Here is a 144,179-nt window from a genome sequence, read left to right as displayed (position 1 = left end):
CATGATTTTAGCGGCAATTCTCTTCCACCTCCCTTGAGATTGCTTCAGTTCATTCTACTTTGTTCTACACACACTTTAAAAAGTTGTGATGATGTTTTACCACTGCCTCTTGCCCGAGCATGTTTTTCAGATTCAGTATTTAAATGTGCCCCTGGGGATTACTTATGGACAGAATGCCATGGAAGGACCTGGGGGAGAACCTGAACACTAAGTCCAGCAAATTTTACTATACAGAAAAAAGAGTTAGAGTTATGTGATATTAAACCTAGACTTCATCTACAGACTTATGATTCCTAAACAATATGTTTAAGATAGGAAATGGGGATTTTATATGAAAATAGAAAACTCTTTATTTTACATTTTATCTTAAATACATAAATAATCCTGCACAAATTTAATGGAAGTAATTGAGTTAACAGGAAGGGTAAGTTTGTTTTCTAAAAGGTTATTACAGCAAAGAGAACTAACCATGGAGTCCTAGTGTATTACACTGATTTTCTTCTGCAATGACATAAGTGGTTACTGTCTGGATGATATAAGAATGTAGAGAAGGAAATTAGTGTGACCAAGACATATCAATTTTGTGTTTTATCTGCTCTGTCAAAAGTTTTTGCTGTGTTTAATTACATTATAGCAATGAATGTCTTTAAAGTTAAAACTTAAGCTATCTAGCATATATGTAACTTTACACTATCTAGGTTATTTTAAAGTAAATTATAGAGATAGTTATGCTAACTCAGGTATTATTTAGTAGAATTATCATGGAAACTTCTTAAAAAACTTGGATCCATGTTAGATAATAATTCTTTTGGCTTGTATAATAATTCTTTTGACCAATTAATATTAGTGATTCATTAGCTCCTTCCACCTCCCTTGAGACTGCTTCAGTTCATTCTATTTCAAGAGGATGTCATCCACAGTGCAGCTAGTAGGTATTTTGAAGTCTTTGGATCTTTAGGTAACTAGAAATATTTAATACCTGTTCTGGGAGTATAATATCAGTCTTATAATCCCTTAATAAAATAAAGTATAATGTAGATGTTAGCAAAACTAACTCTGGAGTTAAAGTCCCTGAATTTAATTTTGATAAAAAATTACTAAGAACACTTGGACAAGTCACATAGTTTCTGTCATCCACTATTTTCTTTTATTAACATTAGACATTATGGTAAGTATTAAACAAATGAATATAGTTTGAGAATTAAAAGTGTTAACATGTTAAAAGTGCTTAGAATAGTTTTTGGCATATGGTAAGCAATATCAAGTGTTAGCTTTTTATTAATGTTTTTATTATATCATCAGCAGCAGCACCTCCAAAATTTAGGGATATCCAGTAGAGCAAAATAATATTGAGGAGGACTAGGAAAATTTAGAATTTTCCTCATTTTTTAGATATTAAAAACTATGCCCCCATAGATCAAACCATATGTAGAGAGAGTTGGAATTGTGGCCCCTATATAGAAAATATTATTTTAGTCAGAAAAATTGACATACTACAGTTGTTCCATCTTCATGTCATAAACTAATGCATGTTGAATGGCTGTCCTTGGAAATATTCCTGAGCTAGTGATACAGTTTCCTTCCATTGGGTGGTACTGCCATTGTAAACATGGCCCAAAAAAGTCACTGTGGAGGAAGAAAGGAGAGAGGTATTGGGTTTGGACACAGATACACCAAATTGGCCTGTATTTAGTCACATGATCCCATCTTAACCTCAGAGGAGACTAGAGCATGAGGAGTTTCTATGTGTGAAAGAAGAGAAAAGGAAGTTAACATAATCTATTATATATGGTTCTACAGACTTGTTTTTATGAAGCTGTAATAAAGTCTGTAGGAGAAACTGTTCAATGACACATTTCCTTATACATATTGTATGAGTGCTGTTAAGGATTTTCTTTTTCCTGTAGAGCTCTGGGTCTGATCTTTGTTTAAGAATAGTTTTCACTTTCCTAGAAATATTGTTAGTTATAAAATTATAAAACTTGCATGGAGACCACATTTGCCATTCTGATTGGGGTTAGATGGACTCTCAGTGTAGTATTGATTTGCATCTTCCTGATGGATAATGATGCTAGATAATTTTTAATTCATTTATTGGCCATTTACATTTCTTTTGTAAAGTGTCCATTTAGTTAAATTGCCCATTTTTTGTTTGTGTTGATTTTAGTGTTAAGTCTTTAAGTACATTATATATTCTAGATATTTGTCTATCAAAGGAATAGTTGGCAAAGATCTTCCATTTTGTAGTTTCTTTTTTTAGACCATGGATGGTTGCATTTGATGAGCAGAAACTTTTTAGTTTGATGAAACTTACTTGTTAATTCTTGTTTTAATTTCCTGAGCTTTGGGGATCTTATTAAGGAAGTTTCTACCTATGCCTGTATATTGGCTTATTGGACCTCTGCCCTCCTCCAGTAATTCCAGTCTTTGGTCTAATTTCCAGGTCTTTAAAACATCTTGAGTTGACTCTTGTTTAGTGTGAGAGGAAGATATTTAATTCAATTTTTTTCTACAAATGGATAACCAGTTTTCCCAACACTATTTGTTGAAAATATTTTTTTTCTCCAACACATATGTTTGGTACCTTTGTAAAAAATCAATTGGCTAAAAATGTGTGGATTTGTTTCTTTAGCTTCTATTATGTTCTGTTGGTCTATATATTTGTTTTTTGGCCAATAACAGGCTTTTTTTTAATTACTACAGCACTTTAGTATAATTTGAAGTCAGGAATTGTGGTTACTCCTGAATGGTTCATATTTCTGAGAATAAGTTTGGCTATGTTCTGGATCTTATGTTTCTTTATATCAAGTCTATGACTGATTTTCCTAAGTCTGTGAAGAATGATATTGGTATTTTGATAGGGATTACATTAACTCTGTAGACCACATTTGGTAGAATGGCCATTTTTATAATATTTATCTGCCTATTCAAGAGAAAGAAACATTTTCCATCTTCTAAGATCTTCTTTTTTATGATTTATAAGTTTCATTTTAGGGCTCTGTTTTCTCCTTGGTTAGAATTACTCCTAATTATTTGTCTCCTAGGATTTTCTTTTTTTTTTCTTTTTTTTTTTTTAGATCATTGTGAATGGAACTTTTTTCCAGGTTTCTTTTTCAGTGAATTTATGTTTGGCATGTAGAAAAGATATATATTCTTTTAGATTGATTTTGTAACTACCACTTTGCTTAATTTGATAATCAGCTCATAGTCTTTTGGTTGATTTTTGGGGTCTTGTAAATGTAGGATTATGTCATTAGTGAATAGAGATAATTTCATTTCTTTTTTTTCCTATTTGAATTTATTTGATATCCTTCTCTTGCCTTATTGCTCAAGCCAGAACCTTGAGTATTATTTAAAGAAGGAGTGGTAATTCTGGGTATTCTTGTTTTATTTCTGATATTAAAGATAATTCCTGCATTTTCCCCACTATATATCATGCTAGTGTTGGGTTTATTGTACATTGCTTTAATGATATTGAGGTAAGTTTCTTCTATTCTAATTTTCTGTGGTATTTTATTTATTTATTAATTATTTTATTATTTATTTATTTATTTTTGTGGTACTGGGGTTTCTGGAAGCCCTTCTACATCCGGGCTACACTCCCAGACCTATTTTATATTATTTTTATTTGGAAACAGGGTCTCTTAAGCCAACACAGCTGGCTTCAAACCTAAGTGATCCTCCTGTCTCAGCCTCCCAAGCACAGGGATTATAAGCATGTGCCACCACGCCCAGCTTATTTATTTATTTATGTATTTATTTATTTTTTATGGTACTGGGGTTCCTGGAAACCCTTCTACCTCCGGGCTACACTCACAGACCTATTTTTTATACTTTTTTATTTGGAAACAGGGTCTCTTAAGCCACTGAGGCTGGCTTCAAACCAGCGTGATTCTCCTGTCTCTGCCTCCCAAGGTGGGTGCGGTTACAAGCATGCGCCACCATGCCCATCGCTGTGGTGTTTTATTTTAACATGAATAGATATTGGATTTTGTAAAATGCTTTTTCAGCGTCTATTGAGATGATCACATGATTTTTGTCTTTAGTTGTTTTTATGTGGTGAATAACATGTACATGTATTGATTTGAATATATTAGCTAGGCATGGTGGCGCAGGCTTGTAACCCCAGCTTTCAGGAGGCTGAAACCAGAGAATAGCAGTTCGCAGACAGCCTCGGCTACTTAGCGAGGCCATTTGCAACTTAGTGAGACCCTGTTACAAAATAAAGAATAAAAATAGGGCAGGGGGTGTGGATCAGAGAGATCAAATGCCCCTGGGTTCCATCCCCAGATCCACAATAAATAAATAAATATAAATAAATGAATATGTTGAACCTTGCCTTGCATCCCTGAAATATCATGGTACAATATTTTAAATATAATTTTGAATGTATATCATGACTTTTTTTGAATTTTTATCTATGTTTATCAAAGGTATTAACCTGTAAATTTCTTTTCTTGGATCTTTATTCAGTTTGGGTATTAAGGTGACACTGGTCTCAGAAATAGTTTGAATTGACTTTATCTCTTTTTATTTCACATACCTTTTGAGGTATTTGGTTTAGTTCTACAACAAAGGTTTTGTCGTAGAATTCAGCTGGGAGTACTTCTGGACCTGGGCTTTTCTTTGAGGGAAGGCTTTTTATTGCTTGTTCTAACTCTTTGCTTGCTATTGGTTGGTTTAGGTTTTCTATATCCCCTTGTTTCAATTTAGGTAGGTGTATGTCTATAAATCTGTCAATTTTGTCTATATTTTCTATATTTTCCAAGATATTGCAATTTGAAATTTTAAAATAGTTTCTGCCAATGCTCTGCATTTTACCACTTTGTGGTAATGTCTTCTTTTTCATTCCCGATTTTAGTTATTTGACTCAATTCTCACTTCTTTTGATAGGCTAGCTAAGGGTTTATTAATCTTAGTAATCTTTTCAAAGAAACAGATTTTTGTTTTGTTGGTTTTTTGTTGTTGTTTCCTATTTCATTGATTTCTTCTCTGATCATAATTAACTCCTGCACAACTTAGTGAGGACATACACAACTTAGAGGGGCACTGCTTCAAAATAAAAAATTTAAAAGCCAAATGTGATGGTGCATGCCTGTAATTTCCGTACTTGGGAGGTTGATACAGGAGGATCACAGGTTTGAGGCCAGCCTCCATATCTTAGCAAAGTCTCTGGTCAAGTTAATGAGACTCTGTTTTAAAATAAAAATTGAAAGGTACTTTCAGAAAGATGGAGAATGAGGGAAGCAGCACATATCAGTCCTGCTTACACTCAATCTTTATTTCCATTAAAACAGCATCCCGGGTATTTCCAAATACAGAACAGTATCCCAAGTATTTCCAAAGACTGTGGTGGTGGGTGCTATGGTGGTACCATCTTGCTTTACCCATTCAGGAATGCCAGAGACCCCAAGAAAAAAATCCAGTGACTTGAAATAAAGTAAGCAGCTGCAGCTCATCAGATTTGTAAATGGTCAGCACCTCCGCCTGGACCCAACCTGGCAGCCAAGCTGCCAGCACTGCATATTCAGAGAAGTCAAAAAATAAACTATAAATTACTATGAGACTGACAAGTACAGACCATCAGCGAAGGCAGTCAGTGTCGGGACTCAAAAGAAATAGACTATTCAGCCAAACACCTCAGCAGTAGCTGAACTCATCTCTTCCAGCAGCAATCTAGAGCAGTACCCACCAACATAAGTTAACAAACCATTCCTGTGAGTAAAGCTTGCCTGGCCATGCCCAGCTACAGGGCCTTACATGGAGTGCATGAAGTCCCAACCAGCATGCTGCAGGCCCTGAATAAAGCATCATAGTCTCTGACTCTGCAGTTTGAGTTAGGGCAGCACAGTGATATGCAGTTAATCAGAGACTACTGCTTACCTGCACCAAAAACTATCTCTAGTTTAAGAGACGCTGGGGGAGAAACTCAAAAGTTTGAGTATTTGAGCCAGACATGGTGGTGCACACTTGTAATCCCCATGCTTGGGTGGTGGAGAAAGGATGATCGTGCAGGTTCAAAGCCAGCCTCGCTGGCTTAAGAGACCCTGTTTGCAAATAAAATATAAAATAGATCTGGGAGTGTAGCCCAGAGGTAGAAGGGTTCCATCTCCAGTACTACCAAAAAAAAAAAAAAATTGAGTATTTGAATCAAATTGGTAGGGGTGAATATTTACCCCAATTATAGACCTTATTATTAAGGAATAGAAAATAAACACAGGACTCACACACAAACAGGAATAACATGACAAGACATCAGAAGCACAAACATAAGAACTCTGAAAATATAAGAACAAAGAACAATGAGGAAACAATAATCTCCTACAACTCAACCATAAGGAAGATCACTAATACTGATCTATAAGAAATGCAAGAAGAAGAATTTCAGATCATGATCTTCAATATAATGAAAGACCTTACAGTAAGTGTACAGGAAATAAAAAAAATTGAAAATTTAAGAAAGTTTCAGAAAGAGCCTTGAAGGAAATGAAGGAGTCAATAAACGAATTGAAAACAGCAATAGTAAATAATTCTAAAAAATAAAAAATATAAAAATAGGTCTGGGAGTATAGCCCAGAGGTAGAAGGGCTTCCAGGAACCCCAGTACCAACAAAAATAATAAATAAATAAATAAATAAATAAATAAATAAATAAAATAAAAATTGATGGAGAAATAAGAAAATTCCAGGATAAACAGAATCTTCAAAAATTATCACTACAATGTTAGGACTAGAGAAAATACTTAAAGTAATAAATCATCAATAAGAAAAAAGAAACAAATTTCAGAACCAGAGAAGAGGCAATCTCTATCAGGTGGGCAACTAAGGAAAAATGAAATAACACTAAATAAACAGAATACCAAACACAAAATAACAGAAAACAAAAATCATATCTTAATAATAACACTGAATATCAAAGGGCTTAACCCCCAATTAAAAGACACAGACTGGCAAGCTGGGCATGGTGGTACATGCTTGTAATTACAGTACTTGGGAGGCTGAGACAGGAGGATCTAGGTTTGTGCCAGCTTCAGCTATTTAGTGAGGCCCTCCTCAACTTAGTAAGATCCTGTTTCAAAACAAAGAATAAAAAAATTTAGCTGGGGATGTAGCTCAGAGGTAGAAGAGCCCTGGATTCAATATTCAGCAGCACACAAACATACACAAAGACACAGACTGGAAACATGAATTAAAAAACATAATCCAACTATATGCTGCTTACAAAAATACCTCATTTCATAGACAAAGATATCCACAGGCTAAAGGTGAAAGATATACCATGCAAATAGATACCCCAAACAAGCAGGTGTAGCAAAAGTGATATACAATAAAATAGACTTTAAGCTAAAAATCATCAGAAGGAAAAGATCAGGGAAATTATTAGTAACAGGAACAATCTAGCAAGAATATATGATAGTAAATAATTATACCCCAAATGAGGGTGCATCTATATTTGTTAAACAAACTCTTCAGAACATCCAGCCTCAAATCGATCCAAACACAGTAATATTGGGAGACTTTAACATGCCACTCACACCACTAGATCCATTTACAAGACAATAGTTGAGCAAAGACTCTTCATACCTAAAGAATACTATAAACCAAATGGATCTAACAGACATATACAGAATATTTCAACCAGCAACAGCTGAGTACACATTCTTCTCAGTTGCGCATGGACACTTCTACAAAATAAACCACATCTGGACCACAAAACAAGTATCATCAAATTCAAAACATGTAATATAATTACCTGCATCTTTTCAGATCACAGTAGAATAAAAGTAGAAATCAACAATAGGAAGACCAAAAGAAATTGCATAATGTATTTTGTATGATTGAATGGAACAGTCTTGAAGAAATTGATTAGAACAGAAATAAGGGGAAAATTTAAAATAATTCTGGAATTAACAAAAGATAAAGACATGACATATAAAATCCATGGGACACATTGAAGGCTGTCTTAAGAGGAAAATTTATAGCATTGACTGCTCACATAAGACAAACAGATAATTACCAAATAACCTAATGACATACCTTGATGACTTGGAAAAACAGAAACAGTACAATCTCAAATCTAACAGAAGGCAGAAGATAATGAAAATTAGAGCAAAAATAAATGAAATAGAAAATAAAAAAAAAATACAAAGGATCAACAAATAAAAATTCTGATTCTTTGAAAAGATTAACAAGATTGACAAGCCCATGGCCCACTTTAACAAAAGAAAGAGAATCAACCCAAATAAATAAAATCAGAAAAAAGACATCACCACAGGTAGTGAGGAAATTCAGAGGATCATCAGAAACTATTTAAAATTTTTAAATTCTAATAAACTAAAAAAATAAAAGAAAGCAATAGATTTCTAAACACATAGAATCTACCTAAGTTGAACCAAGGATCTATAAAATCTAAACCAACCAATATTAAGAAAAGAACAGAAATAGCAATAAAAATTCTGGCATCAAAGAAAAGTCTAGGTCCAGATGGAATTCCTGATAATTCTACGTACTTCAACAGCAGAAATAAACCCAACTTTCAAAAGTTATCTTGTTAAATTGAAAGCGATGGAATTTTTAAATCCCATTCTCTGAGGCCCAGTATTGCTTTAATAACAAAATCAAGTAAAGATACCTCAAGAAAAGAAAATTAAAAGCTGTATGTGTAGGTACATTATTGTAATTCCAGCATTTGGTGGGCTGAGACAGGAGGATCACAGTTTTTTTAGACAGCTTCAGTGACTTAGTGAGGCCCTTTGCAATTCAATGACATCCTGTTTTAAAATAAAGAATAAAAAATAGGGTTGGGAGTGTAGTGCTGAGGTAGAATGCTCCTGGGTTTCATCCCCAGAACCAAAAATGTAAATGAATAAAATAAAATAAAGTAAAAAGAGCAAAGAAAATTACAGACTAATATTATTGGTGAACATAGATGCAAAAATACTTTTTTTATTTATTTTTAACTTTTTATTGGTACATTGTAGTCATATATCTTAATGAGATAAAAGACTTTTGGAGACATACATACACATATTATTCAATTATCCCATACTCAAGTTCTACTCCATTCTCTCCCCATCACTCCTTCCTAGGCTTGGCTTAGTGATTGAGCTTGATAATGTTTAAGTACATCATATCCTTTAGAGAGTTTCCTTCTTGCCCCCTTCTATCCCCTCAGTTAGGTCACCTTATTTGCTCTTTTATAGGATCTCCTTCATCTAGAGTTCCCCCCTGTTATCCATCTCTCCCTAGCTTTCACATATTAGGAAAAGCATCTGATTTCTTCTTTTTTGTGACTGACTAATCTCACTTAGCATAATGTCCTCCAGTTAAATCCATTTCCCTGTATTGATGCAATTGTGTTTTTCTTTATGGCTGAGTAAAATTCCATTGTGTACATCCCAGTTTTGTGATCCATTCATCTGTTGATGGAATCTTGGCCAGTTCCATAGTTTGGTACTGGTGAATTGTGCAGCTATGACCATAGATACACATGCATTAGTTTGGTAGTTTGGTATTGCTTGACCAAATGGTAAGTTTGTTCCCATTCTTCTGAGGATCCTCCATACTTATTTCCAAAGTGGTTGTACTATTTTTCAATCTCACCAACAATGTTTTAGAGTTCCTACTTCTCCACATCCTCACCAGTATTTGTTATTGTTTTTGTTTAGAATAATTGCCATTCTAGTTGGAGTTAGATGAAATCTCAGGGTAGTTTTGATTTGCATCTCTGATTGCTAATGATATTGAGCATTTTCTTGCATTTATTGGCCACTTGAATTTATTTTTTCAAAAGATTCCATTTAATTCAGTTGGAATTTTTTATTAGTTTATTTGTTTTCTTAATGCTGATTTTTTTGAGTTCTCTGTATATTCTAGATATTACTCCTCTAATGGAGGAGTGGGTGGCAAAAATCTTTTCCCATTCTGTTGCCTCTCGATTGAGGTTCTTGACAGTATGCTTTGCAGTACAGAAGCTCTTCAGTTTTATTCAATCCCACCTATTGATTCATCTTTTAGTCCTTGTGCCTTTGGGGTCTTGTTGAGAAAGTTTTTAATCTGTGCCTATGTGTTGCATTGTTGGACTGATGCCCTCTTCAAGGAGCCTCAGCGTCTCTGGTCTAATTTCCAAGTCTTTGATTTATCTTAAATTGACTCTTGTGCAGGGTGAGAAAGTGGGATTCATTTTCATTTTTCTTCATATGATTAACCAGTTTTGCCAACACCATTTGTTGAACAGGATTTCCCCCCCAGTGTATGTTTTTGGCCCCTTTGTCAAATATTAATTGGCTGTAAGTGTGTGAGTTTGTTTCTGAGTCTTCTATTCTGTTCCATTGGTCTATGTATCTGTTTTTGTGCCAGTACCATGCTGTTTTTATTACAATGTCTTTGTAGTATAGTTTAAAGTCAGGTATTGTGATTCCTCCTGCATGGATTTTGTTGTTGAGAACTTCATTAGCTATTTTGGGATTTTTGTTGTTCCATTGAACTTTAAGACTAATTTTCTATGTGAGGAATGATCTTGGTAATTTATATGGGCATTGAATTGAATCTGTAGATCACTTATGGAAGTATGGCCATTTTTATGATATGTATTCTGCCTATCCCTAAACATGGAAAATCTTTCCATGTTCTAAGATCATCTTAAATTTCTTCTTTTAGTGTTTTATAAATTTCTTCGTAGAGGTCTTTCACCTCCTTGGTTAAGTTTATTCCTAAGTATGTTATTTATTTTTGGGAAATTATGAGTAGAAGTGTTTTCTGATTTTCTTTTTCAGTAGATTTGTGGTTAGTGTACAGAAAAGCTTCTGATTTTATAAGATTGATTTTGTATCCAGACACTTTGATGAATTTGTTGATCAGTTCTATATGTCTTTTGGTTGAGGTTTTTGGGTATTCTAGGTATATTATCATGTTATCTGCAAATAGTGAAAGTTTTAAGTTTTTTTATTTTCTGTTTGTACACTTTGATTTTTTTTCTTGCCTTATTGCTGTGGCTAGAGTCCCAAATACTATATTGAATATAAGTGGTGATAATAAACATGCTTGTCTTGTTCCTGTTTTTAGGGGGATTTCTCAAAGTTTTTCCCCATTTAATGTGATGTTGGATGTGTACTTATTGTATATTGCCTTTATGATGTTGTGATATGTTCCTTCTATTCTGATTTTTTTTGCAGTGCTCTTAGCATAAATGGATGTTGGATTTTATCAAATGCTTTTCAGCAGCTATTGAAATGATCATGTGATTTTTTTTCTTTGGTTCTGTTTATATGATGAATTACATGAATTCATTTTCATATGTTGAACCAGCCTTGCATCCCTGGGATGAACCCTACCTGGTCATGGTGTATGATTTTCTTGGTGTGGTTTTGAATGCATGTCATTAGTATTTTGTTTAGTAGTTTTGTATCCAAGTTCATCAAAGGTATAGGCCTATAGTTTTTATTCTTTGAACTGTCTTTATTTGGTTTTGGTATTAATGTGATGTTGGCTTCATATAATGTATTTGGGAGCATCCTGTTTTTTCTATTTCATGAAATAGAATAAAGAGTATCAGGATTAGCTCTTCTATAAAGGTTTTATAAAATTCATTTGGGAAACCATCTAGTCCTGGGCTTTTATTTGATGGTAAGCTTTTTATTGCTGTTTCAATCTCTTTGATTGCTATTGGTTCATTTAAATTTTCTATATCTTCTTGACTCAGTTTAGGCAGATTTTGATGCATGCTGGTCTGTATCTCTGGTGGGCATGGTAAGCTTGGATATGGCTGGCAAGATGGTGCTGCCGCAGTACCCTCAGCTGTGAGGCTGGCAGGTTTCTTTTCTGGTATTGAGCTCTGCTCTGAATCCCTGGAGGGTGTTGTGATCTCAGTTACTGGAAGTTGTAGTTGGTCTTTGCACAGAAAGAACTAAAAAATTACAACTCACTGATCTGCAGTTTTTCACTTCATGTCCTTGTTTTCCTTTTTGTCTCTGAAATGTGGTGCTGTGAGGCAAGATGGTGGCAGCATGGCACCTACCATCACAAGGTAGGCAGGTTTCTTTTCTGCTCTTTGGTGGTCAGTGTTCTAGTCTTATTTTTCCTCTCTGCCTCTTGTATTTATCATTTTTATTCTTCTACTGTTATTATTTTCTAGATTTGTAGAGCGCTGTTTTTGAGGCAATGGAGATCATGTGTTAGCAGGACTTGTAAGCACTGATTCTCTCAGTCATCATATTCCCAGAAGTCCTAGATGCAAAAATTCTAAACAAAACACTAGTCATGTACATTCAAAGTTACATCAAGAAAATTGTACTTGATGACCAACTTGGTTTATTCCTAGTAAAGCAAGCCTGGTTCAACATTTGAAAATCAATATAGTATTCACCACATAACTAGAACTAAGAACAAATATTATATGATTATATCAACAAATGCTAAAATAGTATTTGGCAAAATACAACACCCACTCATGTTAAAAACATTTCAGGAAATTGGGATTGAAGAAACATACCTCACCATCATTAAGGCAATATATAATAAACCCAAAGTCAACATCAAATTGATTGGGGGAAAACTGCAGAAATTTCTTTAAAATCAAGGATTCTCACTACTACCACTCCTTTTAAGTATAGTTCTTGAGACTCTTGCAAAAGCAATAAGACAAGAGAAGTATATCAAAAGAATTTAAATAGAGAAAGAAGAATTAAAATTACTTTTGTTTGTAGATGACATGATCCTATATCTAGAATACTGAAAAAGCTCAACCAAAAGACTACTAGAGTTGATTAATTTTGCAACCATAAATGCATAGTGAAATAAATAAAACAGTTTCATTCACAATAACCTCAAAACCAATAAAATACCTAGTAATAAACCTAACAAAGACATAAAAGACTTCTGCAATAAAAATTATAAAATATTAAAGAAAGAAATTAAAAAGACCTTGAAAAATGAAACAATCTCACTTTCTCTTGGATAGGCAGAATAAATATAAAAATGGCCATTTTGTCTAGATTTCCTCCTATTACCCCCTTTATCTCTAGCTTCTGCATATTAGGGAGAGCATCTAATTTTTTACTTTTTGTGACTCACTAATCTCACTTAGCATAATGTCCTCCAGTTCCATTAATTTCCCTGAAAATGACATAATTATGTTCTTCTTTATGAGTAAAATTCCATTATGCACATATTTCATAGTTTTGTAATCCATTCATCTCTTGGTGGATATCTTGGCTTGTTCTATAATTAGGCAGTTGTAAATGATGTGGCTATGAACATGGATATGCATCCATTATTTTGGTAGTTGATTCTTTTAGGTACATACCCAAAAGTGGTATTGCTGGATCATATTCTATAAATGTTTTTAGATCCATTTCGTTTACGGTGTTCATAAGTTCTGAAGAGTCTTTATTCTTCTTCTGCCTGAAAGATCAATATGATGGTGTGAGTGGTGTGTTTAAATCTCTAAATATTAATGTTTTTGGATATATTTGAGACCTAATATACTAAAGAGTGAGTTAGTTTTATATAAGTGGGTACATCCACATTTGGGGAATAAATGTTTGCCATATTCTTATATTGTTACTTTTATTAGTAAGAAGTGACTCATTTTGTGTATTCTGATAAATTTTAGCTTAAAGTCTGCTTTTTCAGATATGAATGCTGCTACCCCTGCTTGTTTTTGGTTTCCATTAACATGATGCAGCTTTTTTCTTTCTTTCATCTTTTTAACCTATGGATATTTTTGCCTGTAAGAAGAGTTTTTTCAGGTATTATATAGTAGGGTTATGTTCTTTAATCCACCTTAACAGTTTATGCCTTTAATTCAGGAATTTTGAACTTTGACAGTCAATGTTATTATTGAGAGATAGTTTTCTATCATTTTGAATTATATTTTCTGTTTGATATAGTGTTATTTATTTTTTGCTTGGTTGCCCATCTTGTAGATTTCATCTGTCCTCTGCTTCTTTTTATTCTTTGTGTTTAATTTTTTAAGCATTTTCTCTAGTACTGGCTTAGTAGTCATTAATTCTTTTAATTCTGCTTATCTTCAAGGGATTTTATTCTCCACCAAATTTGAATGATATCTTTGTGGATATAGTAGTCTTGGTTGAAAGTTGTTTACTTTAAGGGTTTTGAGTACCTCATATTAATTCTGCCTGGCTTTTATTGTAATGGTGTGAGATGGAGCCATGGGTTCTGGTTACTTAATTTTAGAAGAAATAGTCAGAACTATGCTGCAAGCTTAAGCAATTTTTATTATTACAAAAATAGAAAGAAGGGAGCAAAATTAAAGCACTATATCAAAGAGTGACATAGTGGAGTGTTTTGAAAACAAGACACTGACATTTTTGGTGGTACTGGGGATGGAACCCTTCTACCTCCAGGCTACACTCCCAGACCTATTTTTTAAATATTTTTTTAAAATTTGGAATCAGGGTCTTTTAAGCCAGTGAGGCTGGCTTCAAACCTGTGAGATCCTCCTTTCTCAGCCTCCCAAGCACAGGGATTACAAGTGTGTGCCACCACGCCTGACGACACTGACATTTTTGGATATAGAACAGTTTTCATAAATATTTATTATCTTTTATCTTGCCTATCCAATAGTTTTTCTGACCCAACTAGGTAAAGATTCACCCATTATGTCTGGTACTAGTCTTTTGCTATGATTATGAGGATATACTTATCTTATACCCTGCTAAGTTCTTCCATTTGCTCCTGACCTGATGCAGGTATAGGCCCACCCCTGTTTCCTGTGAAAACCCAAGTCTTTGTTAAGACCCAGAACTTGTTACTTGATTAACAAGGTCTGGGGTCACATGATATCTGTCCCCTTTGACAGAGGCCTGTACCTTCCTCCCAGTGCTTAGGGAGTTTTAGCCTATCTGCCAGAAATTATTTATTATGTAAACTTGTCTTTAAAATATGAAGACCTTGGGCTAGACCTATTTTGTGTTTTTGCTAATTATTTTTGTCCCAGGAACTCTGAAGCTTCCCTTTCCTGCCTGATTATCTGTGCAGCACCAAAGCTATTTTTCAATACATTCAGAAATTAGTACCAAAGCCATTTCCTAATATCAGCACATCCCCCCCCTCTTTCTATTAACTTCCTGACACCTGTCAGGCCAAAGTAATTTGACTAAGTATAAAAGCTTATTCTTATTAGCCCTGGATACAAGTATTATTAACAATCAACACAGTCTCAATTCCCAACAACCTCTCCTCTTTCTATTAACTTGCATGCACCCGTAGCAAAGGTTGTCAAAATCTGTCATTGACTGCTTTCATGCTGAGAAGGGATGGAGTGGGGCTCCAGATTTAGGGTGCAGGCAAGTAGTTTGGCTTTGAGGGAGTGAGATGGGTGGCTCTCTTGAGTCTTTATGGGCATCCAAGGGATTCTGGTAGATGTTCATCTGCAATATTGTCTGGAGCATCATCTGAACTTGATGGCTTTATAACTTTGTTGAAGAAAAACTTAATCACATAATTTAGTAACCATGGGCTAAATTTAAATATAAGTAGAATGGCCTCCAGAGGTCTCAAAAAAGGTAAGTTTAATAGAAACTTACTGTAAGTCTTTTAACTATATTTTATATTAAACCATCTTTATTACATATGCCATAAAACTTATTCCTTTCCAAACATCTTATAAAATGCTCTGTGGCTTGCCTTAACCCTTTGATTTTTATCCTAGTCTTTTCTCCTTTCATTTGAGACAATCTTAGAATAAACCTTACTTTATACAAAATGTTTTTTTATTCTTACAAAATTTCTTTGTATCCTTCTTTCACCAAAACTTTTTACTCACACACTTTTTGCATTTGTCTCTTGTTCCTACCTACAAATTAAAACAAAAACAATACCATTTTACAATGTTTGTATACAAACAATTTAGAAACTCATTTAAAAGACTTAAGTGTTAAATTTTTGTTTGGTACTGGGGTTCCTGGAAGCCATTCTATCTCCGGACTACACTCCCAGACCTATTTTATATTTTTTATTTGGAAACAGGGTCTCTTAAGCTGGCGAGGCTGGCTCCAAACCAGCACAATCCTCCTGTCTCTGCCTCCCAAGTGCAGGGATTACAAGCATGCACCACCATGCCCGGTGTTTAAGTGTTAATTTAAACCTTATGAAGTTATGAGAATTTTAAAACATTACTCACATTTTACATCTATCCAACTTAATACTTGAATTACAGATTAACATAGAGAATTAAGACATCAGGCAAGCATCACTAACATCTTAAAACATTTTTTTATGCCAAAGGGGGGGGAAAAAAAAAAGGCAATGCATCTTGTATTTGATTACATCTCACAGAGGTCTAAGTTTCATGGTTGCCTGGACAGCTCTTTAGAGGTTTACATTTTAGCTAGGACTGATTGAGATTAAAAAAAAAAAAAGCCTTGAACAATAACTTGTCTTAGTACACAAAGCAAAGAGAAAGAAAGAACAGCTTAAGTATTTTTCTTTTTGGTCTTTTCTGAAAGTATGAATAAGACAAAACATGGCCTAATTTTAAATAAGACCAAGGGAAAGGCTTGTACCCAAGTTAAAGTTTGGTTTCCTGACAATACTTTTGTCAGGAATGTATTGTCCAATACATTCTGAAATTAGTAACAAAGTCATTTTCCAATACCAGAACATTTATGATGTAGGTTGAGAAATTGCAAATGATTATTATTGCTTTGCCTTTCAATGTCACACATTCTTCTCAACGTATTTAAGAATTCTCTCTTTAGCCTCTACATTAGTCATTTTGATTATTAAGTGATGTGGAGAAGTTATTTATTTATCTTGTCTTGTTGATGTTCTGAATGTCTCCTGAGGTGAATGTCCAAGTATTTTTTTTTTTTTTTAGGTACTGGAAATAGAACCCAGGTGCATTCTACTTCACAAATTTTCAGAGGACTTCACTAAGCATCTGAGGCTGGCTGCAGACCTGTGATCCTCCTGTCTCAGCCTCTCAAGTGCTAAGATTACAAGCGTGCACCACCAAGCCCAGCTTCAATTTTTTATGTTTGGAAAATTCTGCGATATTATTTTTCTAAGGAGGTTTCTAATGCCTTTGGTTTGTGCTTCTAGAATTTCTTCAATGCCTAATTTTTGTAAGTTAGGTAACTTCATTTTCTTCTATACTTCTTGAATTTTCTGGTTGTGTTGCCATATTGTCTCCTCTATATTGTTGACTGTAAATGTTTTACCAAAAATGTTACTTTATTTTCCTTGTGGTTAGTCTGCCAGATGTGGTTTCTATTGATTACTTTAATTTCATTTTTTATCTCAGTCATTTTGTCCAAAGCCTCTCTTTTGGTTCTTATTTAGGGCCTCAATTTCTTTATTCATATATTCTTTTATTTTAAGTAAAGTTTCTCTGATTTTATTTACAAAGCCCTTAATCATGTTGAAAATAAAAATTCTGAATTATTCTGGAATTTTTTGCAGCTCAGTATTGGTGATCTTCCTTGTTGTTGTGTTTTGAAAGTTTATTGTTTTCTTAGTTTTCATTCTCATTTTGTTGTTGTTGTTGTTGTCTTGTAATCCTATTTCTCTTTGTGTAAGAATCCTATGACCATTTTTTGTCACTTTATAATGAAGCCTATACTGGGGGTATGTATTTGCCTCAATGAATCTGTATCTTATAATCAGACATTTGAGTTTGTTTCTCAGAGCCATTTTTACAAGATGTAGTTCTTAGTCAAGGCAGGCAAATAGGAGGCCCTGATTGGCTACATGTGACTGTGCTCTCCAGGCCCCAAATTAGCAGTGTTAGGAACTATGATGTTCCATTCATTGTTATGGCCTGCTGGTTTGGATTTAATGTTCTATACACAACATTACTTCCCTGCTGGTTGCAAGCCTGAGGGATACTGAAGAGCACTGGCCTTTGGCTTATGTAGACATTGGACCTAAGCTCAAAAGGCCTGGAAATTACTATGTTCTGAGTTTATGGCCCAGCTGTTTGAGTCTTGATAGCCCAGGAACAGTATCACTGATCTGCTAGTTGAAATCACATGGAGTACTGTTAGTCACTGACACACATGCTTGCCAGGCACAAACTCTTCTGGCAGAGAGACTGTTTCATTCCAAGTTTGGATCACATGGCCCAGATATTCCTGATTTCAGGGCCCACATAGAAAGAGATTGTACTTTTCTGATTCTAAAGCTTGGGTGGCTCATTATTTAGCCCCAGGGACACTACTGATTCTGAGTAGCTGAGGTCATATGGGACCTTGCCGGGACCTCAGCCTTAGTGCTTGTGGTGTCCACACATCACAGGGCATTAGTTTATATACTTCTAAGCTTTTGGCATGGTTGGCTGAGTTATTTCACCCCACAGACACTAGTGGTCATGATCCTCTGGTGGTTTCTCAAGACCCAAGTTAAACTCCTGACCCTAGTTTATAAGTATAACCATACCAAGATTCCTTAAGGATGGTCTGCTAATTCTTGTTTCTGCTACATTGAACTCTAGCCTCATATCAATGAATGCTCACAGGAATAATTTGTATAGTCACAATCCTTAAGGATATGTTTGTTGGCATATAAATTCTTGGATTGTGCAGGCTCCCACTGGGATTATTTGTAAACTCACAATCTTGATGAGTGTCACTTGGGTCCATGCAGGAAGAAACCAGTTCATCTGTAGCCCCAGGAGTTTGCTGGGTAATTTTGCTGGTTGATCTGTAAATTCACAGTGGTATTGTCAAGGTAAGTTGTAGTCTCTGAGATACCTGTAGTAGGGATCTGTCACTGTTTTGGTCTAAGTTCAGTTGTAGCCATAGTATTTCACTCAGTGGTTTGTCTGGATGTTTTGGGAAGTCTCAGTCTTGAGGCTTTCAAGCATGAAGAGAAGAATGAGTTTTCTGCAATCACTGTCACAACAATGCTGGAGTTGGTCTCTGAGAGCCACCTGTCCTGGCATCATCAGACTCAGTCAGTATGGACTCACAAAGATGGTACCATCTCCACTCTCTGCTGACCAGATGAGACTCTGGGGCTTGTTTTAGTTCTCTGGTCTCTGTACTGTATCCAATTCCATCATGTTTTTTATGTATTTAATCCATTGAGTTCTGATTAATTTTATTCTCTTGCCACAGAACAGTCTTCCCACTGGTTGTGATCCAAGTCTTGAAGAAACTAAAACACATTGTTTTACTCTATTCTGCAATCTTTAATCTTCTTTTATAAGATTTTGTAAATTACAATAAATATTTCATAACTAAGACAAACTATAAATAAGCAAACAAATTCCTTTATGTGGAAGTAGATTTCATGGAAAAATTTATAATTGAATCCATTATTTAATGACAATACATTTCCTCAAACCCTGTGAGAGAGGACATACCCATAATTAGTGATGGCTTAAGTGGATGGTGAATCTTTACTCAAGAGACAGCGATAGAGCCCACAGGAAGGCTTAGCAAAATGTCAACAGTGGAACAAGAAAGAAAATGACATTAGCCGGGCATGGAGGTGCATGCTTGTAATCCCCGTGCTTGGGAGGCGAGACAGGAGGGTTGTGCAGGTTCAAAGCCAGCTGCACTGGTTTAAGAGACCCTGTTTCCAAATAAAAATATAAAATAGGTCTGGCAGTGTAGCTTGGTGGTAGAAGGGCTTCCAGGAACCCCAGTACCACAAAAAGAAAAGAAAAGAAAAGAAAATGGCATTCAACTTAACCCCTCCTCCCATATCACTAGCACAAAACAAATAGGCAAATAGGCATCTTAACAGTGATGCACCCCATTCGCTGCATTTTTACTATACTTTTTACTTTATAAAACACAAAACATGGAAGACAGAATGATTCATATTTATCTTATATAAAAGTTTTTAAGAGAACAGTCTCCTTTTCTCATAGTATTAGGTTATCTTATTGTTATTCAAGTTCTAAGTTTTGATCTAAAGAATTGTTCTTTGTCTTAGGTGGATGCCACACAATGGTCCCTACATCTTGATTATCATACCTTTGTATAGTCTTGTCAGGGGACCTATAGCTGGACAGCTGTGATTGCAGGGGAGGTTTCAGTAGTGAGATCCCCATTGACAATGAAAGCATGTAGAGTTTCCATCCAGAAGAGAACAAAGCAGCTTTATTTTACAGATATGTCCCTTGTATAGAGCAAAATGGAGTGCAGTATTTCAAAATAACATGTGCATATGTGTTATATATTACCTAGCTATGCTTACGTAATATATACACATCTGCGGTTGTATAGGATGACCTACCTAATTATCCTTACATAACTAAAGTCTCATCTGCAGCTGTGTTGGATGAGTGGGGTCATATTTTGGTGATGATGATAGAACCCAGGGTCTTAAACATGCTAGGTAAGTGCTTTAGCACTGAGCTATATCCCCAGTTCATTTAAATAATATAGTATCCTCTTTTTTTTTTGGTGGTGGTGGTACTGGGGTTCCTGGAAACCCTTCTACTCTGGGCTACACTCCCAGACCTATTTTTCATACTTTTTTAAAATTTGGAAACAGGGTCTCTTAAGTCAGCAAGGCTGGCTTTGAACCTTCACGATCCTCCTGTCTCCGCCTCCCAAGCGCGGGGATTACAAGCGTGCATCACCATGCCCAGCAGTATAGTATCCTCTTAATGCTCTGTTATTTAAATGGAATGTCTCTATTATGTTATTAATATTGTTTTATAATACAACTTTCTTCTCTGAGCATGGTAAATAGTTTTATTTCTGCTATCCTAGGCATAAAGGTAATATTTCCCTAATTTAATAATGTAAGAGACTAAAGACTTTTTGATTTGTCCAAAACTCCAACTGGTTAGATGCACTCTTGATTAAAATGTTCATTTCTATCTTAATTACATGCCTAGACAGTCAATTAGTTGAATTAAATTCTTCTTATGTATAGAAAGAATAACTTTTGTGTATTTTGTATAGTCCAAGATAGTATTTTGTATAGTCCAAGATAAGAGCCCATGAAGCTTCAAAAAGAGTGCTTATTCTCTGATAGTAAGTTTGGTTTTAACCAGCACAAAATGTTTGCACAATGTAGCTTGATTAGCACTTAATAAAGTTAACTTTTACTTAAAATGACACTTCTGCTAAATCTGAAGGGTGTTTATTTACATTGTGCTATACAATATTATCACATAATCTGACAAAAATATTCAGAATCTATTGGGGAATTGGCCTTGCTTTTGAAATAAAACCGATTTCTGGAAAATCTCTTTCATTTTAATCGGCCTGAATGTATGCAAGTGTGTGTGTGTGTGTGTGTGTGTGTGTGTGTGTGTGTGTGTGTGTGTTGTGGTACTGGGGGTGGAACTCGGGGGCTTTTCTACCTTCAAGCTATACTTCCAGACCTATTTTATACTTTATTTGAAAACAAGGTCTCACTAAGTGGCTGAGAGCCTCACTAAGTAGCTGAGGCTGGCTTCAAACCTATGTGATTCTCCTGTCTCAGCCTCCCAAGTGCTGGGATTACAAGCATGTTCCACCACACCTGGCTGAATGTACTCTAGTATATCTTTGCAGAATCTCTGCTGAAATGTGCCTGAAAGTGTATACATTTACTTATAGGGCTGCAATTTACAAGCCATTGCTTCTTCCCATCCTGAGTATAACTAAAAGTAGAATTAGTCATCTGAACTATGCCTTGTTACTATTCTATTTGTCCATGGAGGACATTAATCAGTGCATTTTTGGAAGCAGTATTCTAGTATATGAGCTAAATTTTAATTAATCTAAAAGAGAGGCAAATGAATAGATTTAACAATAGCTTCTTACCCTGTTCCCAAATAAAATATAAAATAGGTCTGAGAGAATAGCCCGGAGGTAGAAAGCCCCTGGGCTCCACCCCCAGTACCAAAATAAATAAATAAATAAATAAATAAATAAATAAATAAATAAATAAATAAAAATAGCTTCTTATTCAGAAAAATCTACCCCTTTTCCCTTAAACATGATTTTTTTCTGCTTGCTATCCACAGGAGTCAAGGACACAGGGCTTTTAAAGGGTCCCCCTCTTTTTGTGTATAAATGAATGAACCCAAGACCCTGCAGGGCCCTTGGTTTCTGATGGGGAGCAATTAAAATGCCACATTCCAGCTATGCTGTACCTTTCAGATTTTTCTAACATTAAATTCTACATAAGACAAGGCAAATGAGCAACTGGAAAACCTGATTAGTCTTCTCAAGGCTTCTCTGTGAACTATCTTCTTTTTCCCCAGTGAAGGGATGTTTTTACAATTCTGCTGTGTGCATACAAAACATTCATTCATTATCTTAAATTAAGAAAGTATTCTTGAATAACATACACATAATTCCCAGTTAGATAATTTTAATTTAAGTCATTATGCAAATTTAATGAGTCACCTTTACTTTTTGGTTTTCCCTAAGTTGGAAATCCTTCAAAATTATTTAAAGAAGTAGCATAATTTTTAAACACCTAAAAGAGCAAAGAGAAAGGTTTTTTTTTTTTTTTTTTACAAATGCTGACAGGAGACGTTTTAAGTGATGTTAGGGATTCCATCATTTATGAATAAATGCAATTCAGAACTAAATGTAATATTTGAATGGAAAATTTACCACAGTCATTACTGTAATCATGGCTGTGGTTGGTATATGTTCCAACCAAGGGTCTTCCACATCTGCTATTCTAGACTCATTAGGATACACAGATGGAGTGTGGAGACACATCCAAACTCCATTGCTGAAGAGAATTGGATGTTACAGCTTATCTGGTTGCTCATCATGTAGAAATGTCCTGTACTGTGCTCATCATGGAGAAATGCTCATAGGAACGTTTTGTTCCAGAGTTCGTCATGTCCTAGAAGTCTGGTCCTCTCTTTATGCCTAGGTCCTCCTTGGAGGGGCAGCAGGATTTGGGAGTCAAAAGGAGCAGCTCAGTTAATAGTAATTAAAGGACTGAATCCTACAAAAGAGCAGTCACGCAAAAGAAGTGAACATTTTTCCAAATTTAATTCAGTTGATACTACCTTCCTCTAAAAGTTCTGCCATGTAGTGCTGTGGCCCTTTTATGCATCTTTCTGAGGCCTCCATTGTATTTTTGTCTTTCATAGTGATTCCTCCAAAGAAAAATACTGAGGGTGGAGAAAGTCAGCTCTTCTCAGAGCACAGGTGTTAGGGAGATGATAAAAGATATGGGGCCCATCAGTGGGTTTTAGGAATCTGCTCTTTTCCTGCAGATGTTGTACAATTTGGGGGTATTTATCCATATAGGTATGGTGTTTTGTTAAGTATCTGTAACTTTTATCAGATGCTCAAAGAGCTTTGGATTTCTAAACTGTCAAGAATCACTACAATAGAGATTATCAGAAGTAATTGCAGGCTGATTTTTAACTAAACTACGAATGCTACCAATATTTTACTGCTGGGTTTTTAAAAGAGCAATTATAAAATAGTTTGTTATTAGACACAAAAATGTTGTTTGAATAATAAGTAATATGATTCAAATAACTCAAACTTTGTGGAATGCCTCATGGTTTATACTTCCATTTAAACTTGGAGCTGACTGACTGTTACAGATCTGAAAATTCTTTATGTGTTCTGGCCCCATGGAACCTGGAGCAGGTCCAGTAATAATGGAGCATGTGCAAATTATGTCTTTATCATACTAAAAATGGAGGTTTCACTTATTTTTACTAAAGTGTATTTCTAATCTCTCATAGCTGAAATATATTTTCTTTAGAAATCTGTCTTTTCTGTTGGATAAATGTTAATGCAAGGAAATTTCTAGAAGGCCAACTAGTTGAGCACATTGTGTTTCATCTAGTGATCAAAAGCAGATTTTCCATTAAAAAGCAAATCCTTCTTTTGTAAAAATTGCACATAAAAGGGACTTACAGAATGAATTTAGAGGCCCAAAGAAAACTGATAAAATGTGTTGTAAATTAAGTACATTTTTATTTATTTTAATAACCTTTCATGTATATCTATGTGCAGATGTATACTCAAGCATTGCTTAATAAATGGAATATGTACTGAGAAGTGTATCTTTAGGGCATTTTGTTGTGTAAACATCACAGAGTATACTTCATAAAATAAGACAGCTATTACAATGGTATTATAATCTTATGGAGCTAATCATATAGGTTGTCCATTGTTGACTAAACTTTTATGTGGTGCATAAATGTAAATGTATATGTGGGTATACATACACAGACCACACACATGCATACACACACACACACACACACACACACACACACACACCAGCAAACAAAAGAACATTAATAATGGGATGCCTGATTTTTGTATGGAATTTAATGAGTATTGCCATTTTCCTACCAAAACAATTTAAACAGTAAATGGTATAGCAGTTTTCATTCTTTGGTTTAGCAGACATTTGAGCTTCTGTAATATGCTAATGTCCTTAGTAACCTCCAGTGTAAAGATATGCACAAAACACCATCTCTTCTCAAAAGTTTTTGCCTAAGTACAGGACACAGACTAAACAGGAAACAATGTGATCAGTGTCAATATTGTCCGTGGAAGCTGAATAACAGCAGGGCAGGACCTGAAGTGAAATCTCCTGGGTATAACTTGGTGCCCATTACATATTAGCTTTGTGATCAGTCAGTAGCTGACTGCCATAGACCTCAGATTCTATTTTTAAATAGTATATCTTATAGTGAGTGTAAAGGAATTGGTAAGCTGCTGATATATGCTGTATGAATGCAGGTTCTCATGATGCATTTAGTTAGGCTGAGTGAGAAGGGTTTTCAGAAGCACAGGTGGTATGTAGATACAAAGATATTAAGGTAGATACAAAGGTTTTAATACAAAGGTATTAAGGTGTAGGTTATAGATGTAGTCTTCCTAGACTGCTTTTATTACTGTCCTTCATATGTGTATCAAACTTATTTTAATATTTTCTGTAGAAATAAAATTTAATTATTTTCTTATCATCAAAATATAGTTTGAGTAATTATCATAGAACTATTTTGTGCTTCTTTTCTCCTAACTAGTCTCCCAATGTGATTTTATTAATATAATTTAACAAATAACTATAGATTTTCAGCTAAAATATATTTTAATTTACTTTTTCATAACAGTTATGTTCACAGTCACATACACATTTTAAAAAATTTCCAGCTTTATTTTATAGCAGATATTTCCAAAATATTTATAATTTTTGTTAGCTCACACTTATTAAAATTTATTATTTTATACACAGAATTTTTATATAGAATTTACTACTAAATTTTATTCTTATTTACTATTTCACTGAACTATGCCTATCAGTCAACTATACCACTCTAAAGCAATACGTTTGTGACATTTATACATTAGCATGTGCATACATACTTGTATTTTAGCACTCATATGTTATAGTTTTAAGAAAAAAGTGTTTTCCTAATTTCCTGAGGTACTGAGAAATGTAGAGAAAAAAATAGTAACATTATGATGACTGATTAGCAATATGATTCATCAAAGAAAATACTTCTTCAGTTCACAAATTTATGCTATTCTTTTTATTTATATTTTGTTATTTGGTACTGGAGATTGAACCGAGGAGTATTCTACCTCTGAACTATACCCCCAACAGTTTTTAATTTTTATTTTGAAACAAGGTCTTGCTAAATTGCTGAGGCTGGCCACAAGCCTACAATCCTGTTGTCTCAGCCTCCAAAAAAGCATGTGCCACACAGCTCCTGGCTATGCTATCATTTTATTAGAGTACATTTGCATTTAATATTCTCCCTCTTAAACTCAGCCTAATTTTTTTTTTGTGTGTGTGTGTGTGTGTGTGTGTGTGTGTGTGTGTGTGTGTGGTGGTACTGAGAGTTGAACCCAGAGGCTTTCTACCTCCAGGTTATACTCCCAGACCTATTTTATATTTTATTTGGAAACAGTATCTCACTAAGTTGCTGAGAGCCTCACTAAGTAGCTGAGTCTGGCTTTGAAACTGGGTGATCCTCCTTTCTCATATAAGTTAATGTTTTCAAAATCAGCTCATATTGTCAGTATAGCCAAATGCTTTTAGAAAATATAATATTCAGCTGGGTGTTGTGGTGTATGCTTGTAATTCCAGTAGTTGGGAGGTTGAGACAGGAAAATCTGATTTGCAACCAGCCTCAGCTACTTAGTGAGGCCCTCTGCAACTTAGACCCTATTTCAAGATAAAAAAAAAAAGTCAGGCCGGAGTTACAGCTTAGAGGTAGAATGCTTTTGAGTTTAATCACCAGCACCACAGAAAAAAAACATATACTTTTTCTGTACACAAAAATACTTAGCAAATATAAGCTTAAATTTTCAGATATATTAGAAATCAGTGTACTTGAGATAGTATTATTTTAGCAATACCTATTCTCATGTATAATAAAATAGTTATCTATGGAAAGACGTATATCTGTAAAGATTTAAACATCATTAATCTAATCAAACTATTTGATTACATAAAGGCAAATGTTAAAATGACTACTGTTTTTAGAGCTACATTTACTTTTATTTTAAGTACTATAGGAAGTGACATTCTTCTACATCTCTGAATAATATTGATGTTTATGTGTTCAGGTGTTTCACAAATTAAGGAGCTAAATCACTTTCATAGGTAGGAGTTAAATGTGGTAAAGAAGTCATTAAAGTAATTTACACCTGATGATATGTCAAAGCAGTTTCCTATGAAATCTTACAGCGATGGGAGGGAGTATGAATCATTGAGAATTAAAGATTTCTTATCTCTAATTACTTTAGCTCTCTTAGGAACCACACATAAATTTTTAATGTAAAAAATAATATCAGCAAAGAGCAGAGAGAAATACTACACTAATGCTAACTTCCTCACTTTTTGTTTTCCAATATGAGAATTCTGGGACCAAGGGAAATGTCTAGAATGCTATCTGTCAATATATGTTTTAAATGTAAAACAATTTTAATGCATGTTGAATACATTCTTATACCAAAATCAGGTACTCTTGAATGTGTATATTAAACCTGAGTCTGCTCATGACTGTTATTACCTAAGAGTTACACTTAGTTTAGGTCATAAAGCACCTACTCACACTTTTTGGATAAAATCATACAAATTTCATCTGGGTAGTCATTTGTCACCTGAGCTTTATTGGTGAGAATGTGACTCAGATGTGATCAATTGAAACTATGTATTATCATAGCCATGATGATGATTAGTTCAGAGATGAATGTATATTTTGTCACCATAAAAACCACAATAATGAATTAAGCATTGAAGAAAAGCAAAATAAAAATCAGAAATCCTAGAGAATTTTTGAATCTCTGAAAAAAACAAAACACCTAGATTTTTAGTTATTTGTACCACAAGGCTCCTCCATTAATTTATGGCAGTTTGAACTGGTATTTTTGTCACTTCTACCTGAAAGAATCCAAATCAAAATCTGTGCAGAAATTGACTTGGAAATCAATGAGTTGCAAAAGTATCAGGGTTTCAAATGAAGAACAGCTTCATTTCTACAGCAATTTCACAGGCAGAAAAAATTTCCCCCTCTCCAAATATAATTTCTTTCCAAATAAGATTGCTAAAACTTATGCCTAGATGTAGGCACATATAAAGAATCAATCTGGCATTTTTGAAATAAAAATCCTGACAAAGTAATCCAAGTTTTTTTTTTTTTATGTTCTCTGAGATAAATGATCTTTTTCCATATGCCTCTGAGATGAAGACACATCTAGGTTCCAGTTTTTCAGTCATTCTAGGGGAATGTGGCACAATTCATGCCTGGTATGCTTAATGCCTTGGGCAGCAAAGAAGCTTCCCCTGACTACCAGGCACACAGCTGGACTAGCCTTGGCCACATACACACCTGAATTCATCAGTGGGCCAGCCTGTCCAGAGAAAATTCCCAGGACTTTTCAGAATCAGTTTTGAGATTTGACAGACACCTCTCACCCATGGATCACCTTGATCAATCTGCTTAATTCTTTGAGGAGGGGGCAATGTTAGATTATTATTTCTTTGGATTATGCATTTACATGCTTATTTATTTTATTCATCATTTGTTAGTGTTTCTGGTAAGATCTTTTTTGTTTTGTTTTGTTTTTGTTTTTGTTTTAATTCTGTCTACCATATTACCATAACCTGCAGTCTACAACAAGGCTGTAAGAGTTACCGACCTCTAATGGTTGTCTCTGGTACTTCAGTCATTGTAGGATTGTCAGGCTTTGAGGAAAGCCTGGGCCTAGGGACCTGGTATTGGAATATATTGTGAGGAGAGAGGAAGGAAGGAATATCTTTGTATTCTAAAAAGTGCCCAGCTTGCTGAAAATATACAAGCATTTTAGGAAGGAATTCAGTTCAGGGCCATTTCTCTGACCTTACTGTGCCCTTTCTGTCTCTAGTGGCACTATTTATTCTACTTTCTTCTTTGAGATTGATGTTTTAAGTTTTCATAGATGAGAATATGTGGTTTTTGTCTTTCTTTTCCTTGACTCTTTCACTTATCATGAATACCCTTGCATTTTATTGCAAACAATGAGTTTTTTTTTTGAGGGATAGACATTTTATTGTATATACCACATTTTCTTTATTCATTCATCTTTTGACAGTCATATCTATTGATGGTTCCATATCTTAGTTATTGAAAATAAGATCTGCAATTAACACAATAGTCCAAGTATCTCTTTGATATGCTGACATAATTTTTTGGCTATATATGGTTGATATAAATATGGATAATTGTTTTACTTTTAGGTCTCTAAACAATTTCACCCCATTTTCCATAGTGGCTATACTAATTTACATTTCCACCAAGAGTGTATAAATGTTTCTCTTTTTTGCACCCTTTCTGAAATTTGTTATTTTTTGTCTTTTTGATAACTATTATAACTGTAGTGAAGTAATATCTCATTTTTGTTTTGATTTGCATTTTTCTAATGACTATGAAAAATGAACACCTTTCATGTACATGTTAGCCAGTTGCACATTTCTTTTCAGAAATGTCTATGCAGAAGTGTTCATTTTTTTTTAATTTTTATATTTTGGTGGTACTGGGGTTCCTGGAAACCCTTCTACCTCCGGGCTACACTCTCAGACCTATTTTTTGTATTTTTATTTGGAAATAAGATCTCTTAAGCCAGCAAGGCTGGCTTTGAACCTGCACAATCCTCCTGTCTCCGTCTCCCAAATGTGAGGATTACAAGTGTGCACCAGAAGTGTTAATTTAAAATTGAATTTTTTCATTTTCTTTTTCTTTTTTTTTCTGGGTCTGGGGATGGAACCCAGGGGCATTCGACTTCTGAGCTATACACCCTGCCATATTTTTTTATTCTTTATTGTGAAACCGGGTCTGAGTTGCAGAGGGCCTCATTTAGTAGCTGAGGCTGTCCGTGAACCGCAATCTTCCAGTCTCAAATGCTGGGATTACAAGTGTGCGCCACCACTCCTGGCTTAAATTGAATTATTTTTGTTTTTTTTTTTTGTATTGAAATCTTCATATAATCTGGATTTTAATAATTTGTCAGATGATTATTTTGCAGATATTTTCTCCTATTTGGCTGGTTCTATCTCAAATGCTAGATACCCTACATATTTCTTGGCTACTTATTATCTCTAGTTCTTTCCACATTTTCTACATAATTAGATATTGAATTTTCATTTATTTTTAAACAAAAACTGCCCTCATTTTTAGAGGTGAAAGAAATTATATCTTTGAACTTTTGTAATGAAGTTGTGGGTACATAAGAACCATTAATACATGCCATATTCTACTACAAATACTGGTTAGAAATTAAGGAAAAATTAATTGCACAAAATACACTGCTATAGCAAACTTGTCAGAAGCTGTTATTTATGGCTGTGTCTAGTCTGTCTCTTTCAGACAATGGTTGACAAGGCAGCCAGGGTTGTGACAGATGTGGCTGGCTGATCATCATCGAAAGGTAGCATTAATAATATACTTGCAGAGAATGTAAATGCAAGTAAATGGAAAGCTGCATTCCTAAGTGGAGTTGAGGATTTTGCTTCAATTTTGCTCTTCTTCCCTCAAAATCTGCTTGCATACAGGCTATTCTAATGTTATGATTCAGAATTAGCCACATTCTAGAAATATTTTTTTTGCATTTTGTGGGACTTAAATTACCCCCAAACAGCAATAAAAATATCTATTCAGAAAACAAATCCCAAAGAGCTAAAATGTATCAGAGAAAGCAGCCTGGCCACTTGCTGTCATTTTCAAGTCTATCTGTGAGTGCAGAATCAAAGCAGCTAAATATAGCAACTACTGCTGGGTCTCAAGTGGAGCTTAAAGCCTGGCGTTTGTAAGATTTAGCATAGTATAGACACCAAAATGTGAGGAAGAATAACCAAATAGTATTTAATATGAATTACTATACAGTTTTAGCAGATCTTTGAATCTAGATTCATAGCCCTTCCCCAATTACCATTCCATTCCATCCCCTTCTCCTTCCTCTTCATGTTTGGCTTAGTGATTCACTTTAATATGTTTGTGACTATACATCATGTACATTAGGGAATCTCCCTCTTTCCCCCTCATTTTTGGGGGATTGCAAATTAGTGCAAAAACTTTGGAAAACAGTGTGGAGGATCCTCAGAAGAATGGGAATGAACCTACCATATGATAAAGCAATACCACTTCTGGGTATCTATCCAAAAGAATAAAAACCAAATTAATGCATGTGTATCTATGTTCATAGCAGCACAATTCACAATAGCTAAACCATGAAACCAGCCAAGATGTCCATCAACAGATGAATGGATTACAAACCTATGAGATAATGGAATTTTACTCAGCCATAAAGAACAAAATGTTGCATCAGTTACAGGGAAATGAATGAAACTGGAGAATTTATAAATTTTACATTTCTTGATTAAGTCACTGGTTGAGGAAATTTAATTTCCAAGAACAGATACTATACTAAAACAAAAGGAATTATTTTCAACTTTTTTGACAATAGGAAGAGATTCACTATATATTAAGGCAGAATACACAATCCTGTACATACATAAAAAATCCCAAAATAATACTAATTTTAGCAATGTGCCAAATACTAAAATTTTCTTCCATCTCATTCTATTTTATTTTACTTTTTGAAAATGACTTTTGTAATTTTTAAGTTATTTATTTATTTATTTATTTATTTATTTATTTACTTACTTATTTTGGTGCTTGGAATTAAACTCAGGGGCATTCTTCCCAAGAGATACACACTCTGCCCATTGTATCTTTTATTTTAAAACAGGGTCTAGCTAGATTGCTGAGGCTGGCCTGGAATCTGTGATCTTTCTATCTCAGCCTCCCAAGTACTGGGATTATAGGCATTTGCTACTGTAGCTTATTTTTATATGCTTTTATTGGTGTATTGCTATTCTATATCATGATGAGGTTCAGAATGATATAAACTTATGACATACAATGTGGAACAATCTGCATTTTAAATGTTCCTAGGAAATTGTTGCCAGGGTCAACAATTTACAAATGCTATTTTTGTAAATAAAGTTTTATTGGAACACAATGTGTTCTTTTGTTTACTTATTGCCTATGGTTGTTTTTGCATAGTTGTGATAGAACATATGGCCCCTAAAGGCTAAAATGTCTACTCTCTGTTGCTTTATAAAATAGACTTACCCATGCTTTATAACAAAGAAAAGCGTTTAGGTATATAAATGAGTTTACAAATATAATATATATCCATATTTGTCTCTATTTTTACATTTTTATCAGGTGTCTTTACATTTATATTCTCAATTGATCTTAGTTGTATTAAAATATTCTAACTACACCTGAACTATAACTGAAGACAAGTCTTAAAGGAGCTTAGTAGCTGCTGTCATTGAAGTGTGTCAGTGGCATGGAGGTTTTAAAATTGCTTGTTAAGGGAGAAATGTTTACTGATGGCCACTGAGTGTTTTGAGTGCTGTGTGGAAAACCTTGTGATCGAGGTGGAGGCACTGGGCAATAGATACAAGGTGACAGGCCAATGGTGGCACATACTGATTGTCAAATAAACATGAAGATTAAAGGCCAGGGAAGGAGTAGTTCACAGCAGAGGTGGTGAAATTATAGAGTGTTGTACTCTCAGATTTAGGCAGATGTGAACCTTACCAGTTCACATCTGCCTCTTCTTGCTTGAACGTGTCATAAAATCTTTCAGGGACTTCTGATTCTTACTAGTGAAACGAAATGTAGATCATAATTTATTTTTAGAATTAGCTATTATTTTACATTTTATAGTTTTATAGCTACAAAAATAGGGATTAAATAAAATCACACAGAATTTAGCATTTCAGTATAAGAATGAAGGTGCTTGAGGAGGTGGGAATTACATGAGCCAGAGAGTAAAACAGGAAAATGAAAAGTGCCTGGTGTGGATGCAAAGTTATTTGTCCTAAATATAAATAAAATGTCAGAATGCAGAAGTTTGGAAACCTGTCATCAATACTTCATGGTAAATAAAGGGGACAATATAATTGGATTTAGTACCATGATGAAAAATACTAATTTATATGAATCCTTCTATAGTTGAGTCTTTTACATTTCTTACTTGTGGTCTTTGTTTAACATCATTTTTAAACTCTAATTCTGGTATGACTTAAAAATCAAAATAAAAAGGTATAGTAAAGAAATTTTCCATCTCCCAACAGCTTCAACATTGAAGGGCATGTAGCTATATCTATAGCAACTTTAAGGGGGTTTCCTATCCTAGTGACCTATGTTCTGTAAATAGTGTATCTCAACTCCCACTATCCAACCTCTCAAGAACCTATATTAATGAAATGAATGAGTCTATATCATGCATTTTTTGAGCATATACATTTAAAAGAACTTTGACAAAACTTGCAACTTTAAGATATTTGTAAGGAGATGAAAAGTAGCACTGCAGTGTTTTTAAATGTACACAATCACAATTTAGACATATTAGCAACAGCACCATTGAGGAGTTAATCGCTTTTGTGCAGAATTAAGGCTAAATATTTTGTTTTGGTTTTAATGAGTCATCCTCACAAAATTTCTTTTTTCTTATTAGCTGCGTTTTTATTTCAAGTACTATAAAGTAGTATTAACAGTATTATTTTGATTAAAACACCAGATAGTTGCTTTCTATTTATAGTTTTAATTGGGCTTCCAAATGATTCATGTCTAACATTAAATGCAGTATAACAATGAATATTGAAAATTGTCATTTTGAAACTACCACCATGACTTTTTTGTTGTTTGCATTCACAGAAATATTTATAAGGATGATTGTAATTGTGTATAATCACACTGTACATATTTAAGTGTCACTTTTCCATTTCAAATCAAATATCCATCAGCAGAAATGCATTAACTCAATAACAGCAGTGCTTGAATAAACACCTTTAGTAAAGGAAATATTGGTTTTATTATACTTCTCAATAGAAGTAAGATGAAGCAAAAGCAAGATGAATTATGTTGTTGCATCAACATAAAGTAGTAAGATGGGTTCATGAACTTGTTTGATAATGGAAACATGTTTCTACAGAATAATGCCTAAGGGTTCATATAAACTCATTAACCATGATAATTCATAATTGAATAATAGACTAGTTGTGAGATGTCTTAGAAGAATACAGTTTAGGTAGATAATATACATTTTATTCTATACCAGTTAGATTTCTTCTCTATAGCCCTTATAATCATTTAAGTGCCCCTTTTCCACCCACCCAGTACCCTGGCAATATAGAATACAGATTTGTCATACAAGACCTAGACACCAGAAGATTCATCTATATTTTGTTGATAATAGGTATTTAAATAACCTTGAAGTCATTATGCTTTTAGATATAAGTGGAGATATTATAATACTCATGCTTCAGTTTCTAAATCACAATATCCCTTTAATGCCTGTTTATAATGGTGTAGTTTTCATTGTTAAGTCATATGGTTGAAATGATTTCTAATATTGTCTGTCACGACTATGTTATCATTGGAATCTGATTGGAGCACAAACAGCTAGGTTTAATGTTTGTGACTGCAAAATTTATATGTTGAAACTGAGTACCCAGTGTGACATCATTTGGAATGTGGTCTTTGGGATGTGATTAATTCTGAGCCTCATGATGAATGGCACTAGTTACCATATTTAAGAGTCCTAAAGAAAGACACTTTCTACCATGTGCTGAACAATAGAATGCCATTTATGAACCAGGAAGTGGACCCTTACTAGAAACAGAATCTGCCTGAGTGTTATCTTGGAATTTCTGGCTGCTAAACTGGGAGAAATAAATTTCTGTTGTTTATAAGACAATCCATCTGTGGTATTCTGTTATAGCAATCAAAATAAACTATGACAAAACCATAATGTGAATATGGGTTTCAGATGGACAATGAAACAGAGAAAATCTGACAATGTGGACTGCAGCTAAAAAAAAAAAAAAGAATGTATTATGGATCATGTTTAGGAGAACTAGCCATAAAAATATTTTTTGTGTAATCTTCCAAGCTACAAAACTGATAAAATAATAAATGAGCTTGGTCAAGACCTGCCAAGACATCCTGCTGCCTTGGCATCTATGTGTTGAGACCCCACTCCACATAGTTAATCGGCAACAAGCCCCGAGAAGGAGGTGTCATCTCTGGCCAAAGTACCCCCCACTTTTAGATACACTTCATTACTATTATTCCTTTTAACTTTCTACACAAATTGCTCCAGTGATGTGAGATCAGGACTATGAAATTGAGTCGGTGAAAATAAACTCTCTAATAATTTGTCTAAACGTCCTTGGCTTTGCTCAATAATAATGAGAAACTGGCCAGAATTCAGGTACTGTGATAAGCACCCCAGCTGCAGCAATCACAAATGGCCTCCGACCTTCATCACTATCCATTAACTCCTACAAAGTAGCTCAGTTCAAAGTAACTGTTTACCCTTGAAATCCTGCCTAGAGACAGAGAAAAACCTTGTGTGTGTGACCTTAAAGCAATTTAGTTGATAAACAACTTAGCTGCCCAAATACAATAGACCCAAAGAAAAAGACTGTTGACTGACCGCATAGTTAGAAATGAATATGACAAAATAAAGGACAGACGTTCTAAATATATATGTATGAAAGAAAGGAAATACCGTAAGAGTAAGAAAAGCATTTTTGCATGAAGAAGAGCTTATCATAAGAAAGTCCCAACTGGGAAAGGAAGGAATTAGAAAGTTAGAAGCAGGTTGCAGAGGGTTTGTGACAGGGAAGTGGATTATTAAAGATGAGTAGGCTTTTAATAGGCTTGTTGTCTAAAGAAGAGTGCTCAGCAGTTAAGGAAATACATCTGACAATTAGAACTAAGAACCTTGTGGTGTTGTTTGTGGTATTTTGTCTGCCAAACTGTGTTGTGAGTATGCTTAAGCTTTCAGATTTAGAAGATAAGGTACCAACACCTGAAGAAACTCCATCACATCCACCTGAATCACCACATCTCCCCACACTTGCTATATGAACTGAGCCCAAAAGATGGAAGGTTCCAGGAAAAGTTAAAGAAGATTCCCCGAGAAACTCCCAAGCCTTGACTATGCCCGTATTCTGGGAGGCTGCCACCTGGAACTGCTTATCTGCAAGACCTTGGAGAGGAACAGAAGTTAATTCTTCGAGGGCCAACAGCCAGCTGAAAGACACCCACCCCCCTTTTTTCTTAACTTTACTGGTAAAGGTTATAAATTTCTTGGGGTTTTCGTAATAAAGTGTCATTGGCTCAAGAAGCCTTTGTCCATCTCAGGTTCTTTCTAAAGCGTCGTACCTAAAAACTTAAGGAATTCATAGAGGGGAAAGAACCGCTGCAGATAAGATTCTGCAGAACTTCACCTGCCTTTTGCCCCATCTTCCTGAGGATTTGACCGGGAGCGGACAATAACGACCCGACTGAGCTTAGTCCGTGACAAAGACCTCTGAAGACACTGAAAGTAGAGATGTAAGAAGGTACAGCTTTGCCTCCTACTGATTATAACTGTGGAGAAATTCTTTAAAATACCTGGAGAATTTTATGAAAGGTTCATTCATGCATTCGTGCACTCATCAGTTATTGAGTTTAGGCCCCAGTTGAAGACCAGGTCTAGACACTAGATAGAACAAAAAAGATACAGTCTTTCCCATGCTGAAATTTGTATTCTGCAAAATATAGACAGTTGTTAGAAAAATAAATATATAAATTTTCTCCATTAATAGAATAAGCATGGGTAAAAATGAAGTAAGAGTGTGAGAGGAAAAAAAAAGTTTGCTATTTATATGGCTATTGGATTTGGGATTAAGAAGCTTCCTTCTTGCATAGAAGATATGTGGATATAGCAACACCCGAATCTTGTTAGAGATGATCTAAAAAGAGGACATGAGAGAATTCAAGGAATAGAGAGAGATATCATGTGAGGAATTCTTGATTAAGTAGAGACAAAAGTGAGGCATGAAATTGGAAGTATAGATAAATAATATGATTAAAACTAAAATTAATGGAAAAGTACAATTATTAGTTATGCCAAGCTTTAGTCATGGAAGTAGAAGCTGATTTAGGTCAAGGGTAAGGTCAGTAATCTCAAAGATCAAGGAACCAGGTTATTATTTTATAGATATCTAGGGATGCTAAAGTTATAAAAAATTATGACAGGATTTGTATTGAAAAAAAATGTTCCAGGGATTTGTCAATGACTGCAATAATTTTGAATAAATCAGTAAATCTATTCACCATTTGTTTGAATGGTTGAAATGGTTTTTCCAGTCTCATTCTTCTTTCGTGACTGAAAGGCTAGGGAAAAGTCATGATCTGAGTTGGTCCAGTGAAACTATTGTGTATCTGGGACTTCAGGAACATTGCATCCTTGAGGCTATGCAAAAATTATAGTTGAATGAGATCACCTGAGTCAATAAAAAGCAGAATCGGATCATTACAATAAGGCAGTGCTGGCCTAAGGTGTATTGCATATATAGCCAATGGATCTGAGGACCAGGGAGATGAGAGAAAAGGAGAGGTTGGAAACAGGCATTTTAAGGTTACTTGGAGTTGAATTATAGAGCAGGAATGCAGGAGCTTGTGACATCTGGGTTTAGGGGAAGTCCCTACAGTGTGGCAGAGATTACCTATTTAAAGACCAAGATCAGAGCAGAGAATGCCTTGGGCATACTAATACTGTCTTTTCTATATAATGACATTTTATTTTCATTTTTAATTTTTTTAATTTTTTTATTGGTGCACTGTATTCACACATTATAATGGGATAAAAAAAAAACTTTTTTAGACATACATGCACACATCGCCCAGTTAGCCCCTACCCGATCCCCACCCTATTCCCTCCCCATCCCTCCTTCCCATGCTTGGCTTAGTGGTTGACATCTAGTATATAATGAGATTTTATAACTTGAACAACAAGTCCAGAATCCTATTATTGATTCTGACCATTGCTTATAAAAGTTTGTGTTTATCATTCAACTAGCCTTTTTTACTGGGGCATATGGGCAAATAAAATTTAAACACATTTTTCCCTTAGATTAAAAATATTGTAATCAGTTTTACTGGAAAAACTAAGGGTTCTCATCTAAGATTGCCCCCTGAAGGACATTGGAAGCAACCAGGCACCATCTGTTTACTGCTTTGGGGAGGATCAGCATTAATTAATATGAGTAGAAAAAGGCCAGGTAGGGAGAGGGCCTATACTACCCCACTGACATTCATGGCTGTTGTCATTTTCAATGACATTTTAAATTTTATTTTTTTTACTCTTTTACAATTTATTATTTTAATTTAAAAGCAAATATTTTGTGGTGCACATCATAATGTTTTGATATATGTGTAAATTGTGGAAAGGCTAAGTCAAGCTATTTAACATACTTTATCTCACAAGCTATTTAACATACATTATCTCACATGCTAATCACTTCTTGTGGTGAGAAGAACTACTTTTTAGCAGTTTTCAAGTATACAATAATACTTTTATTAACTGTGGCCACCATGATGTACAATATATCTCTTGAACTTATTTCTCCTTTCCAAATTAAATTCCTTTCCTTTGGTCAACATCTCCCCAATCTCTCCTCCCAACACCCACCTCCCAGTCACTAGTTAATGGTACTTTTGTTTATTCCTAATTCTGGATTTTGATCTTACAAAAGAACCTCCTCCAGCTTAGTTTGTAAACTTCTAGATATTGGATTACTTTAACCCCCTCCAAACATTGTATTGTGGGTGTCTTGTTTTCACTTCTAGTATGAATGGGTAAAGCCCTTTTCCAGTTTCCTCTTTTGTTTTCTAGTTAGGTTGCATTTTTGTTTGTGAATACCTAGTAGCTTTTCAGACTTCTCTGGTTCTAATATTTGACATATTCTCCATTACTTTTCACTGCTTTCTCCTGCACAGATGCTAATAGATTGTTGTGTTATTGCTTTTGGTGGCTTGTGTCGACCTGCTATATTTAAAAATACACAGTACTGAAATATAATTTACATACAATGAAATGCATTCACTTAAAGGGTCCATATTGTTTATTCCTCTTTTAACAGTGAAAAAAGAGAAAATGTCAATCAGTCCCAAATTTTCCTTTGCTGTTTCATTTTCATGTCTACCTCTGGCGTAGACAATCACAGATCTGCTTTATATCTCTTTAATTAGTTTTAATATTTTATAATTTTATGTAAATATTACACTAAACACATTCTTTTACATCTAGCTTTCCTTTAGTGTAACCTTTCTTCTCTTTATCCTCACAGCCTGTGTAACATTTTTCTTCTGTTTATAAAAAGATACTTAAAATGCAGAACTTTGCTTCTCATATCCTCTTTTTACTTCCTGCTGCTGTTCTTGAAAATTATTGCTGTATATAGTCAATCCACAAAGCATGATAATAGGTAAAACCTTTACAGATTCCACATTATAATTTAAGATTGCAATCTCTTCATTTTCACAAATGCCAAAAATGAGGGTCTCTGCTTTCATTTCTTTCCTGTCAAAGAGACAAAATTTAGTTGGTAGATTTACTTTTTATCATCCAAATATTAATTTTGAAAAGCAAAGAAACTTTTGCTGATGGACTTAAAAAGATAATATACCTGATCCCGAAAGCCCCAGATCTGAGATAATACATTAGAGATTTTCAGGAGTGAAGCTTATTTTTTTTTTCACATTCTCATTTATTATTTAGTAGAGTTCATTTCTATATTCAGACATAAGGTGTGAAAGTCTATATTTGTCTGTACTTTTTATTATTAAAGTGAAACAGGTATATGCTTTTGATGATCTACAATGCAGTTAAGGTTGTAAATTAACTCAGTACTTTGGTTGTCAGTCTTGATATCAAAATATTACTAATTTGTTTTAGTTGTTGCTGCTTATTTGTGGGATCAATTTATTGATTGAAGTAGAGACTCATGAAATTTGTATCTGTGGAAGTATTAAGTTCTAATTTGGTGCATTACAAAGTTATTGTCTTCTTTTTTTAGTTTTCTGATGAGTTTCTAAGGTTCCAAATCTTTTTAAGAATCGTGTCAACTACTCCTTACATAAATTATATATTTTAGCATTGGAGGTTAAACCCAGGAGCACTCTACCACTGAGCTACATCTTAAGTCCTTTAATTTTTTAAAATTTTTAGAGTCTCACAAAATCCTTCTATCTTTCAAGGTAAGCCACAGTGTTATAATTCTAAAAGAGTCATAAATTTGAAACATTTATAGCTTAATGTTGCCCCAGTTATCTTTAGGGATAGTAAACTAAGTTTAGTGATTTTAGGGATCTTTATGAGAAGGAATATTTGTAATTCTATAATAAACTTGCTTATTTTTGATTCTATATATTCAATCATGGCTTACTATGAAGTACTATTTAAAATTTGAATTAAAATTTTTTAAAAGTTCAGGAACACACCTTTTACATTTCTGAATTTTTATTTTAATTTACTTTTTAAAGTAGATTTGGAAGACTCATGGGTGTTATTTTTTAAATTTTTTATTGGTGCATTATATTTATACATCATATTGGGGTAAAAAAATACTTGTGTGTACATACATGTACACATCACTGATTTAACCCCTACCCAATTCCCACCCCATTCCCTTCCTGTCCCTCCTTTCCTTGCTTGGCTTAGTGGTTGACTTCGATATGTTTAAGTACATTGTGTGTTTTAGATATTTTCCTCTTTCCCCCTCATTTCTCCTCCTTTAGGTTGTCACGTTTGCTTCTCTATAGGATTTCCTTTTTCATCTAGAGTTCCTCCTATGACCCATTTCTCCCTAGCTCTCACATATTAGGGAAAGCATCTGATTTCTTGTTTTTTGTGACTGACTAATCTCACTTAGCATAATGTCCTTCAGTTCCATCCATTTCCCTGAAAATGATGTAATTGAGTTATTTTTAATGGCTGAGTAAAATTCCATTGTGTACATATCCCACAGTTTTGTAATCCATTCATCTGTTGATGGATATCTTGGTTGGTTCCATAGTTTGGCTCTGGTGAATTGTGCAGCTATGAACATAGATACACATGCATTAGTTTGGTAGTTTGGTTTCCTATCTTTTGGGTAGATACCCAAAGTGGTATTGCTGGATCAAATGGTAGATTTGTTCCCATTCTTCTGAGGATTCTCCATACTGTTTTCCAAAGTGGTTGCACTAATTTGCAATTCCACCAACAATGTTTTAGAGTTTCCACTTCTCCACATCCTTGCCAGCATCTGTTGTTGTCATGGGTGTTATTTTACTGATTTTTAGTATGCTTGAAAAGTGTGAATGATGCCAAGATTTAAAATTGGAGTTCTGAGCTGGGCATGGTAACACAGGCCTGTAATCCTAGTGCTTGGGAGGCTGAGACAGGAGGATCACAGGTTCAAGGACAGCTTCAGCAAGTAGTGAAACTCTCAGCAATCTATCAAACTATTTTAAAAAATCCTAGAATATGAGTGGAGGTACAGCTTGAAGATAGAGTGCCTCTAGGTCCAATTCTCACTACTGAAAATAAAATTAAATAATAAATAAATAATAAAAAATTTCTCAAAGTTATTTCATAATCTGAATAGCAGGTAAGGCATTGAACATGTGCAATTGTGAAGAAGACTTTTAGTGAAATCTTAATAGTATTAGCTGGAAATTTAACTCCTAATTGTCTCAGGATTAAAATATACACCTATTCACACTCATTATTTTAACAAATATTTGTTGAGTATCTACTGTGTGCAATGCATAATTTTAGATACTGAAAATGCTGAAAAATACAGACACAAATTCTTGTCCCCAATGAACTAATATTCTTCTTGACAATAAAGTAGATTAATTAATAAAACAGAGAAATGCTAAGGAGAAAAAGAGAAAAAAGGGATACAAATGTTAGCATAGAGATTGCAATTTGAGATTGACTAGGAAAATACTCATTAAGGTGGTAACTCCTAAGAAGAGAACTGGTGTACAAATATGGTAAATAATTTTCTTTTTAATTAATTAATAATTTTAGTATGAGAGATTGAACTGAATCAGGAACATTATACCTCTGAACTATACCCTCAGCTATAAAAGTACACACACACACACACACACACACACACACACACACACATATATATACACACATATATATATATATATATATATATATATATATATATATATTTCTTTTCTGTCATTTCTGGTTTTTTATTTAAATTAAAAATTAAAATATATAAAAGTGGTACATATTTATGGGGTACCATGTGATGCTTTAATAATATAAACAATGTATGTTTAAATCCAGGTAAACATCTATCTCCTTAAGCATTTATCATTTCTTTGTTGTGAAAATATTTAAAATAATTTTTTCTAGCTTTTTGAAATATATAGTACATTATTATCTACTGTTTAATAGCACAACGTAACTTTTTATTTCTAACTATTACTTAGTACGTCTATCTAACTACTGCTGTTAACATCTCTCACCCCTACTCATCCTCACATCTGATAATCACTCTTCTATTCTCAATTTCTATGAAATAATTTTTTTTATATATTATATACATGAGTGAGATTATGCACTACTTGTCTTTCTGTGCCTGGCATATTTCTTAAAACAATGATTCAGTTTCATCTGTATTATCACAAATGTCTCTTCTTTGTTTTACAAAAAGTGACCAATTTTGTAATGGTATTGATTTCTTAATAGATTGGCAGTATCATAAAATCCCCATAATAGAAACTTTGGGCCTCCTATTTATTTCCAGAGATTTTTATAAAGTTTATGTTTTTGTTTTGTTTTGTTTTCTGTGCTTTCTCTTGAAGGAGACAGAAAATCTGGTTCTCTCTGAGCTATTGATTTGGGTTAAGCTCTAGTGATTATGTTTATGTGCATCATCTAACTCTAGTATGATTTGTTCCACAAAAGTAATTTGTGAGTGAATAAAGGTGCACACAGATACTTCAGTAAGGCTGTGTTTCAAGCGTAATGCATTCTGAGTGCTCTTTTTAAAAATACTTAATATAAATATCTTTAAAGGAGTTATGATTTTAGAGATTTACAAATTCATTTATTTTAGCTATTTGAGCTTTTTTACCTGAACATTTCTATGAACAAAATTTTTATATTTATTTATTTAAAATATATAAGTCAATACTTCTTTAGTTACCCTATATGCAGTGAGATACCACATAATCCCAACAGAAGTATGATTCAAAAGATTCAGCTAACATGCATAGCAAACATGTGTGGATAGTGTGGATTGATTGACCATGGATATCATCCATTTTTTTTCATTCATTTTTTCATTTAATTGTCCAATTATACACACCTGCAGAATGTGACAAATATTTATCCTGGGTTCTAAGGGATCATTCTTACAGGATGAGAAGGAAACTTTTAATGCAACACACACACACACACACACACACTATATATATATATATATATATATATATATATATATATATATATTCATATTCATATAATAATATTCATATATATATTATATGAAGCATGCCAAAGCATAGCCATCTATCTTAGTACCAGAGATACAAAGAAAATTAATGAAGCATTTCTGCCCTCAGGTAACAAACTCAAAGACCAATTAGAGAGTAAGAACTATATAAACAACCACATTTCAGGCAATGTAAGGATTTGTGACAAATGAGTGCTGCTCATTTTGTCCTTTTCTCTATGTTTCCAACAAATGCATATCTCTTTGTAATTTCACTGACACATTCCTAATTCTTCCAGTACCTTAAAATTCCTCCTTGCCTTACTTTCATCTTTTGACTTTCATTTTAAACTTCTTTCTCATATTCAGTCATAGTTTCAAAGAAAAAAATATCTATTCATTCTATTCTCACAGACTCTTTTTGCTAGGAAGAATAATCATGCAGCATAGAGGCTGGAGTTTTTTCAGATATTTCCATTAAACCATTTAAACCCCTTTTGCTCTCCACATTTTTATTGTCATTTCAAACTGTATCTACAGAAGACACTTTTATGGCAACAAACTCTTTAATCAACTCTGTGATCTTCATTCCACTGTAGGCAAAGACCCACAGAGGTAATTTTAGCAGAAGTGATTTCTTCATATTTTATTTGATGAAATGATAAAATCACTTTATTCAACTTAAATGACTCTATTAAGACTTATTATTTAACAAAATCCTGGATTACATTAGATTTGTCAATGATCATCCTTGCATAATATAAATTGTAATTATAGGACAATGTTAACCTCTTGAAACTGGTTGTAGAAGAGAGAGGGATACAGTTAGCTAAAATAAGTGAGGGAGGAAAGGAGGGAAAGAGATATTTAGAATAGATTGTATTTTTAGTTTTTTTATTGGAGATGTTAAATTCAGCCTTCTAAGTGGGAAGATAGTATGTCATGCTGCTTGGCATTAGGTGTAGTGTATTATTTATTTTATAGATGACTGAGCAGGAAAACAGTATTTGGCAAATCAAAATTCTCAGGTTTTAAGGCTAAGTCAGATATGTTTCCTTCTTTGTAAATATGTAAATAAAATATGCCATAAAGCCTTCTGATAAAACATCTTATCTATGGAAAGGAGTAAAATTTTATATACAGGCTGTTTTGTGTTCTGTGTTTATATAGAGAGAGTTATCTTACTCTTTCTTGTCTGGGGTATTGGATTGTGTCTAGTGGGTTTTACTGCCTCCATTTTCTTCAAACTCCAGTCATTTATGCAATCTGCTACTTAATTATTCTTTGGGAAAATCATATTGCTCATTATCTCAACACTCTGAATGGACTTAGCTTGTTTTTATAACATGAATCAGTTATTTATTCTGATTTTCTAAAATAATCTACTTTATTGACACTATTTAATATTATTTATTATTTCCATTTATTATGTTTCAATCAAATAAAAGTACAAATATTTGCCACATCCAGCAAAAATGTTCCCATTTCCAAGACCTTTCTTTAAATGCTCTGTTGCCAGGCATGCTGGCTCATGCTTGTAATCCCAGCATTCGGGAGGCTGAGACTGGAGGAACATGGTTCGCAGACAGCCTCAGCTACTTAGTGAGGCCCTCTGCAAATAAGTGAGACCCTGTTTCAAAGTAAAGACTAAAAGATATAGCAGGGGGTGTACCTTGGAGGTTGAATGGATGGAACCCCTGGGTTCCATCCCCAGACCCACAAAAAGTATAAATAAATAAATAAATAAATAAATAAATAAATAAATAAGAATAAATGCTGTCTTTTAAATTTTTTATTGGTGCATTGTATTCATACATCATAATGGGATAAAAAAACTTTTGTAGACATACATGAAAATGCTCTTTGAATTTTCTTAAAATACAATTTTTTTGATCTTACTTCTAAAGACTTTGTATTTAAAGACCACAAAGTCACTAGTTTTACAAATTCTTTCCAGAATTTCCACTAATAGGTTATCTCATTCCTTTGCCTAAAATCTTAATATACTTTGTATGTTATTATGAAACAGTGCTTTCTATATCTCTATATATGTATATATGTATATAACCATATATGCACAAGCACACCTGCAATTATGTGTGCTTCTATATAGATACATATATACAGACACATATATATTTGTGTGTGTGTGCATGTGTATAGTCAGCAAGAAGATCCAATAAAAGCAACTCAGCCTTTGTTTATGTTGTAACTAGGACCATTTCTTCAATTTATGTGTAATTGGGAAAAATAAACACTATATGTAGGTGTGGGAAACTGTTCTAAATCTAAAAATATTAAGGATTTATAGCTTCTGGCTTGCTTTGGCAGAAAACTGCCTTTCTTGAGGGAACTGAATACAGTGACCTTGATGATACCCCTTCACTAGCTAAGCTATTTCCTTCTGTTTTACTATACATTTTATTCGCTCTTCTTAAGGGCAGAAGACCACTCCAAGGAGGGAGTTGAAGACAGCAACCTCTGCAGCTCTTGCAAAACTGCCATATAACTTATCTTCTAAAGCATTTCTCACTCAGTGGTCTTCTCTGTAGTCATGATTTAATGACCTAGCCTTACTTCTGTAAACCTATAATAATAGGAAATGCTGAGTTTCACTTGGGGAATGTGGCTCTCTTGCTTTCTCCCCTCATCTCTTCAGGATGAGGAATAAAGTCTCAAGAGCATTTATTTTATTGCACCATCTAGTGACCTGCTGGCACAGAGCCTGAAAGGCAGTCTTCTTTGAAGGTCCTATCCAAGCAGAGTCAGGAGGTGATTGTGGAAGACAGTTACATATGAATAATGGGCTAGGTGTGGTGGCACATGCTTATATTCCCAGTTCTTGAGAGGATCACAGTTTTGAGACCAGCCTCAGCAATATAGCAAAGCTCCTTCAGAAACCTTGTAAGACCCTGTCATAAAACAAATAAATTCAAAAGAGCTGGGGGTATAGCTTACAGGTAGAATGCCCCTTGGTTTAGTTAATAACACCATAAGACCAAATGTGTGTGTGTGTGTGTGTGTGTGTGTGTGTGTGTGTGTGTGTGTGTATGTGTAATTAGTGGTGGAACACAGAAATCATATCGTTTTTGTCCTAGAAAAAGAAAGTTCTATACTGATTAGAACCCTGAAAACACATTTAGGGTCTTGTAGGTGAGGGAACTAGTTACTAAGGAGTCAATTTTTAGAAAGGGGCTTGGAAGTGAACCACCAGCAGAATTAGAAATGTAGTGAAGATACAACTTCTGGGGAATTGAAAAATACTTTGGAAGGTAGATGATCTTCTTGGAAACTTGGTGGCTAAGGGACAGAAGGACAAAGCTAAAGATAAGGGTATTTTTGAAACAATATAGACTAGGAAATTTGAAGAAAAATTATTTTACAGCTGTCTCAAACTGCTCATTACTGTAATAATAAAAAGGAGACATTGATTTGGAAAAGTGGGAGACCAACCAAAATACTTATCTCTCCATCTTTACAGGATCTCTTTATATTTCTGAACCAGAAAAATCTAGCACAAATAAATATGAAAATAAAAATAGAAACTCAGCATCCACACAAAAATATTCTAATAGGCAGCATGAGAATAAGAGAAAACTGAAACATTCAAAAATCTAAAAAATTGCAGTCATAAAGCAAGACAGTAAAACAGCTCTTCCAAATGAATTAAAAGTAATTTAAAAAGCAATTGCAGTTATAAAAGAGAATCATAAACTATAACTTTAAAACTGAAATATAAACAGAAAAGCAATAGAAAACTATGTAATAGAATTATCAGAATGCAGGAAATAAAAAATATTAAAAATATCAGACAGCTGTCTGAACTGCTTGGCTGTGTAACACAATACCATAAACTTAGTAGTCTAAATGACAGAAATTTATTTTCTGATTTTTCTGGAAACTGGAAAGTCCAAGATCAAGTTTTATCAGGGTTTGGTTTCTTTTTTTTACATTTAAAATTTTTTTTATTGGTGCATTATATTCATACATCATATTGGGGTAAAATGTACTTAAACATATCAAAGTCAACCACTAAGCCAAGTAAGGGTTTGGTTTCTAGTGAGGACTCTTTTCCAGGCTTGCAGATAATATATTCTCACAACACCTTTTTCTGATACAGGTATGTGATGGGAGATTTCTCTTTCTCTATTTTTTCTTCTTTCCTCTTCTTGTATGTATGTCTACCAGTCATATCAGAATTAGACTTTACCTTTGTACTTCATTTAAATCAATTTCAATTACCTTCTAAATATCCAATCTCCAAAAACAATCCTATTAAGGACTTAGAGATATGAATTTTTGAGGGGAGGATACATAAATTAGCTCAGAACGTGGACAAAAGAAAGTATATCTGTCTGGAAGTGCTTCAAGGGACATAGAATATAGAAATGGAGAAAAGAAAGCAAACAAAAATATTTAAAAACAACTGAGTGTGGTGGTGCACACTTGTAATCCTCACATTTGGAAGGCTGAGACAGGATGATCCGGGTTTGAGGCCAGCATCAGCTACTTACTGAGGCCCTTTGCAACTCAGTGAGACCCTGTTTCAAATAAATAATAAAAAATAGGGCTGGGGGTGTAGTACAAAGGTAGAATGCCCCTGGGTTACATTCCCAGTACCACAAAAAATAAAAATAAAAATAAAAGGAAACAACTAAAAGGTGGGGTAAAAAGAGAGGAGAATTAAATGGTCTCATTGGACATTATTTAAAGCTGGTAAATAATAGAACCTTGAATATATGTAAGCATACAAAGAATTATATCAAGAAAGATATTGACTAAAAGTACATGGTAGAAAGGATGAAAAAACTATACAGAAAAAAGGAAATAAATATGTGGACTAGTCAGCTTTCCATTGCAGTGACAAAATGGCTAAAATCTTAAAAAGATATATATTTTGGCTCATGACTTCAGAGTTTGAGCCCATGATTACTTGGCCAGGTTGCTTTGGGGCTGTGGTAGGTCTAAGCAGTGTGGTGGGGAGCATGTGGTAAAGCAAATCTATTCACATTATGACATCTGAACATCAAAGAGGGGGCAGAAAAGAGAAAGGGCCCATGTCTCAATATCCTCTTAAGGCATGCTTCAAGTGGCCTAACTTCCTTTTACTAGGCTCCACCTCATAAAGATTCCAATAGCACCATCAGCTGGGGACCAGGCCTTTAATACATGAGGTTTGTGAGATAAACACCTAATTATTTGATTAAGATCCAAAGCATAATAATATGTAAATATAATATATGTGAATTTCCTATATATAGCATAGTAAATTTTCTGTATTTCATCCATAAAAATATATATAATAAATATTCAAAGGAAAAAATAAAGAAAATATAGGTTTAGTTGTATATCTTCTATATATTTGTATTATTTTGTGTGTAATATATATGCATATATTTGAATTATTTTGTATATATATATAAATAAAATATATAAATATATATATGTGTTGTATTATATATGTATATATGTATTATTTTAATACAATATATTCTATTATGTATATGTATATGTGTGTGTGTGTGTGTGTGTGTGTGTGTGTGTGTTATTTTTTCAAGACAGATAATACTGTTTTAGGGAAATATAGTGTTTTAGAACTGAAAGTACCCAAAGAAGTCATTTGGTTAACTCACTTCCCAGTAGGCCATCTGATTTTATAATTAGAGATCATTTCATATACACTCATAACAAAAATACTTTCTGTTTCAAAAACGAAGGAAAACTGAGGAAAGAATAAGAAATTTCAAACTTCTGAGAAGCAAAACAATCCTTGCAGCATATTAATGTTCATCTTATGTTGAAAACATGCTAGGTACTTCTTTCACTCATTTGTTTTAAACCTTTAGAAAATTAAAACACAGAGATGGCCAATCTGGATTATTATGAATTTTTTCAACCAGACTGATATTTTCTCTAGTGTGATATTAGACTTGAGCTGTGTGGCTGAGGGAGTAGTTCAGGGACCAGGGCATAAAAGTGCCCTCTCCACTCAATAACCTGCAAACTAATTTGATGTTCCTATTGACTTGAAGCTTTCTGCTTTATATCTTGAGCCTATGAGTGTGTGACCTCTTCTGTAGAGATCTGCTGCTTCTGGGAAATTTTTAAAGTGCTGAAATTGTGTGGAAAAGTACTCTCTGTGCTTTGCAAAATAGTGGATAGTATTTCCTATCTGCTTTTTGCAGTGATTCTCAATAATAAATTGAAAATATATGTTTTAATTTTATGTATCTGTCATTTCTCATGATTCATTGTTGCTCTCAGCTGTAATTTCTTTTCCATTCTGCTTTTTAACAGACAGCTCCATATTTTTCTGAGTCATTCTATTTTTTGAAACAATGTAGAAATATAAAAGATTATATCTGGTCAGATTCTGGGTCTCAAAACCTTCTATTTCCTAATGTGTTTAGCAACCAGGCAATTAAGAAACTGGCCTTCACTTTCATAGTCCCAGAAAATTAGAAACATTTTTCTCATGATTAAATTGCATTTCTGAAAACAATTCTGAAGATTTTTTGGTAATTTATGCAAAACTTATCTCCCTCCAGTCTCTGTCTCTGTCTCTGTCTGTCTCTCTTTCTCATCTTTTATTGGGGAGTGAATCAGTGGTATTCTGCCTCTGCATTCTAGCCTTATTGTATTTTTATTTTGAAACAGGTTCTTGCTAAATTGATGAGAGTTTCGCTACTTGCTAAAGCTTTCCTTGAACCTGCAATCCTGTGTCAGCCTCCCAAGTACTGGATTAAAGGCATGCACTACTATGCCTGGCTTTTTTCTTATGTTTTTAATTGTCCTTTTGAAATCTTGCAAGGGCTACCATGAGATATTTTAGTGTACAAAAAAAAAATACTTTTGTTTTAGCAATTTAAATGTTAATGCATGTATCTAAGGTTATAGAGTAACTTAAAAGTTTGTACCTGTTAGAAAATAACCTTCATTTCCATTATTTGAGGTAGATACCCAGAAGTGATATTGCTGGATCATATAGTAGGTTCATTTTCATTCTTCTAAGGATCCTCCATATGGTTTTCCAAAGTGGTTGCACTAATATGCAATGCTACCAACAATGTATTAGAGTTTCCACTTCTCCACATCCTTGCCAGCATTTGTTGTTTGTGTTTTGAATTATTGCCATTCTAGTTGGAGTTACGTGGAATCGCAGGGTAGCTTTGATTTGCATCTCTCTGATTGCTAATGATGTTGAGCATTTTTTTCATACATTTATTGGCCATTTGAATTTTTTGTGAAGTGTCTATTTAATTCACTTACCATTTATTGATTGAGTTATTTGTATTCTTAGTGCTGTTTCTTGAGTTTTCAGTATATTTTAGATATTAGTCTTGTATCAGAGGAATAGCTGGCAAAAACTTTCTCCCATTCTATTGAGGTTCTTTTTTTTTCTCACTTAGCATAATGTTCTCTAGTTGCATCCATTTCTTCACAAATGACATAATTTTGCTCTTCTTTATGGCTGAATAAAATCCCATTGTGTAGATATCCCATATTTTTCTTTTTTAAATTTTTATATTATTAAAATTTATTATATTCATACATTATATTGCATTATATTCATACATCATATTGGGGTAAAAAACTTGTGTGGACATACATGTACACATCACTGATTTAACCCCTATCCAATTACCACCCCATTCCTTCCCCATCCCTCCTTCACTTACTTGGCTTAGTGGTTGACTTCTATATGTTTAAGTACATTGTGTGTTTTAGAGAATTTCCTTCTTCCCCCTCTCATCCCCTTATTTAGGTTGTCTTGCTTCCTCCTCTATAGGATTTTCTTTTTCATCTAGAGTTCCTCCTATGACCCATTCCTCCTTAGCTTTCACATATTAGAGAAAGCATCTGATTCTTGATAGCTTCCAAATAATGCATCTGTATCTATGTTTATATCTGCAGAATTCACAATTGTGAAACTATGGAATCAGTCAAGATGTTCATCAACAGATGAATGGATTACAAAACTATGAGATATGTACCCAATGGAGTTTTATTCAGTCATAAATAAGAACAAAACTATATCATTTATAGAGAAATAGATAGAACTGGACAATGTTATTGTAAGTAAGATTAGTCAGTTACAAAAATTAAGAAATCATATACTCTCACTAATATTTGGCAGCTAAGAGAAAATGGATCATAGGACGAACTCTAGACAAAGGAGAACAAACCATAGATGAGCAAATAAGGAAGCCTAACTGGGGTGATGGCAGGGGGGAAGAGGAAAATTCCCTAACATACATGATGTACATTCACAAACATATAGAAGTCAGTCACTAAGCCTAACATGAGAATGAGGGAGGGGGCGGGAATGGGGGGGGATCGAGGAAGGGCTAAATGAGTGATGTGTTGATGTATGTCTCTACCATCTTATACTCCATTAAATGTATATCTACAATGCACTAAAAAGGAGACATTTTGTGGTGTTAAGAAAACACACATCGTCAAAAAATGCTTGGCAAGGTCATTTTTTCTCTTTTGCACAAAAGGGTACCCCAGGTATATGAGAGAGAACATGTGACAAAGAACCAGGTGTGCCGTATATTTCTTATTCAAAGCTTCTCTTCCACTGAACTCCTATTGGTGAGTGTTACAGCTTCACATTCTTTTTGGTCAGCTACAAAGGAAGTTGGGGAAAGGGTTGGCATCTTTAGTCTCTTAAGAGATGCTAACTTTGTGAAGGAAGTTAAGTCCCTACCAGATTACAGAATGGTGGTTTAAGTTTAAACTAATTATTTGACAGAAAATTCAAAAATATATTCTCACAGCAGCAGGTTTTACCTGCAAATCTTGAATCATTTTCTGGATACATTTATTTTTCCACATCTTGGTCTTTACAGATGGCAAGAAGTCTAAAGAAGCTTAGAGAAGATAAAACTTTTTTCTTGGGATTTGCACTCATGCTGAGGTCTTCTTGCAAGGCTTTTATTTCTGATTCCTGATTTGGTCCCTGAGACCTGGTAATTATTTATTTGGATCAGCTTTCTTTGCTCACTGTCTCTCTAATTGAACTTCTTTTTAAAACTCCATCTGCTACTCTTGAATTGGTGCTTCCTATACTAGGTTGTTTTTGTTTTGCAATGCCTTTTTCATTCTTGCATCTTCCAACATAGAAACTTGTCTAGAGTGGGGACTTGGAAAATATTGCTGAATGAGCCTACTGCTATATTATATAGTACACAGTATTGGTTGCAAGTGAGTTAAAATGCTGTAAAACTGGAAACAGACCATCCCCTAGAATATACTCTAATTGAATACTCAGCCTTTCCAGTTTCTTCCTTTGATTACCTTTTCCAAAATGACACAAACCCTAAATGTAGAGGGGATTATTATTCTCCTCACTTTGAAGATACAGTAAAATGTCTATATGACCCTGGCATAGAAGGAGGAATTTGGGTCACAAAGTTTCCAAAATACAATGAAGATGTGTGAAATAATCAAATCTAAACTTCTTTGATGGAATCAAATGCTTTAGGAGGATGAGGAAATAATAATCAGAGGCTGTGCCATCATTGAACAGAACTACAGGTCAGAGAAGCAAGAAGAGAGGTAAGAGAACTTGGTTGAAGAAGAGATTCATCAATATGCTTGGATCCTGTTTCAGTTACCATTAACACTGCTATAATCCAAAAAAAACATGATCACATAATTTAGAGGAAGGAAAGTTTATTTGCTTACAGTTTTCAGTCTATGTGAAGCCAGTCTTAGATCTCAGGGCATGGTGGCAGGAAGTAGAGAAAGGGAGAAAATAAGGGCCATGCTCTCACATCAAAGATAACAGAAAGCAACAGTGAGCAACCAGAAGGAGGAGGAAGAATATATAATCCCAAAGGATACACCCCCCCAACCTTCCTTTCCTTAGTGACCATTCCCTTCTTCCAACATTGCTACCTTGTTTCTGTGAGGGCTAGGGGGAAAATTTTAAATCCAAATCATCACAATTCCTGACAGTAGGCACCTATTCAGGTAGTAACAATGAATTTGGGATAGTCATAGGGGTACATTTGTCCAGACTCCAGTATTTGGTGACTTTAGAAATTAGTCTACTGGGACAGACTTTCCTATAAAACCATCTGTGTCCTTTGTTGACCAGTCAGATTATGGACAGAACTGCCCTTCTGCTACCATCAAGGATCTCTTCTGTGAGGCCTTCAGGAGCCAGGAGCTGCCTCACTCTTTATACTTTCAACTTCAAGGCATCCTGTGGATTTGTGTGGCCGCTTTAAGATAGAGTCTTGCTTTATTTTTCTCTTTTTCCTCCCTGCACCTTATCTTGCCTCATTCTTAGACTGGGAAAATGAAAACCCCGGGGGCACATTTGGAGATTCTGCAACCCAGACAGCAGGGGCCCAGAGAGCTCTCTCCTCTCTCTGTTTTTATGTCCTTTCAAAATGTCAGTTAGCACCTTTAAAATAAAGTCTGCCATCAAAGACACACTCTTCTCCCTGTCTGGTGTGCCAAAGATAGACATTACTCTGTCTGCTTCAGTTCTCAGCTTCCTGTCATGTTTGGTAAAAAAAAATTTAATTGCCTCTCCTTTCAGAACAACTTTTTTCTCTCTTAGTTCTCACATCTCCAAAAGGAGAGGTTTTGTAGCAGGGGAATATAGACAGCACTTGTTTCTGCTGTTTTCATGACTGGCTTCCCAGTGGGTTTTTTTTTTTTTTTTTTTTTTGGTGCCACTGGGATGGATCCTAGAGGACTTCTACCTCCAGGCTACACTCCCAGACCTATTTTATATTTTATTTGGAAACAGGGTCTTGCTAAGTTGCTGAGAGCCTCACTAAGTAGCTGAGGCTGTCTTTGAACCTGCACGATCCTCCTGTCTCAGCCTCCCAAGCATGAGGATTACAAGTGTGCACCACCACGCCTGGCTCCAGTGCCCTTTAAAATAAAATTTTGTGCCCAGAGAAAATGCCACAGGATCCAGTCAGTGTCAGCTTGTTCAAGGGTAATGGTTGAGACAGGGAGGCACATTCACTCAGGTGGGACTTCAGATTCTTTCTCTGTTGCAGGCAGCAGCATGTCTGTACCACTGTCTAGTAAAGGTGCCACATACTCCCTCACTAAACCGAATTAAATAGTAATGATAAGAATACTCCCTTTCACTAGGCTTCTCTTATCCAAAATTTATGTTCCCTCTCTTTAAAATGTGCTCACAGTGCATCCAGGTAATTTTTAACTGACACTTCAAAACCAGGCTCAAATATCATATGGAATTAGTTGATACTGCATTCATTCTCTGTTCCCATAGTGCATCTCACATATATTAAGTGCAGTACTAATAGGGTAATGGTATGTAGTGGAATGACTCATTGTGCATGTGCCTCAGAGCTTACCATCTCTGCCCACCACCCACCCTCACCCAAGATTTCAAGGTGTCAAATTTAATATGAAAATTATTGAGTAAAAACCACTTCTATAAGATTTAGAAAACATAATTAACCTTTACTTTACAGTTTTACTTTATTGTGAAACATTTTGTTTTGCCTACAGTTTCTTATTATTTTTATCTTAGGCTCTAATGGACTAGAGAAATTTTCTCATTGTATTGTTAATCTCTTCTAGCAGCATATATATTAAAATAACTTAAATAGAAATTAAAAATTTAGCAGCAACTAAGAAAGAATTTCCCTTTTGAAGATTACTGAATTTAATTTGATATATATCTTGAGATTGCCAAGGGCATTTTAAGAAACATATTTGATTCTCTGTCTACCTTCAAAGGCCAACTCAACAATCACAAGTAATGCTAGGGGAGCATTTCACTATAGTGGTACATTATCTCTCTTGCATTATTCTGATTTAATGTACTGAACTGGCTATCTGAGACCTTGAATTCTCAAGGGTTTCCTTTCTCTGGAAATCTTCTTGGAGGAAGGAACCAGGTAGTCTCTTGTACCTTCAGATTGATGTTTCAGGTTTTTACTCTTTCTGATCCCTTCTTTAGCCCTTTATTCAAAGGCTAGACTCCTAGACTTAGTTGTGTAGTTGCTCAAATAGCCTTAGTGACCCACTTCTCTGAAAAGAGCTGTAAAGAAAGCCATCTTCAGGACATCCATGGGTGCAGAAGCACTCAAGTTTGGGAAGTTCAGCCTGACTACAGTCTAGGCAGTGTCTGAGGGAATAATGATCGATGATTAGGATAGGTAGAGTACAGGAAATGGAAAATTTTGAAGAATATATGACAATTTCTGAGGAATTTGAAACACTTTTTTCCACAGAGAATCATTGAAGTTATTTTAGTAGGAAATTGTTATGATCAGATTTGCATTTCAGAAAAAAAACTTTGGTTTTTGAAGTTATGAAGATGAATATGAGGAGAGACAGGAAGAGGGAGAACAGATTAAAGCTCTTGTATTTCAGTTTTGGGGCCATGGAAAGTTAATACCAAGACCTTTTGAATAGAAATAATGGGCCCACTTTTTAGTTGGAAGTGACAGATTAAAGAAAGAGGAGTTGAAGACAAAGTTCCAATGTGATCATAAAAGAGGTATGGGGAAAGAAGTCAATGAATCCAGTTGTGGAAATTGGCATCTGTATGCCAGTGAGATGTAATAGAGATGTGCAGTTGGTAGCTGAAACCCAAAAACTAGAGGGCAACTGAGAAGAGACCTGGACATATACATCTAAAAATAATAGAGGCTATAGCCAATAAAACTGTATGAGCCATTTTTAAAAGAAACTTTTTCATAGAGGTCTGGGGGCAGAAAATCCCAGTATTTGGGGCTGAGACAGGAGGATAATGGGCTTGAGGCCAGCCTCAGCAACATAGACCTTATTTCAAAATATAAAATAAAATAAGGTTGAGGATCTAGCTCAAAGGTAAACCACCCCTGAGTTCCATCTCAAGTACCACAAAAACAAAACAAAACAAAACAAAGCAAAACAAAAATAAAACTAGACTCAAAACAAACAAAAACCCATGGACTATAAGTATTCAATATATCATTGGAGGAAAGAAGAATCAGTAGGAGAACATCTATGTGCTTCTATGTCTTCAGTGTCTTTAATAGTCTCACACAAATGCTTGTGAACTGACAATGTGAAATTAAAAGGGGTGAAAAGGTGAAAGTTGAAAAACTAGTGACTAGGAAACCAAAGTCAGCAAGAAATGTAAGCAAAGAGGAGATATTAAACTGAAATGAGAAGTGCCCTTAGAATTTGCTTTAAGATGAAATGTTTTGCCTTGGAAATAGTTTGTTTCCGGGAGTGAAGCCAGATGAATATTGAAATGGATTAATTTGCTATAGAAAGAGACAACAGGTCATATTAGTTTTTGAGAAAATTGAACTCTAAAAGAGAAATAGTGATATTTATAAGGTAAAGGACGAAATATTTACCAATGATCTGTTAGCAGTGAGCTCAGGCCTCTTGCTGAGTAAGAGGCATGTAGTTACACACACTTGAATTGGTCCATTTAGTTTGGGCAGATTTGAACATTGTCACTTTTTTTTCTCTCAATAAGAAGGTTGGCTATGTTTTGATAAGATGGGGGAATTGGTAATTCTACAGTTTAGAGGGAGAGAGAGTATTCTTTCTTTAAAAGGAGAAAAAGGAGCCGGGCATGGTGGTGCACGCTTCTAATCCCAGACCACGCTTCTAATCCCAGCATTCGGGAGGCTGAGACTGGAGGATCGCGGTTTGCAGACAGCCTCAGCTACTTGGTGAGGCCCTCTGCAACCCGGTTTCAAAATAAAGAATACAAAAATAGGGCAGGGGGTGTAGCTCAGAAGTAAAATGCCCCTGGGTTCCATCCCCAGACCTGCAAAAAAAAAAAAAAAAAAAAAAAAGGAGAAAAAGCAAGAGAGATTATTCTAATTTCTTTCCAGTTTACTCTTCAAAACTTCTCTTCCAGTGGGTGGGTAAAGACTTTTCTTCCTAAAGCTGATGGGTCAGTACTGCAATTTCTGGGGAAGCTACAGGCCCGGTTAAGCTTCCTCTGGGATTGACTGGCCTTTCAATGTATTACATATCTTTATGTCATCACTCTTCTGCTTTCATTTTTTTTTTAAAGGAGAAATGTTTTATGTTTGCCTTGAACTTGATGAGTCCAGTAGATGTCACTCTGGACAGCAGGATAGAGCATCTCTGTTCTTATCTGTGGTTCAGAATAGCCTGTGGCTTTCCTGCTCTCAGCCACTTTGAAACTTCTCAGGACTGACACATCTGAATTATGACATTCTCTGCATTGCCAGTTTTACTTCTATGCTGTGAAATAAGAGGGCTGGGAGAGCTGCCATTTCGTCTCGTTCTCATTCAACTAGAATGCCAAATACTTATGCAGTTACACCAATCATCCAAGCAAGAAGAAAATGGTTCAGGGGAAAAAATGAAAGAAATACATATTTTAAGGCAGCATATCTGAGTTCAGTGCACAGGAACATTACATTCTGCTAATATTTAGGAGGAGCGGAAATAGTAAACACCTTCCTGAATGCATGTGGCTGAACCTTGACTAGGGTATGCAAGCTAACCTCCCTGACCTATATGATCTCAGTTTCCTGTCTGGCCCTCCATCAGCACTTCTCAACCAAGCTTTTAGAAAAGGCATAAGGAGGAATCTTATTAAACTTCTCAAGAATCACTAAAATTAGTGAATCAATTTTTCTTAATTTTTTCATTCCAAAGCTTTGGACTCTGCTTCAGCATAAGACCAAACAAATGAGCAGGAATAACAAACAAAAAGTATTGAAATGTTGAGGATCATTCTGGCTAGACAGATTTGTTTTTATGAAGACAGGCACTTGCAGTTTTAATGATACATACAATTTTATTCCATCATATCTTTTAAATTTTTGTGTTATAAATACTATATGTGATAGTGTATGTGTCAGTTTATGGCCTTCTGCTACCTGAACAAGAGTTAGGAACTATGCTCTGCATGAGCCACACTCTTCAGCCAGCCTTGGATACTCATTTTATCCTGTGCAAGCCCTGTCAAGCCTAGGTTAGGGTTCTAAGTTTAGCTTTTAGCCTTAACTTGGAATTTCCTCCCATTCCCCTCATCATATGTGTACAATTCAGGCAACACTTGGCGCCTGTCTGATATCTTACCTCTCCCATAAGAAAATCTTGGTGGGCAATAGAATAAAAGAAATAAATAGTTTATACAGAAAAAAGAACTTTTCTTCGGGTGGTAAGCATTTGACAGATTTGTAGGCTTGATATAAGATTTGGGGGTTTAATCTAAGGGCCTAGTAACTTATGAGAAGAAAGATCACTTCTAGCAGGTGCTATGGAGCATCTTTTATTGAATAGATAGAACTAACATTTGATTCCTTTTGAAGTATGAAAAGTTACTCACCAGCAGAAAGTGAGGAGAAAGGTCCTCTAGGAAGAAAAAAGACATAAAGAAAACCAGAAGATGGACATGGTATTACATGTCTGTAATACCAGTACTTGAAAGGATGAGAAAGGAAGATTACAATTTTGAGGCTAGCCTCAACAACTGAGGGAGGGTCTCAGAAACTTAGTGAGACCATATTTCCAAATAAAATAGGGCCAGGGTTATATCTCATAAGTCAAATGCCCCTGGCTTTAATCTCTAGTTGGAGAGGCGGGGAGCTAGGTACAAGAGATCAATGACAGTGAAGCCAATTTGTCTAGAACCCAGTGCTGGTGACTAGAAGTGATTACAGATGGGGTTACTATGACTTCCATACCCTTCTTTTTCTGACATCCATCATCCTCCTTTTTGTCTCTTTGAATATGATACCTCTAAGGCTCTCATAGAATGAAATTATTCAGTATTCTGAAGGAGTAGTAATAAATATTTCCCCAAATTCATGTGGCTTTCTGCTATGTTGGCTGTCGTGAGTGATTACCTACTTTACTACTAGAATTGTTTTTTATGGAGCTGAGGATTTAACTCAGGGGCATTCTGCCCCTGAGCTACAACCCATCCTATTTTACCTTTTATTTTTTATTGATTTATTTTGCAGGTCAGGATGAAACCCAGGGGCATTTGACCTCTGAGGTACATTCCCTGCCCTATTTTTTATTCTTTATTTTGAAACAGGGTCTTACTAAGTTACCGAGGGCCTCACTCAGTAGCTGAGGTTGTCCATAAACCACAATCCTCAGGTCTCATCCTCCCAAATGCTGGGATTACAAGGGTGTTCCACTATGCCTGGCTTTGGCTTTTATTTTGAAATAGTGCCTCACTAAGTTGCTACACTGGCTGGAAACTTACACTCTTCCTAATTCAGCTTCCTAAGTACTAGGATTATAAGCATGTATCATTGTGCCCAACTCACTACTAGATTTTGAGCTGCCATGTTTTCTTTGACTCAAGTCAACATGAATATGCATGTTTAATAATAAAAACAATGATAAAAGATACTACTTTTCTTCTCTAAATATCTTGTCACAATTTGAGATACTAGAACTGTTACTAATCTAACTGGTGTAGTATTAGCTCAAAATATGTTATAAAGTGCAAATAAATCAAACTTAAAGGGAAAGACTCTTAAATAAAGATGTTCTTAAGGCCTGGGAGGAGAAAGAGGGGAGGAGAAAGAAAGAGACATAATGTTGCTTTGATTAAAATTTTCTTAGTATATTCAATATAGTTTCCTTTTTGAAGGCATATATATATATATATATATATATATATATATATATCTCATATATATATCATATATATATCATATATATGGCAAATATATATATGCCATATATATGACAAATATATATATATCATATATATGACAAATATATATATATATATCATATATATGACAATATATATATATATATATATATATATATATATATATATATATTATGTCAAATCTTTTCAAACAATGTTGTGTTGAATAAACCTTTAATATAAGAAATAATTTTCTCCCTAACTGCTATATTTTAAAAGAACTATTTTAATACTGTTATTCTTTATAAAGTTTAAGGGCATCTTTTTGTTTTCTAAAGCTAAAATGACTTCAGGATTTTGTAAAATAAGTGGGCTATCAGGGGCTTTCTTTTAAAATGAATATTATGTTATTCTCAGAAATTAATATATTGACTCACTTGGAAAATATTCACAGAATAATCTACAATTTATATATACAGGAAAATAAATGAATGACTTTTCATAATGTGAAAAGTTTAAAACTAAATCTTTTAGAATCCTCTGTGTTGACTATACTGTTATATAATACAGTGAGCTATTGAATTGTCTCATAAGTTATGATATCCTTATTAATCAAAACATGTTGGTGCAAAGCAGAAGATTAATTGTTTGCTTTGGAAATTAAGAAAAGGGCACTCAGAAAAGAAAAATAATATTAAATAACATAGTATCTCATACTGTTTGGAATTAATGAGGATTGTGATCATCTTTGTACTTCTATGGCAAGTGACCCTTATCACCTATGAGAGACAAAGACCATTTTTAACCTTCTGATCACAGAGTCAAAGTCAATTAAATTTAGAAATTGGTAAATCAATATTTATGGGATACATTTTATAGCCCACTTGTCAATAACTAACAATTAAATATTTGTCAACCCATTAACAAGTATTTTAAATATAAACTAAAAAGGCTTAACATGAAATTATATTTTGCTTGAAACAAACCATATTATGAAACTGTGGAGTCCTTTGTATCATAACTTATTTTCTGTTTTTTGTGGGTCTGGTGGTGGTACCACGGGGCATTCTAAACAATCCTCCAAGCTACAACCCCTGCCCCATTTTTTGTTTTTTATCTTGAAACAGGGTCTCATAAAGTTGTGGAGGGCCTTACTAAGTAGCTGAGACTGTCTGCGAACTGTGATCCTCTGGTCTCAGCCTTCCAAATACTGGGATTACAAGCGTTCACCACCACACCCAGCTAAACTTTTTATTATTAAATATTTAGACTGGCACTTATAAGAATATAGAAAATTTTCATTTCCATTCTAATATGTTGTTGTATTTCTTCCCCAATCTCCCTATAAAAGTAGCATATGAGTAGAAATGTTACTACTATAATTTTCTAAGACCTAACTGTACATACACATTGAAATTTCAATTTTATATTATAGATATAGGAAATAAAAATCACCTATAAATGATCTCAACTAGATTCAAATTAGATTCAATATTGTCAGTGATTTTCTTCATACAAAGCTTTAAATTGGGAACTTCTTGTCATGAATACCCATGACAAAAATTCAGTCTTTTCAGACAAATCAATTTCTTAAATTCTGTTCTCTCCAGTACTAAATGCTATTCACTAAAATGGTCTTGGCAGTACCACTTTTTTTTCTTCTCTGATAATGCTCTGTAATGTAGCCACATCAGTCTAGAATATTAGTGTGTTCTCTGCTATGTTATGTACTTCTGAGATGCTCTAAGGAAAATCATATTAACAGTCATAATATTTTAATGCCACCTACATGTGAAGCACTGCTATAGTCTCTTATCAGATACCATTATAGCAAACCAATGAGTCAAATTTGTATTATCTCATTCTCTGAATGAGAAGCCTAAAGCATACAACATTTGGTCTTACTGCTTTGTGTCTATTTTTTCAATTGATATTATGTGGTTATTGCACATTTTTTAACAGTAGTGAATCTGAATAATTTACATTTTTTTGGTACTGGGGATTGAACTCAGGGCTACTCTACTTCATTCCCATTATTTTTATTATTTATTTTGAGAAATAATGTCAATAAGTTGTTGAGGGTCTAGGAAAGATGTGGAGGCTGGCCTTGAATCTGTAATCATTCTGTTTCAGCCTCCCAAGTAATCAGAATCTAGGCATATCCCACCATGTCCAGGTATAAACTTTGAATTTTTAAGAAAAACGTGGGGATATTTAGGTAAGTTTTTTTATTTGCGGGTCTTGGGATGAGACCCAGGAGCATTCGACCTCTGAGCTACACCCCTGCCCTATTTTTTATTCTTTATTTTGAAACAGGGTCTCACTAAGTTGTAAAGGGCCCTCCATACTATTTTCCAAAGTGGTTGCACTAATTTGCAATCCCACCAACAATGTTTTAGAGTTCCCACTTCTCTATATCTTTGACAGCATTTGTTGTTGTTTGTGTTTTGAATGATTGCCATTCTAGTTGGAGTTAGGTGAAATCTCAGGGTAGTTTTGATTTGCATCTCTCTGATTGTTAATGATGCTGAGCATTTTTCATGCATTTATTGGCCATTTGAATTTCTTCCTTTATGAAGTTCCTATTTAACTCACTTGCCCATTTTAGATTGGGTTATTAGTTTTCTTACTGCTGAGTTTCTTGAGTTCTTTGTATATTCTAGATATTAGTCCTCTATTGGAGGAGTAGGTGGCAGAAATCTTCTCCCATTCTGTTGGCTCTCGATTGAGGTTCTTGACCGTTTCCTTTGCTGAACAGAAGCTCTTTAGTTTAATACAATCTCATGATTGATTTACCTTTTAGTTTCTTATGCCTTAGGGGTCTTGTTGAGAAAGTTTTAATCTGTGCCTATGTGTTGCAGTGTTGGACCTATGCCCTCTTTAAGGAGCCTCAAGGTCTCTGGTCTAATTTCCAAGTCTTTGGCCATCTTGAATTGACTCTTGTGCAGGGTAAGAAAGTGGAATTTATTTTCATTTTTCTGCATATGGTTAACCAATTTTCCAACACCATTTACTGACTAGGTTATCTTTCTTCCAGTATATGTTTTTGGCCCTTCTGTCAAAACTCAATTGGCTGTTAGTGTGTGGATATGTTTCTGAGTCTTTTATTCTGCTCCATTGGTCTATGTATTTGTTTTTGTGCCAGTACCATGCTGTTTTTAAAACTGTGAAACTTCAACACCCCTATCACACTATTAGACCATCTTCTAGACAAAAGGTCAATAAAGATGCCTCAGACTTAAACAGCACCATTAATCAAATGGACCTGTTAGAAACATATAGAATATTCCACCCAACTACATCAGAGTGTACATTTTTCTCAGCTGCCCATGGAATTTTTTTCCAAATAGATCACATCCTGGGCCACAAAGTGAGCACTAGCAAGTAAAAAATTAATGTGACATATTTCCCAGTGTCATTTCAGACCATAACAGAATGAAAATGAAATCTATATAAAGACCTAGAGAAAACACGTAATATATATGTGGAGACTGAGCACCACACTTGTGAATGAAGAATGGGTCATAGAGAAGTAAGAGGTGAAATCAAGAAATTTCTAGAAACAAACAAAAATAGAGATACAGCATACCAAAGCCTCTGGGACACTTTGGAGGCAGTATTAAGAGGAAAATTTATAGAACTGATTGCTCACAAAAGAAATATAGAAAATCAGCGAATAAATAACCTAATGACTCACATCAAAGCCCTTGAAAAGCAGGAACAGTCTAACCACAAAATCCAGTAGAATAAAGGAAAATTTTAAAATCAGAGAAGAATTCAACAAATTAGAGAATAAAAACATAGAGAAAATTAACAAAACCAAAAGCTGATTCTCAAAAAAATTAACAATATAAACAACTAGCCAACCTAACCAAAAAGAATGAGAAATTAACTCAAATTATGAAGATAGGAGATATCTCTACTGACAGTTTAGAAATCCAGACGATTGTCAGAAATTACTTTGAAAAACTATAACAAAATGGAAAATCTGGAGGAAATTGACAATTTTCTAGATAAATACAACCTATGTAAATGGAGACAAGAATATATAGAAAGTTTAAATCAACCAATAGTAAAGAGATTGAAACAGAAATAAAGAGCTTACCACCAAACAAAGCCCAAGACCAGATAGTTTTCCAAACAAATTTTGTAAAGGCTTTATGAAAGAGATAAACATAATACTCCTCAATCTTTTTCATGAAATAGCAAAAAAATGGGACTCTCCCAAATACATTCTATGAAGCCTACATCACATTAATACCAAACAAAATAAGAACAATTCAAGGAAGGAAAAATACAGGCCTATATGTATGATAAACTTGGATGCAAAACTGCTAAACAAAATACTAGCAACTTTCATTCAAAACCACATCAAGAAAGTCATGCACCATGACCAGGTAGGGTTCATCCCATGAATGCAAGGCTGGTTCAACATTCAAAAGTCAATCCCTGTAATTCATCATATAAACAGAACCAAAGACAAAAATCACCTGATAATTTCAATAGTCACTAAAAAAGCATTTGATAAAATTCAACATCCATTTATGCTAACAGAGCTGCAGAGAATTGGAATAGAAGGAACATACCTCAACATCATAAAGACAATCTACAATAGGCTCACAGCATAATATTAAGTGGGAGAAAACTTCAAAAATTTTCTCTAAAAACAGGAACAAGTATGCCCATTATCACCACTTCTTTTCTTTTCTTTTTCTTTTCTTTTCTTTTTTTGTGGTACTGGGGTTTCTGGAAGCCCTTCTACCTCCAGGCTACACTCCCAGACATATTTTATTTTTTGGAAACAGGGTTTCCTAAACCAGCGCAGCTGGCTTTGAACCTGCACAATCCTCCTGTCTCTGCCTCCCAAGCATGGGGATTACAAGCATAATCCCCATGCTGGGTGCCACCACGCCCAGCTATCACCACTTCTTTTCAATATAGTACTTGAGACTCTAGCCAAAGTAATAAGGCAAGAAAAGGAAATCAAAGGAGTACAAATAGGAAAAGAAGAACCAAACTTTCACTATTTACAGATGACATGATACTATACTTAGAACACCCAACAAACTCAACCAAAAGGTTTATAAAAGTGATCAACAAATTCAGCATGGTGTCTGGGTAAAAAATCAATCTTAAAGAATCATAAGCTTTTATCTATACCAACCATCAACCCACCAGAAAAGAAATCCAGAAAACACTTCCACTCAGGATTTCCTACAAAAAAAAATACTTATTAACAAACTTAACCAAAGAGATAAAAGACCTCTAAAAAGAAAATTATAAAACATTGAAAAAAGAAACCAAAGAAGACCTTAGAAGATGAAAAGATCTTCCATGTTAATGGATTGGCAGAATAAATATCATCAAAATGGCCATATTCCCAAAAGTGATCTACAGATTCAATGCAATACCCATTAAATTACCAAGATCATTCCTCATGGACATAGAAAAATCAGTCCTTAAATTCATTAGGAACAATAAAAAGCCCAGAATAACCAAAGCAGTTCTCAGCAACAAAAACCACGCAAAAGGAATCACAATACCTGACTTTAAACTATATTACAAAGCCATAGAAGTAAAAAACAGCATGTAAGTTTATTATATAAGGCTTTATTCATTAAAATGATGATTCATATATCATTTAACCGGCTATTGGAGTTGGTATAGAAAGCTGAAACTTTAAAAAAATTACTCAAGAGCCGGGCATGGTGGCACACGCTTGTAATCCCCGCGCTTGGGAGGCAGAGACAGGAGGATCATGCTGGTTCAGAGCCAGCCTCGCTGGCTTAAGAGACCCTGTTTCCAAATAAAAAATATAAAATAGGTCTGGGAGTGTAGCACGGAGATGGAATGGCTTCCAGGAACCCCAGTACTGCAAAAAAAAAAAAAATTACTAAGTAATTAGAATTCATTTGAAGAAAATTAAAATTGAAGTAGGAAACAAATTTAAACTTGAGTTTACCTGTAAGGTTGAAGCGCATGTGGCTAATTTTTAGGTTAGCAATTGGATGAGAATTCCTCAGAGATCCTTGAGAATGAACATTTCTGCCCTTGAAATTCTAGGAGTTAAGAGTCCTGAGTTCTATACTCACTTTTCTCAACCATGAAATAGAAGGAGAGAAGGATTAGATAAAATAATTTTCAAGGCCCTGTAAAGCAATGAGTGAATGATCTAATTATATTATATGCAAAAGATTTTCCAGATCAGCTTTACCACAGTTTGAATGGGAGAAAACTATTCTACAGTAGCTAAGGGAGTCGTTTCTATTTATTGAGCATTCCCTATAGCCAACTACTGTTCTATGCATATATTCCCTGATTCATTCTTTGTATGACACTGTGTTACTAAAATGGTTTATGTTTAAAAGTGAAGAAGCCATAGTGAAATTTGCTAAAAGTCATATTGCTAGTAAAGGGTAGTGTAGAGATCTCAAGTCAGTGAGATCTCAATAGCCCAGAGCCCAAATAGCAACATTATCTTCCCTCCTGGAGGAATCACAGTGCTGTGTAAAACAGTCCCTTCTCTTCCCCCTCTGTCCCTTCATCTTTAGAAAATATAATGTAAAAAATGGAGAAATTCTTCATAGCTGGAAAAACCAACTCTAAATCTTTTTGCTGACTTCTTCAACACCTTAAATAATTTTTGGAACATTCTTCTTTCATGGTTAAGCAAGGCTCTGATATAATAGATATTGGCTGAGGTAGTAAAGTGTCTGTCACAATCGCATTGCAGTGCTACCATGGGCTTTTTCACTGTCCAACTCAAAGCAATATTTCTATGAAAGATCACAGAGGCCGAAACAAAAAGCCTTCTCATTCTGGCTGTCCTAGTGGCACTTGAATGTGTCAATTTTGAGCAGCCTATGGGCCACATGTGACTAGGTTGGAAAATAGAAGAAATGCTGCACAGATGTATCCCTCCTGGAGAGAATTAAAAATACAAAAGCATAGTCTTTCAAAATACATTATGCAGTAGGTGTCTCTATGCATTTTAAATACTTTAGTTTTATATTATTTGCTGCAAAGTTTTTTCAATACAGTGACATCTATTAGTTTTATATTATTGTTTATAGATTATGAGCTATTTCTTGGGCTCATATGAATTAAAAATACAAACAGAAATAAACCATCAATAAGATGTACAAAATAAAATGAAAATAAAGCATGACATTACCCAATTATAATATAATTTACCAACATTTCATATAGAATATATTCTTGAATGTCTTAAGGAATGCCTACCTCCACTGACTCCAGCCTTCTACTCTAACTATCAGACTAGGGAATCTGTTTTTCAGTGACTCTTTAGAAACATGTTATAATTAAACTAGTGATAAAAGTTTACTCTTACATTGGACCTTTGCCATTCTGTGGTAGGTAGATACAGCACTGCTACTGTGTTTTAATTTCTTCTTCTCTCCTTTGGTAAGGGAGGGCTATTTGCCTTTTTTATTATGGGATGGTTGAACACCTGACACCTGACATTGGACAGATGAGATCAACAACAGTTTGCGGATACCACTTACAGCCCAGAGGAAGATGTTGCCACAGGTCATTCAGGGTCATATGGAGTTTGCACTTGGGAACAGAGTGAACAAGAACCAGCTGTGGGAAGTGGGCTTTGTAGTATCAAGAAGTTTGAGTGACCCTTGGTTCCCAGTGGAAGATGTGTTTGGTTTATTTGATTTAATTCTGTAAGCTAAAAGGTAACTGTAACACAACACTCAGAAATAAGCAGTAAGAAACCATTGTCTCTTGATAAGTAGGGCTTTATGGCTAGGAGATCTTATTTGTGGGATTAGAGTGAGGCCTATTGACTATAAATTCAACCATAGCACTTAGTAATCTATGTCAGTTTGGGTTGATATAAAAAAATAAAAACATTGGCTGAATGGTTTAAACAACATAACTTTTCTTGTGGTCCTGGAGGCTAGAAGTTCATGATTAAGAATTCAGTTTCAGCTGGGCATGGTGGCACACACTTGTGTTTGTAATCCCTGTGCATGGGAAGCAGAGACAGGAGGATGCGCAGGTTCTTAGCCAGCCTCCTCGCTGGCTTAAGAGACCCTGTTTCCAAATTTTTAAAAAATGTATATATATATATATATATATATATATATATATATATATATATATATACATACATACACACACACACATATATATATATAGCCCAGAGGTAGAAGGGTTTCCAGGAACCCCAGTACCACACACACACAAAAAAAAGAATTCAGTTTCAGGTGAGGGTTCTCTCCTGTCTTCTTGACTTATTAATTGCCACTTTCTTGGTGTGTACTCACATAGTTTTTACTCATGTATTGTATGGAGAGAGAGGGAGAGAGGGAGAGGGAGAGGGAGAGGAGAGAGAGAGAGAGAGAGAGAGAGAGAGAGAGAGAGAGAGAGAGAGAGAGAGAGAGAGAGAGAGAGAGAGAGAGAGAGAGAGAGAGGAAGAGGAATAGTGAGAGAGAACAAGCACTGTGTGTCTGTTCTATAAGAACACTGATCCTATCAGACTATCAGATTAGGGCCCCACCTCTATGATCTCATTTAGTTTAGATTTTTTTTTAAAAGATGTCATCTCCAAGTATAGCCTAAAAGGGGGTTAGGGTTTCAGGAGGTACATTTTGGGGAGACAGACATTCAGTTCATAACACATCAGTCTTTTAATATGCCTTTGCATAAATAATTGAATAATATCTTTATTTTTATTATAAATAGAATATTGAAATATAACTATCACTTACCATGGTGTTTATCACAAACTAAGTTCTCTAGGACTATTTGTTAAATCGAATTAATATGATGTGAATTTGAATTTCATTTAAGGCACTCAATATATTCAACATCCCTTCAGATTTTTTTTGGAAATAAATTCTTAGGATCATTAGTTAAGCAAATATTGGATTTTGGATCTGGTAAGGACATTGCAATTTTCTCTTTTTCTGTGTGTGTGTTTGTATGTATGACACTGTATATACTACTGCAGTGTTACTTCAACTGGCTGCTTAAAGTGTGTGCCAGACGTGGTGGCACACACTTGTAATCCCAGTGCTTGAGAGGCTGAGACAGGAGGATCATACAGTTTTGAAGCCCCTCAGCTACTTACTAAGGCTATGAGCAACTTAGTGAGACCCTGTTACCAAAAAAATATAAAATAGGTCTGGGAATATGGCCCGGAGGTAGAAAAAAAAATCAATTCCACTTTTTTACATTTGACTTAATGAGTCATAGAATCTGATGAGGCTCCAAAATCTCCATTTTAGCAAAAGCTTGGAGACTTGAATGTGCAAGAAAGTCCAAGAACCAATGTGTGTGATTGAATGAATGAATTTTATAAAAACATTTGCGAGTGATATATAATCTACAAGTGCACAGAAATGTCAATTTCCAATGACAAATAAGCAAATAATGAAAATGCACAACGACATGCCAACAGCAGCAAGGATGTAGGTGTTCTTCATTCACATTATCTATGTACTCCACACTTATAACTATAAATTTGGTGATTCCCAAAGTGACACAATTTCAGAAATATGTGGGAGTTTTTATTTTTTTGTTTTTATGCAATGATGTAATATTTTACGATTTTTTAAAATTTGCAATACATGTATGCATGCATGCATTGGGCTAATAATAGTAGGAACGATCTGTTAGCAAATACAGATTGGTGCCTCCTCCTGCTTCCCCTTGTTCACCCCCCCATACTGAGTGTCCAGGTTAACAATGTTATATTTACATGTATACACATATTCAAATGTAGCTTTTATTGATTAACCTCAGCTTTCTTCCTCCCTAACCCCTCCCTTCTGGTTTTGCTGATGTTTCTCCTTCATTATATGGAGTCTCTCTGGTATCCCTAATACTCCCTAGCTTGAGTATATTAGAGAAAATATATGTCCCTTCTCTTTATGTGCTTGGCTAATCTCACTTAACATAATGTTCTCCAGGTCTTTCAATTTTCTTGTGAATAATATGATTTTGTTCTTTATTGCTGAGTAGAATTCCATTGTGTATATATATATATATATATATATATATATATATATATATATATATATATATTTGGCAGTACTGGGGTTCCTTGAAGCCCTTCTATCTCTGGGCTACACTCCCATACCTATTTTTTTATATTTTTTATTTGGAAACAGGGTCTCTTAATCCAGCGAGGTTGACTCCGAACCAGCGTGATTCTCCTGTCTCCGCCTTCCAAGCACGGGAATTACAAGCGTAAGCCACCATGCTCGGCGCTTTTCCATAGTTTTGAAATCCATTCATCTGTTAATGGAGACCTAGGTTTGTTCCATATTTTGGCTATTTTAATATGTAGACCCTTGTGCCTCCCTTTAGGTAACTTTATTCAATAGGTCTGTGGCAGAATAAGAAAAATCTGGATTCAAATTCTCAAATAATGGTCAGAAAAATTTGGAGGTAGACTATTCAATTACAGTAAAACTTTAAGTGGTTGTAAAGTTAGCAACATTCACCATTTCTTTCCATAACAAATTTCTGATATATTGATATCAGTTTTAAATTATGTAATGTAACATTAATTAGTCCCCACTCAAAATTTTGATTCAAAGAAGTGACAAAGTTTACTGTAGTCCTTGCATCTTTTTGTTCTACATTGGACTAAGTATATATGTGATGAATCCACCTTTTGTTATAACTCACAGCATGCAATTGAGAGCAAGAGATCCCAGCAGAGCCTAGGGTTCTGCTGAATGATTTCTGGATCCCAAAGTCTATGGCTTATCTTTACTGTCTTGTCTTTGATTCGAGAATTTTAGGGGAAATCTGAACATGAAACCTATTATAAACTTATCTGACCATCTATTTCGCAAAATAAAGTCTTTATTAATGACCTCCATTCAATTCTAAAGAAGTGGGTATTAAATACTTTTATGTTTCACCTACTCTTATGTGTTCATTGGAAATTTTAAATTATTTATCCACAGTATGCTCAGGGCATATAAAAATATCCTAAGTATGAGGGAATTTACTGTTTAGGTCACTGAAATATGTACATGAATGAATATTTTAAAGTTGACTAAACTTAGCTGTGAAACTTGGAGTCTGTGAACCAATAGTTTAAAGACCTATTAAAATTGTTGCACAATGTGTGACTGTATCTTTATAGGTTTTTACATATTATTTTGAATTTTATGGCCTAAAAGCTGGTCATGATACATGTTATATGTTACATCCATTTTGAGAGGAAGCAATGGCTAACCTAAAATGGGCCATGGACTTAATTAGTGTGTTAAGTCTATTTTCAGTTGCTATACTAGAATACCCAAGACAATGTTATTAATAGGGAAAGGGCATTTATTGGCTCATTACACTGAAGGCTGAGAAATCCATGAGAATCGTGCCAGGCTCTGACAAAGGTCTTTAGGCTGCATCATTTTATGGTGGAAAAGTAAGAGATGATGAAAATGAGAGGGGACCAACTTAGCTTTTATAATAAACTCACTCCCACAGTAGTGACAAAATTTTTACCTTAGTTACCTCTTAACAGTCCCAGCTCTTGCTGTTGCATTGATGAGTAAGCTTCAAATACATAAATTTTGGGGGAAACATTTGATCATAACTTAGTGTCAGAAATTATATAAATCCAAGTCTTTTGATCTTATTTCACATCTCACTGAGTCAGGTAGGTGTGGACCTAAACTGTCTGCTGTTCATATGTCTAAAAGGTGTCATTGTTACATGGCATGAAAAGAAGTTTGTGTTTGATCTTGAAGGCATCAGGAGCCAAGTAACTTAGTTTTACTTCTGTTATTCAGAAATTAACAGGGGGATAAAAAAAAGATTGTGCCTCTTTTGCCTGATGGTTGTGTTTCTTCTCAAAAGTACAGTCCAAGTTCCTTCATTTTTGGTTACTTTCTTTATTTTTTTATTTTTTGTGAGACTGAAAATTGAACTGAGGTGTGCTCTGTCTCTGAGCTACACCCTTGTTTGTTTGTTTTGGTGGTACTGGGATTGAATCTAAGGACTTTTTACTTCCAAACTACATCTCCAAGCCCTATTTTGACTTATTTTTTAAATTTTGAAACAAGGTTTCACTAATTTGCAGAGGGCCTCACTAAGTTGCTGAGGCTGGCTTCAAACCTTTCAAACTCCCAAGTACTAGGATCATAGGTGTGCATTACCATTCCTGGCCTTTGGTAACTTTCTAGAAACATGACTGATAAGGACTTTATAGGTTTTTGAGAACAGAAATTATTTAAAGACTAAATTCTATTAGTGATTAATTTTAAATAAGGGACAGTAAGTATTAGACTCATTAATAGATTTTATGAAATCAACTAGTTATATTTAATGTGTTCTAGGTGTGTATTCATTAAAAATTGTACAACACCGAAGCATAGAAAACTATTGTTTTGAGAGCTCTAGATAATTAAAGAGCAATCTCAGTTTATTGGCATGTCTTTAAAATAATTTTCTTTTATTTATTATGTTATACTGCAAAGCAGTTATTTTAAAAAAGAATGAGGACTATATTTAGTTATAGAAGACTTCAAGAGACCCTTAAGGAAAAGACAAAGTAAAAAAAACCTAGGAAAAGGAATTAACTTGGCACTGGAATCTTGGCATTTTGAAATTATCTGTAACTATTCTCTGCCTAGATATTCCCGTTAGAAATTCCTTGCTGCCCAGTAAGTGTCCATATACACACCCTCTTAACTTTTTTTTTTACTTTATAAGGACCTGAGATTCTCATGACATTGTACACAAAATTACTTATGAGACCAGGAATGGATACATAATTTCTAAATTTTAGTACACACGGAAAATATGGGTCATTTTGTTCAAAGAATAGGGAAAAATGTTCCTTAAAAAACTGTAGTATCAGTGGAGCATGGTGGCTCACATTTATAATTTCAAAATTTGGGAGGCTGAGACAGGAGGATCCAGGTTTGCAGAAAGCCTCAGGTACTACTTAGTGAGGCCCTTTGCAACTTAGTGAGACCCTGTTTCAAAATAAAGACTAAAAAATAGGGCTGGGGGTGTAGCTCGGAAGTAGAATGCTTCTCCCCAGTACCACACACACACAACCCCCCCCCCCAGTATTATTAAAGTATCAAAATATAAAGCTTTTTCTTTTCTTTGTTTAGCCACTCCTAATTTCTTTTTTTTTTCAGTGTTTCTTTTTTTTTTGCGTTTATTTTTATTGGTGCACTGTATTCATACATCATAGTGGGATACAAACTTTTCTAGACATACATGCACACATCGCCCAGTCAGCCCCCATCCGATCCCCATCCCTTCCTCTCCCCATACCTCCCTCCCATGCTTGGCTTAGTGGTTGACATCTAGTATTATAGCAATTTATCCAAAATTAAAAATGATAATCTCACATAACAGTTTCATTTGTCTGATACCAAGCTTTTGATGACTTAAAGATAACATTTCAATATTTCTTTTTACTTTCTTTCTTACCAGAGAATATTTTTTTCTATTTTTTTAGGTGAAACTATCATATATTTATATATTTATTTTTCAGAAAAAAAATCTATCCTAATATGGAATATGGACTCTAGGTACCCAAAACGATCTTGAAAAAGAACAAAGCTAGAAGATATATATTTTCCGACCCAAACCATATAAAGCTACAATAATTGAAACAGTGTAGTACTATTCTAAAGGCAGATATATAAACCATTGGAGTTAAATAAAAGCCTAGAGCTAAATTCTTCCCTATATGTCAAGTTATTTTTGACAAGATTTCCACGAACATTTGGTGGTGTAAATAATAATCTTTTAACTAAATATTGTTGAAACATAATAATTACATGGAAAAGAATAAAATTGGACCCTTACCTAATCCCATATACAAATATTAACTCAAAATAGATAAAAGACCTAAATATAAATCTTAAGACTATTAACTTTTAGGAGAAAATCTGGGTCATAAAACCTCACAACACTGAAATTGGCAGTGATTTCTTGGATATGATTTCAATGGCACAGGCAACAGAAGAGTATACAAACTCCCTAAAAAATAATAAAAAAAATATTGTATATCCAAAGACAATGTAAACAGAGTTAACAGTTACTAATAGAATGGGATAAAATATTTCCAAATGCTATATCTGAAGGTATATTAATATTCCAACTAGAAATCCTAAAAATTAACAACAATAAAGGCAAACAATACCATTTAGAGATAGGTAAAAGACTAACATAAGTAATGAATCTCCACAGATAACCAATCTTAGTTGACTGTTGGATGGAAACTCTTGTTTCTCTGGTTCTGGTGTGTGTTACCTATTTCTTCTTTGTAGTTAATCTCTTTGAGTATTTTCTCTAGTGCTGTCTTGAAGACATAAATTCCTTCAGTTTCTGTTTGTCATGGAAGCTTCTTATTTCTCCATCTAATTTGATAGAAAGTTTTGCTGGGTAGGAAATTTTTGGCTGGAAGTTGTTTTCTTTCAGAGTTTGGAATATGTTACTCCAAGCCCTTCTGGCTCTCATGACTTGGTTTGGGAAGTCTGGAGTGATTCTAATTGGTTTGCCTCTGAATGTCACTTGGCCCTTTGTTTTTGTTGCCTTTAAGATTCTCTGCTTGGCTTCCACATTGGTCATTTTGACAATTATGTGGCGTGGGGATCCTCTTCTCTGATCCTGTCTAAAGGGAGTTCTATACGTTTCCTGGACCTGTGTATCAACCTCTTGCTCTATGTTTGGAAAATTTTCTGCTATTACTTCCTTGAAGAGATTGTTGATCCCTTTGGTATCACTTTCTTTTCCCTCCTCTATTCCAATTATTGTTAGGTTAGCTCTCTTAAATGGGCCCATATTTCTTCAATATCAGATTCCTGCTGTTGGATATTTTTTCCTAGATTAGAAACTATGCGTTCATTTTTGGAATGATCATCTTCTAAGAGTGAGATTCTGTTCTCCATGTGGTCTAATCGGTTGTTTGTGCTTTGAATTGAGGCCTTTACTTCATTAATTGCATCCTTTATCTCTTTTTGGCTCTCTCTGAGTTCTTTTTGAAGCACCTCTATTATTTCTACAGTTATTTTCCTGATTTGATCTTCTAGAAATCTCTGATTTTCTGTTTTATCGGGTTCTGATGCTGTGGGGTTGTGGACATTCATTGCTCCAGTATTATTCCTCTTTCCCATGATTTCGAAAGTTTGTGCCTTCTCTGGGTTCTTCCCTTGGGTCACTATGACTTCGCTTAAGGTGCTCTGGATCTCGAGTCAGTAGTATCTCAGACCCCACTACTCCTTTACTGGGTTGTATCACAGAGTCTCTGACCCAGAGAGTTGCTAGAGGCTGCTTTAGACTGTGGGGGGTGCCAGGTTGCACGTTCTCCTATGGTGTGATATCTCTGCCACCGCCACTCCCCCACTGGGTCAAGTCCCAGGGAGTACAGTACTGGGATTTCTCCTCTGTGGCCCGCAATTTGACTGACTGTTCTTGAGTACGCAGATGTAGCTGTACTGGATTCGGTGAATTCTCTGCTGCTGCCACCGATGGCAATATGGCGCTACTGCTACGCCCTCGGCCGTGAGGCTGGCGTATTTCTTCTTGGTTTTGATTTCCACTCGGAATCCCTGCGGCGTGTGCTGAGCTCAGCCACTGGGAGCTTTAGATTTTACCTACGGCGAGAAATCCCACCTGGCTGTTCCGCAGTGGCTCACCTCGGCTTGCTGTAGCCGTCCGGTGAATTTGCCGCTGCCGCCGGCAATATGGCGCTGCTGCCGTGTCCTTGGACGTGAAGCCGGTGTATCTCCTCTGTGGCTCTGAGCTCTGTTCTCAGCCCGCTTTCTCTCTGGAGCCTGGTGATTTTTTTGTTTCTCCGGCGATGCTGTTTTCTGGCTATGAAAGGCGCTGATTTTGTGTTAATGGAGATTGGTTGTTAGCGGGGCTCTTAAGCCCCGCTTTTCTCGGTCACCATCTTCCCGGAAGTCCTAATTTCTAAGTCAAAGAAAATAAAAACGCTAAATTATTAGCATAAATTTCATCATTCATATTTATATTGTGCATTGCCACTTTTAAATACAATTTAAGTTCATTCACCTATAAATAGAATTATCAATTTGCACGATTCCTGTTTTGTAGTTTGTTAGTGCTCACGGAGTGTATTGTTTTTGTGTGCGTGGTACTAGGGATTGAACCCAGGGGCATTTTACCTCTGTGCTATACTCCCAGCCTTATTTTTTATGCTTTATTTTTTTAAAGGGTCTCATTAAATTGTAGAGGGCCTCACTAAGTAGCTTATGCTGGCCATGAAACTGTGATCCTCCTCTCTCAGTCTCCCAAATACTGAGATTGCAAGTGTGTGTCACCACGCCCAGCTTACTTTATTCTTATTAGAACAGTAGAAACACTATGCAAAATATGTGTTTACTTAACTCAGGCATGTACATATCCTATGACTCCTTTCTGGTGTGTAAGAAAGCAGAAGTTCTTGGTTGTTTATGGTTATTAGAATGCCATTGTCTTTTTTCAGTTTCCTGCCTAGTCATTGGGAGATATAACACATTCACCTTGTCTTTGCTCTTAAACTTGTTGACCTCCCACACACTATGAGTCCACAAGAATTCCATGAATATTAGGTATTAGGAATGTTGTATACAAATGAATTGGCAAGAACTGGGGACCTGCATATTTAATATTCTCCCCTGTTATATTTTACTATACTATTGGACTCTTCCTATGAAATGCAAATTTAAAGATTATAATTATGAATTTCACAATGGCAACATCAGAATAATAAGAATTGGAACCTTCTCACAAGGAACCCTTTACAACAACAAAGATCAGATAACTGTGAGGTTGGTGTGTGTGTGTGTGTGTGTGTGTGTGTGTACACAAATATTATATTTATTACAACTATCTCTTTTTCTGGTATGAGGACATAGCTCTTTGTCAGATTTTCAGAGTAGCATTTGACTGAGCAGAAAGATAAAATACCATTTTAGAAGGATTTTAGCTCAGAAAAGAACCTCATCTCTCTACAAGGAAGGTGGTAATATTCTCAATACTCTCATTTCAACAACAGAAAGAACAGATACAAAGCAATTGGATTGTGGTGCCATTTACAGTGCATTCACAAAGTAATCAAGTTGGGAAATTACCCTCTGGAGATTTTACTGAAAGAAAATATGGGTATAACAGTATTATAAAGTATCTGAGCTAGCATATTTATCCATGCCTCCATGTTTTTGTATTTGAAGAAAATGGAGTCTAGGAAGGCTTGTGCCTTGAGAGCTCCTCACTGTTTAAAAGCATGTCCTGATTCTTGTCCCTTTGGACTACAAAGCTGCAGGAGAAAGGTGGTCTATTATGCCCAAAGGAAAGCTGAGACTCTTAAATTTTATAAAATAATGCTTCTGGCAAAAGCATTTGTTGCTCAGTGATGAATAACATCTTAGGTCACATGTGGCTGGCAAAATAAATTGTCTGCATCCTGCCTCATCACCTCTGTTAGGCATTGATATCACACTGTGTAAAAATGTGTGTTTTATACATGGAAAGGACACTAACATTTGTATGTACTGTTCTGAATTCTTTGCTGCTGGTGGATGCTGTGATAATTACACACAAATATTCATTCAGTCTGCCAACCATTTCTTTGTAATTGACAGTATGACTCCTGGGATCACTGAGAATTGTACATTTGGTGTAGCCCAGTAAAAGCCAGAAATAGGTTTTATACATTCCTCTGTCAGGCAGATGCAGTTCTGGGATGTTGGGGTCATTCGTTACAACCTTTGCTGCATCATCCCACACAAGCCCGGCCAAGATTCAGTTGTGTGAAAAATTGTTTTCAAGCTTTTAAAGTAAGATGGTTTATACTCCATGGTAAAAATTAGGAGCATTATGCATTTATAACTCTAGCAATAATTTTTAGCCATTTAACAACATGGGGAGTCTTAAACCATACTAAGCAATTCTTGAAGGGGAAATAAGGTATTTACCTTTTGGATTTTGCTCAATAATAATTGAAACACATTTGAAAAAGACAGTATAGTAATAGGAAATAAAATGGTAACAGCTTCCATATCTGTCAAGGTTGGTAATAGTTTAGAAGTTACTTTTCCCCCTTAAGTTTCAGATTCAGTACAATGTCATAAACTATCAACATAACGTTACTTAACAAACAATACAGTATTTATTTATAATAAAAGAATGAGGTAATTTAGAAACATAAAAAACCTGCTATAAACATTCTGGTATTGAAATATTTGTCTAAAGACTCGACTGATCATTTGTATTTTATATGCTATGCTATATGAAATATTTCCTTCTCATGTGTCAGAAAATAAAGGTAAAGGATACAAATTAATACATGTAGCAGAGATGACTGACATGCTGAAATACATCATTTCTCACACACATTCCTTCCTACTTTTTATTTGAGGAAATAAAAAAACTTTGATCTTTATATGGAGGTATCTTATTTTGTGGTAAAAAAAAATTGTTAATTTTTTTTTCTTTACTTGACTAGGATTGCTAATCTATCTCCTCATCCTCATCAGTACCTAGTCCCAAATTTCAGAATGGATGCATATCAGATAGAAACCTTTTTCCAGGCATGAGATATGAACTAAAATAAAAGGCCCAAGAACTATCATTGGCAATATTTTTCCCCTTGTAGAGCTTTCTGTTTCTATTTTAATTATGTCATATAATGTCAAGTCCCTTTTAAATAAGGTAATACTATAGAAGGGTGACTAAGAGCATTTATTTTAAAGGCAAAGAAATCAGCATTCTTTGTATTCTTTGTCTGAAAAGGGATGTTGTTAATTTCATATTTTATACCTCACAGGATTACTGTAAGTATTACAAAATTAATATATATCCTTAGTAACTGCTTGGTCTCACATTTTCAGAAGCTATTATTAGTAGTATTTACAAATAGAGAGAAAATAATAATGCTGCACTTGCTGCTGCTGCTGATGATGATAATGATGATGATGATCATGATGATGATAACAAACATTCTAAGCTGTTTAAAAGCTTCCCCAAACTTTCAGTTTGACCCGCTCTCTATAGGATCTCTTGACTTTTCATAGCCTCACTTTATCTCTTGCTACTTCTAAATTTTTCCTGGGCTTCTTTTCCCCTTTAATATCTTTCTCTTTCTAGTTCTCATTTTCTGAATATAGAAATTCTATTTTCCTCTTTCTAATATATTACATGGTTTTTGTTTTTTTTCAAAACTGTTAAAATTGGTGCCGCTCAGTGAGCCTACGGTGCTTGGCCCACTTGAAAGTGACTCCTCTGTGGCTGTACTGTTGGCCTTTCATGTACTCTCTGCTTGCCTATGTTTATTGTAGTTTCCCGGAGTTTGCTTAGGTAGAATTCAAATTCCAAAGGGGCTATACCCTTTCTGTTTCATGTCCTTTAAAAAATGATGAATCTCAAAGTCTTTGTCTTTTTTTCTCTCAATACACACATATGTGTGGCCTTACTTAATGTTTGCTAAACTTTTCATTATCTAGACCTAATTTTAAAGTGAATATATTTGGAGATAAGGGTTTCATTATACATTTTTATAGTTTTTGATTTTTGCCTCCATATTTTCATACATGTAATTTCAAGCATTTTCCATGTAGAAATATATTTGTATGTAGAAATGTATGTGAGTATTCAGCCTTTTACTTGTTTCTAAATATATTAATATTAATATAAAAGTACCAAATTGCTGGATATCTTTCTGTTGTCATACTTGAAGTTTGACAAAAGACTAGGTTTGTCAATTGTTTTCTGTCAAGGCCCAGAGTTGGACAGTAAGTATTTTAGCCTTTGTTGACCATACTTGGTCTTCTCTGTCATATATTCTGTCTCTCTTTTGTTTTAAAGGGTTTTTTGTTTTGTTTTGTTTTTTAGAAAAAGTGTTTGCCACTTAATACTAGACTTTCAAGGATTGAGATGCAAACTTTTTATGCAATTATATTCTATGTTAAAATTGGTAGTTTGTTTTAATGACACTTTAGTAATGTCTTCTTCATCTTTAGCTTACTATACAATAATAGGACATATTTGGCATATTTGGCCCACAGACAGAGTTATAACTTTATAATGATCTATATTTATAATAGTATATATTTATATAATAATATACAATTATATATTTGTAATAAATATATGAATATATTTATTATAAATATATTATGATATATATTTATGATGATGACATATCTAGGTCATTGTAATCAATTCTTTATGACTTGACTCCGTTAAACAGAACTTTCAGTGCCTTTCAAGTACTATACTCTGCAGTTTCTAAAAAGTAAATTTCCCTTGTAGAAATTATTGGAAAATAGCTTGTAAAATGACATATTGTCTAAGTGAAACCTGAGGAATGCTCCTTTGGTACTTGAGTTCTGTTATTGTCATTGCTGGTTTAACCACAGTTCTGGCCATAATAATTTGTGACAGACATTCCTTCATGTTTACCTCCCCAAATAGTCTCTCTGAGCATCTACACAGGCTCAGGTTGTGTTTGGGTTCAGTGTTCCAGGTGGAGTCCATTACATGACTTTAGGGGCTCTTCTGATTCCTTAGAGAGACTCTGACTCCAGGTATCTTCCCTGTGGATTATTCAAGAAAAATATTCCTTGAAGTCAAACTCAATTGCTGTATTTTTCCTTGAGTTTCTTTTATAACTCAAGGCTCAATTTCCTGAGCCCCATGACAACTGAGTCTTTCTTTTTCTTTCTTTCTTTCTTTCTTTCTTTTTTTTTTTTTTTTTTTTTTTTTTTTTTTTTTTTTTTTTTTTTTGCAGATCTGGGGATGGAACCCATGGGCATTTGACCTCCGAGCTACACACCCTGACCTATTTTTTTTTTATTCTTTATTTTGAAACCGGGTCTCACTGGGTTGCAGAGGGCCTCACTAAGTAGCTTGGGCTGTCTGTGAACTGCGATCCTCCAGTCTCAGCCTCCCGAATGCTGTGATTACAAGCGTGCGCCACCACGCCCGGCTGAGTTTTACTTTCTTCATGCCTTTTAAATACCATTCTGTCTTTGAATGTAGCTCTCTGAGTCTTGACTTTATCTACTGTGTTGGAACTTATTCATAAAAGGCTGTCTCTCTTTCCTTAGGTATTCTTTAGCACAGCACCTCTCCATGGTAGGGGTTAAAAACCATCAAACTGAATTAAAAATCCACTGATACCCAATTAACATGTTTTCCTCTGAGTCTTCTGGCTTTTTCTGAGAAAAAAGCAACTCTGTTAAGTGATTTAATGAAAATACCTTTCATTTAAATAGGGCTAAAAGAGACATGGCTTCCCCACAATATATTTTCTCTATTTTCTTGGCAATCATGCCAATTCTGATACATTTAACTATTTATGAGTCAATGATGAATTTCCAAAGTCTATCACTTAAGTTCTTAGTAGTTACTTTTTTTGTGTGGTACTGGGGTTCCTGGAAGCCCTTCTACCTCTGGGCTACACTCCCAGACCTATTTTATACTTTTTTATTTAGAAACAGGGTCTCTTAAGCCAGCGCGGCTGGCTTCGAATCTACACGATCCTCCTGTCTCTGCCTCCCAAGCGCGGGGATTACAATCGTGCGCCACCACGCCCGGCATTATTAGTTATTTTTATTTAAACATTGCCTAAAATGACTTCATAAGTTTTTTTAAATGTCTTAAAATGTTTTTGTCTCGTTCATAACTCACAGAAGCTCTTCTGAAGGAATAGCAGGATGGCTCATACTTTCTGTTACAACTCGAAGGGCTATATCCCTGCCCTCCACTCTTTGTCCCAGAAATTCACTTCAATTTTCTTCCCTGTGGCCACACCTCTACTAGGCTGTCCATAACAACAGGAATAGCATAAAAGGCCTATATTTTAATGAAAATTAACACTTAAATAGGCAAGATGGAGGCTAACTCCTTTAATACAATACTTAAGAAGCTGAGACAGAAGGATAACATGTTCAAGGCCAGCCTCTGTAACTTACCTGGGTTCAATCCTTTATTCCCCTATCATACATATAGGTGCAAAAAACCTCAGATCTGTGGTTTGGTTTCAGTGCCCCTGATGATCAGCCTCCTTTCTTAATCTCCCCAAGTATGAAACCCCTATTTCTTAGAAAGTCACCTGTCTGAGAGGGTGGGGTGAGAGGTCAACACAAGCTTAGAAAATAACATCTGATAACAACCCTGCAGTTCAACTAAGGCATTGAGATGAGGTTGGCAGTACTGAGGAATGGGAGAAGGTTCTTAGGTGATTTGGTTTATAAGAATTAATTATTAATTTATTCAAAGCCACTTTTGGTTGAATAGTAGATACCTTTCAGAAAGAACAATCAAATTATATTAGTTCTCAGAAAAAAAGACTTAATGAAGGTGCCTCCTAAATAATAGCATATATTAATTTACATTTGTACTTATCTATAGATGTTGTCAAAACTTGAATAGTGGAAGGACTTGAAAAATTTTTGAAAAATTCTTTGTGAAAGAACCTATCACACCACCTGACACATGCAGTGATTGATATATATGGAATATATAAACATACATATATATATGATTTATATCATATATAATTTTAAACATAATCATATATTTAATTATATATTTAATTATCTATATTTATATTTGATTGAACTGGAAATCTGAAATGTCACTCCTTTTATCCCTAAAATAATTAAATAAAAAAACTCAACTGCTAGTGTCAATGATTTTTATTTTGGGGCTTGGTAAACTAAGTTCTAATTTGGCTGACTAATTATATTTGAAGTTACAAGCAAAGATACTTAGAATTTGCCCTATAAAATTTTGAGTATTTCATTACTGCTGCTATTGAAATTCAACCACTTTAAAATCTATGGCACAATGTGACCTGGCAGTCAGAGATGTCTATGGACTAGAAAAATGTTTACAAGTTATGCTAAGGATTGTAACACTAAACTGACTTTTTTTTTTAAGATGATAAGTTTAAGAATGTAAATAGGTAAGGGATTTTCTTGCTAAGGAAAACTGACACAATTCTTGGCCAAAAGAAAATTATAAGGGGGAATGGCTTAAAAGGGGTCCTATAAATTTGCTTTCTATCCTACTGAAAGACCGACCACACTAGCAAAGTGAGGACTGCATAGGAACAGCTCAGATGGGCAAAACCTATTTACTTCCCTCAGCTTAACTAAGTTTTAAATAGGTTAGTCCTAACTGTAGGTCTCTTACAGGTCTCTTCTCAAAGCATTTGTTTTAGAAAACTTACATTTTTAAATATTTTCTTTGTCCTTTGAGGCGTAATTTTTTTTTCAGATTCTTGCAAATTTACACCGCAAAAACATCTTTTTCTAGGAATTGAGAATCATTGCTTTGAAATGTAAACATTATAGAGATAGGACCCCCCCAACTTCCAGTCCTTTCCATGAGTGCCAATTGGGAAAGAGGATATATTGACTCAGAAAAAAACATTTGGCAACTCAGGTTTAATACATTTAGTACATCCTATTGAACAGCCTCCCTATTAACAGTCTCCAGTTCACCTTAAAAATCACCCTGAAAGCCAGACCTGGTGGTGCATCCATGTATTCCTAGCATTCAGGAAGGTGAAACAGAAGGATCATGGCTCACTGACAGCCTCAGCTACTTAGTGAGGCTCTTTGAACTCAATGCAACCTTGTTTCAAAATAAAGAATTAAAAAAAAATAGGGCCTGGGTGTAGCTTGGAGGTAGAATGCCCCTGGTTTACATCCTCCATACTACAAAAAAAAAAAAAATCACTCTGGCTGCCTCTTGTTTTTCCTATTGGTCTGTGTTGATAGTATCTGAATAAAATCAGCTTTTTTTTTCTCATCTTGTGCTGTATGGTTTTTCTTCAACAGTAACTGTATTATCTGCCAAGATATATGTCTTACGGTGATTTTGCATCATATTAACATAGATGTCTATTTTTTCTAACATTTTTAAAGCATATCATTTTGGAGAACTTGCAACCTTTGTATTGCCTTTAATATTAAACTTGCATGAGTGCAAGGAGTGTGGGAGTGCCAGAGCCAGCCGGCAAAAGTACGGTTCTGAAGAGAGGCGTGAGGATGAAGAATTCAACTCTAAGAATTTGATTCTCAGAATATTTAATTTATTCTAATGTGGAGGGACTGCCAGCCTATCTCTACTGGCAGACCCCTGCTCCTGGGTCAATATCTCTACTGGTCGACAACTACTCGTGGGTCAGTATTCTCTATTGCACTGATGCTGGGTTTGTTTTTCCAGAGGTATTTATACAGTTACAGGTCAATCAATATCCTCGTGCTACCACCACCAGAATACAATAAAGACCAATCCAAAGCACATATATTACAGATAGGTTACTCAGTACCCTCGTGCCATCACCATCTGATCTTCTCCCAGACCTTTTACTCTGAACTTTCCATGACCCCAAACTTTGTTGACTCTGGATGAAGAACTGTCAGCTGAGTCAGAAACAATCTAGGGGAAAGTCTTAATAGCTCCCCACATGGGAGTATTTGTAAGTGAATGTATGTATGTTTCTAAGTAATGTACAAAGTACTAAAAATCCATGATAAAAATTATGAAGTTTTGAATATTTTTTCTTATCTTTTTTCCCTTATATAGGTCTGTTTACTGTATTCTTCCTCTCATCTGAGAATTGGTACAGAGAAACAAACTCTGTTCACATTAGAGCGCCTGTGCACAGCCATTCCAGCATTGCAGACATCTTCTTCCTAGGGCTGTCTGTTACAGTAGATAAAGAGAGAGCCCACTTAATCAAAGGGTGTCTTAGTAAAATATGGTCTCACTGCCTAGATCTCTGTATGTGCTGGCAACAGCTTTCCTAACTTTTCACTATAAAAGAAGAGGAAAAATATATTTCACTGATGATTCAGACCTTAAAATGCCTTTGGATGTTGCAACAGTTTCTTCCTACCATAAAGGGGGATGCCCTGAAGTACTTATTATTAAAATTTTGGAGATGAGGAGCATATAGAAAAAGAGGAGCTATCTGAATAAAATATTTGTTCTTGCCAAGAAGGGGAAGCAAGGTCTTATTAGATCGCTAAAAAAGTAAGTTTGTGGTTGGCGGTCATACAGAAGAATTCAAAATTGTCCTTTGATGCATGAAAAGCATTTTATTCAGTTTTTCACTTTTCCTGTGATACATCAGCAAATTTCCTCAAACTACTCAGATACACTAGGAGGATTAAATTTTGATTCTAACCCTGGGAATGAGGCAGGATGTGAGGCTGGCTCACCAGTTCCTGAGAGTGACACTGTTTTAGGCTTCTTCTTACACAGAAAACTTGAAGGTAAGATGCTACACTTGAAGAAATGACATCAGACAGGCAAGGGAGTCAGTCAGTCTTTTTCTTAATCAAATTAATATTGATAGCCTGCTAGGGTAAGATAGGGATGAGGAAATGAATATGGAGTATACCCTGTCTTTTGATGGAAAACAGCAGTTTCTCAAAAGAAACTGCTATCTACATAAGTGACAAGGGACCTACTTCAAAATTGTAATGTGTATGGCAGCAGAGATTATGTGGATGAATTCTTCCTGTCAGCTAAACCATTTTGTATCTTGGGTTCACTTTCACTTTTAAGTCAATCCATTTGTGGTCCTTTTCCTTTGTTATTTAGTTTAAAGTTGAGGATGATAAAATCAGCTGAGAGAGGAAGTTGACAATCTGGTAAATAGCCATGGATTTTCTCTTTTCAGTAATAAAAAGCATATCAAGGGTCAAGGTAGTGTGTAATACTTCTGTAGGAAACACATTTTCTGCTTTGTCTCAGATGAGTTTGAATATTAAAAATTGCCAGACAGGTAGAATTATCAATCAGGTTTCCATGTTCATAGGAGGTTGAAGGATAACTGGCTTCTTTCTACCTGCATGGGAATTTCAGCAGCATGACAGAGGCTTCTCTAGGGGCTGGTGGCAGTGAGGCTGAGGCTCATGATGTGGGAAGAAGCTGGTGTGTGCTGCCCTTTGCTTCTCTGCTGTTAGAAATCCCAGAAGGGCCTTGTTTCCTGTCCTGGAAAATCTAGCTCATGAGAGAAAATGAATGGAGTAGAAAAAATTTTATATGTTTATAAGGTAGAATATGAACAGAAAGGGAAATAATAACCTTTATATATTATTTCTTTAATTAAATAGCATGATAATCTTTTATGTGCCTCATTATCATTCCAATTGTTGGCCTGTTTTGTATATGTTATTTTTGCACATGATAATCTGCATGAATATAATTTTTTCCTCAAGTCTCCATTATACAAATGTTAATACCAACTAAGTTTTTTCTAGGAACAAAAACTAAATCATTCATTTATTTCTTTTTTGTTCTTATTATTGGTGCATTGTAGTCATACACCTTAATATATTACCAGATGGTAGAGGAATACATGCACACTTCACTCATTCAGCCCTTACCCAATTCCCACTCTTTTCCCTGACCCCTCAATTCTTTTCATGTTTGGTTTATTAATTGACTTTAATATGTTTGTGAATGTACATCACGTACATTAGGGAATTTTTCTCTTTTTTAAAAAAAATCACTGTGTGTCAGTCACTATGCTAGGTACTTGTCAAATGGGAACTCATATAAATTTTTCTATGTTGAATTCTTCTTGTGCTTTTAAGGTACTGCCATAGTCGTGTGATATGAGATTTTATTTCGCTCATAATTATTTTTTATCATCTTTTGGCTTTCAAATTAAACTTTAATTTCAAGGTGTTTTGGAGTTAATACTTTTGTTACATTTCCTGTAGCACCAAACCAGATATAGAGACCAAGGGAGCAGAATAGAAGTCTAAGAAATAAATCCACACACTTACAGCCAACTGAGTTTTGATAGTCTGTTCAACAAATGGTGTTGAACAAATGGTGTTGGCAAAACTGGTTAACCATATGCAGAAAAATGGAAATATATCCCACTTTCTCATCTTTCAAAGAGTCAATTAAAGATGGATTAAATACTTGGAAATTAGACCAGAGACCTTGAGGCTCCTTAAAGAGGGTATAGGTCCAACACTGCAACACATAGGCACAGATAAAAACTTTCTCAACAAGACCCTAAAGACATAACAAACTAAAAGGCAAATCAATATGTGGGATTGCATTAAACTGAAGAGCTTCTGTTCAGGAAAGGAAACTGTCAAGAACCTCAATCGAGAGCCAACAGAATGGGAGAAGATTTCTGCCACCTTCAATAGAGGACTAATATTTAGAATATACAGAGAACTCAAGAAACTCAACACTAACAAAACAAATAATCCAATCAAAAAATGGGTAAGTGAACTAAATAGACACTTCACAAAAGAAGAAATTCAAATGTCCAATAAATGCATGAAAAAAATGCTCAATATCACTGGCAATCAGACGTTGCAAATCAAAACTACCCTGAGATTTTACCTAATTTTAACTAAAATGGCAATCATTCAAAACACAAACAAAAACAAATGCTGGCAGGAATGTGGATAAGTGAAAACTCTAAAACATTGTTAGTGGAATTGCAAATTAGTGAAACCACTTTGGAAAACAGTTTGGAGGATCCTTAGAAGAATGGGAACAATTGACCATTTGATCCAGCAATACCACTTCTGAGTATCTACTAAAAAAAAAAAAAAAAAAAAAAGGAAACCAAACTACCAAATGAATTCATGCATATCTATGTTCATAGCTGCACAATTCACCATTGTCAAACTATGGAACCAGCCAAGATGTCCATCAATAGATGAATGGATTACAAAACTGTGGGATATGTACACAATGGAATTTTTCTCAGCCATAAAAAAAAACTCAATTACATCATTTTCAGGGAAATGGATGGAACTGGAGGACATTATGCTAAGTGAGATTAGTCAGTCACAAAAAATAAGAAATAGGATGCTTTCTCTAATATGTGAAAGCTAAGGAGAAATGGATCATAGTAGGAACTCTAGATAAAAAAGGAGATCCTATAGAGGAGCAAATAAGGCAACTTAACTGAGGGGATGGGAGGGGGGAACAAGGAGGCTCTCTAAAGCACAGGATGTACTTAAACAAACATACTGATGTCAACTACTAAGCCAAGTGTGGGAAGGAAGGATGGGGAGTATGGGGTGGGGATTGGGTAAGGGGCTAACTAGGTGATGTGTGCATGTATATTTATATAAGTTTTAATCCCATTATGATGTATGAATACAATGTACCAATAAAAAAACTTTTAAAAAGTCATATAAAATATCAATTTGATTAATTTATTCTTTTTTTTACAACAATAATATACTGGACCTCAAAGGTCAAAACAAAAATGTTTAACATTAATTTATTTGGCAAAGACTCTCAACTACATTTTGAAAATAATTAGTCAGGTCTTTGTTAGCTCCTGTTAGCTTTCATACGCAAGGTTGAAGCAGGATTTTTCAACCAAAGAACAAGGCTATAAAATGTCTTGGCCCCAGATATGTGGTCCTAGAAGATTGACCTTTTGGATATCATAGACTAATTTCTAAATTTAATGAAGCTAAAGATCACTGAACATATTTATACATAATAAAGATTTGGATGAAGTCTTTGTTAATTCACGTGAGCCAATGAGGAGCCATTGTCAATAGGCCAACTGTTTGTACTTCAAGGTAAAAATTTCAGTTTGAAAATAAACTTTTCAACCTGACCAGTTGCCAAAATCCTGTGAGAATATGGCTCAAAGGAGATAAATTTACTTTTAAACTCTTGGGTGATTAAGAGGCATCAAAATTGAGTAAAATTAAGAGAGTCTAGAAACCTCGAAGGGCAAGGAGAGGTTTCTAGCTTTGATGATATGATGCAAATAATAAATTTAAATAAAGGAAACAAATTGGCACTTGTGGAATAGTTTTTCCAGCCCTTATAAGCAGCCTTGTCTGAAGAAATACTGGTCTTCAGTTTTTGGAGAAGAGTACATTGAGAAAATAGAGTTACTGCAATTCATCTCAAAACACAAAACTCTTTTTCATTAATCTTTTATAAAATGAGCCAAAATTCTGATTCTCATGAACATTGATTGGCCTGGAAGAAGAAATCTATACCATAAATATAGAAATGTACTCCATGCAATGAATTAAGAGATATACTTCATAATGAAGGTAAGACTTAGCCATTAACTAAAACCAATATTCTAGGGTATCTGAAAAAAAAAACTCTAGAAAATCTCAGCTGTAAGAACTCTGCTTATATTCCCTTTATACACAAACATACTTTTGCTTACAGGTGCAGTGCAGTTAAATAGCAGGAGGGCATAGGTTTTCAGTGCCATATGTAATCATTATTCCCATTAGCCATTCTATAGAGCATCAAGTCCAGCCATTTTCCTTTCCTGCTCATTTGCATGGTTGGTTTTTGGAGGTGGTGATTTTATGTGTCAGGCTTTGGTGGCATAATTCACTTTTTTCCTTCTTTGTTTGTTTACTACAGAGATTGCTAAGTTCCATATCATTTGACTCTGTTCTCTTGCTGGCTGGTTACTCACACATACCTTCTACATTCCATGATTTAGCCAGCAAAAAAAGAGTCAAAATATAATGGTTTGGAATATTGCCATGGGTTCTTGTTTTTATATACTTTAGAAAAAATAACCAGAACTGCACTGCTGCAAACTTGAGCAAAGTTTTATTATTACAAAAGTAGAAAGAAAAGACAGAATAATCAAAGCACTACATCAGAGGGATGCAGTGGAGTGCCTTGAAGTAAGACACTGAAGTCTCTAAACAAATAACATATCTTATAATAATTTATTATTTTCTTTCACTCATCCTGTTTAGGCAATAGTCTTCTTTTCCCACCAAAAACAGGTGCAAGCCCACCAATTATTTTTGCTGTGTAAACCTTTTTCTTTTTTTTTTCCTATTTCTTCTTTTTTAAATTTTTTTTTATTGGTGCATTATATTCATACAACTTATTGGGGTAAAAAACTTGTGTGTACAAACATGTACTCATCGCTGATTTAACCCCTACCCAAATCCCATCCCATTCCCTCCCTGTCCCTCCCTCCCTTGCTTGGCTTAGTGATTGACTTCGATATATTTAAGTACATTGTGAGCTTTAGAGATTTTCCTCTTCACCCCTCATTTCTCCTCCTTTAGGTTGACTTGTTTGCTCCTCTTTTCTCCCTAACTCTCACATATTAGGGAAAGCATCTGATTTCTTATTTTTTGTGCCTGACTAATCTCACTTAGCATAATGTCCTCCAGTTCTATCCATTTCCCTGAAAATGATGTAATTGAGTTTTTTTTTTGATGGCTGAGTAAAATTTCATTGTGTACATATCCCACAGTTTTGTAATCCATTCATCTGTTGATGGACATCTTGGCTCGTTCCATAGTTTGGCTATGGTGAATTGTGCAGCTATGAACATAGATACACATGCATTAGTTTGGTAGTTTGGTTTCTTTTCTTTTGGGTAGATACCCAACAGTGGTATTGCTGGATCAAATGGTAGATTTGTTCCCATTCTTCTGAGGATTCTACATACTGTTTTCCAAAGTGGTTGCACTAATTTGCAATCCCACCAACAATGTCTTAGAGTTCCCACTTCTCCACATCCTCGCCAGCATCTGTTGTTGTTTGTGTTTTGAATGATGGCCATTCTAGTTGGAGTTAGGTGAAATCTCAGGGTAGTTTTGATTTGCATCTCTCTGATTGCCAGTGATGTTGAGCATTTTTTCATGCATTTATTGGCCATTTGAATTTCTTCTTTTGTGAAGTGTCTATTTAGTTCATTTGCCCATTTTGTTATTGGATGCTTTGTTTTCTTAGTGTTGAGTTTCTTGAGTTCTCTGTATATTCTAGATATTAGTCCTCTATCAGTGGTGTAGGTGGCAAAAGTCTTCTCTCATTCTGTTGGCTCTTGATTGAGATTCTTGATAGTTTCCTTTGCTGAACAGAAGCTCTTCAGTTTCATGCAATCCCATGTATTGATTCTCCTTTTAGTTTGTTGTGCCTTTGGGGTCTTGTTGAGGAAATGTTTGTCTGTGCCTATGTGTTGTAGTGTTGGACCTATGCCCTCTTCAAGGAGCTTCAAATCTCTGGTTTAATTTCCAATTCTTTGATCCATCGTGAGTTGACTTTTGTACAGGGTGAAAAAGTGGGATTAACATCCAATTTTCTGCACATGGTTAACCAGTTTTGCCAACACCATTTGTTGAAGAGGCTATCTTTTTTCCAGTGTATGTTTTTGGCCTCTTTGTCAAAAATCAATTGGCTGAAAGTGTGTGGACTTGTTTCTGGGTCTTCTATTCTGCTCCATTGGTCTATATATCTGTTCTTTTGCCAGTACCATGCTGTTTTTATTACAATGGCTTTGTAGTATAGTTTAAAGTCAGGAATTGTGATTCCTCCTGCATGGTTTTTGTTGCTGAGAACTACCTTGGCTATTCTGGGCTTTTTGTTATTCCAGATAAATTTAAGGACTGATTTTTCTATGTCTGTGAGGAATGATCTTGGTAGTTTAATGGGCATTGCATTAAATCTGTAGATCACTTTTGGGAGGATGGCCATTTTAATGATATTTATTCTGCCAATCCATGAACATAACATGGAAGGTCTTTCCATCTTCTAAGATCTTCTTCAATTTCTTTTTTCAGTGTTTTATAATTTTATTTGTAGAGATCTTTTACCTCCTTGGTCAAGTTCATTCCTAGGTATTTTATTTTTTTGTGGGAGATCCTGAGTGGAAGTGTTTTCTGAATTTCTTTTTCAGTGGATTTATGGTTGGTGTACAGGAAAGCTTCTGATTTTTTAAGATTGATTTTGTATCCAGATACCTTGCTGAATTTGTTGATCAGTTCTATAAGCCTTTTGGTTGAGTTTGTGGGGTTTTCTAAATATAATATCATGTCATCTGCAAATAGTGAAAGCTTAAGTTCTTCTTTTCCTATTTGTACTCCTTTGATTTCCTTTTCTTGCCTTATTGCTCTGGCTAGAGTCTCTAGTACTATATTGAAGAGAAGTGGTGATAGTGGACATCCTTGTCTCGTTCCAGTTTTTAGGGGAAATTCTTGAAGTTTTTCCCCATTTAATATGATGTTGGCAGTGGGCTTATTGTAGATTGCCTTAATAATGTTGAGATATGTTCCTTCTATTCCAATTCTCTGCAGTGTTTTTATCATAAATGGATGTTGAATTTTATCAAATGCTTTTTCAGCATCTATTGAGATGATCATGTGGTTTTTGTCTTTGATTCTGTTTATATGATGAATTACATGGATTGATTTTTGTATATTGAACCAGCCTTGCATCCCTGGGATGAACCCTACCTGGTCATGGTGAATGATTTTCTTGTTGTGGTTTTGAATGCGTGTTGCTAATATTTTGTTTAATAGTTTTGCATCCAAGTTCATCAGAGATATGGGCCTGTAGTTTTCCCAGAGGTTTTGATATGTTGTTTCTTTATTTTCATTTGTTTCTAGAAATTTCTTGATTTCACCTCTTACATCTTCTATGACCCATTCTTCATTCAAAAGTGTGGTGTTCAGTCTCCACATGTTTATGTTGTTTCTCTGGGTCTTCTTATAGTTGATTTCTAGTTTCATTCCATTATGGTCTGAAATGACACAGTGAAGTATGTAACATTTTTTGAATTTGCTAGTGCTCATTTTGTGTCCCAGGATGTGATCTATTTTGGAGAATGTTCCATGAGCAGCTGAGAAAAATGTAAACTCTGCTGTAGTTGGGTGAAATATTCTATATGTGTCCAACAGGTCCATTTAGTTAATGGTGTTCTTTAGTTCTGAGACATCTTTACTGACCCTTTGTCTGGAAGATCGGTCTAGTATTGTGAGAAGTGTGTTGAAGTCTCCCAGTATTATTGTGTTGGGATTTATGTGTGACTTCATGTCACAAAGAGTTTGATTTATGAAAGTAGCTGCCCCTGTGTTTGGGGCATAGATGTTGATTATTGTTATTTCCTCTTGCTGGACTATTCCTTTTACCAGTAAAATGTGACCTTCTTTGTCTCTTCTAATAAGTTTGGGTTTGAAGTCTAACTTGTCTGATATCATAGTTGCTTCTCCTGCTTGTCTTCAAGTACCTTTAGCATGGATTAATCTAATAATAGTTAATCTATTTGACTATTTTCTCTAGCGCTGGTTTTGAAGACATAAATTACTTGAGATTCTGTTTGTCATGGAAGCTTCTTATTTCTCCATCTAATTTGATAGAAATTTTTGCTGGGTAGGAAATTTTTGGCTGGAAGTTGTTTTCTTTCAGAGTTTGGAATATGTTACTCCAAGCCCTTCTGGCTTTCAGAACTTGGTTTGGGAAGTCTGGAGTGATTCTAATTGGTTTGCCTCTGAATGTCACATGGCCTTTTGTTTTTGTTGCTTTAAGATTCTCTCCTTGGCTTCCACATTAGTCATTTTGACAATTATGTGGCATGGGGATCCTCTTCTCTGATCCTGTCTAAAGGGAGTTTTATAAGTTTCCTTGACCTGAGTATCGACTTCTTGCTCTATGTTTGGAAAATTTTCTGCTATTACTTCCTTGAAGAGATTGTTGATCCCTTTGGTTTCACCTTCTTTTCCCTCCTCTATTCAAATTATTCTTAGGTTAGCTCTCTTGAAATGGGCCCATATTTCTTCAATGTCAGATTCCTGCTGTCGGGTTTTTTTTTCTAAATTAGAAACTGTGCATTCATTTTTAGAATGATCATCTTCAAGAAGCGAGATTCTTTTCTCCATGTGGTCTAATCTGTTGTTTATATTTTGAATTGAAGCCTTTACTTCATTAATTGCATCCTTTATCTCTTTTTGACTCTCTCTCTAAATTCTTTTCGAAAGTCCTCTATTATTTCTAAAGTTATTTTCCTAATTTGATCTTCTAGAGATCTTTTGGATTTCTGTGTTATCAGATTCTGATGTTGTGGGGTTGTTGGCATTCACTGCTCCATTGTTATTTCTCTTTCCCATGATTCTGGAAGTTTGTGCCTTCTCTGGGTTCTTCCCTGGGTCACTATGAGTTCACTTAAGATGCTCTGGATCTCATGTCTGTGGTATCTCAGTCACCACTACCCCTTTACTGGGTTGTATCACAAAGTCTCAGACCAAGGGAGTCAATCAAGGCTGCTTAGACCGTGGGGGGTGCCAAGTTGGGCGTTCTCCAGTGGGGAGTTGTGACTATGCTATGATATCTCTGCCACTGCCACTCCCCCACTGGGCTGCACTGCTAAAATCTCCGACCCAGGGAGACTATCTGCGCAAGTCCCTGAGAGTGCAGTACTGGGATTTCTCCCCTAGGGGCCGCAATTTGACTCACGGTTGTTGAGTGCGCTGATGGAGCTGTAGTGAACTCAGTGGATTCGCTGCTGCCACCACTGGCAATATGGCACCACTGCTACACCCTCGGCCGTGATGTGGCGTATTTCTTCTCTGGTTTTGAACTCCGCTCTGAGTCCTTGCCAGTTGTGCTGTGCCCGGCCCTTGGGAGCTTTAGATGTTCCCTGCACCAACGAAACTGCTGACTGCCGCCCAGCTGTTCAGCACCTGCTCACATCAGCTCGCTGTCCACCCCTCCTCTCAGGCGTCTGGTGGCTGGTTGAGTGGGTTGGTCTAGGGCCATCCGGTGAACTCACCGCTGCTGCTAGCAGTAAGACGCTGCTTCTGCATCCTAGGCCGCGAGGCCAGAGTACCTCCTCTCTGGATTTGAGCTCTGTTTTGAGTCTCCCTCCTCTCTGGAGCCTGGTGCTGCTAGGGGAAATGTAGGCTGCACCGCTCCAGCCGCTCTGCGCCACGGCTCTGGCTGCTCCTCACCACGGCTCTGGCCGCTCCAGCTGCTCAGGCCACTCTGCACCGCAGCTCTGGCTGCTCTGCACCACGGGTCTGGCCACTCCGGCCGTTCCGCGACGCGGCTCTGGCTGCTCAGGCTGCTCTGCTCAGCTGCTCTGGCCGCTACGCTCAGCTGTTCTGGCCACTCCGCTCTGGCTGCTCCAGCCGCTCCACTCCGCGGCTCTGGCCACTCCGCGCCGCCGCTCCAGCCAATCCGCGCTGTGGCTGTGGCTGCTCCGGCTGTTGTGGCCGCTCTGCTCGACTGCTCTGACCGCTCTGCTCGGCTGCTCTGAACCGCGGCTTCGGCTGTTCTGCTCCGCGGGTCTGGCCACTCTGGCCGCTCCGGCGGTTCCACGACGCGGCTCTGGCTGCTCCGGCTGCTCAGGGCGCTCCGCTCGGCGGCTACCCCCAATCTGCGCTGCGGCTCTGGCCGCTCCGCGCCGCACGGGCGCGGCACTTCGGGTTGTTTTTTTTTCCGGTGTCTTGATTTTCCAGCCCTTTTTCTCTGTCCCTTGTATTTACCATTTTTATTTCTTTGCTGGTGGTGTTTTCTGGCTCTGAAAGGCGCTGGTTTTGTGGTAGTAGAGTTGGATTGTTAGCGGGACTTGTAAGTGCCGCTTTCCTCCATCGCCATCTTCCCGGAAGTCTGTGTAAACCTTTTTCATTAGCCTTCTTTGTTTATATTCTCAGGGACAGACAGGTCTGACATCACTAATTAAAATGTGTTACTTGGTTAGCAAGGTCAGAGGGGCTGCATGAAAGAAGCTTGCTTTGTATTTGGTTTTATTTTTATTCTTAAAATTTAAAGCACATATTGTCCACATATATCTTTGTTGAGTTCTCAGCTTTTTCTTATCTCTGTCTGCTGGAAGTTACTTACTATGTTAAAAATTTGTTTTGTATTACAGAAAAGAAAAACACAGGAATAGAGTCTTTAAGAATATGGAGGTTTTGGATATAACTATTTTGAGTTAGTAGTAATAAATATTGCGTTAATATAGTTGCTTTTTGTCTTCTAACTTTAGTCTAAAATATGGTGAGAATCTAATTCTTTTTATAAGTGTAAGTGTTTGCATTTTAACATCCAGTGCTCAGCTGGGCTAACAAGCTGACCAAGGTCAACCCTGACTGCAGCCCTTGGCTGACATCTTAGAAACAGAGAAAATAATTTTATTGCTTTGCCTAAGTATGAAAACTTTTTCTTGTTAGCATTTAATACAGCCCTTATTAACAATCAATACAGGCTCAATCCCCATCACAAATGAAACTGAATTTTGCAGTCTCTATAGAAAATTAACATGGAAGGGGAGGAGAGTGGTAAGAGAATGAAATATAATACCAAAGAATACAAAGGATATGTGTGCATCTGAGTGATAGTAATGGTACCATGTCACATTCTTGGGTCAGGATCTCTTATCATGGCACATTGCATCATGCTTGACATGGACATATGGCTCAATCCTAAGGAGCTAGAAGAAACAGAGAAGTGCAAATTTGCAGCAGTCTGGACAATGCTTTCAGAAACAGAAAACAGAGAAGATTGACCTTTCCATTTTTTGTCTTCTACCACTGCAGATGGCAGAAAACCATTGGGTCTTCGGATGTTATGCATACAAATAAATCCCTAAATCAATAAAAATCAAAGCATTAGTACAAGATGGAGTTTGTTTTTGCTTTCTTTCTCATGATAGTAAGGTAGTTCTTCTCTTTTATCATTATTGTTATTGGTAAGATCAAATTCCTGAAACCAGCTGTTAATCTAAAAATTCTATTGATAGAATTAGCTATGTGATAGTTACTAGAGACTGGCAATGTAGCAGTCAAACTGAAGTGTTAAAGAAGAGCTGAACTAGGCTTTGGATCGTATTGATGCAAAGTGGTCCTGATACAAAGTCAATCCAACCTAATACCTTAAGTTTCATTTGCCTCATAAACCCAGAGTATAAATTCATAACCAGTAGCACTGAATACTTCTAAATTTTAATCTTGACATATTTATGAATTTTTAGATCCCGAATATAAGTTCTTGAATCCCCTCTAGCTTTGTTCTTCTATTGTTTCCCCATTTCAGAATCTAATAAAAAAGAAGAAAAAGAAACCTAACCTTAATGAATCAAGATCCTTGAAAACTAGTAAACATAGTTTCTATTATATAAAAGTTTATTTAATTGTGTCCCAATAATATCCAGGAAGCCTATAATACTGAGAGATGGTCATGTTCCTTCTACTCTTATTATACACTAAAACTTTTGCCAGTGAAGAGGTAGCTGTCATTCAAGAATGTGAGGATATTCTATTTTCTGGGAAGCTCAAGAAGTGTTGGCTAGAGGTTTACTGCTGTTATCAACAGAATTAACTTTAATAAATGCCATGAATCTAGCAAAACAGTTTTCTTTGCTCCTCTCAGCATTTTAGCTCAGTGACTTTTCTGCTCATTTTACTCTAGATATTTAGTGTTCTTCTGTAAAGCTTCTCCCTCATTCTCTGTCAAAACTTCCTCTCTGGACTATGTCTGACAGCTTAATGTGCTACTCTTCTCAAACGATTTAATAGGAATCAAAACTTTAACCTCAGAAATGAAGCAGTTATTACTGGCTAACTAAGAGGAGTGCTGAATAACAGTAGAATAAATTGTTTAACTGTGAAAGTATAAATATGGGCAAATTGTCCATTTTATCTTTATGTAAATGTAGCTTTGGTTTATAATATTATCCTGTAGTATTTACATTTCCACCATTAAAAATTTTTACATACTCATTGGCTGAATTTATATTAACCTCTTGTGAAAATAATAATAATTATTTAACCAGATTATAAGTCAACTTGGGTGTATCACCACTGCTCAGAAAGTGAATTTAAATTTAGGTTATACTCATAGAAATGTTTTAATGAAGGGTAGTGAAATTTCCATTTATTATTTATACTGATTCTACTACCTAAGAGTATCAGGTTCACTTCTCAATACTATTTCTTGTGAATATCAAAAAATTTTAGTTGAATTACAAACAAAAGATCAAATTTATACAAATGTTAGTATAAACCACATTTTACAACATTAAGAAAATTGTAGGGTTTACTAAAAGGGATCAAAGATCCTTGGAGAAGCTTTTCTATTGGAATTATGAACTTAAGGTTTTCTAGAGCTGATCTTGAGATGAGCTTAGGGTGCACTTATGGAAAAAGTTAGGTTTTTATTAGAATTACAAGCCACCGATTTGTGCAGAAAGGCCAAAAATATTTTGAAGCCCAGATAGCATGTATTCTAGTGGCCAGAAGACACAGGTAATGGTGGCCAACACAGCAAGCCACCTCAAGACATTGTCAACCTAACAATGGATACAATCAATTTTAGGAGACTGCACCTGAAATGTTCTACTATATTTATTATGTTTAGTCCTTTGTGCATGTCCTGCATCTTAACTCTCACTAAATCCTCAAAATAGAGTAAAAGAGTTGAACAGGAAAATAGTCAAAGGTTGTCTAAAATATTATCATATAAACTTCAGGTTTTTCATAGATAAAGGGAAAATGAGTAGGCTGCATTTGTCACCTAAGAGTAAAAGAAGGAAAATATAAAAACAAAAAAACAGTTTGTCTTTGATATAGAAGACAGTAGGCTTAGAATGTACATATGTAAAATGAGGGCTGTGTAGTAATAACATGCACACCTTCATAACCAGTGGAGTTTCCATCTCTACAAATCTGCAAGCAGAACCTGGTAGAACCTGCCCATACCAGAGAATGGCCATCAGAGGGCTTCTAAGGTCCTTTCTATGACTCTCTGTGTTTCTGAGTGGCTTTGAACTTTTCAACTATTTCAGTTCCAAGATTTTCCTTTTTGAAGAGAATAGTAAATGTTCATCTTGAGGTAGACATAGAACAATGTTTCTAAAGCATCCAGCACACATTCCTCTTCCCTAATTATTGTCTTCAACTTGAATCTTAAGGAAGCATATGAAAGAAAAATTGAACAACTGAATAGAATATACTCACTAACTAATAGAATAACTATTAGACTATGCTCATTTCTGTTGAATGGAAAATATCTTGTAATCAAATTAGGCAAAAGAAGGTATATCATATGACTAGTAAACACATCTTTGAATATTCTCATTTTATTATTCCAAATTTTTTTCTGACCTTTTTTTTTTACTTATGTTTATAAAGCAGTTTGAGGCTCTAGCTGGTAGATCAGGAATTATTTCTTTCTTTATTTTCACTGGCACCACATTCCTCTATTGGCAGACACTATAGGCATTTGACATATAACACATATTGCTTTGAAGAATTTTGGAGTTACATTTGGTGTCTCTCATAGTTCATACAAAGATAAACTGATTGGGTTGTCCCGTTGGTCACAGATGTTTTGGATTTAATGCTCCATCAATTCTCTTTGAAAATAAAATCCTGGGCCAATATTATCTCTCAAAGGACACTTGCTGATCAAAAGGCAACACAATTTCCTGATGACCATATGCTTTCTCTGGAACTTTTTTTGGTGTCCTCAAAAATGGTGTTTCTGTTGAACAGATGACTGATAGCCATTTAGAACAGATCTAAAATTCAGAAGTATTTTCTTCTAGAGTTCCTAAAACAGAGAGTCAAGAAAAATAAATTGGTTTCTAAGAATTTCAGAACATTTTATGTAAAATAACATAAAAACAGAGCTATAAAATCACCCATTCAAGAGGGTTAAATTTATGTATTGCCATTGAACCATAATTATAATAGGTAAAGATTTTGCAGACTAGAAATTACCATTGTTGTTCAGTATTTTGGTTCAATATAATACACTTATTTCATCCTAGAAAAAATTACTTATAATCATTTTGTTTAAATATATTAAAATGAATATGAAAATTCATAATGTTGTCTAATACAACATAGATATGTTGGAAATCTATGAAAATGAACAAATTTTATCTAAGTGACAATTTTAAACTCCACTATTACTCTTGTATGTCAATTTATTTTCTTTAGAGTCAATCATAAAAGGCAAACAAAGATCGTTTCTTCCTTCCTTCCTTCCTTCCTCCCTTCCTTCCTTCCTTCCTTCTTTCCTGTTTGTTTTTGTGTTGGTGATGATGATCCCACCCAAGGCCTACTACATGCTAAGCAAGTGCTTTATCACTGAATTACATCCACAGTCCAAGATTCTTCTATTTTCTACATTCACCTTCTAAGATAGATAGATCACCTGAAAAAAAGAATATCAAGGCTAAGCAGCAAGAAAGCTCTGAGCACCAAAGTCTGTGCTTTTTTGAATAGCTTTCAGTGAAAATTCTTGACACTTAGATAATAGTCTTACTTCTGCTGAGCTTCTGCATCTCTTTCTTTTCCTTGCCTCCAAACAATTTCTTTTTATTTTGGGGGGAAGACATGTTTGGACCAGCCCTATGTATAGTTCTAGTAGAAGTGTTCTCTCTACTTTATGTGAGGAAAAAGAAATGATAACAATTCTCTAATTAGGTATTTAAGAATACCCCATCAACAGCTAGGTGTAGTGGCAAATGCTTGTAATCTTAGCACACAGGAGGCTGAGACAGAAAAATCAGAGGATGAAGGCCAGCCTCAGCAACTTAGGGAGACCCTGTTTCAAAACTAAAATTAAAAGCCAGGCATGGTGACACATGCTTGCAATCAAAGCATTTGGGAGGCTGAGACAGGAGGATCACAGTTTGTGGCCAGGCTCAGCTACTTAGTGAGGCCCTTTGCAACTTAGTAAGACCCTGTTTCAAAATAAAAATAAAAATATGGGCTAGGGGTGCAGCTTGGAGGTAGACTACTTCTGGGTTCCTTCCCCAGTACTACAAATATAAACAAACAAATAAAAAAAAAAATATATATATATATATATATATATATATATATATATATATATACACACACATACATAAACATTTAAGTGCTGGTGCTATAGCTTACAGGTAGAAATAGTCTGGGTTCAGTTCCCAGTGCAAAATTAACAATAATAACAATAAAAGCCCCAACAAGAACCTCTATACTAATGCTTTCTATCCATGAGGGAGAGACAGGAAAAATGACACTGGAGATTTGTAGTGCTTTGGACTGTATCAGGAAGCAAATCCTTCTTCCATTTTTCTCTAAGTTAATGCAATTACAGTTCTATGAAAAGCACAGAGGTGGAAATAGAACATAAAGAACAATCTGTCAGCTACCTATTCTTACCAATCACCTGTTTATATGTCAACTCTTTTGTGAGCATTCCAGTCAGCTTGAAAAATATATATGTCCTGCGTGCAGCCTTCATTAGAAACCAAACTGCCAAACCAAAGTAATAAACCAATCTGAATGACTAAATATTGGCAGTATTTTTAAATGGAAGATAGTGTGTTGCTTTATGTACATGATCTAAAATATTTATTCTAGCAAACCTAAGTTTGTTGTTACTATCCTTATTTTACACATAAAGATATTGATTCTGGATGAATTGCCTAAACTCATCCAGTTGATGAATATCAGAGATTTGAGATTGATATTGGAGCTGACTCCAGAGGTTGACCTGCAGCTGACTCTAACATCTAATTCCTCCCAGTTTTGTTGTTTTTCTGGTGAATAGTATAACTTGCCTTCTAGACTTTACAATTGTTTTTGTTCTCTCTCTGATTCCATTTGTAGTTAATACTCTTTAGTTGTTGTTTGATATGAATTTGAGAGGGCTTTCTGAACACCACCTATGCCTGTTTCAGAAATTTATGCCATCATAAAAATAAATTAAAAAGGTCAAAACATGGAAAGCAGTTAGTGCTTCCATATTGCCTATTGTCTACTAGAAAGTACTGTCTGAATATTCTATGAGACCCCAAAATCAAGAAACCAAAAACTGAAAAAATTTTCTTTCACACCCTGATATTTCTATTTTATTTTCCTCTATTTCTGTGAATGTCATGTCTCCACTAATCTGCAAAGCTTGAAAATTCAGATTTTTATCCTAACTTTCTCTATATTTTTTGTGGTACTGGGGTTTCTGCAAGCCCTTCTACCTCCAGGCTACACTCTCAGACCTATTTTATATTATTTTTATTTGGAAACAGGGTCTCTTAAGCCAGTGCAGCTGGCTTCGAACCTGCGCGATCCTCCTGTCTCTGCCTCCCAAGTGCGGGGATTACAAGTGTTCTCCACCATGCCCAGCTAACTTTCTATATTTTAATTTTCTCTTATATGTCTCTTCTTCTTATTCATACAACCAGTGCTATATTTCAAGGTCTTTACATTTTTATGACCAGACTAAGAACTCAAACTTTTACTACTTGCAGATGACATACTATACTTAAAAGACCCAACAAAGTCAACTAAAAGGCTTATAGAACTGATCAACAAATTCAGCAAAGTGTCTGGATACAAAGCCAATCTTAAAATATCTGAAGCTTTTATGTGTACCAACCATACATCCATTGAAAAATAAATCCAGAAAACACTTCCACTCAAGATTTCCCACACAAAAAAATAAAATACTTAGGAATAAACTTAACCAAGGAGGTAAAGACCTCTACAAAGAAAAATTATAAAACATTGAAACAAGAAATCAAAGAAGACCTTAGAAGTTGGAAAATCTTCTATGTTCATGGATAGGCAGAATAAATACCATCAAAATGGCTATACTTCCAAAAGTGACCTACAGATTCAATGCAATGCCCATTAAATTACCAAGATCACTCCTCACAGACAGAGAAATCAGTCCTTAAATTCATTTGGAATAATAAAAAACCAAAATAGCCAAAGTAATTCTCAGCAAAAGATTACTTCAATATTATATTGCTGGTTTAAAGGTCAGCAGTATTAAACCTCAACACAAATTCTTAAGTGTGACCAGAGAATTCCATTTATTTATTTATTTAGTTAGTTAGTTAGTTAGTTAGTTAGTTAGTTATTGGTACTAAGGGTGGAACCCAGGGGCTTTTCTACCTCTGGGCTATACTCCCAGACCTATTTTATATTTTATTTGGAAACAGGTTCTTACTAAATTGCTGAGGCTGGCTTCAAACCTGTGCAATCCTCCTGTCTCAGCCTCCCAAGTGCTGGGATTACAAGCATGCGCCTCCACACCCAGCTCCAGAGAATGTCTTTTAAAGACAAGAAACGTGATATATTAGTCACCTGTTCAAAATCCTCCAAGGTTTAAACTCTTTTATCATGGTATATAAAGCCCTCCGTAGTCTGGTCTTCCCATTTCTAGATTTCTATTATTTCCAACCTCTCTGGTATCCTATTCTGAAGGCAAATCTAACTACTTAAAATCTCCAAATTTATCCCCACTCTCTTTTTTTAATAGGGTTAATTCTGGCATATGTTCTCTGTTCTCCCCATATGTTTTCATGGTGGAATGTTTTCCTTGGTTTTCAAGGTTCAAACTCAAGAATTGACTGCTTTCTGAAACTATCCCCACCTATCTCTATAGACAGACAGATATCTCTATTTCCATAGAAGCACTCTTCATCTTTGCCTTCCCTCTGTATCTATATGTTCATTATTACAACAGAACACTGATGTAATTTTTTTCTCATCTATTTTTGACAAGACTTTAAGTGCCTAACTGGTGGCAGGATTTGTCTTATTCCTCTCAGAAGCACTAGGATCAGTTTTCAGAAAATTGAATTAAATTAATCTATTTAGAATAAAAGTGAAATTGCAAATAAAGAAACTGAAAGATTATAGACTGAAAATAATCTAAATAAATAGATCAATAATGAATTAAATAGGTTGGAGCTTCAATATTTTACATTTGTTACAGTCAGGACGTTGCCTTGAAGGAGAAATCACAAGTATATTTACTGTGTAGAGCATGCCCTGAAGTTCCATTACCAGGTATTTCTTCATGGATTATTTCCAAATAAATAGACTTAAGTGTGGGTCTAGAAGAAAGTTTTTTAGCCGAAAATAGTAGCAAAATAACAATTTCATTCCTAATAAAGTGGGTTGGTCTTTTTTTTTTTGGTGGTACTGGTGTTCCTGGAAGCCCTTTTACCTCTGGGCTACACTCCCAGACCTATTTTATACTTTTTTTTATTTTTGGAAACAGGGACTCTTAAGCCAGCATGGATAGCTCAAACCTGCATGGTCCTCCTGTCGCCACCTCCCAAGCAGGGGATTACAAGCTTGCACCACCACATCCAACTAGAGTAAGTTTTATTACCTTAGCAAGAGGTTGGTTTCAATAAATGTAGGGATAAAAAAAAAAAACATTTTCTCATGTTCTTTGTGAAATCACATAAGATAAACCAATGTAATGGCAAATAAAATTAGATATAATTCATTAAACAAATGAGATGTAATTAAAGGAAAAAAAATTAGAAAAATCAAGTATCATCTAAAACCTGGTGAGCTGAATTGTCTATATGTATTCACATGTGTTCATAATTCATTTTTCTCATTTCTATGTATTTAGCTTATTTGAAAATCATCTATGAGTTTCACTGTTGCCTAAGTCATAAGTGTTTCAATTTTCTGATATAATAAGAATGAATTTAGATTCCAGTAACCAGAACATAATCAATTTGTATATAAACATTATGGCTGGAGGGCAGCATGGTAATTAGAATATGTGGTCAAAATACCCTGGGTTTCTGAGAAATTGCATTATTCTTTTCCCTTTGATTCATATTAAGCTCCTGTAGTTTGAAAATACTTTTCACAGTTCACTTTTAGGTGATTTCTTTTAGATACATGTTTCTATGATTGATATAAAGAACATATAGGCTCACAAATGACTGGAGTAAGAAAAATAGGTCCAAAAGGGAGAAACCACTCTTTTTAGGTCAAAATGGGAGAAACCACTTTTTTCCCATGGTTTTCCCAGATCTTGGACAAAGAAATGCCATACTTGAGATTGAGGGGCATGCATGGCCATGGTTAGAAACAATCTGTTCTGGTACTCAGATGTGCATTTGCCTTATTTCAAGAGAATAGGTTCTTTGACTTAGAAATGGTATCCAGGCATCATTAGAACCACATTTATACATTCTTTAAAATTTTGTTTCATTAAATATGTATTTGCTCACATTTATTGATGGTAGTGACATTGCCGTATTGACTTCTATTTTATTTTTCTACAATTGTTTCTCATAAATGAGTTAAAGAATGCAACTCTTTCTTTTCTTCTTCCTTCCTTCCTTCCTTTCTTTTTTTTCTCCCTCCTCTTTCATTTTTCATGCTGGGTTATTTAACCCAAGGTGTTCTACCACTTAGTGATATCCCTAGTCCATTTTTATTTTTTATTTTCAAACAGGGAAGTTATCATTAAGTTACTGAATCTGGCCTAACCTCTAGTTCTCCTGTCTCTTCCTCCAAAGTACTGGAATTATAGGCATGTTCCACCATTCCTGGATCCCCTTTTCTTCTTTTTATATTTTTAATTTTTTATTAGTGCATAATAATTATAGAGGGCTAGTTTTTATTGCTTTTTCCTTCCTTTATATTTTAGTTCTTTTCTTTCCTTTCCTTCAGTCAACTGAATCATATGCTAATATTGGCCATGTACTGTGACTAGATGACTAACACTCTTTTCTTTCTTTCTTTCTTTCTTTCTTTCTTTCTTTCTTTCTTTCTTTCTTTCTTTCTTTCTTTCATGGGTCTGGGGAAGGAACACAGGGGCATTCTACCTCTGAGCTATACCCCCTGCCCTGTTTTATTCTTTAATTTGAAACATTAAGTTGCAAAAGACCTCACTAAGTAGCTGAGGCTGTCCTCAAACCTTGATCCTCTGGTCTCAGCTTCCTGAATGCTGGGATTACAACTGTGTGCTACCACGCCCAGCTGTTTTTGGCCCCTTTGTAAAAAATCAATTGGCTGTAAGTGTGTGGATTTGTTTCTGTGTCTTTTATTCTTGCATGATTGGTCTATGTGTCTGTTTTTGTGCTGCTACTGTGCTGTTTCTATTACTATGGCTTTGAATAGTTTTAAGTCAGGTATTGTGATGCCCTTTGCATATTTTTTTCCTTCTGAGTATTAATTTGGCTATTCTGGGTTCTTTTTTATTTTTGTTCCAAGTAAATTCAAGGACTAATTTTTTATGTCTGTGAAGAATAAAAAAAATTAATGGGTATTGCATTGGATCTGTATATCACTTTTGGAAGAATGGCCATTTTGTTGATATTTATTTTTTCTATCCCAAAACATAGAAGATCTTTTCATCTTCTAATGTCTTTTTTATTTTTTTTCAATGTTTTTCTTTGTAGAGGTCTTTTACCTCCTTGGTTAGGTTGATTCCTAAGTATTTATTTTTATTTGGGATATTATGAGTAGAATTACTTTCTGGATTTATTTTTTCAGTGGATTTAGAGTTGGCATACCAGAAAGCTTAATTTTTAAGAATGATTTTGTTTCCAGACACTGCTGAATTTGTGGATCATTTCTATTAGCTTTTTGGTTGAGTTTGTTGGAGTGACACTATTTCTTAAAGAAAGATATGCCTCTGTTTAAAAAAAAAATCCTTTTTCCAGATAGGCATGGTTGTGCAAACTTGTAATCCAGGTACTAGGGAGGCTGAGACAATAGGATTGCAGGTTCACATCCAGCCTTAGCTACTTAGTAAGGCTCTCTAGAACTTAGTGAGACCTTGTTTTAAGAATAAAAAATAGGAACGGGGGCATATCTTGGAGGTAGAATGCCCCAGGGTTCAATCCCCAGTACCACACACAAAAAATTATTTTTCCTCTCCCTTTTCTTGTCTTCCTTATGTTCCCCTTTTCCTCTTTTCCCCCCTAAAGTAATAGCTGTTAACATTTATTGGGCAGATATTATGTTTTTGTTTTTTCTTGTCACTGAATGTATGTTATAACATCAAGTCCTGCAACCATATACAATTCATCTACTGAAAAAAATTACTTCATTGTTGACTCATAAAAAGTCAAACATAACTTGCCTAAACATTTAGAGTTAGTAAGTAGATGTAATACCAATAGAATACAGTTATATCCACTTCAGTTTATTCTCATTTGTTGTTATCTTGTTATTATTAATTTTACTTGTACATGATAATTTTATATAATAGTGGTATTAATTGTGACATATTTGTACATACACTCAGTTGGTCAATTTCACTTCTCAATACCTCCCCTTTTCTTTCCTTTCTGAACTCTACTGTTAACCTTCTATTTTGTGATATACCTTTTTTCCTCATTTTTTCTTTCTATTTTCCACATATTAGAAAAAAATATGACCTTTGACATTCCAAGTCTGGATTCTTTTACTTAGCCGGATTTTCTCTAGTTCTATTCATTTTATGCAAATGACAAAATTTTATTCTTTATAGGGTAAATTCTTTATAGGGTAAAACTTCATTGTGTATATAAACACTGAATTTTCTTTATTCATCCATATGCTTATGAACTCCTAAATTGGTTTTATTACTTGGCTCCTGTGAATTATGCTGCTATAAACATATGTATGCATAAAACAGGTACTGTCCATTGTAAAAAAAAAAAGCCTTCATTACATTGCCTTTATGATGTTAGAAGAGATAAATTAAGCAAAAGAATTTTTATACTGATGAAATATATATTGACAATTATAGTTTTTAAAATTTATTTTGTCAAGTTCATTAGGTATTTGAAAGCAGCTTTGGGATAATTTTTTAAAAATTAAATCTTTGGAGTAGATTCTCAATGACTCTATGTTATTTAATATAAATTAACTCTGTGCTAGGAAACTAAACAAACCTGATCTTCTCTATGCTCTTGGAAAAGATGGAAACATTTAATGATATATAACATCTTGGTTGTTGATTAGGTAAATAGTTCTTCATGAAATCTGGTTAACACTTTATACTATTTCAAAGTGGTAATTTTATGAGAAAATTGACTATCAATTTTCAAGATAGAAAAAAATATTTAAGATGATAATGGATATAGCTATAGTTAAATTGGAATTGTTAAAGTAGCCAGTTTTTATATAATTCAAATTTATATTTTCTTTCTTTCTAAAATATCATAAATGATATTTCAATTCTTTCTGGTTTTCCCCCTTTTTCTGTAAATCCACTAAAGAAATTAATCAGAAATAATTTCCTCTAACATTTCTTTTTAGAAAACAGAGAGGCTGTATGGCACACCTAGAAGTGGATAAAATAGTAAGTTTCATGTTGTACATATTTCACTATAATAAAAAAACAGGAAGTTGGGCATGGTGGTGCATGTCTGTAATCCTAGTACTTAGGAAGCTGAGACAGGAAGATTACAGTTTGAGGCTAGCCTGTGGAAACTTAAAGAGACCCAGTTTCAAAATAAAAAATAAAATAGTGCTTGGGGTGTACCTCAGAGAGAATCCACAGTTTCACACAATCACACTCAAAAGGGGAAAAAGTTAAAGATAATTATTAAAAGAATACATAAATAATCTATGGCATTGTATCAACAAAGAGAAAGTAAAATGCCTTATTGCTTCCACTAGAGGAAATAAAATAAAAACAAAATAAAAACAAAGAGAGCCAGGCGTGGTGGTGCATGCTTGTAATCCCAGCATTCAGGAGGCTTAGACAGGAGGTTCACAGTTGGCAGTGAGCTGAGGCTACTTATTGAGGCCCTCCACAACTTAGTGAGACTCTGTTTCAAAATAAAGAATATAAAATAGGGCAGGGTTGTAGCTCAAACGTCAAATGACCCTGGATTCCATCCACAGACCCACGCAAAAAAAAAAAAAAAATAGAGAAAGGTTAATAAACAGAAGCAGAAATAGAATGGTAGAAACCAATGAGGTAAATAGAAATACATTAAAGTACAGAGGCTACTATATATGACTTTAATATAGTCTGTCTTCCAATATTAACAAAAGAAAGATCTAGAAGCCACACACAAAGTTTGAAAATGTAATAAAAAATATATGTCGGAAGTAACAATTAAAATAAATCTATTGTGTCAAACTAATATCAGACAAAATAAAATTTAAGGCAAAAATCATGTATAAGAATAAATACAGGGACTTCTGAGAAGATGACGATGGAGTAAAGCGGGGCTTATGAGCCCTGCTAACAACCAATCTCTATTACCACAAAATCAGCGCCTTTCATAGCCAGAAAACACCATCAGCAGAGAAACAAAAAATGTAAATAAAAGGAAGAGAGAAAAAGAGGGCTAGAAAAATGAGACAACAGAAGAAATTAGACCGCAGTGCTGCGGCCAGAGCCATGGCGCAGAGCGGGGCAGGTGCCATCTTCCCTTGCAGCACCAGGCTCCAGAGAGGAGGGGGACTCAGAATGGAGCTCAGAGCCACAGAGGAGATACACTGGCCTCACGCCTGAGGACGTGGCAGCAGTGCCTTACTGCTGGCGGCAGCGGCAAGTTCACTGGACGATACCAGACCAATGCACTCAACAGCCTACCAGGCTCCAGAGAGGAGCGGCAGACAGCGAGCCGAGGTGAGCCACTACGGATCAGCCGGGCAGAATTCGACAGATTTTTAGGCGCAGGGAGCATATAAAGCTCCCAGGGGCTGGGCTCAGCACACCCTGCAGGGACTCAGAGTGGAGTTCAAAAACAGAAAAGAAATACGCCAGCCTCACAGCTGAAGGCACAGCAGCGGCGCCATATTGCTACCGGCAGCAGCAGCAGCGAATTCACGGAGTCCACTACAGCTCCATCAGTGCACTCAACAACCATGAGTCAAATTGCGGCCCCTAGAGGAGAAATCCCAGTACTGCACTCCCAGGGACTTGAACCAGGGGGGGTGTGGTGGGGAGTGGTGGTGGCAGAGATATTACACCATAGTCACAACTACCCGCAGGAAAACGCCCAACCTGGCACCTCCCATGGTCTAAAGAAGTCTCGATTGACTCCCTGGGTCTGAGACTTTGTGATACAACCCTGTAAAGGAGTAGTGGTGACTGAAATATCACAGACTCGAGATCCAGAGCACCTTAAGTGAAGTCGTAGTGATCCAGAGAAGAACCCAGAGAAGGCACAAACTTCCGAAATCATGGGAAAGAGGAATAACAATGGAGCAATGAATGCCCACAACCCTACAACTTCAGAACCTGATAAAACAGAAATTAAGAGATTTCTAGAAGATCAAATCAGGAAAATAACTGTAGAAATAATAGAGGTGTTTTGAAAAGAATTCAAAGAGAGCTATAAAGAGATAAAGGATGCAATTAATGGAGTAAAGGCCTCAATTCAAAGCACAAACAACCGATTAGACCACATGGAGAATAGAATCTCGCTCCTAGAAGATGATCACTCCAAAAATGAATGCATAATTTCTAATTAAAAAAAAAAATCCAACAGCCGGAATCTGACATTGAAGAAATACGGGCCCATTTTAAGAGAGCTAACCTAAGAATAATCATAATAGAGGAGAGAAAAGAAGGTGAAACCAAAGGGATCAACAATCTCTTCAAGGAAGTAATAGCAGAAAATTTTCCAAACATAGAGCAAGAGGTCGATACACAGATCCAGGAAACTTATAGAACTCCCTTTAGAGAGAATCGGAGAAGAGGATCCCATGCCACATATTTGTCAAAAGGAACAATGTGAAAGCCAAGAAGAGAATCTTAAAGGCAACAAAAACAAAGGGCCAAGTGACATTCAGAGGCAAACCAATTGGACTCCAATCACTCCAGACTTCCCAAGCCAAGTCATGAGAGCCAGAAGAGCTTGGAGTAACATATTTCAAACTCTGAAAGAAGACAACTTCCAGCCAAAAATTTCCTACCCAGCAAAACTTTCTATCAAATTAGATGGGGAAATAAGAAGCTTCCATGACAAACAGAAATTGAAGGAATTTATGTCTTCAAAACCAGCACTAGAGAAAATACTCAAAGAGATTACCTACAAAGAAAAATAGGTTACACACACCAGAACCAGAGAAACAAGATTTTTCCATCCAACAGACAACTAAGATTGATTATCTTTGGAGATTCATTATTTTTGTTAGTCTTTTACCTATTTCTAAAATGTATTGTTTGCTTTTATTGTTGCTAATTTTTAGGATTTCTATTGGAATATTAATATACCTTCAGATATAGGATTTGGAAATATTTTATCCCATTCTAACAGCAACTTTTAACTCTGTTTACATTGTCTTTGGATATACAATATATTTATAATTTTTTAGGGAGTTTGTTCACCCTTCTGTTGCCTGTGACATTGAAATCATATCCAAGAAATCACTGTCAATTTCAATGTTGTGAGGTTTTTTGACCCAGATTTTCTTCTAAAAGTTTATAGTCTTAAGATTTATACTTAGGTCTTTTATCTATTTTGAGTTAATGTTTGTTTATGGTATTAGGCAAGGGTCCAATTTTATTCTTTTTCATGTAATTATTATTTTTCAATAATATTTATTTAAAAGATTATTATTTCCTCCATCAAATGTTTGTGGAAACCTTGTCAAAAATAACTTGACAATATATGGAAGAATTTATCTCTAGGCTTTTATTTAACTCCAATGGTTTATACATCTGCCTTATAACAGTACCACACTGTTTCAATTATTGTAGCTTTATATGGTTTGAAATCAGAAAATATACATCTTCTAGCTTTGTTCTTTTTCGAGATTGTTTTGGGTACCTAGAGTCCATATTCCATATTAGGATAGATTTTTCTGCAAAATAAATAAATGTATGATAGTTAAAAAAAAGAAAAAATATTCTCTGGTAAGAAAGAAAGCAAAAAGAAATATTGAAATATTATCTTTAAGTCATCAAAAGCTTGGTACCAGACAAATGAAACTGTTATGTGAGATTATCATTTTTAATTTTGGATAAATTGCTATAAAACTAGATATCAACCACTAAGCCAAGCATGGGGAGGAGGGTTGGGGAGGGAACAGGGTGGGGATTGGGTAGGGGCTAACTGGGCGATGTGTGCATGTATGTTTAAAAAGTTTTTTTGTATCCCATTATGATGTATGAATACAGTGCACCAATAAAAAAGATTAAAAAAAGAATAAATAGAAATACTATGCCTTAATAAAAAAAAAACCATCAGGAGTATAAAGTGCTGGTCAACAATTATTTATTTGATGTTTATTTAGTGCCATTCTAAACACTGAGGAAGAAAAGTGAATAGTCAAAAATGCCTTTCTTCACAGGCAGAAGCACAGGCAGAGTGAAAAATTTAATTATCTTTCTACACAATTGAGAGCTAAAGCATTCTAAAATTGAAAGGATTTAGAATCTTTAAAAACTATCAAGTTTCGACTTCTGGGAAGATGGCGACCGAGAAAAGCGGGGCTTAAGAGCCCCACTAACAACCAATCTCCATTACCACAAAATCAGCACCTTTCATAGCCAGAAAACACCATCACCAGAGAAACAAAAAAAAATCACCAGGCTCCAGAGAGAAAGCAGACTGAGAACAGAGTTCAGAGCCACAGAGGAGATACACCAGCCTCACGCCCGAGGACGCGGCAGCAGCGCCATACTGCCAGTGGCAGCGGCGAGTTCACTGGACGGCTACAGCAAACCAAGGTGAGCCTCTGTGGAAAAGCCAGGCGGGATTTTTCAGCACAGGGAGCATCTAAAGCTCCCAGTGGCTGAGTTCAGCACATGTTGCAGGGACTCAGAGTGGAACTCAAAACCAAGAAGAAATGAGCCAGCCTCATGGCCAAGGGCCTAGCAGCAGCGCCATATTGACACCAGCGGCAGCAGCAGTGAATTCACCGACTCCAGTACAGCTACATCTGCGATCTCAAGAACAGTGAGTCAAATTGCGGGCCCCAGAGGAGAAATTCCAGTACTGTACTCCCTGGGACTTGACCCAGTGGGGGAGTGGCGGTGGCAGAGATATCACACCATAGGAGAACGCCCAACCTGGCAACCCCATAGTTTAAAGCAGCCTCTATCGACTCCCTGGGTTGGAGACTCTGTGATACAACCCAGTAAAGGAGTAGTGGGGTCTGAGATACTACAGACTCGAGATCCAGAGCACCTTAAGTGAAGCTGTAGTGACCCAGGGAAGAATCCAGAGAAGGCACAAACTTCCTAAATCATGGGAAAGAGGAATAACACTGGAGCAATGAGTGCCCACAACCCCACTACATCAGAACCCGATAAAACAGAAAATCAGAGATTTCTAGAAGATCAAATCCGGAAAATAACTGTAGAAATAATAGAGGTGCTTCGAAAAGAACTCAGAGAGAGCCAAAAAGAGATAAAGGATGCAATTAATGAAGTAAAGGCCTCAATTCAAAGCACAAACAACCGATTAGACCACATGGAGAACAGAATCTCGCTCTTAGAAGATGATCATTCCAAAAATGAACACATAGTTTCTAATCTAGAAAAAAATATCCAACAGCAGGAATCTGATATTGAAGAAATATGGGCCCATTTTAAGAGAGCTAACCTAAGAATAATTGGAATAGAGGAGGGAAAAGAAAGTGAAACCAAAGGGTCAACAATCTCTTCAAGGAAGTAATAGCAGAAAATTTTCCAAACATAGAGCAAGAGGTTGATACACAGATTCAGGAAACTTATAGAACTCCCTTTAGACAGGATCGGAGAAGAGGATCCCCACGCCACATAATTTTCAAAATGATAAATGTGGAAGCCAAGCAGAGAATCTTAAAGGCAACAAAAACAAAGGGCCAAGTGACATTCAGAGGCAAACCAATTAGAATCACTCCAGACTTCCCAAACCAAGTCATGAGAGCCAGAAGGGCTTGGAGTAACATATTCCAAACCCTGAAAGAAAACAACTTCCAGCCAAAAATTTTCTACCCATCCAAACTTTCTATCAAATTAGATGGAGAAATAAGAAACTTCCATGACAACCAGAAACTGAAGGAATTTATGTCTTCAAAACCAGCGCTACAGAAAATACTCAAAGAGATTAACTACAAAGAAGAAATAGGTAACACACACCAGAACTAGAGAAACAAGATTTTCCATCCAACAGACAACTAAGATTGGTTATCTGTGGAGATTCATTATTTATGTTAGTCTTTTACCTATCTCTAAAGGGTATTGTTTGCCTTTATTGTTGTTAATTTTTAGTATTTCTAGTTGGAATATTAATATACCTTCAGATATAGCACTTGGAAATATTTTATCCCATTCTATTAGTAACTTTTAACTCTTTTTACATTGTCTTTGGATATACAATATTTTTTTTTTTATTTTTTAGGGAGTTTGTATACTCTTCTGTTGCCTGTGCCATTGAAATCATATCCAAGAAATCACTGTCAATTTCAATGTTGTGAGGTTTTATGACTCAGATTTTCTTCTAAAAGTTTATATTCTTAAGATTTATATTTAGGTCTTTTATCTATTTTGAGTTAATACTTGTATATGGGATTAGGTAAGCATCCAATTTTATTCTTCTCCATGTAATTATTATTTTTCAACAATATTTAGTTAAAAGATTATTTTTTCCACCACCAAATGTTCATGGAAACCTTGTCAAAAATAACTTGAAAATATAGGGAAGAATTTAGCTCTAGGCTTGTATTTAACTCCAATGGTTTATATATCTGCCTTTAGAACAGTACTACACTGTTTCAATTATTGTAGCTTTATATGGTTTGAAATCAGAAAATATATATCTTCTAGCTTTGTTCTTTTTCAAGATCGTTTTGGGTATCTAGAATCCATATTACATATTATGATAGATTTTTTTCTGAAAAATAAATATATAAATATATGATAGTTTCACCTAAAAAAATAGGAAAAAAATATTCTCTGGTAAGAAAGAAAGCAAAAAGAAATATTGAAATGTTATCTTTAAGTCATCAAAAGCTTGGTATCAGACAAATGAAACTGTTATGTGAGATTATCATTTTTAATATTGGATAAATTGCTATAATACTAGATGTCAACCGCTAAGCCAAGCATGGGAAGGAGGGATGGGGAGAGAGTGGGGTGGGGTTCTGGTGGGGGCTGACTGGGCAATGTGTGCATGTATGTCTACAAAATTTTGTATCCCACTATGATGTATGAATACAGTGCACCAATAAAAAAAACTATCAAGTTTCAATTTAAAATACGGTTGATATTTTATAAATCATAGGTAGAGAATCTACATTGTTTTCTAATGCCCATAGACCAAAAAGCTAAATAGTGGGAAATAAAACTATTCAACGTTTTTACTATTAAAAATATGAGATGATATTGGAAAAGATTTTAAAATCTAATTAAGTAGAGAGATATAAAATTATATTGCATGGGGCACTTAAGGTGAAAATTTTTAGTTAATTGGTCCTTACATTTACTACAATTTCTCTAAACCCAAATTTTTCAGGGAAAGTGATCTTAAAATGCACACTCATGAGCAAAATGTCATATACAATTAAAGAAGATTTTGCAGAAGAGAAATTAGAGCCCTCCACTACAACATACTAAGGTTAATTACAAAATATAGTAATTAAACCGTGTGAAAAGTCAGGCATAGTGTTATACATCTGAAATCTCAGTATGTGGAAGGCTGAGACAAAAGAATCAGAAGTTGGAGGCCAGTGACTGTTAATTTAGTGAAATCCTATTTGTATACAATTTATGGACCCACAGAGGGGAAAAAAATGTTTAAAGTAGACACAGTAAACAGAAACTATAAAGAATAATATTCATAAATTCAACTATATTAGTACTAATAATGTCTGCATGTCTATAAACAAAGTCATAAGATAAGCCACACTGTAAGGAGGCTGGAATTATTTGTATCAGAATATATAAAGTAAAATATAAAAAGTAAAACAGACCAGAGTCACTGAAAAAAAATATACATATACATATACATACATACATACATACATACATACATACATACATTCATACAAACAGGCAGAAAAAAGTATGGTAAATTTTGAAGAATTACAAGAAAAGTTAGTCAGTCTGGCTGGTAATTAGGAAAATGGAAATAAAACCAACAGTAAACCGGGCCTGGTGGCGCATGCTTGTAATCCCTGCGCTTGGGAGGCAGAGAAGGAGGATTGTGCAGGTTCGAAGCCAGCCACGCTAGCGTAAGAGACCCTTTTTCAAAAATATAAAAATAGGTCTGGGAGTGTAGCCCGGAGGTAGAAGGGCTTCCAGGAACCCCAGTAGCACCAAAAAAAAAAAAAAAAGTAAAATATAATTCCCACAAGACTGGGCAAAGCATAAAGTTTTATAGCAAATATTGTCAAGTAAATGGAGCAATGGAGTCTCATATACACTAATGGTGTGCATGTAAATTGATTCAATCACTTTGGAGTGCTAATTGCTGAAAATGCCTCTTTCCTACAGCCAAGTAATTTCATGTCTAAATTTATTTCATGGCCCTAGAGACTATCTGCATGTCTTAAATATACAGATTCCTCATTGTAGCATTTTTATTGTCATTACTGATATTTAGTGGTTAAAATTAATTAGAGTGATGTGTATCAAACCAAAAAATATAGAATGAGGGGAGAAAAAGAAAGGCAGAATCACACATAATTTAAAAGCTATTAAATATTGCTCTTATTTCTAGACAGCATGAATAAAATTATAGAATGAAGAGTAATAATTCAGAACAAATTTAGTATAGTAGTTCTAAGGAAAGCAGGAAAGAGAATTTAGAATCATTATACAAGGTGATTTAATAATATTTGTAAATTTTTTATTTTTTTTGCTCTAATTAATTTATTTTTGCATTTAAGGTATATACAGCAAAATTCTACATAAAGATTATTAAAGTGTGTTGGTATATTAGTATATTTTGTTAGTTGAAGCATTTTATATATTTAAAATATTTCACAATTAAAATATATTGCAAATTATAGTATTGATATACAATGGAATTGAGAACAAAACAATGTCCAAACTAGGTTCCAAAATAATCAGACATTCTACCATAAAAGTTAATGAAAAAAATTCTCATGGTATTTAGTTAATGACAAGCCTTGAAAGACTGAAATGAAATAAATATAGTCCATTAAGGTGAGGAAGATACATTTTATAGGTTAAAAGAGGGAGAGAAAGAAAACAAAGCTGTTCAAATTGCTTGCGTTAATGACAGGTTTTCTTAATGGAAGTTTTGGTGGTGTTCAGTCTGAGCTGGTAGACTGCAGTCAGTTTGGTGGGGGCAAGATGAGATCTGGTTACAAGAGTATGCGATACGAGTTCTAACAACTGCTAGTAAAATTTTTTTTTTCTTTGCTGATTAAAGAGGCACTCAGAGTGTTTAAAAGTCAGCTCTATCCACATGAATAGTCATCCTGTGATTGTGCAAAAATTTCTACATTCTTATTTTAGGTTGAGCTCAAATTCATTTAAGGCTTCATAGCAGCCCAAATTTATTATTTTTTGTGAGCAGGTCTTTGGTGAAAAATATTTAGTAGAAACATCACTAGGTATTGAATGATATTTGACAAACCTCTATCTAGTAGTGTACTATTTTGTTACTATCTAAGCTTTGTATAAGTAATTTCCTTAGATTGAAAAGTTTATTTTATAAAATACATATCCAGTTTTAATCCCCTTTTACTAGTCTTCAGTCATTGAAGTGAAGTTGTTTTATGGTATTTAAGAATCAGTACTATTAATATAATGACATTATTTTAAATATAGAAATACAAATATTGAACTTCTTGTAGCTTAACCTGCAATTTATTTTTCTATTTGTGTTAGAGCTGACCTTGGCCTCTATCTCTAGAGATAACTTGAAAGAAGTATTCACCTTAATTCAAAAAAACAAAAGAATTGTCTGCTAAGGTCACCCTAAAAATTTGTTAAAAATATATTAAAGACTTGAGTTAGTAGTAGGCAGAGGAAAAAAATATAAGCATCCAAGTAGAACATAGAATATTGTATTGCAACAGGAAACATAGATGTGTAGCCAAAAAAAATCAATACATGTAACTAAAAAAGGTAATAAATCTCCCTTAAGTAATATTGCAAATTTTTAACCTAAAGCTATAGCCTACATTAAACTTTTTATCTGATGAGTATAAAGTTCTGTTTCATATCTAGTAATAGACTAAATGATTTTTCTTTAGTAATTGAGTGGTGGGATGAGAATTCAAAACAACAGCAATAACACCACCAATAAAAAGTCATCTCTTAAATTTTTGTGTAACTATTCTGATTCTATACTCTTTACTGCAGCAAAAACAAAAAAAAGCTGTATACTTAGTTTCTAGTATTTATGAGAAGAAAAAATGATGATGTGACCCTGTTGGTTATTTCCACTGTAATTTCTGTTTTTCAGTAGTAATGTCTATTCTATAACATATCTTCAGATTACAGAATCACAATTAGGTAGTTATTCACTCAAAGCAGAACCCATTTAAATAAGAAAACATGTAAAAATGGTGGTAAGGTAAGGTGGAGGAGATAGGGTCAATATCATATATTCTAAACAGTGAATTTTAAATAAGAACAAGTAACTTTTGGAATGTCTGACAATTTAGTCATACAAGGTCCAAAAAGAGGCCCACTCATTTTGTTGAATGGCATTGATGAGTGGGGGCTTTTTGTTAGTTTTTTGTTTTGTTTTGTTTTGTTTTGTTTTACTTCTGCCAAGGACTGAGAACACAGTTTATATTAGGAACAATTTTATAATTTGTGTCTAAATGTGCAGTTGGCACCTTCAGGAGGAAGCTGTCCCTCATGTTAGCTGGTATGTTTCTGTAGCATTTGTGTCTGTCAATTTTTGCTACTTGTCTTTGCTAGGATGACTTAACTACTCAGCTGCCACAAGGAAATCTTTATGTTACTGATTTTAAAATTTATTTTGTAAAATTCAGTGCTTTAAGAGAATTCACCACTTCAAAAGCATACTTGGTATCTAAAGTGTCCAGGTGGCTACAAGGTGTTTCTAAATTACTTTGGATCACATAAACTTGGTGGCTTTAAAGGTAATGGAACAAAACCTTCTCAATAGTTAGAATTGGCTGTGGTTCAGAAAAAAGAGAGCCAGATGAAAGGGTTCCTGTAGAAAATGTACTGCTCAGACATCTAATATAGTGGATTATGACAGCACAGTGCACATCATGTTTTCCTTACGTAGCAAGGCCAGCAAGAGCACACATTTTGTGAACTTTTGTTATGAACCAAACTTGTACTGCCTATCGACACAATTACATAACTTAATAGATTCAGTACCATTTCCATTTTTCTGTTGGAAAATAACCTATTTTCCTTAGTATTATTAAAGTTAGGTTATCATAAATAGAACATGTATTGTCTTTACATGTTACAGGTTGTTTTGACAAATACAGCTATGATCTTTAACTGAGCCTTAATATTGAAATAAAACAATTATAATTCTTTCGGATGCAACTATATTTCTTATATTTCTTTTGGATTTCTTTTAGAAAAAATCAAATGCTATAAAGATATAATTTCTATTTTGCCTGTTTTTGACAGAAAATTTATGGGTTTTTTTTTTTTTTTTTTTTTTTTTTGGTGGTACTGGGGTTCCTGGAATCCCTTCTACCTCCGGGCTACATTCCCAGACCTACTTTTTATACTTTTTTATTTGAAAACAAGGTCTCCGAAGCCAGGGCGCGCGGCTGGCTTCGAACCTGCACGATCCTCCTGTCTCCGCCTCCCAAGCGCGGGGATTACAAGCGTGCGCCACCACGCCTGGCAAAATTTATGTTTTATTATTTTATTTTGTGTTTTACCATGTAATTTTCAAGAACCCTTTTTACAGTTGATATTAATATTCTTAAAGATGAGATAGATTTATTTTTGAGTTATCTTAATAATATTTAATATATCCTTCATGACTTTTTATAAGAGTAAAATTGCCAATTCTTTTTCATCTTCATATTTAGGAAGAAAACAAAGTACACACTTTCTTTCAATTATTCAAAAGCCTAGGGAAATAAAATAAATGAAGGACTGGCTGGAATTGAATTTCTAGCACAAAAATAATTTTCTTAAGAAATTTAATGTCTTCTACTTTAGATGACAGAATTTACCCTTTGTAAAGTGCTTCATTTGTGTGTTTTTTATTTTTATTTTATTTATTTATTTATTTATTTATTTATTTATTTATTTATTTATTTATTTGGGTGGTACTGGGGTTCCTGGAAGCCCTTCTACCTCTGAGCTACACTCCCAGACCTATTTTATACTTTTTATTGGGAAACAAGTTCTCTTAAGCCAGTGTGCTGGCTTCGAACCTGCGTGATCCTCCTGTCTTCACCTTCAACCCAGCTCTACTAGTTACTTTATTACTCTGGCTAAGTCATTTGTGATTTCTAAATATCAATATTACCTCCACCACCAACACTATCACCAAATAAAAAGAAATATAATTTGCATTTTCTCTGTTATAACAAAATACTATAGACTTATAACAAAAATTTATCTTCTCACCATTCTAGATGCTAGCAGTGTGAGATCAAGGTAGTATTGGTAGGAATGGTTTATTTTGTGTCCTCCATCTTCTTCCAGCATCTTCACAGGCCCTTCTCTCTACATGTCTCCTCTTACAAGGACAAAATACCCTTGAATTGGGGCTCACCAGCATGCCCTTATTTAACTTAATTATGTTTTTATAACCATATCTTAAAATACAGTTATATTCTAAGATACTGGGAGCTAATGCCTCAACCTTAAATTTATTTACAAAAACATGATACTTTACTTCTGGAAGAAATTGACAATTTTCTACATAAACACAGCCTTCCTAAACCAAATAAAAAAAGACATAGAAAATTTAAACCAACCAATAGTAAAGAGATTGAAACAGCAATAAAGGGCCTACAATCAAAGAGAAACCCAGGATCAGATGGTTTCCCAAGTGAATTTTATAAAACTTTTATAAAAGAGCTAATTCCAATATTCCTTAAACCATTTTAAAAATAGAAATAAGACTCTGTCAAATACATTATATGAAGCCAACATTACATTAATACCAAAACCAAATAAAGACAGCTCAAGAAAAGTACAGAACTATATGACTGATGAACTTAGATGCAAAACTACTAAATAAAATTCTAACAACAGGCATTCAAAACTACATCAAGAAAATCATATACCTGATCAAGTAATGAGAATTTTAAGGTTATGTTTGTTTCTTTGTTTTTAGGACTAAGCTTGGTCTTTGTGGTTTAAGGCAATATTATGTGCACATAATCACTGGCTGCCTCTATCTATATAATGAAAGTTTTGACTCCAAATCTTTCCATTTTATTGGGTGCCCTATCAGTGCAAATTTTCACTCATAGATTAGCACAAATGTCCATATATAATGTTGGATGATACAATATAGGCATGAACCAGAGACAATTGAAAACCCAGTCCATGTTTGTCCAATATAAAAGAAAACTTTGTAATGAATGAGTGACTAAAGCAATAGATTTTTTTTTACTGTAGATGAAATACAAAAAAGAAATAAGAAATTTCTATATTCAACTTACCATATAAAGACCTCAGAGATTATGCCATAGGGATAGTTCTGTTCTAGCTGCAAAAAGACAACATTTAATATTCTCTTTTCAAATTTACACATCTTTTGGCTACAGTCTGAAAATATAAAACCAAAATGTAATGAGATTTCAGGCATAATTTTCTTGTGATAACTGAATACCTGTATGAAGAAGACATATATACATATTGTATCTTTTTTATTATTTTATTTTAAATTTGTGTATTTATAAATGAGAGTCTTGCGGGTTATTTTAATCCAGTGTGTCATTTCAAGTGGAATGTCTATTGCATTAACATTTCATATAATACAATTGTCTTTAATTGTACCATCTCCTTATTTATTTTTCATTTGTCCCAAAGATTTTTTGCTCCTTTTTTCTTTAGGGTTAAATAATTTTAAAATTTTAATTTTATTTGTTAGTATTTTAGCTATAGCACTTTTGTCATTTTTGAAGTGTTCATATTAGAAATGACAATGTCACATATAACATCATGGTTTATTTTGAATTGACATAGCAATTTAAAGTATAATTTCACTCAACCCCTCTCAATACTTATTGTGGTATTATTATATATTTTACTCTATGTATGCTAGTACATAGAATACAGTGTTATTGTATTTCTTTTACACAATTCTTTCAAATAAAGAGTTAATTTTTAAAATATTTATCCACACACTTACCATGTCCAGTGCTATCCATTCTCCCCCCTGAAAATATCCACTTGGTATTATTTCTATTCATTATGGTAAGCATCCCATAAGTTTTCAAGTATTTTGGCTGTGCTGAGGATGAACTGGTAACAAATCCTTACAGCTTTCCTTCTTATTAAAATCTGTTTAGTTTGATTTTATTTTTGAGATATATATTTTAATTGTACTGATAATTCTAGATTAATAGTGTTTCTGGATTTAGAGGTACTATTCCAATGTCATTTTGCTTCAATAGATTTGCTTCAATAGATTTTTGAAAAATCTATTGAAATTCATTGTTCTTTTGTTTGTTTCTTTTTTGTGTGCTCTATTTTTACTGTTTATGGTATTAGGAATTGACCCAAAGGCATTATACCTCTGAACTATATTTCAGCCCTATTTTAATCTTTAATATATTTTTATTGTTGCATTGTAGTTACACATCATAATGAAGTGATAAAAACATAAAAGCACTTGGTGTGTTTCCTTCAAGATACCAATCACTCCCACCCATTTCCTTAGTACTTAAATTGGTATTGTTAAATTAAATTACTTAAATTGGTAGTGATAACTTCATATATGTACCTGAATTATTTGAACTATTTTCTTTATCAAGTCTCCTTTTCCTTCTCCATATTTCCCTTCCTATATCACCTTCTTTTATTCTATTGGCATCTCTCCTCATTTATTTAAAACTCTTTTTGTTTTCTGGTTTCTCTCTAGTCTCCATATATGAGAAAATGCATAGGAACCTTTACTTTTAGAAACTGGCTAATCTCACTTTGTATAATATTCCCTATGTTCATCCATTTTTATTTTCTTGATGGAAAATTTTGTTTGTGTATATACTATAGTTTCATAACTCATTCATCTGCTGATAGATATCTAGACTTGGAACAAGGTCTTGCTAAATCAATATGCACTGGTTTTTAACCTGAGATCTGATTCTCTTTTGTCAGCTTCCTAAATCCTGAGGTTACTGGAGTGCACCACCACATATCATCTTTCAGTCTACATTTACAGTTATCTAATATTTTCAGAGTGTGAATAGAATGTATCTAGGTGAGATTTGTTATGGTAAATCTGGGTTGTCAACTTGATTAGACTGAGAGAAGCCCAGGATTAAGAAACTTTTTGGTGTGCTTATAAAGGCATTTCTAAAGATTATCAGCATGCAAAACAGCAAATTGAGGGAAGAGTCCTTTCCTGACCATGCTTGACATGTTTCAATAGGCTTGGACTTGGATGAAAGGAATGGCAGAAGAAAGAGAAAAATATTCAACTCTTGTTGAGCAGGTGCATTTATTGCTGCTGCTTTTGGACTCTAGAACCTTCATCCTCCCACTGTAGTTTCTCACAAATGATTCTCCAGGGGGTTTCCAGGCTTTTCTGTCTTTGACTGGGGCTTCCTCATTGATCCACTATACTTGAAAGTTCTAGTTTCTTGGACTGAGCATTTGGTTTCTCTGGCTCTCTAGTGTTCCAGTGGAAATTTTGAGATTATCTATCTTCTGATTGTGTGAGCCTATTTGACAAATCCCCTTTGATAATGTACAAATAGTGTTTGTTCTGTTCTTCTAGAAAATTCTAACTAATGCAAAATTAATTTCTTTTATTGGTCAATAGTATGTATAATATTTATTATGTGGACATGCATCAATTGACCACCAATAATTGTTTGGGCAATTTACTTGTTTCTAGTTTTGAGCTATTATATATAAACTATATGAACATTCTGAACATATCTTTTTATCATCATATATTTTTATTATTTCTTTGTTTTGCTGTACTGGGATGGAATCCAGAGTTATTCTACCTCCAAGCTATACCCCCAGCCCTATTTTTTATTCTTTATTTTGAAACAGGGTCTCAGTTGCAAAGAGCCTAATTAGATAGCTGAGGCTGTCCACAAACCATGATACTTGTGTCTTCTTTCCGGCGTCTGTGTTTTTCACTCTCCTTGCTTCCTGTCTGACAGGAATTGAGAAGATTTCTTCCACCATGCTGTTCTGCCTCACCTCAGGCCTCAGAAATGGAACCAGCTGACCACAGCTTGAATCTTTGGAAACTGTTAGCCAAAATGAACCATATTTGTTTTAATTTGTTCTTATCAGGCATTTTGGTCATTTAAGAAAGATCCAGCTAACACAACTTTACAAGAAACTGCCAAAGTAACTATAGCATTTTATAACCCCAATGTCACTGTGAGAGTGCTTTACTGGTACCACATTTTTATCTGTGATTTGCATGTCTCTTTTAATATTGGCCAAATCAGTAGGTATATAGTGGTAGCTCCTTGTGGTTTTGAGTTTCTCAAATGATTAGTGGTTCTAAGCACTTTTATCTCTATCTATCTATCATCTATCTATCATCATCATCATCTACCTATCTGTATTCAACAGGAGAAACTTATTCCCTTGGTTTTTCAGAGTAGAGGTCTCAAATTGCACTATCTAGAGCTATAATCCCTTCAGACTTGTAGGGGAGAATATGTTCTTTGCATCTTCCAGCTTCCATGTTCTTTGACTTGTTTCCATGTTATTTCAACCTTTGCCTCTGTTTTCTCCTTGGATTTTTTTCTATATCTCTAAACTGCTTCTATTTCCTTCTTAGAAGAATTCATGATGTAACAGTAGAATTCACTTATATAATCCACAAAGATTCCCAGCTCTCAAGAGCCTCAACTAAAGCACACCTTTTTTTTTTAATAGTTCTGTGGATTTTAATAACAAACTTGCAGGAACAGTCTAGAAGATGGACAGCATTAAAAACATGTACTTGGAGCTGGGCATGGTGGCGCATGCTTGTAATCCCTCTGCTTGGGAGGTAGAAACAGGAGGATCAAGCTGGTCTAAAGCCAGCCTTGCTGGCTTAAGAGACCCTGTTTCCAAATAAAAATATAAAATAGGTCTGGGAGTGTAGCCTGGAGGTAGAGGGGTTTCCAGGAACCCCAGTACCACACACACACACACACACACACACACACACACACACACTTGTACGTAGGAAAACTCATAAATATAGTAAATAGATAGAATTAATGGTATAATAAAAATGCTACAAGCACCATTCAATTGCCATCAGTAAAAAAAAAATTTACTTGTTTTTACAAAGCTCTAATTGCAGGCATTTCCCAGAACAATTTAACATGTTTATTTCCAATTGTTTTAAATCTGAACTGCTGAAACTTGCTCACTGAAACATTTTAACTTGCATTAATGCTTTACATTGTCATCTTATATTAAAAATTCACACACAAATGAAAATCAAATGAAAATGATAAACTGCTGATACCTGATTTCTCTCCTTTATTTGTCTATTCACAATCATTTACTTTGGAATCTTTTCACCACATGAGAAGTAAAACTATCTGATGTTCAAAACTACTAATAGAAAAGGCAAAAATATTATTTGAGAATAAAATGTTTCATAGTTTGGTGGGTTCTTCAGCATGTACTCCACATATGTAGCATGCTAATTGATGTCTTTTTGCATAGTTATTATACATGTGGCTAACATGATTTGGTTTCTTCAAAAAGGCCAACAAGATAATCTTCATTTGCATTCTGCAAAGCACCAAAAGTTGCATTCTGGAAGCACAGATCTGTTTTGAAGTCTTAAGCAATTTTTCACACCAGACTTTGGAAGAGGCATTTGCAAATGAGAGGATATGTGGGCTTCTGCTAACATTAGGTTTTGCAGAGTATCACAGTAGAAGGCCCCACAATGATACAGTTTCTTTACCTCTTAGATAGAGGGCACTCGCTTGTAGGTGACTTTTGTAGCCTCTTGTTTCCTGGGTGCCTTACCACTGGTCAAATTGCATTTAGTACCAGCCATGCTATAAAGAACTTTTTATTATACCTTTCTTCTTTGGGTGGAGCTTGGTGAGGTAGAGATGGCACTGTGTTATAGAATGGTTAGCAGTAGCAAAACCATTATCTTAATCACAACTCTTGCCATATATTGAGCATATCTTGGTGGGGACAACATTCAGCTCATTATACTACATCAAGACTTAAAGCCTTCCAGTAACTTTGTATCTTATTCAGAGTAAAAGTCAAAGTCCTCAGAATAGACTGCAAGTCCTTACACCTGTGTTCTTTGCCCACTCTTCTTTTTGACTTCATAACTAATTTTCCCTACTTCTCCATATGTTCTAGGCACATTAACATCCTTTGATTTTGACATGTATCAGTCTTGATCCCATTAGCAGACTAAATTTCATAGAACAGTTGTGCTCCAAATTCCAAGCTCACTTCCTCACTTTAGGACTTTGCTCAAAGGTTTTCTTTCTTTTCTTGTTTTTTGTGCAGGTCTGGGGGTTTCCTTCCTTACTGAGGCTTATTATTGCATTTATTTATTTATTTATTTATTTATTTATTTAAATTTTATTGTTTGGCTTAGTGATTGACTTTAATATGCTTGTTAATGTACACCATGCGCAATAAAGAATTTTCCTCTTCCATTTCCTCAGTTAGGTCACCTTATTTGCTCACCTATAGTATCTCCTGCATTTAGAGTTCTTGCTAAACCCATTTTATCTCTAGGTTTTTCATATTAGGGAGAGGATCTGACTAATTCATTTAGCATAATATTCTCCAGTTCCATCTATTTCCTAGTAAATGATGTATTTGTATTTTTCTTTTTTATTTAAATTTATTTATTTATTTTAGTTGTTGCATTGTAGTCATATATCAATCACATTGGACTACAAGACTTGAGAGGATATACAAGCACACATCATCCAATTAGCCCTCATCCAGCCCCCATCTCATTCCCTCCCCCTCCCTCGATCCCATGCTTCTTTGGTGATTAACTTTGATACATTTGTTTATGTACCTCCTGCGTTTTAAAGAGGCTCCGTCCTCCACTATTTCATGCCCTGATTGATCACATTAGTTGCTTCACTATAGGCCCCTTTCTATAGCTCAAACTCTTCCTGTTGCCCCTTTCCTCCTAGTTATTTCTGATTAGGAGAAGCATCTGACTTATATTTTCTGTGATATTTCTCTGTACATGCCGCGTTGCAAGTACCGATCCCACTCTTGACAGCCCCAGTAGTGGCCTGGCTACCCGGTGGACTGATCCAGACCTTGCTGGCTCAAGCAGCGGCCTTGCCTCATGGGAGGCGCCGATTCTGGTCTCGCTGGTCCCCACACCGGCCTAACCCCTCAGCTGGCTTCGATCCTGGCCTCAGAGGCCGCACTAGTGGCCTTGCCTCACAGCAGGCTCCGATGCCGGCCATTGGCCCCGGCACCGGCCTAACCCCTCGGCAGGCTCCGATCCCGGCCTTGGGGGCCCCAGCACCAGCCTTACCTCACGGCAGGCTCTGATGATGGCCTCATTGCTCCAGCCCTGGTCTGACCCCTCGGCAGGTTCCGATCCGGCCTCAGAGGCCTGAGTAGCAGCCTTGCCTCACGGAAGGCTCCGATTCTGGCTGCTGGCCCCAGCACCAGTCTAACCCCTCGGTGGGCTCTTATCCTGACCTCAGAGGCCCCAGCACCAGCCTTGCCTCACAGGAGGCTCCGACGCCGGTCTCAGAGGCCCCAGCACTGGCCTTGCCTCATGGCAGGCTCAGATGCCGGCCTCGCTGGCCCCAGCACCATCCTAACCCCTCGGCAGGCCCCATCCCAGCCTCGGAGGCCCCAGCACCAGCCTTGCCTCATGGCAGGCTCCGATGCCGGCCTCGCTGACCCCAGCACTGGCCTAACCCCTCAGCAGGCTCCGATCACTGTCTCTGGGGTTATTATTTCAAAGGTTCCAGGTGTAATGTATCAGATCTCTGCCTCCCCTGAGTACTGACCACTGCCATTGCCACTGCCTCCACCATTTCAAATCCTTTCCAGGCTCTTTTTCCACTCTGAATGTTGTGCAGTGTTTTTAAGCATGCATGACGGTAGTATTTGACATTTGGTGTAATTTCTCCAAAAAATAAGGTTGGTAGGATCCAGTTTCTGCTTCTCCTAAATACAAGTCTCCACCGCCATTGCAGAGACTGCTTTCAACACTGCCTTTCTCCTTGGTCTCCGCTAAACTTTCTCCTTTCAGGTGATGTCCAAGAATCCTAACAATATAAACAGCAGTCCTCATTCATGGGGAGTTTTTCCATAAGTTCCAGTGCATTTAGATAAGTTTTGTCTGCATCTTCAGTGTCCTGGCATCCACAACGGCTTTCTTAACTCCTCTCCGATATTTTTCTTTTTCTTTTTCTTTTCCTTTTTTTTTTTTAAGAGAAGACAGTATATGTGGTTTGAGGAGGTAGTGGAATCAGGCACTCAGTAGCACTGTGACCCGGTCGGTTTCCCCATGGGTCCAGAGTGCTCTGCACTACTCTGCCTGGGGCCCAGAGTCTTGTGACCCGGACCCCGGCTGGCATGCCTCGCACAACCCTCACCCAGGACCCAGGGTACTGGGCCTGGTTTCTCCAGGGGTCTGGCGTACTATGCGCAGTTCGGTCCAAGGCCCAGAGTCCCACGACCCGGGCCCTTGCTTGTGTGCCCTGCGTGACGCCCGTCCCGGGACCCAGTGTCTTACTGTGCCCAGCTGCTTCTCAGGGGTCTGGCGTGCTACACGCGTTCTGGCCCGGGGCCCAGAGTCCCACGACCCGGGCCCCGGCTGGTGTGCCCTGTGTGACCCCTGCCCGGGACCTAGGGTACTGGGCCCAGTTTCTCCAGAGGTCTGGCATGCTATGCGCAGTTAGGCCCGGGGCCCAGAGTCCCGCGACCCAGGCCCCGGCTTGCGTACCCCGCGTGACCCCCGCCCGGGACCCAGGGTACTGGGCCTGGTTTCTCCAGGGGTCTGGCGTGCTACAAGTGTTCCGGCTCAGGGCCCAGAGTCCCACCACCTGGGCCCCGGCTTGCGTGCCCTGTGCCATAATTGTATTTTTCTTTATGGTTCAGCAGAATTTCATTGTGTATATATCCCATAGTTTCGCAATACATTCATCTGTTGATGGACTCTTGGCTGCTTCTATAGTTGGGCAAATGTGAATTGTGCAGCTATGAACATAGATATGCATGAATTAGTTTGATAGTTTGATTACCATTCTTTTGGAAAGATACCCAATAGTGACATTCCTGGATCATATGGTAAGTACATTCTCATTCTTCTGAGTATCCTTTATATTGTTTTCCAAAGTGGTTGCACTAATTTGCAATCTGACCAACAATGTATTAGAGTTCCCATTTCTCCACATCCTTGCCAGCATTTGTTGTTTGTGTTTTAAATGATTGTAATTCTATTTGAAGTTGTTTCTTCTAAGCCAGCACTATAGAAAATACTCAGAGATTAACTGCAAAGAAGAAATAAATAATACATACCAGAACTATAGAAACTAAGAAATTCCATCAACCAAACAACTAAACAAAGAAGAACAAAGACTACCCCAAACAGAAGTTAAATCTAAATATGTTAGAAATTAAAAACTATCTCTCAGCCTCAAAACCCCAATAAAAAGACATAAAGTGTCAAAATGAATTAAAAATCAGAATCTATCTGCTGCCTACAAAATAAACACCTTACAAATAAAGATAGTAACAAACTAAAGGTAAATGGCTGGGGCAAGGCAATCCATGCCAAGGGAATTCAAAGGCAAGCAGGAATAGCAACTATGATATCAGACAAGTTAGACTTAAAGCTCAAGCTTATTTAAAGAGACAAAGCAGCTCGTTTTTTACTGGTAAAAGAAAGAATCTAGCAAGAGTAAATAACAATAGTCAACATTTATGCTCCTAAGACAGGTGCAGCTACTTTCATAAAACAAAATATTTGTGACATTAAGTCACACATAAGTCCCAATGCAATAATACGAGAAGACTTCAAACACCTCTCACACCATTAGACCAATCTTCTCAACAAAAGGTCAGTAATGATGCATCAAACCCAAAGAATACCATCAACTAAATGGACTTAGTAAACATATATAGAATATTCCACCCAACTATAGTAGAGTTCACATTTGTATTATCTTTTCATGGAATCTTATTCAAAATAGATCACATTTTGGGCCGCAAAGTGAGCACCAACAAATTAAAAAAATATGACACACTTTCCTCTGTCTTTTCATACCAAAATTGAATGGAACTAGAAATTATAATAAGACCCAGAGAAACTACATTAACATGTGAAGACTGAACACCACACTGCTGAATGAACAAGGGGTCATAGAAGAAGTAAAGAGTTAAATCAAAAAATTACTAGAAACAAATAAAAATAGAGATACAACATATCAAAAACTCTTGGACACTTTGAAGGGAGTATTAAGAGGAAAATTCATAGCACTGAGTGTTAAAAAAAAACAAACAGAAAATCATTAAATAAATAACCTAAAGACACACCTCACAGTTCTTGAAAAATAGGAACAATCTAACCCCAAACCAGTAGAAGACAGTATATTATTAAACTGAGAGCAGAAATCAATAAAGTAGAGAATAAATATCTGTTCATTTAAAATTGCAACACGTGATCACATCTTTCTCTACACTCCACAATGTCACTCTTTTTTCCATATCTTTATAATGTTTGTTTTTCCCCATGGTACATCACATATCTCTAATGTATATTTTATTTACTAGTTTAATTATTGTCAGTGTCTATTAAAATGTTAGCTCTGTAAAGGCAGAAATATTTTTAAATTTTTTCTCTTTTATTTATTGCACATTGTAAATACCAAAAAATGTTTGTAGAATGAATTAATGAATAATAAATGAATAAGTGTCCTATGGCCTTTTCTGTTGAGAATTTTTTATATTGCCTATATTTTATGGATAAAAATACATCTCAGTATTTTAAAAGTATTCTTAATGTTTGTGTAGCTTCACTGTAAAATACCTACATATGTACTTATTTTGTTATTAATATGTTATACTTTCTTATGTCTGGATTTATTGCATTAGCTCTAGGAAATTTGTGTTCAATATTGTTGTAAATGTAGTATCTCTTCTCACCCCCAGAACTCTTCCTTTCATTATTTTTCTCAATAATACTCATCATTATGTAACTTATTACCTAATTTTTATTTGCTCTACATTGTTTTTCCTCTATTTTTTTCCTTAAGGGCCTAATGCACAATAGGTGTTGAGGCACATAAGATGAATTAATAAATATATTTGGCAGTGGTTGAGCACGCTAGTAATCTTAGTGATTGGGGTTTGAGACAGGAGGATCGCAGTTGTGGGTAAAGTCTGAAGTTGTATCGTTTTTGTCTTTTTTGTTGTTTTTATGGTGGTTCTGGGGTTCCTGGAAACCTTCTACCTCTGGGCTACACTCCCAGACACCTTTTTTTTTATATTTTTATTTAGAAACAGGGTCTCTTAAGCCAGCGAGGCTGGCTTTGAATCTGTGTGATTCTCCTGTCTTCACCTCCCAAGTGTGGGGATTACAAGCTTGCACCACCACGCCTGGGTTGAGGTTGTATCTTGGAGGTAGAATGCCCCTAGGTTCAAGCCCCAGAACCAAAATAAAAATAAAAAATAAATTTTAGGACTTCTGGGAAGATGGCGACGGAGCAAAACGGGGCTTATGAGCCCCGCTAAAAACCAATCTCTATTACCACAAAATCAGCACCTTTCATAGCCAGAAAACACCATCAGCAGAGAAACAAAAAATGTAATTTTAAGGGACAGAGAAAAAGAGGGCTGGAAAAACGAGACACCAGAAACCAGACAGCAGTGCTGCAGCCGGAGCCACGGCATGAAGCTGCGGGTGCCATTTTGCCTTGCAGCACCAGACTCCAGAGAGGAAGGGAACTCATAACGGAGCTCAGAAACCAGAGAGGAGATAAGCCGGCCTCACGCCCGAGAACGCGGCAGCAGCGCCTTACTGCTGGCGGCAGTGGCGAGTTCACCAGACGGCACCAGACCAACACACTCAACAGCCTACCAAGCTCCAGAGAGGAGCAGCGGACAGCGAGCCGAGGTGAGCCGCTGAGGAACAGCCGGGCAGGATTCGGCAGATTTCTCAGTGCAGGGAGCATATAAAGCTCCCAGGGACTGAGCTCAGCACACCCTGCAAGGACACAGAGTGGAGTACAAAAACAGAAAAGAAATATGCCAGCCTTACAGCCAAGGGCATGACAGCGGCACCATATTGCTACCAGTGGCAACAGCAGCGAATTCAGTGAGTCCACAACAGCTCCATCTGCTCACTCAACAGTGAGTCAAATTGGGGCCCCTAGAGGAGAAATCCCAGTACTGTATTCCTAGGGACTTGACCCAGTGGGGGTGTGGTGGTGGCAGAGATATTACACCATAGGAGAACGCCCAACCTGGCACCCCGCATGGTATAAAGCAGCCTCGATTGACTCCCAGGGTCTGAGACTCTGCGATACAACCCAGTAAAGGATTAGTGGGAACTGAGATACCATAGACTCAAGATTCACAGCACCTTAAGTGAAGTCATAGTGACCCAGGGAAGAACCCAGAGAAGGCACAAACTTCTGAAATCATGGGAAAGAGGAATAACAATGGAGCAATGGATGCCCACAACCACACATCAGAACCTGATAAAACAGAAATTCAGAGATTTCTAGAAGATAAAATGAGGAAAATAACTGTAAATAATAGAGGTGTTTCAAAAAGAATTCAGAGAGAGCCAAAGAGAGATAAAGGATGCAATTAATGAAGTAAAGGCCTCAATTCAAAGTACAAACAACCGATTAGACCACATGGAGAATAGAATCTCGCTCCTAGAAGATGATCATTCAAAAAATGAATGCATAGTTTCTAATTTAGAAAAAAATATCCGAGAGCAGAAATCTGACATAGAAGAAATATGGGCCCATTTTAAGAGAGCTAACCTAAGAATAATTGGAATAGAGGAGGGAAAAGAAAGTGAAACCAAAGGGATCAACAATCTCCTCAAGGAAGTAATAGCAGAAAATTTTCCAGACATAAAGCAAGAGGTTGATACACAGGTCCAGGAAACTTATAGAACTCCCTTTAGACAGGATCAGAGAAGAGGATCCCCATGCCACATAATTGTCAAAATGACCAATGTGGAAGCCAAGCAGAGAATCTTAAAGGCAACAAAAACAAAGGGCCAAGTGACATTCAGAGGCAAACCAATTAGAATCACTCCAGACTTCCCAAACCAAGTTATGAGAGCCAGAAGGGCTTGGAGTAACATATTCCCAATTCTGAAAGAAAACAACTTCCAGCCAAAAATTTCCTACCCAGAAAAACTTTCTATCAAATTAGATGGAGAAATAAGAAGCTTCCATGACAAACAGAAACTGAAGGAATTTATGTCTTCAAAACCAGCACTAGAGAAAATACTCAGAGATTAACTACAAAGAAGAAATAGGTAACACACACCAGAACTAGAGAAACAAGATTTTCCATCCAACAGACAACTAAGATTGGTTATCTGTGGAGATTCATTATTTATGTTAGTCTTTTACCTATCTCTAAAGGGTATTGTTTGCCTTTATTGTTGTTAATTTTTAGGATTTCTAGTTGGAATATTAATATACCTTCAGATATAGCATTTGTGAAATATTTTATCCCATTCTATTAGTAACTGTTAACTCTGTTTACATTGTCTTTGGATATACAATATTTTTTAGGGAGTTTGTATACTCTTCTGTTGCCTGTACCATTGAAATCATATCCAAGAAATCACTGCCAATTTCAATGTTGTGAGGTTTAATGACCCAGATTTTCTCCTAAAAGTTTATAGTCTTAAGATTTATATTTAGGTCTTTTATCTATTTTGAGTTAATATTTGTATATGGGATTAGGTAAGGGTCCAATTTTATTCTTTTCCATGTAATTATTATTTTTCAATAATATTTAGTTAAAAGATTATTTTTTCCACCACCAAATGTTCATGGAAACCTTGTCAAAAATAACTTGACAATATAGGGAAGAATTTAGCTCTAGGCTTTTATTTAACTCCAATGGTTTATATATCTGCCTTTAGAACAGTACTACACTGTTTCAATTATTGTAGCTTTACATGGTTTGAAATCAGAAAATATATATCTTCTAGCTTTTTTCTTTTTCAAGATCGTTTTGGGTATCTAGAGTCCATATTACATATTAGGATAGATTTTTTTCTGAAAAATAAATATATAAATATATGATAGTTTCACCTAAAAAAATAGAAAAAAAATATTCTCTGGTAAGGAAGAAAGTAAAAAGAAATATTGAAATGTTATCTTTAAGTCATCAAAAGCTTGGTATCAGACAAATGAAACTGTTATGTGAGATTATAATTTTTAATTTTGGATAAATTGCTATAATACTAGATGTCAACCACTAAGTCAAGCATGGGAGGGAGGGATGGGGAGAGAATGGGGTGGGGATCGGGTGGGGGCTGACTGGGCGATGTGTGCATGTATGGCTACAAAAGTTTGTATCCCACTATGATGTATGAATACAGTGCACCAATAAAAAAAAAGGAAAAAAAAAAGGAAGGAGGGATGGGGAGGGAATGGAGTGGGGATCGGGTAGGGGCTAACTGGGCGATGTGTGTATTTATGTCTACAAAAATATTTTCTTTATACCATTATGATGTATGAATACATTGCACCAATAAAAAAATAAAATAAAATAAATGTTAACGTTTCTCTTTCTTTCCTCCAGATCATTTAACCTTTCTTCTAAAATATATGACCTTCTCTCTGAGCTTCATTTAAAATAATTTCTTCAATAACACATCTAAATTTATAAATATTATTTTATTTTTGGCTATTCTAATATTTAACCTATCATTAATATTTTTATTTCAAAAATAACATTTTTAGTTCTTAAAATTTCTTTCTAATTATTTTCTGAGATTTTCCTGATGATGTTTGATAGTATTTATTGCTTGTTTAATTTAAAAATTAGTGATTGTTAAATGTTTCCATTTATATTCTCCAGAAGATATATTTTATGATCTCTAGCCATTAATTATAAAATCAAATTCTTAGGTATATAGAATTGTTGCCTATACTCTTGTTTATTTATGCTGATGTTGGCAGTGTTTTCACATCTATGGTGATCTTGATGGTGCCTTTTTATGCCTGAATATGATTCATAATTTGTAAATAAATGTATATACATAAAACCTGTATTATGTCTCTATCCTAGAAGCTTGCCTTAGAAATTATTTGCACTTTACTTGGCAGTAGAAAATGTTAGAAATACTTTGCCATTTTCTAGGCTTTTTGGATAATCCAGCAATATTGAAATCAGCTCTCTTTTTGCTTCTTTATAAACAATCAATGTTTATATTACAGTGCTGACATTGTAAGCCAGAGAATTCTGCCTTACATATTTTCTTACCACTTACTGGTCTACTTTTAGTTTTGTTTTTTCTTTATTGCACCTTGATATATCTCTTATAAGCCTACTGATGCAATCAGCATTTTGAATAAGTCCAAATCAATATTTATATGCATCTGTTTTTCTTTCCTGGACTTTCATCTATCTAGAAAGTTGGTTTCATGTTTTTGTATACTTTTATGTTTCCTGGGGAATTGATAAAGATTTCTAATAAGGACATATGTTAGTACTTGGAAAACAGTATCATTAAAATAATATGAAAATATTATCCCTGTAAATGTATTATTTGTATCACTAACAGTACATATGTTTAATTATTTCAGATGTAGCACTTTAAGAACATTATAGCTCCATGTGTATACTAATAATTGAACTATATAGTCTTAGACAAACAAATCATAATTAATATTTTTGTCAAAATGTATTTCAGGGAAATTATTTTAATTTTTTATCAGGTGAAAAACTTAAATTATCAATATTTCCCTTGAAAACAACTCTGAATTTAATACCTGCTGTTGCTACTTGTTGGAATGAAACACAATCCTGTGTAATTCAATGATATTAGTTGTGACTAAGTATTTTCCTTCATATTTTGATTTTTCTGGTTATGGTCCTAAAATACATACAAATTGAGGAACACTCAGCAACCTAGGAAAAACTTAAAATAAATCCCTATCATACAATAGTAAAATGTTTTAATGTTTACACAGCAAATGAATGTACTTTTATGAAAAATAGCACCTAATATGGGAAATATCAGATCCCATCAGCTGGGCATGGTGGCACATGCTTGTAATCCCAGCATTTGGGAGGCTGAGACTGGAGGATTGCTGTTCGTGGAAAGCCACAGCTACTTAGTGAGGCCCTCCACAACTTAGTGAGACCCCTTTTCCAAACAAAGAATAAAAAACAGGGCAGGGGATGTATCTCAGGGGTAAAATGCTCCTGGGTTCCATCCCCAGACTGTCAAAAAAAATCTTAGATAATATTGATATAGAACTTTTGAGCATTAAGAAAGTATCATATTAAATATTCTGTATAGTTTTGGTAAAATCATGCTGATAGTTTTTTTTTTATTAGAGCACTATAGTCTCACATCATAATATGGATTATGTTTACAATGGCTTATATTCACACAGTATATGGTGCTCTCCCCCCACCCCCTGCTTCCCTTTTTCCCTTCCTCCTAATACTGAGTTTCCATTTTAACTATGATATATTCACATGTATACACATATTTAAATGTAGTTTTTCCATTAATTAACTTCAGCCTTCTTCCTGAACCCCTCCTTTCTGACTTTGCTGAGGTTTATCCGTTATCTGGAGTCCCTCTGGTATCCCTAATACTCCCTAGCTTTAGCATTCTAGAGAAAACTTAATGTCCCTTCTCTTTCTGTGCTTGGCTAATCTCATTTAACATATTGTTCTCCATGTCTTTCTATCATCTTGTGAATGACATGATTTTGTTCTTCTTTATTGCTTCATAGAATTCCATTGTATTTCCCATAATTTTGCAGTCCATTCACCTGTTGATGGAGACCTAGGTTGGTTCCATATTTTGGCTATTGCAAATTGTGCTGCTGTGAATATCAGTATGCATATGGTACCGTAGTTCTTAGATATCATCCCCTTTGGAAAGATATCCAGGAGTGGTATAGCCAGATTATATGGTGGACCCATTCCCATTTTTATACAGCATCTCTACACTGATCTCCATAGCAAATTAACTAGTGTGCACTCCCACAAAGAGCGTAAAAGAGTTCCTCTTTCCCCACATCTTCACCAGCGTTTGTTGGTATTTGATTTTTTATGCTTGCCAATCTGACTGGGGTTAGATGGAATATCAGTGTAGTTTTGATTTGCATCTCCCTGGTGGCTAAAGATTTTGAAAATGTTTTCATCTATCTATTCACATTTGTATTTCTTCTTTTGTGTAGTGACTATTCAATTCATTTGCCCACTTCTTAATTGGGTATTTTGTTTTACTAGTGTAGAGTCTTTTGAGCTCTTTGTATATTCTGGATATAAGCCCTCTAGTGGTGGCTGGTAAAGATCTTCTCCTATTCTGTAGGCTTTTTGTTTAGATTCTTGATGGTTTCATGTGATGAGCAGAAACTTTTTAACTTGATGCCATCCCACTTGTTAATTCTTGCTTTAATGTTCTGTGCTTTGGAGGTCTTGATGAGAAAGTTACTACCTGTGCCTATATATTGAAGTCTTGAGCCTATGACCCCTCTAATAGCTTCACAGTATCTGGTCTAATTTTCAGGTCTTTGATCCATCTCAAGTTGATTCCTGTGCACCATTAGAAGTAAGAATTAGGTTCCATCTGTCTACAAATGGATAGCCAGTTCTTCCAGCACCATTTGTTGAAAAGGCTTTCTTTTCTGCAGAATATAAATTTGGCCCCTTTGTCAAATATCAATTGACTATAAGTGTGTGGGTTTGTTTCTGTATTTTTTATTCTGTTTCGTTGGTCTCTTTGCCTATTTTTGTGCCAATACCATGCTGTTTTAACTACTATTGCTTTGTAGTATAATTTTTAGTCAGGGGTTGTGATACCTCCTGCATGATTCTTATTGCTGAGAATTGCTTTGGCTCTTATGGATCTTCTGTTTCTTCATATGAAATTCATGACTGATTTTTCTAGGTCTATGAATCTGTAGATCACTTTTGGCAGAATGGCCATTTTGATATTTATTTTGTCTATCAGGGAGAAAAGATCTTTCTATCTTCAAAGATCGTCAATTTCTCTCTTTAATTTTTTATAGTTTTCATTGTAAAGGTTTTTATGTATTTGCTTAGGTTTATTCATAGGTATTTTATTGATTTAGAGGTTATTGTGAATTGAATTGTTTTCTCTATTTTTTTTTTTTTGGATTCATTGTTGGCATATATAAAAGTGACTTATTTCTTTAGGTTGATTGTGTATCCCTCTGCTTTGCTGAATTGGTTTAACAGCTCTATTAGTGTTCTGGATGAATTTTGGGGGTCTTCACAGATAAAGGATCATGTTGATTACAAACAAGAATAATTTTAATTCCTCTTTTTCTATTTCAATTTCTTTTATATCCTCTTGTCTTATTGCTGTGGCAAGAATATCAAGGACTACACTAAAAAGGAATGGTGATGGTGGGGATCCTTGTCAAATGCTTTTTCAGCATCTATTGATATGATCATGTGGTTTTTGTTCTCAGTTCTATTTATATGGTATATAACACATATTGATTTGCTATGTTGAACCAACCTTGCTTTTAAGGGATAAAACCAACTTGGTCATGGTGTATAATTCTATCAATATGATATTGAATACATATAGCTTGTATTTCGTTTAGAATTTTTTTCTAGCTCATCAAAGATATTGGTCTGTAGTTTTTTTTTGAGGTTTTTTTTTTTTTTTTTTTTTAGTATTAATGTGATACTGGCCTTGTAGAAGAAGTTTGGAAGAATACCATCTCTTTCATTTTCCTGAAAAAGTTGTGAAGTATTGGGATTAGTTCTTCTCTGAAAGTTTTGTAGAATTCAGTGAAAACCCATCTGGGCATTGGCTTTTCTTTAATGGTGGAATTTTTATTGCTGTTTCGATTTCTTTGCTTACTATTGGTTGGATTAGGCTTGCTATGTCTTGTTGGTTCAATTTATGTAGGTTATATGTGCTTACAAATCTATTTTTCATGTTTTTCAGTCTATTGGAGTATAAATTTTCAAAATAGTTTCTGATAATCCTCTGAATTTTTCCACTTTCTGTGGTGATATTTGCTTTTTAATTTCTGATTTTAATGATTTTAGTTGATTCTATCTTTGTTTTGGTTAGGTTGGCCAGTGGTTTGTTAATCTTATTAATCTTTTCAAACAACCAGTTTTCTGTTTTGTTGATCATTTGTATTAATTTCTTATTCTTTATTTCATTTATTTCTGCTCTGATTTTAATTTTTCCTGCTTTCTGCTGGTTGTGGGTTTAAACTACTGCTGTTTTTCTAGGTCCTTGAGTTTTATCATTAGGTTGTTTACTTGACAACTCTTTTCTTCTGTGGGCACTCCATACTATAAACTTTTCTCTTAACACTGCCTTCAGTGTGTCCTATAGATTTTGGTATGTTGTGTCTCTATTTTCATTTAATTCCAAGAATTTATTTCTCCTTTAATTTCTGATCTTACCCACTTCTCATTCAATTGTTTATCATTCTATCTCTATGTATTTAAATAGTTTCTTTTCGTCTTTCTGATGTTGATTTTTACTCATTACATTATGATCTGAAAAGATACAGGGAATTATATTACATTTTTAAATTTTTCTGGTGCTTAAATTGTGGTCTAGGATGTTATCTATTTTGGAGAAGGTTCTATGGGATGCTGAGAAGAATGTGTATTCTGTTGTTTCTGGTTGAAATATTTTACATATGTTCATTAGGTCCATTTGGTTTATTGTTTTCTTTAGTTCTGAAGAGTCTATACTCATCTTTTGTTTTAAAGTTCAATCTAGTGGTGTGAGTGGTGTGTTGAAGTCTCCCAATATTATTGTATTTGTGTCTAACAGAGATCTGATTTCTTGAAAGTTTTGTTTTACAAATGTGGGTGCACCCATATTGGGGGTATAATTTACTATCATTGTATCTTCTTGCTGAATTTTTTTATTAATAAAAAGAAGTATCCTGCTTTGTGTCTTCTGGTGTGTTTTAGCTTAAAGTCTGTTTTATTTGATATCAGCATTGCTAAGCTTGCTTGTTTGTGGTCTCCATTAACATGGTGTATCTTTCTTCGTCCTTTCACTTTTATTTCACTTTTATTCCACTTATATCTTGGGCTGTAAGATGAGTTTCTTTCAAGCAAAATATATAAGGATTATGTTTTTTGTTTATTTGTTTGTTTTTGTTTTTGGTTGCACTGGGGTTCCTGAAAGCCCTTCTACCTCCGGGCTACACTCCCAGACCTATTTTTATATTTTTATTTGGAAACACAGTCTCTTAGCCAGTGTGGCTGGCTTCAAACCTGTGTGATCCTCCTGTCTCGGCCTCCCAAGCACAGGGATTACAAGTGTGTGCCACCATGCCTGGCAAGGATTATGTTTTTAAATCATATTGCCAGTCTATATTTTTTAATTGGCTAGTTCCTTTGATGTTCATTGTTATTATTGAGATGTGATTTTTGTTTCCTGTCATTTTGTGGTCTATATTCTGTTTAATACAATGTTATTTCTTCTTTAATTAGTTGCCCTGTTCATCTCATTCATTCCCCCCCCCCCGTGGTACTGGGGTTCATGGAAGCCTTTTTACCTCTGGGCTACACTCCCAGACCCATTTTTATATTTTAATTTGGAAACAGGGTCTCTTAAGACAGCACAGATGGCTTTGAACCTACGTGATCATCCTGTCTCCAGCTCCTAAGCGCAGGGATTACAAGTGTGCTCCACCACACCTGGCTTCTTCTCTTATTCTAAAGTTTGCTTTTTCTGTCTTTTTTATGATTTATTTCTTTAAGTATTTTCTCTAGTGCTTCTTAGTATTCATGAATATTTTGAGATTCTGCTTATCTGGAAACACTTTTATTTCTTCGTCAATTTTGAATAAGAATGTTGCTAGATATAGCGGTTTGGATTGGAAGTTGTTTTCTTCCAGGGTCTGCTTTACATCATACCAGTCTCTCCTGGCATTCATGACTTGAATTGTAAAGTCTGGAATGATTTTTATTACTTTGCCCCTGAATGTCACCCATTATTTTGTTCTTACTTCTTCTAATATTCTTTTCTGAGCCTCTATGTTGGTCATTTTGATTATTACATGATATGAGGAGATCCTTCTTTGATCTTGTCTTAATGGTTTTCTGTATGTCTCTTGTACATGGATGTCCAAGTGTCTTTCCATGTGTGGAAAATTATTTCTCTGAAGAGATTATGAATATCCTTGGTCTGTAAATGCCTTTTATCTGTAAGTTAGGGCATTTCATATTTCATAGTTTGAGGATGTTTAGGTTCTGTTGTTGTAATGTCTTCTGTATACTGTTGACTGTGCTTTCAGTTTTGAATGAACTGTCTTCTAAGAGTGATAGTCTGTTTTCCATTTCATCTAATCTTTCTGAATTTCTTTCTAATGCTGTCATTTCATTTATTGACTTCAATTTCATTCCAGGCCTCTTTCTGATTTTTTCTTAATGTATCAATTTCCTCTTTCATTTTCTGTACACTTACTGTGAGGCCTTTCATTTATATTGAAGATCAGAATTTGGAATTTTCTTCTTGCATTTCTTGTAGGTCTGTACTCATGATTTCCCTTATTTCCTCACTGTTCCTCATTTTCATATTTTTAGAATTCTCAGGTTTGTGTTTCTGTTGCCTTGGCATCTTAAACCAAAGCAACAGTAATTTTGTTGAATTGCTATAGTATAATACTGTATCTTTGGGTTTATCCCACTTCTTAATGGAAGATTATTTTAATCTGGGTCTAATTGAAAGATGTAACATCTGTACATGTGCTCTTCTTTTGTGTGATACACTTGATAAGTATTTTACTTTGGAGTGTTTCTTCTGGTATTAAGAGCTGTCTGAATTACCTTTTCAAGTACTTTCAAAAATTCAAACTAAATGGGTGTGGTGGCACATCCTTGTAATCTCAGTACTTGGAGAATGAGACAGGAGGATTGCAGGTTCAAAGCCAGTCTTGACAACTTAATGAGGCCCTCCACAAACTAGTGGGACCTTGTTTCCAAATAAGGCATAAAATCAGGCTGGGGGTTTAACTCAGAGGTAGAATGCAGCTGGATTCAATCCCCAGTGCCACAAAATATCAAATTAAAGTATACAGTTTCTTTACACATTGGTTGACAGTATTCATCTTTTCTAAAAATCTAGACTTTCTGAAAGTCCACTCTAAATCAAATTAACTTTATTCATTGAAAATTTCCTCTAGATATATAATTTCATCCAGACAAAATGGCAAATCTTATGTAATCAATATATTAGAGGTGGAAATAACCTGCTATATCATTACACCTCTACAAAGAGAAAGGTGAGAACATACCTGAAAGCACATTATTTGGTATACAATTTATCTTATAGCAACAGTTTGGGAAATTTCTAATGCTTCTGCTAACTTGTTATTTAAAAGGGTGACTTTTTAAATATATTTTTCACTTTTTTCTAAACTGAATAGTAGGAATATTTAAATTAGTTAATCCATTTGAGAAATGCAGAATGTAAAGGAAGGGCCACTGGGTCAGAGACAGCCAGGAATAAGAGAAGAAAGCTGGATTTTCGATTCTACAGCTACATGGAGGTTATATCCTGCAATTTAGTGGCTGTATGAACAAGAATTTGAAAATTTAGGGCACCTATATGCACTCAACTAATGTACTTCTGATAGTTCATTATCAGATACTTCAGTGAATTTTATCTAAACTTCTTTTACTCCTCATATGTATAGCATGTATCATTTGGTTCAAGGTATAACAGTGTATACAAGGCAATCTACTGAAAATTAAAAAAAAAACTTGCTTCTAAATACGTTAGAATAGTATTAACTCACTATTTTTATAAACTTTAATAATCCCTCCAAATTATGGATGTATGTTGACTTCAGGTTCTTTTGTGGCTTCTTGCAGCTATGTTTTCCTCTTATATCTAGCAGATATAAATTTGTGAGACAAAATACTATTCTCTTTTTCCTTTAAATATCTTTTACAGCACCTTTAGTTCAGTAATGAAAACACATAGCACTTATAGTTGTTGAATAAAAGCACTTTTTAGGAAGAAAAGATTATAATACATAAATCCTTAAAAACATCTGGAGGGCACTATAACCTTTTAGTAAACCTGGGCTCTCTTTTGTAAACCTGCTTTCTGTTATTGAGCTATGAAACTATTCCCAGCTCACCCATTGTGCCAGAAAGACTTTGAACACTTTCCCTGTATCTGAGTCTAGAACTTTAGGCACTACTCATTCTGACCCAGAACATCTGCAGCATCTTTTCTGCTTCAGTTTCAGAGGACATCTCTTGTTGGGGCCCACTCGGCTGGACCGAGATGGCACCCAGGCTTTTTGCCAGCGTGGATTCAAGATGGCGCCTAGGCTTGCAGCCAAGTCATGAGACTCACAAGATGGACATCTCCTTGAGCATGCGCAATGTGCCATGCTACGTGCCTGCAGAATGATCAGTGACGCAGCACCTCGTGCTACCACCAGCCTGCCTATGAGAGAGTCAGAAGTGTGCATGCCCTAGCTGTGGAAAGCTTGGGGTTGGTAGGGAATAGAGGGAGGGATTATGATGCTGATATATATTGTGCTTATTGTATGCATTGTCAGACATATTGAGAGACATATGAAGAAGAGACATATTAAAGATCCATTAAAGAAGAATTCATATTTCAGCTGAAGAGGTGTCTGTATTGTTCTCTAAGCCCCTGCGGGTCAGAGTCTTAGGGGACAATAATCTCTTATGCTGTAAAATGGTATACATGCTATGTTAGGGCCAGAAATCTTGGAGACAGTCTCATAAATAACTCTGTCCCTCAACCCTTCCACTTTTCACTAAAGAAACTTCCTTTTGTTGACTTCATGTACCTTTCCCCATAAAGGCTGTTATACTTTTAGGGATTTCTGGGTTTTAGTTACTGTGTTAGATTGTTGAAGATACAATTGCTGAATGAAATATACTGCTTTAAGTGACTAGTATTCAATTCTTTGAATCTTCATTTCTTCTTTTAAGCTTCTGTTTATATTTGTTCCTCTTTTGAATGTCTACTTCATCACCTGTTAGATTCCTGGCTGCTGATATTAATCTGTACCCACAACCTTAATAAATCATTGATCTTATGGATATATATATGAATCTCAGAATCAAATTGTTCAAGAATAAAAGTCCTGCTTCCATCTCTTTTAAACTTGCTTCTTCCACAGGTATTCCCATCTTGGTAAAGGGCTTTGCTTTTTCAGTTGTTCAGGCCAAAATCCTTGGAGTCTATCTGATACTTAGTTCAAGGTATCAGTTTTCCAACCTTGTTGCCTCTACTTCCAACTACTTCTACAACCCTACTCTATACCACTCTTATATTAAGTGTTTTGTTGCATAATCAAGTATCACTCACTGCATCTTAAAGCAACCTAACTTACAATCTCACAGTTATGTATGGCAGAAGTCTGGGCATAGCTTTAATACATTATCTGGTTCAGGATTTACTTCTTCAGGTTCCAGTCTAGGCATTGGTGTTATGGCACACACTCATCTGAAGCTACACTGGGAAATATTTTTCCCAAGTGCCCTCAGCAACTCAAGGCTTCCTGTTTATTCTTGGCACAAAGTTTCCTCCAACATGGCCTTACTTCATGGCAGGTCACTTCTTCACAACAATGAGGTACAGCGTGGCAGCCTTGTTGACTCATGCCTATAATTTCTGTACTTGTGATAGGAAGTTTAAGGCCAGCCTCAGTAACCAAGTGAGTCACTGTTTCAAAAAAAAAAAAAGGAACAATAAATGAGCTAGATTTCCCCCTGGGTTCTATTCCTAGTAACACACACACACACACACACACACACACACACACACACACACGAAAGTGAAGTCTTGTCTGTATAACTTCAGTCATGATAACACATCACCTTTGACATAAAATATATCTAGTGATGAAGGTGACATCCTTTCTATGTTGTAAGAGTTAGAAGCAAGTCATAGTTATCATACACAAGTGGCAGAGATTACACATAGGAGTTGTAAACAGCAGGAGACAAGGATCACCAAGTCCTCTCACAGATCATCTGCCAAAACTGTCATCATTTGCTTGGAGTAGTGATTCATTTCCCCTTCTTGTCATTCAACAGCTAAAATAATATTTAAAAAAATTATA

Source organism: Muscardinus avellanarius (genome assembly GCF_963383645.1).
Source record: "Muscardinus avellanarius genome assembly, chromosome: 15".
Classification (NCBI taxonomy): Eukaryota; Metazoa; Chordata; class Mammalia; order Rodentia; family Gliridae; genus Muscardinus; species Muscardinus avellanarius.
This window is presented reverse-complemented; position numbering follows the sequence as displayed.